The sequence below is a fragment of the Scardinius erythrophthalmus genome (genome assembly GCF_964197995.2).
Source record: "Scardinius erythrophthalmus genome assembly, chromosome: 12".
Taxonomy (NCBI): Eukaryota; Metazoa; Chordata; class Actinopteri; order Cypriniformes; family Leuciscidae; genus Scardinius; species Scardinius erythrophthalmus.
The window spans coordinates 6,279,563-6,423,741 of record NC_138232.1 but is presented as its reverse complement, the minus strand read 5'-3'; the positions used below and the strand labels follow the sequence as shown (position 1 = coordinate 6,423,741).

The following is a 144,179-nucleotide window of genomic DNA, read 5'->3' as shown; positions in this document are numbered from 1 at the left end:
ATTCATAAAGAAAACAACTAGTTTACTGCTTAATTTATTTTTAATGATTCTTAAAGGGTAAGTTCACCCAAAAAGTCAAATTATCCCATAATTTACTCGCTCTCAATCCATCCAAGGTGTATACGACTTTCTTCTTTCAGCCAAACACAATCAGAGTTATATTAAAAAAAATCCTGGCTTCACCCAGCTTTATAATGGGAGTGAATGGTACCTTAGATTTTGAAGCCCAAAAAAGCGCATCCATCCATCATAAAAGCAATCCGTACGACTCCAGGGGGTTAATAAAGGCCTTCTGAAGCAAAGCGATGCGTTTTTGTTCGAAAAATATCAATATTTATAACTTTAAATACTAATCACTGGCTTCCAGTAACAGCCGTACGCAAGTCGAGTTCCGGCAGAAGAGTGACCTCTGACTTGACGTATGGCGTATTGACGAACGCAAGCAAAACACCCGTCACGAATTAGAAGAATTTTTAAAGAGAAATGTGGGAGTTTGTTGCCGAGTCTAATTTGTTTGAACCGTGAGAGGCGTCTACTCTCATCTAAGCTTACGCTACTCTTACATACATCATGCGTCGAGTCAGAGGTCACTCTTACGCCGGAACTCGACTTGTGTACGGCCGTTACCCGAAGCCAGTGATTATAGTTTATAAAATAATAAAAATAGCTATTTTTCGTACAAAACTGCATCGTTTCACTTCAGAAGGCCTTTATCAACCCCCTGGAGCCGTATGGATTACTTTTATGATGGATGGATGCACTTTTTTGGGCTTCAAAATCTAAGGTACCATTCACTCCCATTATAAAGCTGGAAGAGCCAGGAAGAACTCCTTTGTGTTTGGCTGAAAGAAGAAAGTCATATAGGATGGAGTGAGTAAATTATGGGATCATTAAAATTTTGGGGGGAACTAACCCTTTAACACCTGATATGTTGTTTTTTACTGGTATGAATCAAATAGGTCCTTGCTAAATTGTTGCTCAGTGCTGCCATCAAGTGACGCGTCCATGCAACAGAACAACCACTGCTCAGACGACAAAGTATTCCTGTGCAAACCTTCAAAAACACTTTAAATTTGCCAGCTAGACCATGGACATAAATTAAAAACATACATGAATTTAACATAAAATTAAATATCTGGCAACAATGCTGTTTGGAATGCAACTTTTTTTGTTTGTTTTCCTCACCACAAGCTTATCTGTCAAGCATGTGGACAAAATGACAAAAATAAATCATGCCCGATTTAATGTTCTCTCCATACTCGGTCCTCTATCTCTCTGAAACCTTCAAGCATCCCTGTGTCATGGAAAGGCTTGTTTATGGTGATTTCTTATTTTAGAGTATGTGTGTTAGTTTGGTGCCTGCACAGACTCTCACATTTGCGAGCTGTTATTCTCGAGGCGTTAACATGGAAGCTTGCCGTCTGAGGTGTTGTGGCTTGCATTACACCTCTTAAAACTCACACTGAGACTCTGAAGTCCATTAACTCTTTCTTAAAAGGTGCTGATAACAATGTTTAATCCTTCTTCGAAAAAGTTAACTTCCTTCTTCTGTGTGTTTTTTTCTCAAGGAATCAACATGGAAGAATGTCCACAGGATTTCTAGTGTTTGGCGATGACGGATATTACTAGGCTAATAAGACAAAGTGTGAAACACACTTGTGACGTACTCCAAAACGAAGAAGGCAACAGGATTCAGAAGGTAAAGCGATTGCATTTTTTGCTGTCCAATATTATTGGGGTGTTAAGTGTTTTATTAACAAAGTTCAGGAGGAGATGAGAGGACAAAAAACAGCATGAGAGGAGGCCTTTATAGTCGACTTACATCTATCCTACGACAGTTTTTCAGCATCACTCCAACTCTTTCCTCTCGATTGTTCCTCTCCCACCCAGGGATATGGCCGGAGTAGGGCAGGCTACTCTGGGTTCTGGCCAAATTCTCACGGACAGCATGCCAAATATGCATGTTCATTACTCTGTCTGATTAAATGTAAGTGTGAACTTGTGAAAATGCAGTTGATTCTTAGTATAATTGTGTAATCCTAATTGTTCACATGCGGTTAAAAAAAGAAACAGCAGAATTTAATGCATCTATATCACTTAATGTACACTACTGTTCAAAAGTTTGGGGTCAGGTTTTTGAAAGTCTCTTTATTATTTATCAGAAATACAGTTTAACAACTGTAATATTGTTAAAGTATTGTCACAATTTAAAATGTAAAACTGTTTTTTAATATATTTTTAAATGTAGTTTATTCCTGTGATGTCAAAGCTGAATTTTCAGTATCATTACTCCAGTCTTCAGTGTCACATGATCCTTCAGAAATCATTCTAATATGCTGATTTGCTGCTCAAAAAAACATTTCTGATTATTAACAATGTTAAAAACTGCTTTTGTTGTTTGTTGAATAGAAAGATCAAAAGAACAGCATTTAGCCTATTTGTAATATGAATCTTTTATAAATGTCTTTATTGTCACTTTCGATCAATTTAATGCATCCTTACTGAGTAAAAGTATTAGTTTCTCTATGGTCACTGAACTAATACAGCACATGCCAACTGATATGATTTTTGTTCTGGAAGACAACAAATGGATTATTTGGCATGAGATTGTTTTGTGGTGAATGGAATGTACTATGTGTGGTATTGATTTGCAGATTGAATGCCCTTTTCCCTGCAGAGCAAAATAAATTAGGTTAATATAAAATTATGTTAATATACAGTCATTGAAATTAAAAATAAAACAAAGCCCCTCATATCAAAAGCCCCTCATATCTTCTTTATTCAAGCATAACATTCAAAGTACTTGTATGATATACACTACCATTCAAAAGTATGGGTTTAGTACGATTTTTTAAACAAATTAATACATTTATTCAGAAAGGATGCATTAAATTATTCAAAAGTGACAGTAAAGACATTTATAATATTTAAAAGATTTCTATTTTAAAAATATGCTGTTCTTTTCAATTGATCACAAATGCACAACTCTTTTCAACATTGATAGCGTATTAGAATGATTTCTGAAGGATCTTGTGACACTGAAAACTGGAGCAATGATGCTGAAAATTCAGCTTTGCCATCTCCAAAAATAAATGTTATTTTAATATTCATACAGAATTTTAAATGTAATAATATTTTACAATACTACTGTACTGTATTTTTGATAGAATAAATGCAGCCTTGGTGAGCATAAGAGACTTCTTTCAAAAAATCTTTTAAAAAATCTTACCAACCCCAAATTTTTTAATGGCAGTGTACTACATATAAGAAATAACAAATGACTTTTATTGCTCTGATGTAGTTACTGGATGTTGTGATGCACATAGTCATTTGTAGTTTAGGTTGAGCATGGCAGGTGCATTAAAATAACATTACTACAGTGATGGCTTCAATATCTTGCATTAAAGTAAATTAGTGTGGTAATAAGTTCATTTTGCTAGCAATTAAAAGTAAACACACTCCAGTGGAGAGTCGTGATGCATCAAACTCAGCCTGCAAGCGTGTGTGCTTGTGTATGCTTATACATAATTAACAAATTATACATAATTATTGCAAGTTATTGACAGCAAACATTATTATTTAAAGCTTTCATGAATCATGAGTCATGGCATAAATGCCTTTGTGAGGAATTGACATGATTAAGTGGAGGATCAAATGGCAGAAATGCTTGATCCATATCTGACCTGTTCCGGCACAAATTGCGCCCTTCGGGTGTATGATTTCAAGACATTTTTCCTGTTATAATATGAAAACAAATATAAATTGATACCCTTTTACAGATAATTACGAGTACACAAAAGTTTTTATTTACTTAACCCTGAAGGTTCTATTAAATAGAGCAGATTCTTTTCACTAATGCTTGTAATTCTGCCTTGATTCTTAAAGCTTATGGCGTTGTTGGGTTACTGGAGCAATTTGTCGCTGTATTCATTTTAGGTGCATGTGTTCGCGCTCACAATATGTAAATAATCTCCTCTAGTCATCTCGCATTTGCTCTTGAGTGATATAACTGTTCTATCATTGTCGCGTCTGCTTCAGTTCATTAATTAGCCAGAGACAGAGGTTGACTAAAAGAGAGAGTGAGAGAATCCTGACAGAGAGAGAGACATTAGAATACAGAGCTGTGCTCAAGTAGGCGGTATAATAAAAGTCTCTCAGCCTGAAAGATGTGTTTCCCTCTCACTTGAGCGTGTGAATAAACTGCCTCATTTCATCTGTCACATTCCAGCAGCGTTATACGTTTGTGTAATGCATTGCGTGTTGTTTCTGCAGGCTTCGGGGGAGATCCACGCAGTGCCTAGGACCAATGACCAATCGAAACGGAGGCCGTTAACCTTTCTGCTACCAAAACAGAAGTGAACTCACCTTCAGACTACACGGAAGATATATATAACACTCGCATATCTCTGCTGCCACTTTCCATTTACATCTGGCTGGATCACAGTGAGCCGCAACTCTCTAGAAGTGGCCTTTTTGGGGTAAATTCTGCAGGTTCCCATTTAATAAGGAGTAAGCAATATGAAGAGAACTGAACTGTTGAACTGTTGGACATGAGCTGATAATCTGAAACTACTGCCCTCTGCTATCTGGCAGATATTAATCAAGCTGTTTTATGGTGTCCATCATGTATTTACAGTTTAGCTGTTGTTGTGCCAGATGTGAGAACTGTGTGAAAACTAAATCTTTCTTGCTCTTTGACCATATAAATAGTCAGACTGATTTTTTTTTTTTTTGTCATATATTGCATAAATGATATGATGAATTCATCATGCTGAAGTACTTTCATATACAGTGCTTTAGAAAAGCCACGCTTAAAAATGTGTGAAGTTCACTGCATTAGATGACAAAATATCAAACCGTGCACACTTTATGCAAAACATTTAACAAAAAAATATGTTTAGTAGGTTTTAAATGATCAAATACTTGATGAATTGTTCAAAAAGACAAAGGGCCAGATTTACTAATAGCTCTTTTGGCGTTAAAAATTAAATTTGTAGGAGTTTACTTTTCCGGCGCAAAATTTATAGGAGGAGAGGATTTTTTGAATCATGCAAGGTGGTTTACTAAGGTTTGCGTGAGTCAATTTACTGTTTTTTGCAACATTTACCGCACACAAAAAAAAAGCATGCCTTATTCCAGACTCTTGTAGCGTTTATACGCCCGTATAAATATAATTAATTATTATTCAGAATAGATTATGAAAAATAATTAATAATTTAATTATTTTCAGAATTTACTGTAGCAGAATCAATAGTATGATCATTTTATCAGGTCATCCAATGAACAGAAAGCATAAACAATCATTAACTTTAGGAAATATAATATCTTACTGGCCAAGAAAGAATAATCCCCAGCTAACAATAAATTAAGAAATAATCAAGGGTAAAAGCATAGGTAACTTAGATCGAAGTTCAAGACAATAAATTCGTAAACACAAGTAATACTTATCTTTTCAAATACAAACAATACTTTATTGATTATATACTAACACTTAAAACTAATATCTAACACAAACACGCACACGCATACACACACATTCATACAAGTTGCTGAAAGAAAGAAAGAAAGAAAGAGTTTGGAAAGAATGAGTTTAAGAGTGAGATGATGAAATCTCAAGATGCTATGCACTTAGAAGACATAACCTGAACGAACCATCAAGCATTAATTCAACCCTTCTATCGTTTTAGGCAGGTTATTAAATTTATATCAATGCACCAGTTCAGTTTAAGAGTCTGGAGGTACTTGCGTCTTTGCTTTTGGGTTCCTTTTGGGAATTCCTTTGGTCAGCGTCAAAGGGGTTCGTTCGTTGGCTGTGGTCTCCCCGTGCCTGGATAGATGTCTGTGGCGTGGATGGCGGATGGTTGAAAAAGTCTTTGAAGTCGAAAGCGGTGCGTTATTGCAGCCGTGAATCGTGGACCGACACTTTGCAGCAAAACTTAACTTAAAACCGAGACTTTCAATCGGAAAAGAAGAATAACACAAAGAAAGAAAGAAAATGAGATACGGAAAGGAGCTAGATGACTGGAAATGAATCTAACCCATCTGATCTTAATTTGGGTTGGTCTGCTCCTCTGTTACATGGTTACTATAATAATCGTCTGCCATCTCCGTCTTTGTTCTGCCCCACCCTTCGAACTTCTAGAACGCTTAGAACTCTCAGAACTATGAACCCATTTTGAACGAACTACGAACTAACGCTCTGTGCTGGTTTTTAAAGGTTTATTAAAACAAAAAGAAGATTGTTCCTCCTAGAAAAGGGGAGTTCTGACTGCTGCTTTGTTTGCAAAGTCATATATCATGTCTTCCATGGGGGGTTCTCTCGTTTTAAGCGGAGACCAGATGCAACAGTTTAGACATGATTTTTAATTATCAGAATACAAAACATTTTACACAGATTTAATTCCAGCCATCTTGCTAGTTGTGTTCGTAAGATAGCATTGATATGAAACAGTACACACTTTCATTCACACACCTCATAGTTATAACGATTACATGAATTATATGGGATCAAGGCATATTAAACACACACAGGTGAAACAACACACGTAGAAACAACATAGAATTCTGTAATTGCATGATGTTTGATCATAAGTCCATTGAAAATTGTTCTTGAATGATTTTATGTATTGTTATAGGTAAAATCTCAGTTCTGTGGTTCGAAAAGATTTTACACCCTGAGGTCATTCAGAGGTCTTTAAGAAAGATGGGGTCTGTTGGTCGCAGGGGTCAGGTGACCTCTTGGTAGGGCCCTGAGCAGTACCATTTCTGAACAGATCTGTCTTGCAAAATTAACAAACGTTGACAACGTTCTTCCTTAAAGTTAACCAATAAAAGTATTTAGGTGGGGGTTTTCATTGGTTGGCGGAGACTGGCTGGAGCCTGATTTGAGTTTGGAATGTGGGACCTTGGTCTCTGTCTTTCTCTTAACCAGTCAGTGTTTTGGCAACAAAGCTAGCATTGACCAGTTATTTCGTTAGTGCTGGGGGGCTCTTTTAATTAGCCAGACTGGTGGCAAAGATTGATGATGATCATGAGACGTTCTGAACAAATCTTCCCCTTTGTTCGGCGGGAAGTGGAAAGTTTGAATTAATATTCTGGAAGAAGATTAGTTTGTGTTTGGTTCATCCTCATTGTCGTTACACTCTAATTTGCCCTGCTCTTGACAAAGTCTTAGATACTTTCTGGTAATCAAAGTTAGTGTATCACCATGGTCACCGTGGTTTTGCCAAGTAAGACATGTTCATATTTTGGTGATCCTGGAACAACATTTCTGTCCGAAAAATGTAGTCCTATCCCCTAACCCTACCCATAAGTTATCCCTAAAATCAGGGGGAAATGACAGGTGAATGACACTGATGTAGAAGCATCTAACCCTGGTTGTATATAAGCCTAAACTTGACATACAGTAAACTGTAAACTTGTCCCTTAAATATGATTGGTTGATAGGAATGTTGTACCAGGATCAACAAAGACTTTGATCCAGGAACATGTTGTACTTGGTGAAATCATGTTCACCTCATGTTCATAGCAGGCCTAAATGTGATGATCTACACCTGTGGTTACTCTGCTAGGACACCCGTGTGAACTTTAGGATAACTGATTTCATACATCCACTAAAAATTACCAAAGTAACAGATGATCAAAAATGGTTCAGAAAAGTGAAGATAATTCTGCATTTGAGTGCAGACGACTCTAGGTTTGTGTTTTATTATCTAATGCAATGACATTCAGTCTTTTTAAGTGTGATTTAAGTCTCCTAAAACACTCCTTTCTCTCTGGGAAATGAGACGCAGAAGAATGGAATCAGTTTCACACAGGCTCTGTCTCAAAGATGAAGTAGATGAAAACAAGTTATGTTTAAACTTTAAACATAAAATATTAATAATATATTTTTATTAATCACAAACCTGAAGTTATAATTATCCAGGTCCTGTAGGGCGTAGGTGTCGCAGTAAATAGTTACAACAAAGCTGAACTTTAAAAGTCACAAAATCCTCTTCCATTACAGACAGCAAACCAAACAATCTTTCCACATCCCTCTTAAACAATACTTGAACAACTGAGCTCAAAAAGAAGAATTAGACATGTGGAACCCTAAATACTTGTTTTCTCAAATACTAGAGTGCAATAGAGTAGTGTTTGGCCGCTGAAGAGTCACTGAGTTAGTCTGCTAGTTTCAGACCTACAGCGGTCCCATATGGTTGGGATTTGGCCAGAACAACCCACAGAGCCTCAGAGCTGCATGATCTCTCTAGATTTTACATGAAAGCACATATTTTTGTACACGACATTACAATTTCACATCACTTTATGCAGCATCATGTTGTAAATTAATTTGATGTCTTCAACTAAACTGAACTTCCTACATGTACTTGATAAGGTAAAAAAAAAAAAAAAACACCCTAGCAACCACATACCATAGCGAACACCTAGTAACACCCTATTGTGACCACCCAAAACGCCCTGGCAATCACATACCAAAGCAACACCCTAAAGGTCCTGATATACTTAAAGCAAAATCAAAAAAAAAACTGGTGTGATGTCATTTCAGGCCAAAAATCAAGCCAAAACTCCACCTTCTTAGACGTGGAAATCTTCTCCAGGTCATTTCTTTTGTTCAGTCCGTCGAGGTCGGATGTCTGCGAGTAAAAATACAAGGACACACTTGAGAGCTGCTTTATAGTAGAAAATGAAGCTGAAACTCTAACCGAAAGCGACACTGACACTTTTTTATGTTTGGTACTGTAAAGCTGCTGCTTTAAAGGGATAGTTCACCCAAAAATGAAAATTCTGTCATCATTTACTCTCCCTCAAGTTGTTCCAAACCTGTATGACTTTCTTTCTTCTGCTGAACACAAAAGAAGATATTTTGAAGAAAGTCGGTAACCAAACGAGTGATGGACCCCATTGACTTCCATAGTAGGAAAAAAAAAATACTATGGATGTCAATGGGGACCAGCAACTGTTTGATTACCAACCTTCTTTAAAATATTTTCATTTGTGTTTAGCAGAAGAAAGAAAATCCTACAGGTTTGGAACAACTTGAGGGAGAGTAAATGAAGACAGAATTTTCATTTTTGGGTGAACTATCCCTTTAAAGCAATCCACTGTGTTGCCACATAAATAAACATGGCATGACTTTAGTGGAGTTGCCGAATTGCAGAGCTCACGCAAACATCCATATGGCTATGATCAGATGCTGTCTTAACTACGTTTTTTCTCACCACTGTCATTTTTGTTGTGCGTTTATTTGGATATTGAGAGGAAACATATATTTATATATTCATCTTAATGCCGCTCTCAGCAGCTTCAGGATGTTCGCTAACTGTATAGAGCAACAGTGCCCGCCCCCTTTTTCAGAGCACAGTTTTTTTCCATTCATTTTTCCCATAGGGATTTTTAAAAAGGCTTTGGAAAGAGTTATAAGCCATGAACACAGCCAATCAGCTATAAGGTGCATAACAACATTATAAACTTTGATTTGAAGCAAAAAAAGTTTTAGAAAATCTGACAAAATGACAAAGGTGTGAGTACTTAGGTGACTGAGTACTTAATGGCTTTAGTGATGGAAAAACAATGGAGAAATATAAACCTTCTCATCTACAAATGTTGTATTTGTATATATAAAAACTATATATTTTGAGTTTATTGCAAAATATGCATATATACCAATATTTAAGTATTTTGAGAGCTTAGAGCAGGGGTGGGGAACGTTGATCCTGGAGGGCCATTGTCCTGCAGAGTTTAGCTCCAACCCTAATCAAACACCTAATCAAACACACCTGAAGCTAATCAATGTCTTCAGGATTACTGAAGTTGCAGGCAGCCAAATGTTTTATTCAGGGTTGGAGCTAAACTCTGCAGGACAATGGCCCTCCAGGATCAACGTTCCCCACCCCTGGCTTAGAGAGACTGACTCGATTACGTCATTCGCAGTGTTCATGGGAGTGGGCGGAGCTAAAGAGCTATTTTGGCGCATGTTGCTTTTTTCAACTCACTGATTGCTGTCATTTTCTGTACAGCATTATGGGTGGTGTAGTTTTTCACTAGGAGTTCTGTGTTAAATATAATTATTTTAAAAATAAGCTGAAATCATACGGGATGGCGGCTTCATACTATCAATTAATAACCTTGTAGCTCACTGCTCAGTTTTTAAAGGTTTAAAAGTTATCGTTCAAAATTAATTTCCCTATGGAGAAAATTAATGAAGTTTTATGGTGCTGCGCTTTATACCGCTGGTCACTTATTTCAAAATTATTTTTATTCTTCCGAAGAACGAAAAGTAACTTCACCGCACATTTATTGGGGCCTTAAACAACCACCTAGCAAAACCCAAATGACCACCCAAAACACCCTGCCAACACCTCAGTGTTAACACCTTAGCAAACACCTAGTAATACCCTAGTGACCACCCAGAAACTAGCAACCACTTAGCAAAAACTTAGCATTAGCAATACCCTATAGTAAAAATAGCTTTAGGGAAGCAGAAAGTATTTCTGTGCATCTAGTAAACCTTTTCTTAATGTACAGAAAGAGGTATCCTCTAACATTAAATGACATGAGGATCTTGATGAGTGTACAGAGGCCTCAGCCTGTGTATGTGTGATAATAAGATACTCATTCACTGCTGGAACGAAACAGCTGAGCCACGGCACATCTCACCGGGGTGGCCAGCTGATGCATGTTATGTGTGTGTTTGTTCACACAAGCATATGTGTCCTCCTAAAGCTCTCCTGCAAAGGCTGGGGTCTTCCCCCTCTCTCTCTGGCCCGCTCTGCCACGCACAATCCCAGAAGTGTGTCATTCTAGCTCAGCAGTAACTCCCTCTGACAGGCTATTAAACCAGTGGAGATTGGACTGTACGATAACCACTTTAAGTGTAAAAGTGCTTGGAGATGTTAAACCCCCTCAACTTTATAAAAAGGTTTTGTGCTTATCACATTTGGTCTAAAGAGCAATCTGATCTGTTATCTAATTTCTTGCCACTTTGTTATCTTTATGCTATGGTTCATAAGTAGCATAGTGGTTAATCTCCCTCCAATGTTAGTGAGTCCCTTCACATTTCACCACATTATTAAAGACATTTAACATTACAAATATTTCAAGGATCATTAAAGTATATCATGACAATTTTCCTTATTTGTAAAGGTGATTCACAAAAGATTCACACAATGATTTTATCATCATAAATTTAAGGCAGTGCAACAAATTATCTTTTTAATGAAACGCAGTTTAATGATGAATTTATTACATAAATTTGATTCTTTTTTTATTATTTATTTATTTTTCATTACAGTAATGAGAATTTGGGTGAAAAATGTGCCTAATCATAATGCAAAAATAATGTCATAATGCAACCACAAAAAAAAAAAACTTAATTTTCCTTATTGTCCTATTGATTTTTGGGTGAAATATGACCCGGTTTTAAATGATTCACTCTACTAATCTTGGTCTGGCGATTGGACTTTCAGTTGCAAGTTAATACAAACTTTAAGGGCATTTCCTTATAATGGCTCTACATCAAAAATAAAATACAAATTGTTAACATGGAATTGGTTTTTCCATGGTGTCACAGACAGTGGTATTTATGGCTGTGGGCTGAACAGGAAATGGAGTGTGAAATTAAAGGGAGACTCCAGGAGCACATTAGAGGTCTGCCCTTGAGGATACTGTACACTTGGAGAACAGAGCCAAGACTTTATAATCCATGAGGTCCGAAGTTAAAAGAAAAAAAAACTTAACTTGAAATAAAGGTTTGTGGTCCTATAATGTACCACAGGAACAGAAGGTTAATACTGACCAATACAATAACAGATAAAGGGGGAAATAGCTTATAAGATGAGAAAAGTGAAGGTCAGTTAAAGGAAGCTCTTCAAAATGGTTTAATAGGAAGCCTTTACTCACTCCTGTCTTTTAGAAGTGAACCGTTTTGTGCTCTGGTTCAGTTTTCTGGTTGGGCAGTCGCTTACTGGCCCAAGATAAAAGAACCCACCTCCAGGTCTCTGATGTCCGTAGATGCGGCTCGGGTCTACCCTTCAATTGTTTTATTATCTGGCAAGCAAAAATAAGGTAAAGTCAATCTGAATGCTTGGACAAGGTATTATTATTGGATGATTTGAGGTATTATTCACGTCCATAGCAACAAAAAAAAGATTACATGCCAATGCTTAACACTTAGATTTAGAAGTTTGTTCAAATCACTAACCATAAAAATGAGAAAACAGGGTAAATAATTGGTTATTAAATGGATAGTTCACCCAAAAATTTTAATTCTCTCATTAATTACTCACCCTCATGTCGTTCCAAACCCGTAAGACTTTCGTTCATCTTCAGAACACAAATGAAGATCTTTTTGATGAAATCTGAGAGCTTTCTGTCCCTCCATTGACAGCTACGCAACTACCACTGTGACGCTTCAAAAGTTCATTAAGAGATCGTAGAACTAATCCATATGAATTGAGCGGTTTAGTCCAAATCTTCTGAAGAGACTCGATCGCTTTATATGATGAAAAGATTGAATTTAGGCTTTTATTCACATATACTCACACATCATTTGTGGTAAACGGAAGCTCAAGCATGTTTGCTTGGCGTGCGAAAACCAATGAGGTTCATTCTCGTGTTACGCAGCACGTTTGAGCTTCAGCAAGAACCAATGAGGTTTGTTCTTGTGTGTCAAGCAGGTTCGGTTGAGCTTCTGTTCGCTGATCAATGTTTAAATGTGAATAAAAGTCTAAATTAAATCTGTTCATCATATAAAGCTATCGATTCTCTTCAGAAAATTTGGACTAAACCACTCAATTCATATGGATTAGTTCTACGATCTCTTAATGAACTTTTTAAGGCGTCACAGTGGTAGTTGCGTAGCTGTCAATGGAGGGACAGAAAGCTCTCAGATTTCATCAAAAAGATTTGATGAACAAAAGTCTTATGGGTTTGGAACAACATGCGGTGAGTAATAAATAACAGAATTTTCATTTCTGGGTGAACTATCCCTTTAAATACAATCATCTTCCTGCATGAGGATGTCCATTAAATACTGAGTCATGGCTCTGTCTTTCCGCTTCAGTTGTGGATCACTTAGAAAACCCTGCAAGCGTGATATCTCATCTGTGGCCCAAAGCCAGTGATTCCTGTGTGATGTCATCACAGCTCTCATCCCCTCCAATCTGTCTGTGGAGGGGCTCTAGGTGCCTGTCGCCATAGTAACAAGAGGACCACCATCCAATGATGGTAGAATGAGACTGTATCTGTATACATTGGCTTTCATAATCTAGTTTTATTCACAAAATTGTGTCTTGAAAATATGAATGTGATTTTAAGGTGACTGCACATAGTTTTATATTATCGTGTTTGTAATATGCATGGGATCAAGACAAATAACTATTAATTATGAAAGATTTGTTTCTTTTCTCCATTACACGCAGTTAAACAAGTTGTAATGTCATTGTCCGTATCTGTATGGGGGTGTGTCGCTGCAGGTTGGGATGGATCTGCTGCAGTGAGAAAGTGACCTTGAGCCGATTCTGGGTTTTGGATTCCTGCCACTATCTGCAACCTCCTGGCTCAAACTCAAGCAGTGCTGAAAAACAATGAAGAATCACTCAGACTCTTAAGATTTATGACATGATTCATTATAAAACTCAAGTTAAATTGAGTGCATGCTGAAATGTTTTTTTGTTTTGGCAACAAACACAAAGAAACCTGCTGTGTCACCCTAGTGACTTGAGTCTTTTGAATCAATTTACCAAAAGATTGTTCAGATTTGTGCACTGATTCAGTGACCATGTCTACAGATTAAAGACCTGTACGTTAGCAGGTAGTCTTTTTATTTGTTGTCTGAGTTTACATAATACGTGTCATTGAATTGATTCATTAAAAAAAACACTGTACAAATCCACTTAAAGTGATAGTTCACCAAAAAATGAAAATTCTGTCATCATTTACTCACCCTCAAGTTTAGTTCTTTTCTTCTGTTGAACACTAAGGAAGATATTTTGAAGAATATGGATAACCAAACAGTTGATGGACCCCATTGACTTCCATAGTATAGAAAAAAAAAAATACTATGGAAGTCAATGGGGTCCATCAACTGTTTGGTTACCAGTCTTCTTCAAAATATCTTCTTTTGTGTTCAGAAGAATACATAAACTCGTACAGGTTTTGAACGACTTGAGGGTGAGTAAATGATGACAGAATTTTCATTTTCAGGTGAACTATCCCTTTAAGCAGAGACTTAAGTAAAGTGTTTAAGCATCTTCCAAAAAATGTACAACAAAGCAGATTATTATTTTTTTTTTCTCAGTTGTGCATCTGACAAGCCACATGATTCAGTAGTTTGCTCAGATGATTGGCTACTATTACTGTTATCACATTCAAATCAGAGTACATTTGATTTTACATAATCTAATCTTTTAAAGATCCCCTGTGATGAAAATCAAGTTTTTAATGTTGTTTATATGTCTACGTGGTGTTTTTAATATGCTTTGAGACAAACTATGTGCAAATGCATAAGTCAACCCAATTGCAGAGTATTTTCTCCTTAAAACTGCAGTGAACCAAAGACAGTCTCAAAAACAGTTTGAAATTGTTGGTGTTTCTGACGTCACAAACTACCTTGTAACCAATCACGTCAACGAGTGAATCTCCGCTGGTGCGGAGGCGAGGCTAATTTGCATATTCATAGATCTGCATATACTAAATGAGGCAAGGGTATAGAGTTGCATTCAAGCTATTTTAAGGCATGAATAATTTAATTTAAATATGTCATTTTGGTGATCAAAGATGAGTTTTAAGGGATACAATTATTGACCACATGTGGACTTTAAGCAAATTAAACTGGATAGTATTTTCTTGTAAACATGCAGTATTTATTTACAACTTTTTCCAAAGTGTACCTTAAAATATTTGTTTAATTGCAAGTTGAAAAGCTTTTTTTGTTGTTGTTAGAAAGCCTTACTAGGGCCATATAACATCTGCACTGGCAAAATCTGTTTTTCTTTGCATCACTCCATTAAAGATAAAGTGAATATAAGATAAAGGGAAATTTGATAAACGCAGCAAATCTGTCTTCACACCTGGTCCTGTTCCTCAGCTCAAAGCACCACATGCAGACAGGATAGAGCAACTTTTTTTAATAGCCTTAAAAGCTTTTCCTTACCACCACTCTTAACTCAACTACTATAGCCTAGATTGACTGCATTGTCCCTTGTGACTGAACTTGTATATTTTTGTGACCGTGAAAGGGCTTCTAGATTGACCCAGGATCAATGGGGCTTCGCTCACGCTTGCGTCTCCTCTCTTTGGCCAGTCTTAAACACATCTCACCCAAGCACAGAATTACACAAACCTCTCAGTTTTAATTAAAACATGTGAGCTAATGCAAGGCGAAGTGTATGTACACTCCTTTATATTGGCTCTCTCATGAATAATGGCTCAGCCGTCAGAGAGATTTCCTGAACATGTGTGCATGATTGACATGCAGGCTCTGGCTATAAAACAAACAGCGATGAGCCTGTCACAAACCCCTCAGCACAATTTGTATGCAAAATCATCCCTCGAAAGCACAGAGAATTCAACCAATGCAGCAAAGGAAATTAAACTGAAATCAAATAACAAATCATTAATTTGCAATGCAATCTATAGGTTGATCATTTGTAAATCAAATGTGGAATGCAACAAATTTAAATTAATTAATCAAATTTCACAGTGAAGTGAAGTTTTGCTGCATGAGCTGTAACCACTCTAGGGAAGAAAAAGGTCCCTTACTGATTTACCACTGCAGCAAATGGCCAAATCTGTTCCTTTTGTTAGCGGTAAGACAATTTGTATGTATTGTTTTCTGTCAGTGGTTTCCATGCCTCAACCTTCATATCCGATCAGTGTAAAAATGCCTCTGCTTCATGGATAGACAGTAAGGTCAGAATAGCTGTTCGGAATACGATTTCTGAATTATGTAAGTATGCATATTGTGCATATAGCCTATTTACAACATTCATGGAATACACGGATACCTACAGTATCACATCTGTGCATAATTGCATATACTGTAAACAATTCCACAATTGGGCAGGTATAGTTTGAAGTATGCAGTAAACAGTACACTATTCCATTTAGTTATTTCACTGACATCAAAAAATGGTACATAAGGTAGGCTATATACACTATACAATTGGACGTCCTACTTATCTGATACACTGCATAGGCTACTATCTAGGGAAAAACACAAATGGAGACAAAGGTGTTAATTTTTTTTTAAACGCATCATATTTGGCCACTAGCAACTGTGAGGGACAATAACAAAACAACGAGCACGTACTGTCTTATAGAATATCAATATACATTTCACGTTATTTTTCCGTAAAAAAAAAAAATGAATAACATTTTGACAGTGCGGGTCGTGGAAACACCATGCGTGACGCGTCCCCTTTAAACTGCCCACTCTGCGGATAAAGTGAGGAGTGGTAGCGCGGACTGTAATCCAAGAGTCTTTTGGTATGCACAGCAACGATTGACTGCAGATTCCATTTAACGCTTTAACTAGCTGACTAATGGCTTGTTGCGTGAACATAATGACACAACTACTGAGACGTCGGCAAGCGAGGTAGACGGACAGGTAGGAAGAGATTCGAGATGTCTGTCGCTGCAGACTTCTTATGTTTAATGTTTTGCATCTGTTCCCATGTCAACATGACAACGTGATAGAATTTGCGTTTTTCCTGTATTACAATCATTTTTAAAAGTGGTCAGGTGCAGCTGGTTCATTTAGGGTCATTTTTCTAGTTACATCTCTAACCCTTGATTCAACCTAATGATTGATTTAGCCAAATGAAAAACCAAATTGGTTTGAATAAAACTATTAATATACAAATTAAGGATACCAGACAACACATTTTACAGTGATTGTGTCATCACTTGTCATTAAGAGATGATGCTACAATATTAATCATTTATTTTAGATTGGTTCATGGTTCAGTGATGTAAAAACACAATTCATACAGACAATTACTTAAACACCTCTTTTATGAACATTCAGTCTCTAAGTTAATGGTCATTTAGAGATTATTATGCAGTTTAAAGAAGAAAAAAACAATTTAAAAAACTGTCCAGAGGGGTTGGGGGGGGGGGTTGCTCAAGCCTGAAAATATTGTCATAATCTTTTATAATTATTTGTAATTTGGGGGAAAGCTGTAAAAGGGAAATGTGTTCTAATATTACTTGGAAAAACATTTGTCTCCCAAATCAAAATCAGTGGGGTCTAACCAACTTTGTCATGTGACAAAAATAAATAAATAACATTTTGTTCAGATCAAAAACTTCTTGACTATTCATATATATATACAGTATATATATATGGTTACACTTTATTGGTGACGTAGTTGCATTGTACTTACTCAAATAGTACTGATTAATATTAATTAACTACATTTATTACCTATGGTGTTAAGGTTATCTGTCTATCTATATTGGTACTGAAATAGGTTTGAAACCTTTTTTGTAAATCACGTATTGAAGAAAAAAAGTATTATCTCAGACATACTTTATCACTGACCCTCATAAGTTGCGCAATTATCAGTAGTTTCACAAAGAGCATTCCCATTAATGTAAAGTATTGCCTGCCTAATTAATGGATGTGATCACTGAAAGACCATTACTTACTTGCAGGACAAGCCTGACCTGTGCCTTCTGCAAATGTTTCACATTCACCTCTACTGTCGTTTGTTGCAACCTGTCTAGCAAAGACTGTGGTGACCTGCTTAATGCCTCCTTAATGTGGAATGAAGAGACCGCCCTTCCTTTGCATCATATGCTTTTTTCCTGTTCTTTCCTCCGTGTCCTTCTTAAACAACCTGCGGTGAGGAAGCTTTGGGGTAGATGAGGACACAACCGCATACTGTACCTCTCTGCCCCTCCTCCCTGCCTGCCCCGTTATGCACAATACGCCGGTGTGCCGAGAGCTACAGCGGACAGTAGCAGTCAGGATTTAAGGAATCAGATGAGTTTGTCGTTTTCATCGGTCACACAGGCGCCGGATTGCTATCCGCACTTCGAGAAGGCTGTCGTGACTTCTGGGAACCTGAGGAACCACAGGGGTGATTTAGAAGTTTATTCAAGCAGGTAAAATGTCTCAGTTCTGATTATGTACTCTGGACTCTTGAATATATGGAAGCTTTATTATTCTTTTATTTGCTATGTGTATGTCTGTTTCATTATCAGAGTAAAAAGAAAGAGGGACCACCAAGTCTTATTTAACCTAAAATGTATTTTCTTGCAGTTTAATATTTCATAGGCTGCTTCTGCTGAATATTTTAAAGCATGCTGGCACCGTTTGGGACAAGCAACATTCCAGCAAATATGTACGAACAGCATGGCATATGCGGTTCTTTGAATGTTCGGGTATTTGATGGAAAAGGAGGAGAAAGGGATGGGGGACACACGCTTGCACACGCTGTATGGATGCAGCATAGTTATGTAGGATGTGCATGTCTCATAGAGAAGGGCCTCTTTTATGTGACAGCACTGTGAGAGATGCAGTTTTATGTCAATGGATATTTGTCCATTGCCGAACACCAGACAGAACTGACACGGCTTGACGCAGAGTTTCATTATATTGTGGTTCTTTAAGAAGACCAAGGAACTGCTTCGCATGTGAATGTATAACTATGTAGAACATGCTGTTCTATATAAATTGTGCGCTATATTTTTAGATCTTCTTTTGCCTACGCTTTGCAATTTTTTATGGCATGTGTGGTATCTCTCATGATTACCATACTAGGGACATACTTGTAAAAAAAATGCAGAAGATTTACCCGTTTCAGTACAAGAAACGTCATCATAAACATTTTATCCCTTACTTCTCTTAGTTCTTTTTTCCTTTAGGCAAAGTCCAATGCAGTATATAGAGCAAAAAAAACGACTAAATATTAAATGGATAAAAACACTTATTTTAAAATTAAAATGATTTCGAATTGTAATGTTTCGCACCCTTTTTTTAAACACTGGCGCATGACACATTATCAGAAAGTGTATCACTTTACCTGCATTCACCCTTCTTTTGTTGCAGACAGCCTTTATACACTGTCATTTCAACTTAAACGACATTAAACTGACTTAAAAAATTAGTTGAATCTTGTATAACTTATTGCTTAACTTATTTTAATTAGTTAAAGCACTGTAAAAACATATATTGTATAACTTATTTATCCTATATTTTTTTACAGGGAAACAATATTAAAGATATCCGCATGTTGTCTTTGTTTTCTTTCAGTTGACCCATCCAGTAGCACGCTGTGGCCCTTAGTGCTCTACGGTGTCAAGCCCCCTTCTGTGTGGATTCCCACCCTGCATTTTCCCATCCTGTGGTGCCCTGCCTTGGTGAAAAGTGCAGGCCTCACCGTCCTGCATTATGACTGTGGCCACGGGCGACCCCTCAGATGAGGCGGCAGCACACCCTGGTCTTCCTCAGGACTATGACCCCGGAACGGAGCAGGACTGCTGTGAGCGAGTGGTCATCAACATCTCGGGTCTGCGTTTCGAGACGCAGCTCAAGACCCTTTTGCAATTCCCCGAAACATTACTGGGGGACCCCAAGAAGCGCATGAGGTACTTTGACCCTCTAAGAAATGAGTATTTTTTTGATAGAAACCGACCTAGCTTTGACGCCATCCTCTATTATTATCAATCGGGCGGAAGGTTGCGGAGACCCGCCAATGTCACTTTGGACGTGTTCTCGGAAGAGATCCGTTTTTATGAGCTCGGAGATGAAGCGATTGAGATATTCAGGGAGGACGAGGGTTTTATCAAGGAGGAGGAAAGGCCGTTGCCTGAAAATGAGTTTCAGAAGCAGGTCTGGTTGCTGTTTGAGTATCCAGAAAGTTCTGGGCCAGCCAGGATTATAGCGATCATATCAGTCATGGTCATCCTTATCTCCATTGTCAGCTTCTGCCTGGAAACCTTGCCCATCTTCCACAGCGATGAAGAGGAGACGCAGACAGTCCCCATTGCCGGTAGTAACTTCACAACCATTTACACATCCAACTACTTCACAGACCCTTTCTTCATTCTAGAGACGCTATGCATCATCTGGTTCTCCTTCGAGTTCTTGGTGCGCTTTTTTGCCTGCCCTAGTAAAGCCAGCTTCTTTGTGAACATAATGAACATGATTGATGTGGTGGCCATCATTCCTTACTTCATTACACTGGGAACGGAGCTGGCGGAGAAGGGAGCGGAAGAGGTGCCACAAGGGCAACAAGCCATGTCTCTTGCCATTCTGAGGGTTATAAGACTCGTACGAGTCTTCAGAATCTTCAAACTTTCCCGTCACTCAAAAGGACTTCAGATTCTTGGCCAAACACTCAAAGCCAGCATGAGAGAATTAGGTTTACTCATCTTCTTCCTCTTCATCGGAGTGATCCTCTTTTCTAGCGCTGTCTACTTCGCAGAAGCTGACGAACCCGAGTCGCAGTTCTACAGCATCCCGGATGCCTTCTGGTGGGCTGTGGTTACAATGACAACCGTTGGTTATGGAGATATGGTGCCCACAACCATTGGAGGAAAAATTGTAGGCTCTCTCTGTGCCATCGCTGGCGTCTTGACCATTGCCCTTCCAGTGCCCGTCATCGTCTCAAACTTCAACTACTTCTACCATCGAGAAACAGAAGGTGAAGAGCAAGCACAGTATCTCCAGGTTAGCAAAGTCGATTCCCAAGAAGAGCTGAAGGGAAGTCGAAGTGGATCCACCATCAGCAAGTCCGACTACATTGAGATCCAAGAAGGTGTCAACAACAGCAACGAGGACATTCAGGACGAGAACCTCAAGACAGCCAATTGCACTTTAGCCAATACAAATTATGTTAATATCAAAAAAATGCTGACAGATGTCTAGTCATTTGGGGAGCAGGTCCAACTTAATGTAAAATTTAAAAAGGACTAGTAAACAGTGTTCGAAGGAGGATTGTTGAGATTTGAGACATGAGATTTCTGATCTCCAATACCTCATTGAAACCGTACATCCAAATCCATCCATAATCCAAGTATTCATCAGTGTTCGCATGGAGTCATCTACATCATCCAACACCTTATCCGGAGCAGGAGCCAAGTATATGGAACTGTGGAACACAAATAAACAGCACATGAGTGTCATATTTCAGTCAACATCTTACTCTCAAAGCCAAGCTTCGCCAAAGAAACGTCATTTGTGTGCTTCATCTGCTGTTAAAAAGGTTTGCCGTCACACGCAGTTCACGTATATGATACAAAGAATACTCACAGAAGTTTCATCCACTCTGATGCTGCTTGTTAAGAACACCAATATTCACATAGAGTCAAGACGGTTGTCTATTATTTTAGCATTATTACAGTGATCAGCTGGGATGTCATTGAAGCGGCCTGCTTCTGTGTCGACAGTTGTGTGTGGATCCAAAATACATAATATGGACAACACTTGTATCTACTCCTTGATTATACTTCTGCAAAGCTTTTGAAGACAAGATGAATGTCTCTGCGTGTCATATTTTATGTTATTTTTAGTCTACAGTGTCTGTGTCCACTGTTGTTCAACGGCTTTTCTTTTCTCATCTCATATCACTTTTTAACCATTTTTATTTGCAGTTCTTCAGGATAAAGAGCATACAGAAAATGCTAAATGAAAAATAAGCAAAATAACACCCTAGTGCCACAAAAAAGAAAATGCTTGATCTATTGTGCGTAAGAGGATATTGTTCAGTGTATATATTCTGCGAGCTGCAGAGATAGTCCAAAATGTAGTTGATATTCAAATAACTTTGCCACTTAATGAGCCATATTGTAGTTCACACTTTAATGTCCCCAAGCACATTTGTAGCAATGATGTCAGATTATTTTTAATCACTGGTTTGTCTATCGTCTTGAAATAATTTTCAGGTGTGATTAAGAGTGTGTTAGATGTTTTGTCTTTTCTTTTACTGGCTTGGATCGAGAAAAAACACTGGTATTATAGTGTTGCATGGCCTCAATCCTCAATCCTAATGGCATGGATTTTCAGCTCAAGAGAAAGTGATATACAGAAACTTAGCTAGATATTGCGACAATATATATCTTGCTCTGTAAATAATACATATATACAGGATCATCTATTTTTATCCGTTTTATTGTGATCCAAAGGTGCTTTTTTCAGGTTTTGTTTTGCAAGTGAATCTATAAAAAGACACTCAGCATTGCATTTGGACAGACAGTGCAGCATTAGGGCATTGATTGCTGGGACATTGATTGTCTTAGTTTCAGGTGACCTTGAAATCTAGATATACAGGCTTACACAGGTCTCTTGTCTCTTGCATTAAAGACTGTTTTATCGCTAACAATGAATCAGCAGAGAGCTTTGGAAACTATGTAAGTCAATACTGTCTTCTTTTGATTGACCTTCTACAAAAGTTCTGGCTCCACTCACAGTTGCTGCATCCTCTCCTCAAACTTATATTATCAAGTATAGCCATTATCGAGGCAGTATAGCCACTATATTGTATCAAGTATAGCCATTATCTCGAGCATCTTATTGTTTTCATGCTTCTCTTTAGACACCAAATTTGACTTTTTATGGATGGATTGAAGATTTGGCTCTATTATTTGATGTGGCACATGACTGTGTGCACCCTTAGAAGGTTTCTCAACCACATCTATTTCAGTATCTCACCTGGGCTGCAGGTGCCTTTGTCTTCGTCTCTCTAATATATATTTTTTTTGCAAACTGTATGTGCTGATGCTGCTCATTTAGAAGCAGATACTGCATTCGCAGCTGCTGCTAATATGTTATGTAATGTTATCTTGTTTTAAGAGTATAGACATCACTGCAATGCACACAGTTGGGGTAGGTTTAACAAAGTGTATGAAACTCAATTTCACCATACGGTGCATAGTCAATGCCTAAGATATGTACTAAACTTGTTTGGATGCTTTAAAGCTGAAGTGTGTATTTTTTTATGTTCAAATAATTTATTTGATCTAAGCGGTAATTAATCCCTTCATGGACTGATTTCCCCAAAACAGTGTGGTGTTTTCAAATCTTTGCTCTGTTTAAGCAGCCCAACACCACAAAATTGACTCAACCAATGGTGTGATATTAGTGTGAAACTATCTGTCTGTCTGAGCAATGGCAGATTGGAAGGTCTGTTTTGAAAATATAATTTTGGTAATTCCATTAGGAGAGCAGAAATTACACACTTCAGCTTTAATGCAGGCAAACAGCAAGTTTTCTATGCATGACATTGGACAGTATGCTGTTGGTGAATCAGATGTATCATCCTAATACACATTGTCATTGTAACTTCATTTTTAATGTGTGGCAATAACATATATTGTGATTTTGGTGCTAGCTGGCTGTGTCTAATGTCAGGGCTATAACAGTACCTCTTTGAAGCCTTCTTTTTTCCACATCTGTGAAACACTGGAAAACCGCAGTCATTGCTTAGCTTGCAGGTGCACTAGCTTCTCGCATTACGTTTGCATTGTGTGTTGATTTCCTAAATGTCATTTGAAAGGCTAAATGACAGCATTGAATGTCACAAAAACATATTTGTAAGCATCTTATAATCAGTCCATGCATTGCCACGGTTTAGAAGGATGCACATCAACTTATGCAATCAATTTTTTTGTCTCCACAGTGTTTTCGTTTAAAAAAATGACAGGGGGAGAAAAAAAGCGATAGTTCACCCAAAAATGAAAATTAGCCCATGATTAACTCACCCTCAAGCCATCCTAGGTGTATATGACATTCTTCTTTCAGACGAATACAAGTGGAGTTATATAAAAAAATGTCCTGGCTCTTCCAAGCGTTATAATGGGAGTCAATTGGTATATTTTTTTGGAAGTCCATCAAAGCGCATCCATCCATGATAAAAGTGCTCAAAACGGCTCTGGCAGGTTAATAAAGGTCTTCTGAAGTGAAGCGATGTGTTCGTGTAAGAAAAATGTCCATATTAAAATGTTATCGAGTAAAATAACTAGCTTCCGGCAGATGGTTGTACGCAAGTCGACTTACGCCAAAAGCCGTTTCGAGCACTTTTATCATGGATGGATGCACTTTGATGGACTTCCAAAAAAATATACCCACTGACTCCCATTATAACGCTTGGAAGAGCCAGGACATTTTTTAATATAACTCTGATTGTATTCGTCTGAAAGAAGAATGTCATTTACACCTAGGATGGCTTCAGGGTGAGTAAATCATGGGCTAATTTTTATTTTTGGGTAAAGGCCAAATTCAATCAAAACTATATAACCAAAGAACCACCTTTCAATAAAGCTGTATTACTATTATTAATTATATTACATTTATCACACAGATTTACACTAATTTAACTGAATTTGGTTGAAATAAAATTAAATACTAATAACATCATTTTAAACTTTTAAGCAATGTTTAATGTTAAGTCAACATGAAACAATATTCACAACCCATTTTACTTTAGTAATGTGATGCATTTTCTGGTGAAACAGTATTTTCAATGGGGGGAAATGTAGGCTGGCACTTGATATGAAAAGATCCAAACCTGATTGTGAATTTGTCAAAACAATGCCTAAATACCTATTGGTTAATGTTATCCAATGTGTGTTGCAGAAAAGGAACATCATTTCAAAGGCCAATTTTTTTCTCTTTGTTTAATCATACACAATAAATCCAGGAACTTTATTACGAAAGTTACTATTTAGACTCCATGTTGACTTGAAGCATAAACTAAATAAATATAGTGAATAAACTAAATAAAGTGAGATTTTGATAGAGGTTTAAAATACAGTGAAGTTGCAAGAACATGTTGTACAATGCTTTGATTGCCTTTGGCCTTGAGTATATGAGTAGGCTGCTGTGATTGAGACAAGCCCTGCTTCTGTCCATCAAATGTTGTTGAGACTGCAAAGAAAGAAAGAAAGAAAGTCTCTCCTATTGCTTAGTTATGCAATACAGTGTTATATATGTGTGTGTGTGTGTGTGTGTGTGTGTGTGTGTGTGTGTGTGTGTGTGTGTGTGTGTGTGTGTGTGTGTGTGTGTGTGTGTGTGTGTGTGTGTGTGTGTGTGTGTGTGTGTGTGTGTGTGTGTGTGTGTGTGTCTGTAAAGCTGTTCAGACCCTATAGTCTGTGCTCAACAGCCAGACAGAGGGGGTCTAGACTTATACAAACACCTCAATTGGCAGAGAGCTGAATGTAGTCTATTTCAACCCATTCTGGCTGTAAAGGACAACCCCCAAAACACACTGAATGTTTTACATTCCTGTTAGTGTGATCCGGTCTATAATATTCACTATAACGCAACCATGACTTTTTAGGATGTAAAGCACTGAAAAACAAAATGTCTTCAGTGTTACTTGATGTAAAGATGCACTTTACAAGCACCACCAGTGGACAATCTATGGACGGAGACATGCATATAACCCTTCCAAATGATCAATACTGTCTTAAAGCAAATACAACAATGAAGATGATATATGAAACCCGAAAGCTGTGTTGCTTGTTCCTTTCAATGGATCTCCATGTTGTCGTGCATTGTCTAAATGTCATTGAGTTGCTCAGAGCTACTATTTTGCAGATAATTTTAGAAAAGGAAATAATGACAGTAGTGCACTTGTTTCAGAACACTAGGAGCTTTTTGATGTCGATATTATTAGCTCATCCAGAGGAAAAGGTTGGTAGCTTGAAACCATTCAGGGAAAGGTGCCTGGTGGCATCTTTGATTTCGTTCCGCTTTAAGTGCTCAGCGTATAGTCCTCTGCACTTTCCACAGTGATGAGGGTATGCTAAAAATAGCCATTTCTTTGGAAGCAAAAATCATGGGGAACTGTATGCGTGTCTAAGAGGACGATATAGACAAGGCTGGTGTATAAAGACTGTCAATGTATATTGGCATAAGCTCTAGAGAGTTGGGCACGGAAGGTGAGAAAGAGAGAATTTGTGTGTCTAAGTGACAATAGGAGGAGGACAGAATGTTCAAAGAAGACGAGAATAGATGACAGGGAGCGGGAGGTGCGGGATCAAATATGACACCTATGGTTAGGTTATGCGAAAGATTTTGTTCGCCAGCAAATCATTCCTAATTCGCCCTATTCATAGAATATTGATTATGTTTGTGTCGCTCTCATATCACAGTAGCTATACTGCATTCCAGAGTAAAGAACGATTCCTTTCTTTTTGGACTGAATATGTTTCAGTTTTATCATTTATATGAATGTGGACTGAAACCCCCGTCAAGAATCTATTTGCATAGGCTATAAAAAAGATATTCTAGCTCATTTTACTTAAGCATTGCTATAAGGCTACAAATACAGAATTTAAATTCTGGAAATCTCAATCCCTCTGTGTGCTGGTGCTTCCCGAGGTAATGTTTCATTGAAAATGAGAGCATAGATGCCCTCTAAAGGCAGTGCCCTGAAATATAATGAGGTAATGTTTCATTGAAGAGAGGAGAGAATAGATGCCCTCTAAAGGCAGTGCCATGAAATATAATGCACATATATTTTCACTGTCTAACAAGATCATATATTTGGTTGTACGGGTGAATCTCACAAATAAATGCCTGGGTCATATAGAAAATCTTAAGAACTTTTTTATTATTATTAATTTATTTACTTAATTTATTTAATTTTTATGACAAATTGTCATTACAATAATTAAAATCATCTGGTTCGGTCGTAATGTTTGTTTGTTTCTTTGTTTTTAATAAAATTTCATTTTAAATTAAATTAAATTTAGTACAACGAATATTACTATGATGTATACTTGAACGATTTATAAACAATTTAAATATTAATCTGCTGCTGTCCTTAATTGCTATGACAAAAAGTCACAATGCAAAAAAACATATAAATACAGTATATATAAATAATATATATAATAATATAATAAAATACAAAATAATGAATATAATAAACTTTGATTTATTTTCTTTTGATTTCGGGCGAAATTTGACCCGACCAATTCAGAATGCTTCAAAGCATTGCTTTGCAATTCTGAAACCACAAGCTACATCATACTGTATGATTATTATTATTATTATTATTATCTGCAAAACATATACTCTGACAGTTTCTACAATGTACTGTATAATTATGCCCTAACCTGGAAATAACATACTGGTATAGCTGATTGTAATCTTGTATAGAAAAAGAAAAACTGTTTTATTTTATAATGCAACACTTCACTAATGACAGTATTCAAATCTCCACAAATCTCCTTTCAGCTCCCAAGTGTTCAGTTGCCATATGGCCTGGACTCAGATCCAAGAACACGGGCTCCTGAGCCACACCCTCCACCCTGAGAGATGGAAAACTGGTGAACCAGAGGGAGGTCGAGTCATACTTCACTCACACTGCCCTAACCGGCTGTGTTTGTTTACCACAGATATGCCACATACTTTTGGATTTAGCTGCGTATGTCAGTTATTTTCTGTAAAAAAATGTTAAGAATAAATCCATGGGGGAAGTTATATTAACAAATACAAAAACAAATAAATGGGATTTCCCAGAGGCCGACTGAGTTGAAACTCCAACCTCTTATTCTAAATCTAAACTCATCAGTTTTTCTGTCATTCTGTAATCATAAACCTCCTCAGATTTATAACCTCCATCACAAATCTATATGACCGTGTCTCCTGCTGAGTCTAGTGATGTAAGCTGTATTGATGTTGGGTACAGCATGATTCTTGTAACCTACCAGAGATATGAGAAGTCTTAAAATATCCGCCATGAGTTAATATTTCATCACCAACTGCAAGCTCAGCATAGTCTCTCTCCAACAGGGAATCTTTCCTATGGAAAGCAACAGAAATGTCATAGATAATAATTCAATTTGGTTAAGGTAACATGAATTTAAATAATGCAAAAAAAAAAAAAGACTTATCAGACCCAAAGACTATAGATAGTTTAAGATCAAGGGTAAGAGGTTTAATTCTCTCTTGACTCCCTAATATTAAAGGGATTTATTTTTACTTAAATGCATAAATGAGGACATTTTTATGTTTTTTTGTTTCAAACGTGAATGTGATCTAAAAGCATCCAATAAAAGTGCATCAGTGACTTATTCTAAACACTTTTCCTTTAAGCAGATGATTTTTTGCTCTTGTCCACTAGGGGCAGTGTGCAACAACACAAGGGCTCCTTAGATCAAGTTTCAGCACCACACAGTATCTGTGCATGTCTACTACAGAGGGAACGTCACTAGAGAGAAAATTACAGAAATACTAAAGGACAAATTGAAATAACACTTTTGTTCTCACTAATTTTTAAACATGGAAAATGCTTTCATAAGTAAATAATTGTACACTAAATTCCTTACATAGTGGTGTAAGACGACTCCTGCAATGCCTCTCCTGGCCGCTAGGGAGCGCTGTCTGCTCCCTCCTGCAATGACTCTCCCAGCCACTAGGTTGCACCACCTGCTGTGAACTCGTTAGTTAAGACTGCTCATCAATCCTCTCCAGTCCCAGCAACCCAGTCCATATCTCAAGCGGCTCCTAGTCTCAGTCTCCACCAGCACCTCTCCTACTCGAGCCTAGACTTCTAGTCCCTGAGAGAAATCACTGGAACCCAGAGATGTGTCGATGATTTATTACACAGTGTGCTCTTGCTTTCCAATTGCAGCCTAACAGTTTCCCTACAGAGAGCAGCAGGTGGTGCCACCTAGTGGCTGGGAGAGTCATTGCAGGAGAGTGCAGACAGCGCTATCTAGCGGCCTGGAGTCATTGCAGTCTTACAGGGGATTGTTGTCCCAAGGGAAATATAAGGTTTTGAATCAAAGTCCAACTTCAAAAAAGCTCTAGCAATGGTTTTGTATTAGGTTTCAGAAAACAGTGATCAAAACTGTTATATTTTGGCCAATTTTGTGAATCCTATCCTACAAAATATGTTTTATTGTATAATTTTTGGGCAAACAAGTGTCAAACAGAAAATGAAAGTACTACATTCATCTTGGTGGCTAAAAGCATAATCAAATTAGCCAAAATATTTATTTATAAGTCTGCGGAATGTTTGGAACTTTGTGAATGACAGACAGTTCTGTGGACGGAGATTCTATTTGAGCCTGACCATGCTTGAAACAATAGCCAGAGGTTGTCTTTATACACTTCTGAGAGTATTAGATTACTTTTCTTAACAATCATCAAAAGAAGATGAGCGTGTTCTCCTGTTAATTACCCAGACGCATAACTCGAAAAGTTTGTACAACGAAGATTGTACATTCAAACCCCAGAAAGGTGATTTATAAGCTACCATCACTGTTCCCTTGATCAATGTGCTTAAAGAGATAGTTCCCCTAAAATTGAAAATTATCATCACTAACTCTCAAGTTGTTCCAAACCTGTATGTGTTTATAGTACCAAAGAAGATATTTTAAAGAATGTTGGTAATCAAACAGTTCCTTATGGGACCAGGGGGGGAAATACTATGGTAGTCATTGCCTTCTATCAACTGTTTGATCTTTAAAATATCTTCCTTTGTGTTCAACATAGAAGAAAGAAACTCATACAGGGTTGGAACAACATGAGGGTGAATAAATGATGACCATTTAAATTTTGGGGTGAACTATCCCCCTCAGGTTGCCCTCTAGTTATGAGATGTACAGCAAGTCTCTGCAAAACACAAAATAATGAAGCAATACAATAAATGCCCCCCAACATGCATTAGTTTCAATGTTAAAATTACCGCCTGACCCATTTTCATAACCAGGCCATAAACAAACTAGTATTTAAAGAATCAATGCGGGTAAAACTAAAGACCCAAGAGGTGTAAATGTTAAAACCCATTTGTTTATAGAAAGCATAATTTCGTTGTAAGTGAATTGGACTGCATAAAATCAATGGAGCCATTCCATTACTCTCAGACCTATTGATCGCATACAGCAGAAAAGCACAGCCTGGTCTGTGTTAAAAGCAGAGTCCCTTCGACTGTGAGAGTCTGTGAGAGTGTTGCTAAGGTGATAGACAGTCTGTTTTGGTATGGGCAGGTCTGTGAAATACTATAGACAAACTGTACACCTTAATAGCCTAAGTCTCATTTCACATGTAAGACTACACAGGCGAGAGACATTTAACTCTTGACACGCCAGAAAATAGGCAAATTACAGTGGCCGCAAAAAAGCATTTGGACACTGAAGCCACACTTAAAAATTTATGAATGTGAATAAATATCCAGCGTGGTGAATTTTATTTTAAAGAGATATAGCAGAAGCAAAAATTCCAAGTAAAACATTTCACAAATGATAGTTTTAAATGATAAAGATGTCTCTTATAAGGCTGCATTTATTTAATCAACTACAGTAAAAAGAAAAAAATATATAATTTGAAATATTATTTCAATTTAAAGAAGTTTTTGTATATATTTTAATGTATTTTAAAATGTAATTTAATCCAAGCAAAGCTGGATTTTCAGCATCACTACCCCAGTCTTCAGTGTCACATGATCCTTCAGAAATCATTCTAATATGCTGATTTAGAGCTCAAGAAAATTCATTATCATTATCAATGATGAAAATCATATATTTGTTGAAAAGTGATATTTTATTTTTAGAATTCTTTGATGAATAGAAAATTCTGTATTTACTTTTAAAATGAAAATCTTTGGTATTATAAATGTCTTTAAATGTCACTTTTGATCAGTGTAATGTTGAATGAACGTATTAATTTAAATAAAAAAAAAGTGTATACACTTTCTGGTTGTCCAGTTAGAAGGTCTACAATCACTTGGCATTGCATTACACTTAGTTTATATTACTATGCAATGCAATTCATACATTTGTCTGTGTGCAACTAACTTTTGTGGTCACTGTAAAAAAAAAAAAAAAGCAAATATTTGTAATCATTCTTTCTGCGCACAGCGTCTCCAAGGTCATGATGAGTACACAAGCATGAATGTTAGAAGTTTAGGGTCTAAAGGAATATCGCAATATATGCAAGTTAGTGTGAAACAGCTTGTTCTGGGAATTTTGCCCAAAAATATATCAACCCGTGCTTTCCAGCTATGAATAATCAGGAGGGGCACGGCTACCTTCAGGCACCATTATTTTCAGATGTAACTCAGTTTAAACCTTGATTCTCTAATACGCTGTTTTTGCATTCCAGATTGCTTCTGCTTATCCAACGCAAACAACACCGGTGTTGTGGGACTACTCTGCTGCTGTACAATAGGCTGGCCAGATGGCTCCACAGAGTGAGACTGATACAAGAGTAAAGGACTCTGGAGAGCTGGCGCGCACCTGTGAGAGCCGCTGCAGAACTAATTAAGAGGGTTGGCTGCGCTAACAGGCTGCTTCCAAAACTGGCAGGTACAGATAGATCGCTTCCAAAATAGGTGGGAACCTTAAGTGTATCTTTGTCTGTTTATTGAGAAATCTTTAGATGATGGAATGACGCTTAAGGAACAAGCGAGTGGTCTCTCAAAAAATTATAAATTCTCTACACTGCAGCCTCTATCTCTATTTATAGGGGCTTTTGCTGATTTATACCATCTGAGTGATGCTCTGGACTACATCCAGAACCCTTTATAGGCACGATCCCTCTGGGCGAGTGGATCATTTCTGGCCTCATCGGGAAGCTGCAGCTCAATCCTTTAATGGGTGTGATGCAGCAATGCAAATGAAGCAAATGTAGCCGGCTTCACTTAACTTAAGACAATTAAAAAAGAAAAAGGGTGTTTGCTCATCAGAACACTAAAACAAAACTGTTCAAAAATGATAAAAAGAAATATAACAGAATAATGTGGTGAAAAATTAAAGTTCCTATTAAAATAAACTGTATTACTTCTGCAGTAATATATTCAAAACATTTTCTGAATGTATAAATGTTGGTTGGTAACACTTTATTTTAAGGTGACGTAGTTACGCGTTACTACATGTACTTGCTATAGTAATAACAATACATTATGCAGAATTACAAACCCTAACCATAACTCTATAGTAATGTAGTTAAGATTACTGAGTACTTATTTGAGAAAGTACAATAACTTAAGTTAACATCACCTTAAAATAAGTGTAACCAGTTGAAGTACGTAATGTAAAACTTCCCACAGGAAGTGAAATTTTAGTTTTTTCTTTTCTGTGCAATCCTCTAAACCTATGAATATATATATATATATAAATTAGGGATGCACGATATATCGGCCACCATATCGGTCTCGGCAGATATCGGTTCATTTTTAATGCTATCGTTATCGGCCCGATAAGAAAATGTGTCTCATATATTAACGCCGATAAATAATAGATTAGTACCTTCAGCTGAGACGCTTCAGATGTGCACTGTTCAACATGATGGTTCTGAATTGCTTTAAATATGATTGGAATCACTTCAAAAAGGTAAAGTGAAACAAGTCTGTCATATCAGCTACGTAAAATTATAATGAGAACATTATAACTGTGTGTTTGGGACATGGCTTTTACAGGTGAGACTTCTGTTTTTGTAATCAGGATCTCAAAAATTATATAAAAGTTTTATTTAGATTTAGATTTAAATAAGATTTATTTAGATTTAGATTTATCGGCCGATATATCGGTTATCAGCTTTCAAATATAAAGATTTATAGGTATCGGCCAAAATGTTCATATCATTCAGCATCCCTAATATATATATAATAATAATAATATATATTCATAAAACACATTACTTAGATGAAATTTAATTAATAATAATATTAATAAACTAGCCAAAATAATTTACTTATCTCAAGACAGGAAAATACTAACCCTTGCAAAACATCAGTCCACCACCCTTTCCATTACGATTAAAAAAAATTCACCTATGACTGGAGGAGTTTTCCCTCTATACAGTTTTCGTCTGGCAAGATTGCAGTAGATTACATTCTTTCTCATTTTTATCTCTTTCTGTCTCCCGTTTCAAATTCATGACTGGGCGTTCATTCTGTTAATCTTGCGAACCCTCGCCTCCTGGCACCAGTTCTGCTTAAGTTGGCAAGGACGTCAAGAATGAATTACAGTCAGCCTTCTGGCGCACAGGAACCTTGGGATGTAGAATGAGGGATTTTGCTCTTATTTGGAATATGACACTGCACTAATTGCCCCTCACAGTCCTCTATATGCCATTATCATATGCATAGATAAGCTCAAATTGATTCTCAGTAGCTACTTTAGTTGACACAAAAACTGGCAACTATGTTTGTATCAGCTTAGATGAAATTTGACTTGTGACTGTTTTTGCCAGGTGGGGTTATTGTGCGTCAAACAAAAGTCACGTGCTGTTTGAAAGCATGTGCGGTTGAAAACGACAACAAGAGGTAGAAACCTCAGCTTTAAAATGAATGATGTACATAGTGAATGAGAACAAGACTACTGAATCAATTCAGGTGTTATGTAACAAAATGAGTGGAAGGCAGAAGGATCAGTTCTCTAGATTTGAGTACACATGTAGGCCTGGGTGGTCCATCAAATGCAGTGGGCAACACAGAGGAAATTTTCTTTTAAAATATTGATTATACTTTTGACAATTATTTTTTCCCAAAGTTTGAGGGATGTAGTTTCGAATAGCGAGACTTTTGACTATCAACATGGTAAATTGTGCAGCTTATTCTGGCGCAAAGACATCAAAATATAAAGGAATAGCCCATAGTTTTGACAAACGCAAAGTTTATAAGTGCAACAGAATGTTTTGTAAAAATTTAAAAATTGTAAACTACTCATGCCTTCATAAAAATACAAAACTTATGCCGCTAATTTTGAACAACTCAACCAACGTTCAATGCAGCATTTAAAAGATACATTGCGAGAAGAAGGAGAGACTGTTGCGGTATTAAATTACAAAGATCTAACTTAAAAAACAAAGCGGAAAAGTGCTTAAGGATCCCATTTATTTCAAGTGCCCCAAAGAAAACTCTTTTAAATATGCCACTTGCAATCAAAGTGCTTGCTGTATCAGCTAGAAATATAACAACAACCTATTGTTCATAATTTTTCACATGGCATCTCAAAACTCATGCACAAAACACGAGTTGAACGACTAACTGACCGTCACAGTAGTAGCCTGTTACATACCTTTGTAAGCATGACAAGAGAAAGTGGCCAAAAACCTGTGCAGCCAAACTCTGGGAAACTGCGAAACGCCATCCACTGTTGTGTTCAGCATGCATCAGGCGGCCCATGAACGATCCATGGTTGTGTCGTCCCTGAAACTAAAGCATGACATGAATGCATGTTGTTCAGAGTATGATGGGTTAGCACATATCCAATCAACTGATACAGTGAACACTTAAGCCACCAATGTTTCATGGCCCTCCGTCAATCAATAATTGGGTGACATTCAACTTCTCCTCACCTTTTTCACAGTGGATCATTCAGCACTTTTGCGACCTACTCAAAACCCTTACTCAGGCTCTGCTGAACATTTGTAGAGACATGCAGATTGTCTGGAACCAAATCGGTGTCCTGCAGCACTTAGATACATTGTTACCTTTTGTATGTCTCATTTGCAGTTGCCAGACATCAGCAAGAAGCTAAAAGAAGACTTGATGAATGGCCCCTTTTACTTCTGCCTCTGGACCCTACACAGAATTGCACTGGATCTCCTGTATAAGCAGTTTAAAGTTGGACTGCGTTGAGTGGCTGAGTCGCTGCCGAGCACTGCTGCAGATGTTTGTGTGTGAGAGCGTTCGCGCTTGTGTGTTTGACAGCGATACTGGGTGCCGAGTCAGGTCCCCTGAGCTGATGGGGGAGGACGGAGCTGTATGTGATGTGATTTGTGTGTGTTTCTATGCAAGTTAAAGTGTGTGCAAATGTGTGTGCTTATGTGTTTGACAGTGATGCCAATTCAGCCCCCCTGAGCTGATATGTTGGAAAGAGGCTGAAACATATGTGATGTGTGCATTATACAAACTTGTGTGTGTGTGTATGTGTGTGTGGTGGGGGTGGGGGGATGGGTGGTTCTGCACATTAAAAGGTGTGGCAATGTTCAGAATAGAATACTAGGATAGAATACTAGTTGTAGACAGACAGTCAATAAAAAACAAAAGCAAACAGCAGCCAACTTTTACAGTTCCTCCTGAACCAAAACACAGAGCTTGTGCAGCATTTACGCCATGATGTAACCGTAATTACGAGATGGCATCCCGTGACATTCTACCTAGAGATGTCCACGTCCTCAGACTCGGATTTATGCGTTTCTATGTCAACACTATCAATGGCAAAATGAATCTGCAGCAGTCAGGTGGCACAAGAACTCTGTACGTTGTTTCCGTTCATTATTATTGAAACGTATGTGCTTTGAGACATGAGGTAATTTAACGCTGTGTATCCTGACACTTTGCAGACTCTGTTGTGTTTTGGAGGAGGAGGGTCTATGTAGACGCTCTGAAGGGAGAGCGGGATCTTATGCTTTCAAAGCTAGCTCGCTATTACTAGCCTCTCTGGAATTCCCTACCCTACCTTTAATTCAGCAAGTGACGTCCAGCTATCATAATTTTTTAATTTGGGGTAAGACGTTTTTAAAGAAATAAATACTTTTATTTAGCAAGAATGCATAACATTGATCAAAAGTGATATAACATAATCTATAATGTTTAAAAAAATGCTTTAAATGTCTTTTAAATTCATACCTTTTTCTTATTACTTTCTATTCATCAAACAATGCAGAAAAATTGATCAGCGTATCAGGGTTCCCATAAAAATTTTGGCAATCAAATGAGTCAAGATAGCGAAATAAATGGATATTAACTTATGATTTTATATTCATCACACTCAAAGCTTGATGGGATAATCATACTTAATATTACCTGTCTCTACAAATATCATGTAATGCAAGAATTTGAACTTTTAACGTAATTAATTTTCTTTAAAGTCAATGTTTACCATTAACAGTTTCAGAGTTGTAATTTCAATGTTGAGTGCTGTTCCTTTCCACTTTTTTTAAGAATAAACTTGAAAATTTCAAATTTCCTAGTTGTCTTTCCAAGTATCCTATGCACAAAGGCATTTATGCATATGTACAGTACAATAACAGTATTAGTACTGTACTTTGCTGGTGTCTGTGTAACTGCGTACTATACGTCTATGTAACTTACGAGTGCGAGTGAGTAATTGTGAGTCTGCGAGTGCGTGTATGTGTGTGCGTGCTCTCGCGCCCTGGAGATGTTGCTCTGTTTGCTTACTCTGCAGCAGCACAAGACCCGCCGTCCTTTACTCAGCGCTGTTTGCCCCGCAGAGCTCTTGCCGGCTCCAGCACTGTGGGGTCCTCCTCTGACACCCCAACACTTCGGCACCCCGAGTACAGCAAACAGAATGCGAGAGAGACGCACACAGAAAGGAGAACCTGGTCTAAGGTTTAAAGCCAAGCCAGATGCGAAAGGTAAGGTGTGTGCGTGTGTGAGTGCGTGCGTCTCCCTGATGGCTACCGTGGGTCTCAAGTTACTCAGGAGGCATAAGATTACTGAAAGAGAGAGAGCTTAAACAGAACACAAGGGTGTGCAGAAATCTGGTTGCAATGCAGGCTGAGAAGAGGAGCAAGGCTAGAGAGGGACAGAGGCAAAAAGAGGAGCCCCACTCATCCTGGATCAGAGTGCGCACAGAGGGACCGTCCTACCCCAGAGGTTCTCCCTGGTGGGTATTTCCGTGTTTGTTTTTATAGATTGGCTTAAGCATGTGATTTATGTCCTTTGGATGCTGTTATAGAAAGGATAATGGACTTTCAATCAAATTTTGATCGAAAAGAATTCAACGGATGTGAGCAGAGCTGTTACAGAAGTTTAGAAAGATAAAATAAGATGCTGATCTTGTGTTCTCTCCGTCAAGCCACATTCATTTGTACAGTATGTGCTGTGATCGAGTTTTATGAATTGAGGAGTGAGATAATGATTAGAATTAGAAATACTTTGTGGTTTGGTTTGATGTTGGATTTGAGCAAGAAGATGAGGGAGGTTTGGAATGAGAATTTTATTAGGAAGTTTATGACTCAAATATTTATGTCAATTGAAATATCTGTATTAGTAAATCTTTGAATTATGTGGTTCATTATAACCACTATATACTCAACTTCAATTTAATCAAATACTTTAAAGGGATAATGTCCCTTTATCAGATAGATATTACCTGATCCATAGCCGTACAGGTCTAACTTATACATTTTCAACCTAACGGGAGAGTTCGTCCAAAAAAAAAACCCAATGATGTCATAATTTACTCATCCTCAAGTCTTTCCAAGCCGTATGACTTGCTTTCTTCTGTGGAACAGAAAATATGATATTTTGAGAAATGTAGGTTTTGTTTTTGTCCATACAATGGAAGGCAATGGTCACCAAAACATTCTTTAAAATGATTTCGGTGACACTTTACAATAAGGTTGACAATAAGGTTAACATTAGTTAACATGAACTAACAATGAACATTTTTACAGAATTGATTAATCTTTGTTAATATCAACATTTACTATTACATAATTCAAATCACAAGTTGTATTTGTTAACATTAGTTAATGCACTGTGAAGTATCATGAACAAACAATGAACAGCTGTATTTTTATAAGTAACAAAGATTAAAGTGTTGTGAAGTGTTACCATAAAGGAAGAAAATTCTACAGCTTGGAACGGCATGAGAGCGAGTAAACGACGACAGGTTAACTATCCTTTTAAGTTGAAAATGTATGTTAGAGCTTGTGTGCAGCTACAAATCAGGGAATATCTGTCCGACTTGAGAACTAAGACAGCTATAGCATATTGTCAAATTATATTTCTGTGACTCGAGCCAGGAGACTGATTTGTGATGATTCAGATATATGACGCCGTATTTTCACAGAATTATGTATAAAATCTAGCACATACAGTACAATACTTGTATAATGTGCCTGTACACATGCACATGGTAGTGACCAGCCCCAGGGGTGTTTAGAACAAAACAATGGGTTTGTACCTGTGATGCATGCGGGGAAACTTTCCCACACGTTGGTGATCAATCTTCTAGACACACACGAGCACACACACACATGCACAGTTGAAGGATATAGATGTCATCTCTGTCCGTGATGCATTTTCACATCTTCAGCATTTTCCCCAGACTAGGCACTGCAGGATAAGGACGGAAGCTTCTGTCAGTTGTAACCTTTGTCCAACCTGCTCTCGTTACACAACTGTACCGTTATATATGTGAATCTCTAAAAAGAACTGTAAACCCTGCAGTTGTGCTGATATCATAGAGTGTGTGTGTGTGTGTGTGTGTGTGTGTGTGTGTGTGTGTGTGTGTGTGTGTGTGTGTGTGTGTGTGTGTGTGTGTGTGTGTGTGTGTGTGTGTGTGTGTGTGTGTGTGTGTGTCTATATACATATATATATATAGACTTGACTGATATATATATATATATATATATTTGTGTGTGTGTGTATATATATATATATATATATATATATATATATATATATCAGTCAAGTCTCACTGAATTCCTTTTAGCCATTGAACAGGTATAATGAGATTAGTTTCCTTTCACAAGATCATTGCAGTTACAGTTGAATAATGTAGGAAATAAATAAATATAAAGTAGTACAATAAATAATAAATAAACAAAAGGTGCAGAGTGCATGGGATATGGTTAACAGTGACAGCGCAAAATATTACGATTGTGTAACATAAATCTGTCTGAGAAGAATCCTAAGAAAATAACAGTAGAAAACATTTAAGATGCCAAATGAGCAAAAAGCAAAGTGTCTAGAATAGAATGTGTGTAAAGTGATAGTTTAAAAATAGAAATTCTATGATCATTTAATCACCATCAAGTTGGTCCAAACTCTTTTTTATTTCTTCTATGGAACACAAAAGAATATATGGTAACACTTTACAATAAGGTTCGTAAGTTAACATTAGTTAACTACATTAGTTAACATGAACTAAGCATGAACAATACTTCTTCAGCATTTATTAATCTTAGTTAATATTAATTTCAACATTTAGTAATACATTATTAAAATAAAAGGATGTATTTGTATTTGTAACATTAGTTAACGCACTGTGAATTAACATGAACAAACAATGAACAGCTGTATTTTTATTAACTTACAACAAAGATTAATACTGTAACAAAAGATTAATACTGTAACAAATGTATTGCTCATTGTTAGTTCATGTTAGTTAATACATTAACTAATGTTAACTAATGAACCTTATTGTAAAGTGTTACCGAATATATTTAGAAAAATGTTGGGATTGTATGTAAACAATATTGAACCCCAATGACTTTCATTGTATAGACAAAAAATCTTCCTTTGTGTTCTGCATAAGGATGAAATGCATAAAGGTTTGGGGAAAAAATGAGAATGAGTAAATCATTTTTGGATGAACTATCCCTTTAAGGTAGATACAGATACTGTATAGATATTTGTCCACTATAGCTGAGAATATAACTATAACAATTTAAGCAGTGTGATGTCGTTATTCATCCTTGGGCACCGTTTGAAACTTTTCCTGCAAAACTAAACACCAGCACTACAGTTCCTATATAAACTAGAAGCATCTTGCCAATGCTCTAAAAAAATGTGGCCACATGAAACAGAATGCCCAAGTAACCCACCCATCCAACAATACTCCTCTGACAATGGAAAAGATAGGCCCTGCTGTATACTAATAGGGTCAATGGAATATAATGCGGAGCGAAGGTGAGAGGTGTGCGTTACCTTCCAGTGTAGCCACACAAGCTGTCATGGAGCCAGAAGCTTTTCTCTTTGGCGGCTGTGGGTTCTATGGTGTCAAGTGGTACTAGGGGTAGCTGTTTAAATCCTCTGTTCAGGTTATGGTTACCTGTCTCTATTAAACTCTCTGGAAAATAGAACGCTGTAGATAAGAGGCCTGAACTAGACCCTTGACCTGCAACCTTTGACCCTGGCAGGTGGCAGACCCTGAGAGGAAGAGCACTGGAATCCAAAAGAAGCTTTAGTCAGATTTGGAATGTTGAACATGTATATTAATGGAATGTTCTGTATTAAACTAAATAAAAATGCTGTCGATTACCACAGAAAATTATTTCAACACACTTATCAGAGTGTACATTAACAACAATAATAATTAGGCTCCTTAAACTAATTATAATGTAGGGCACTGGTGCATAGAAGATCACTCTTGGTGTTGTACTTAATTGGTATGAATAAAAACTTAAACACAGTAAGTGAACATAAATTCAAATATAACACGTTAATTATAAACAAGTTAACAACTCCAAAAAGCACCCATTTTTTGCCCAGATGCACCTAATTACACTGTAAAAAGTGAACAGTTGGATCAACTTAAAAAAATTACTTCAATTGGTAACACCTAAAGAAATTAAGTTTTCTCAACTTAAATTATCACATTTTCACGATAAAACGTGATAATTTAAGTTGAGAAAACTTAATTTCTGTAGGTGTTACCAATTTTTTTTGTTTTAATTTTTTTAAGTTGATCCAACTGTTCACTTTTTACAGTGTAGCTATTTTGGCCGTTTTTGGTAACTGATGGCACAGCAGCTATCAAAAACACTAACATGAATATTTATATTAAACATGAAACATTAAAGGGCTTGTTCACCCAAAACTGAAAATTCTGTCATCATTTACTCACCCTCATGTTGTTCCAAACCTGTAATACTTTCATTCATCTTCAAAACACAAATGAACATATTTTGGTAACACTTTAGAAAACTGTTCCTTCATTAATGAATAAATACACAGGAACAAATGAGTAACGCACTATTAACATTCTAGTAACTACTATTAACTATCAAGAAACTCTGATTAACAAATTAGTAACTTATAGCACTCAGTTGAATCACTATTTGAGTTCACTATTAGCTAATCAGTAACTACTATTTTTTTCATACCTCCCAGTGAACTACTATATACAGGTTCATAATTAACATGAATAATGCATCATTTATTTGGATCGGTATTCTAAAGTGAAAACATGACAACAGCCTAATATTGACTTATGTTATTGTAAGCTTTTGAGATTTTTGTAAGATTTTGAATATTAACTCCTTCCGATGTGTTTCAATGATCTTGTGACGCTTGATCTTGTGATCTCTGTGACGCTTAAAAAAGTTCATTAAGAGATCGTAAATCTAATCCATATGAATTGTGCGGTTTAGTCCAATTTTTCTGAAGAGACTCGATCACTTTATATGATGAACAGATTTAGGCTTTTATTCACATAAACATTTATTAACTCACACATCAGTTGTTAACGGAAGCTCAAGTATGTTCGCTTGACGTGCGAGAACCAGTGAGGTTCATTCTCGTGTTACGCAGCACGATAGAGCTTCAGCAAGAACTAATGAGGTTAATTCTCGTGTTACGCAGCACGTTTGAGCTTAAGAACCAATGAGGTTTGTTCTCGTGTTACGCAGCATGATTGAGCTTCAGCAAGAACCAATGAGGTTTGTTCTCGTGTTACGCAGCATGATTGAGCTTCAGCAAGAACCAATGAGGTTTGTTCTCGTGTTACGCAGCATGATTGAGCTTCAGCAAGAACCAATGAGGTTTGTTCTCACGCGTCAAGCAAGTATGACTGAGCTTCTGTTTATGTTCGCTGATCAATAAGTGGTAGTTGTGTGGACTGTCAATGGAGGGCCAGAAATCTCTCAGATGTAAGGATATGTGATGTTTGTAACCACAGATTTGTTTCTGCTTACAATTTCTAAATCTGACAAAGGTTATTTTTGTTGAGCTTTAATAATTCCATATGCAACACAGCAGTGTAACTACAGGTCTACTGCTGTTTTAAATGCCTGTACTATACAGAAGATGTGAATTAAAGTGTCTGTGTGTGTGTTGCCACAGGAGGCCATAAGGGAGAAATTACGAAAAAGTGCAGTTCTCAGCTCTAAAGCACACAAATATGGACAGTTTGGATGCATTATTTATGTTTGTTTAGGCACATTCAAGGAGTTTTCAGGGAGAGACTGAAATGTTATCTGGTATTGTATATCTTTACAGGATTAATTCATCCAAAAATGAAAATTCTATCAGCATTTTCTCACCCTAATGATATAGTACCACACTAGTATAACTTCAAAAGTGCCATAAAAGTATCACAATAGTTGTTCAATTAAGTCAATAAAATCATGACATGTGCTTTAACTTTTTTTTTTTTTCATTTAAAGATTTTGACTTAACAAGATGGTGAAAAAATTATTAATCTTAAAAATCTTAATTTTTGAGAATTAATCCTTTAACCTATAATGTGCATGCTTCATTTTGAATGGACTGCAGTTGTGTAAATCACGTTAGCTAAGATTTTATACTTTGCTTAAAATAATGGTGCGAAAAACTAAAATCTCTATTTGTTTCTTTTTCATTGTTTTGTTGTAGTTTATATTACTTCAGATTGCTTTTTTTTTCTTTGCCTGACTAAGGTGCAACCTTACCTTCCTTGCAATAACACAACTGATTTGTTCCCTTTGTCTTTATCTGCAGATCAGATGACAGTATCTTGGGATTCGGCTCTCTACTGCAGAATCAGCTTGAATCTTCCCTGATCTCTTCGCACTTTGAGGTGCACAGTGGGCTGGCTGGCCTGTGCTTTTGGCTGCTTGTCTGTCATCTCATCCTGGGTTAGGACCCTGAGTTCAGCCCCAGGGAGGGGAGGGAGGCCATGGAGGTTCCTCTGGTCAACTTTGAGAACCTGGACGACATCGGAATCAACCTGGGAGACCCAAGCGACTCAGGATATCCGACCTCACCCACCTCGGATGTCCCAGAACCAAACCAGGGGACCTGTGGCATAAATTCACCCACACACTCACCTCTGAGAGGAAGACGTCCAAGGCGCTCTCTAGCCTCTCCACCAACACTCAGCAAGAAAGGAACTTCAAGCTGCAACAGTCTGATTTCCAACTGGAAGGTTCTAATGAGCAGCGAGGGCAGTCCCAACGAGGCTCTCTTAGGAAAAGTAGCCAAGGATTGTTGCGAGGACTATTTTACAGAAAAGGAGAAACTCGAAGAGGGCGAACAAAAAGTTGTTATCAACGTCTCAGGGATGATGTACGAGACAACACTTAAAACTTTGAATCAGTTCCCAGATACCTTGTTGGGAGACCCCTTAAGAAGGATTGACTACTTTGACCCCATGAAGAACGAATACTTCTTTGATCGCAACCGCCCCAGCTTCGATGGAATCTTGTATTTCTATCAGTCCGGAGGTAAGATTCGGAGGCCAGCGAACGTGCCATTGGATGTGTTTGCGGATGAGATAGTGTTCTATCGACTGGGGCATGAGGTCATGGAACAGTTCAGGGAAGATGAAGGTTTCATCAAAGACCCCGAGCCTCAACTCCCAACCAGTGAGATTCACCGTCAGTTTTGGCTGCTCTTTGAGTACCCAGAGAGCTCCAGCGCTGCCAGGTCAGTAGCCTTAGTGTCTGTTTTTGTCATCACTATATCTATTTGTATCTTCTGCCTGGAGACGCTCCCGGAATTCCGTGATGAACGTGAATTTATACCTGCGTTCGTCAACTTAACCCGTGACGCCAACGGCACACTCCTGTCCCCTACTCCTCATCCTAGGGCCATGGCCTCTGTCTTTACTGATCCCTTCTTTGTGGTGGAGAGCATCTGTATCGTTTGGTTCTGTTTTGAGCTTGGAGTACGTTTTGTGGTGTGCCCCAGCAAAAGGGAATTTTTCAGTAATATCATGAACTTCATTGACATTGTGTCCATTTTGCCCTACTTCATTACCGTCATAACAGAACTGATGGCCACCCATGATGAAGAAGAATCTACAGCCGGCCAGAACATGTCTCTGGCCACACTACGTGTCATCCGATTAGTGCGCGTCTTCAGGATCTTCAAGCTGTCCCGCCATTCCAAGGGCCTGCAGATTCTAGGCCAAACCCTAAAGGCCAGCTTGAGGGAGCTGGGCTTGCTTATTTTCTTCCTCTTCATTGGCGTCATCCTCTTCTCTAGTGCCATTTACTTTGCTGAGGTTGACGAACCTGATACTCAGTTTGTGAGCATCCCGGAAGGATTCTGGTGGGCTGTAGTCACCATGACGACGGTCGGCTACGGTGACATGTGCCCTATCACACTGGGGGGGAAGATGGTTGGGATCCTCTGTGCCATTGCTGGTGTGCTGACCATTGCACTTCCCGTTCCCGTCATTGTCTCCAACTTCAACTACTTCTACCATCGTGGAACGGAGCAGGCGGACAAAATCGTGATTGACGCTGCTGCTGAGGCTGCTGCAAATCAGAAAACCAGCGCTGAGGAGAAGTATGAAAGCAATTACTCGCTGGACAAGAGCAATGGGAATTGGCAGACGGGAAAAAATGGCATTCCATAAGGATTGGTATATTTCACATGACTAGCAAAAATGACTGTACAACAATGCACTTAGAAACTCTCCGTTTTATGGTTAGACAACTGTTTATTTAAGATAAGCTCTACATATATACCTAATGCTATGCATATACCAACAGTACCTTTGCAGAATGTGCTGTTTCAATGGGAGAACTCGATGCTGTTTTAGCCAAAGGCTGCTAAAACACAGCTGGATGACTATAAAACCTCAGAAGCACTATCTACAAAAAGGAAGCAAAAAATATTGTAAGGAACATCCCTTTAAGGCTTTACAGTAATAAAAACTGAAATGCACTGAACTGGAAAAGGAACATGAATCACAGAAGACAAAAAAGTACTCGTCATCATTTGCGAGGCAAACGGCTGCATTTGACTGGGGTCAAAACAAGCATTTAATTAATCGCGATTAAGTGCCTGTGTTGCCGAGTCCCTCAAATTAAAGCCGAGGAATCATGAATCTGCACTCTGAGCATCCACCCAGCACCACCTTTTGCTGATGTTGTCGTTCCTTTGGAGTTTTGCACTGACATCACCTTTTGTCCCTGCTGCTTGTGAGAGAAAAGCGTATGCCAAACTGTTATCCATCTTTCAATGTCACCAAATGTCTCCTCTAACAGCCCTGGTAGTTGTCAAACATAATCAGGCCTGTTTTAAATTTAAATAAAGTATCTTACGCATGCAAGTATGTTATATTTGGATGACCCACCGTACTGTGGCAGCATCTGCTTGCTGCTCGTCCCACATTTCCTCTGGTGTTTCTATTTTTGTCAGCATACACATGGAACGAGACACTAGAACTCTATCTTTAGGGTGAGATGTTTTTTTTTAATTCTTTCTATGCTGGCTTAAAGTTTTTGTACACACCTTTGCTTGGTAATTTCAGACAATTTCACATATCTTGTCCCCTGTTTGACCGAATGTATATGACAACAGTGATGATAGCCAGTAGGATAAACAGCACTTATTTCTTTAACTAAAGGCTTCATTAGCCTACTATCAGCCTTACTTGTTATGCACATCGATATGTATGGCTGAAAAACGCACAAGAATTTAAGCATGAATTAATATGGGTTGGGTTAGCCACTCAAAACAATAAAAGAAGCTTTAATAGGTTGGCTCTGATGATGAAGACAACAAGTGTTATTTAAGAATGGATTTCCATGCATCACACTAATTTAAGCTGACTTGACAAGCCATTAAGGCAGAGAGCATGATCGCACACTGCATGTACTGTATAGTGAAACAAAACCAATGAACGATCAGCCACTATTGAAAGATGGAAAAGATTGCCGTGAATATATCATCCAGCCTAAAGACTTACTTGTAAATGTTTGCAACACCAGGACTTACACAACGTAACAGGTTTATCTAATGAACAGAACATGAAGAATCATTATTTTACAAGCATATTAGTAACATTCATAGCTATGTGAAAACACTTACACAAAGTTTTTGTCATGCAATCATGCAGATAAGCATATGTCTGTCTTTACCCATGATTGCAATAGATTTTCACTTATGAGATATTATTGTCTTTCATAAGAGTACAATTTCTGTCTTTGGAGTAAGAATAAGATCTGTTACGCTCATCACGACAACAGTTTTAATTTTTTTAGTGATTAAACTATGCCCATAGAAATCTGTGCTCCATAACTTGAAGTTTCTTTATTGCAGGAGAGAGAATATTTCCTGCTTTATTCACATAAAACATATTGCACATTTGCATGTTTTTGTAAAAAGAAAAGTTGAAAATAATAGAGAGGACAAATATTTGTTTCCAAAGCATATTTTGATTGTAGCATTTCAGCACTGACTAAAGCAAAGCAATACAGCACTTTTCAGGGAAGCTTGAAAATTAAACTTATGCCAGCAGTTAACATTGCATTTTTGAGACACTTAACGTATAATTGCAATATAGAACTTGAAATGCTTTTTATTATGCTGTTGTAGATTGTAAAAGATGCATGGAAACACTGAGATCTATGAATTTGATAAAATTATCATACTTTGACTAGAGGTAGAAATATGACATTTAAATCAACCCTCCATTGTGTCAATGGAAAAATCGTAAGTATATTCCCATAGGCATGCATTTTATGTCATATTATGGCAAAATATTAATAGCAATATTGAAAGTCATTGTTCAATAATTCCTGAGAGTTCTATTTTGATTTTATACAATATTCCCACTGACTAAGGTGATAATGCCAGTGTTATGTGATTATGGCATTTAGCATCTCGTGAATGTATGCTATGGCTGTATGATATATTTTGATTGTTTAAGCACTATATTTTATTCATGATATTCTGAGTGCCTTTTATTAAATATATATTAAATTTAATGGCTCCATCTTTGTGTGATTTAACAAGGACTCATTGTGTGATTCTCATTCTATGATTATGTGTCGCCCCAACACAAAATCAAATATGTTTATCACACAAAACTAAACAAAAAGTAACATTAAAGAGTGAAAAATCGGTGCCCTCATCTACACATACATACACCACTTAAGTAAAACAAAAATTATTAATAAAATCTGTATTACCGCCGGCACACTGAATAAAGTTTCTTATAAAAAGCTGACAACATTCTCCCGTTTTTTATTCATCATAGCTCTTTTTTTTTCACTTTTAAAGAACATAAAAAAAAAAAAAAATCTTATCTGTGTTTTTGAAGTATTATTCATAGACCACAAGATCAACTCCAAGCATTTGAGAGTTCATAAGGTTTTTATACAGTATTGGAGAGGTAAAAAATGTCATCCAGTTCACTCAGACAGAGTGACCATGATTTGTTGGCATGACCTGTGGAGTTTTTCGGGAACGGCGACCAAACAGTGCAAGATCCCACAATAAGAGCACATTAATCTTTAAGGGCATTTAGTTTGTGTATGTGTGCACCCATTAATGTTTCAAAGCTCACCGTCTATGTATACGTAAGGGGTATTTTCATTTATTTTGGCTGCTCTAAATTACCAACTTCAAATTTTGATTTAGTTTAATGTTCACTAGACCCATAGTTGCCCATCAAGCTACAGTATTTCCCCTAACAGGTATTTTTTTCTTATGATTTCTCTTGCGTATATGGACAAAGTATTTTCTTGTTTTATAAGAAAACAAAGTTGAAAGAATACAAAGCATTTTTGCATGCATGATCTTACATGATTATTGCCATGTAAACACCCTAAATGGCATTATCTTATTGCAGAAAAGTCATAATTTAAGCAAAACCCAAACGACACCCCTAGATTTTTTACCTGATCCCAATTTTGCTTTGCATGTAAATGCCTTATATTTATCCATTTATTCAGTTGAGCTGTGAATCAAAACACAGGTCAAAATATTGACACATTTATTGCAAAAAAAATGTTATATCTTAAAATATTTCAAAGCAACCTCTAAATGAGTATATATTCACTGTTTTAATTATTGAATCAGCTTTATTTTTTCTGTTTGCTTCATAGTGGTTATTTCAAGACATGATTGATTTCAGTAATTTGACAGGGAGTCATAAGAAGCACTCTTGTCTGGAGGTAAGAGTCCAGTTGAGACACTAAAATATTGAGCAGTGAGACAGCAAAGTAACCAAATACCAAACTATGTATATAGTATGTAAGAGAATGCTGGTAATGTTTTGTGGTTATGTAAGACGAATCCTAGGTATTATATAACCGTCATCTGAGCAGTGTCATTTCTGAAGTATGATATCGCAATATTTGTTTGTCATAAAAATTTTGTTCCCCCTGTGTTTTTAGAGATGAGCAAACAGATAGTCCCCAAACAAAGCAATTAAAACGTTTGTAAGTATCGTTTAATACTTGTTAAAGTTCACCCACAAATCAAAATACTGTCATTATTTATTCACACTCGTGTTGTTCTGAACCTGTATGAGTTTGTTTATTCTGTTGACCACAAAATAAGATATTTTGAAGAGTATTTTAACCACTAACAGACAGTTGACGGTAGCCATTGACTTCCATAATAGGAAAATAATACTATGGAAGTCAGTGGCTACCGTCAACTGTCTGGCTACCAACATTCATTAAACTATCTTCTTTTGTGTTTAACATACAGGTTCGAAACAACATGAAGGTGAGTAAATGATGACAGAATTTTCATTTTTGAGTGAACTATCCCTTTAATTTCAGCAAACAGTTTATGCAAATTGTCAAAATACAAAAACAAAATGAAATACTAAAGACATGCATACTCCTTGGCTTGCTCAGGGTTGTACGTTTTTGTTTTTTTCTTCTTTGGAATGATATGCATTGCCATTTATATAATTAAATAATCAATAACAACACTTAAGATATATGAAAATCTCCTCAGCAGTCACACCGGTCACACCACAGGCCAGACTAGGTGCATTAAACGATGTGTCCTTAATTTTATCTGCTTTTATCTCTAAAACCCGACACTAGACTGATAACCCCTGATAGGACCAATTAGGAGATTGAGGAAAGAAAAATCACACAAAGGCTGCAATCGCCTTAATACCCTGGAGATACCCTCAGTCTCATATATACTTAACTGGTCAGGTGCAAGGTAAGGTCAAGCAGTGTATTGAAAGAGATGTGGTTATAAACAATTAATGGCCGGCCATTTTGTTCTAGTCTTGCACGGTTAAGACCGTTCAGGTCTCTCTAGCTCTGTGGCTGGAACAAGTTACTATAGCAAATTAAGGCTGGGTAAGACTGATTACATCTACAACAGGCAGAAAGTGAAAGAAACTGACCCCTATAACCTGAGCATGGTTCAATTTGTAGTTTCACACAGTCCTGATTACTGCGGTAACTTTAGTATGCAGACCAGACGATATTTGTGGTTGTGCCCTGCAATGCCAAAAGTCATGGGTTTAATTCCCAGGGATAAGGATAATATGTCTATTTTGAACGCACTTTATAAAACTGCATTGCAAGTGCCTAAAATATAAAAGTCTGCAGTAACATTAACTTAATCTGAATCATGAATTTGGCATTTCTATCCAAATGCCAACTTAAATTCCTCTAAAGGAATACATTTTAATAATGCATTTCCTGAAAATCAACCCACAAGCTTGGCATTGCAAGCATCATGCTTCATTGTTTGAACTGCAAGAGTGCATGAAACGGAAGCTGTGATTGTCTTTTCTTCCCTATTGTGAAGTATATCTGAGTGAAATGGCTTTTTGAATGAGAAAATGTAGGGTAGGACTTGATCTCGTCCTTCAGGAATGGATTGTGTACAGGGTGTAAACCACTAATTCTTCTAAAGTAACACTATCCAACAATGACTAAGGGGGACAACAGTTTCAGCTCAATGGTAATATACATGCAAAACGACTAATTTGGATGAGAGGAGGCATTGCCTCCACATTACTATCGTCTGATCAGTGATCACCCAGTCATTTGCATAATGCCAGCCTTTCATGTTCAATGAGTAACCACAGTAAACAACTCACTCACTCAGATATCAATACTTTCACTTCTGATTCATAATCAAGCTCATAATCCAAATTACTCTACAAAAAGAATCATCATGAAACCATACGTTTACAGAAGATCATGATAGCCTATAGTATATAAACTAAAAAAGGTTACACAAAACGTTTGATATTATTGTTACTTTATTATATTATATTATATTATATTATATTATATTATATTATATTATATTATATTAGAAAAGAAAAGAAAAGAAAAGAAAAGAAAAGAAAAGAAAAGAAAAGAAAAGAAAAGAAAAGAAAAGAAAAGAAACACTAATATCAGTTCTTAGTGAGGGAAATAAATTAAAAGTCTTATTGAGCTATCCTTTCAGACTGCACACAAAAACACAACAGCAGTATGTGTTCAGAGTGTGTCCAATTCATGAACAAATGATGAACCAGGGCTGTGTTTTTCAAAAGCATCATGATCTAAAATTGTAGAGGCCATGAAAGAATTGATCAAAAAGAGCCATGGGCCGTGTCCGGAATCGCATACTCTCTTGAGTAGGTACTAATTTTGAAAAAGTAATTACTTAACAACCGCTAAAAACGTATGTTCTATATATAGTATGAATGTGCGTAGTATGTAATCATTCTGGACATACAACATTCGCTATGTTATCATTGTCATGTGACCTACCGGCGTTAGTTGCATTGCTTTACTGCAATTCACAAATTCTCTCCTGTGGCCTCATGGGATAGTAAAGTGTCCTTCCATTATGCACACTTCAGAAGGCCTGTCCAAATACTCACACTTGCGATCTTGGCCACTTGAGAGCGTGTGCACTGCACGCAACAGGAAGTAAATGCACAAGACTGTCCCGTGTCTTAAAAATGCCAAAGAGCTGTACCCTGACGCACACTAATCCCACACTAAGCGTATCCCATCATGCATTATATTCGGGAACTCATGTGCTTCCAAATCGCAAGATGTCGAGGAAAACATTCCACTGCAAGTTAAATTATATAGATATTACATATAATGTGGTAGTAAAACATAAAGTGTTGCACATGTTAATGATGCAAAGATGAGTAGGCTATATATTTTGTACAACATTTGCAATTGCTCTTTATCACTCAAGATCACTTTATCACATCTTTATTGCTCTTTTGTATTCATCAATTTTTTAATAGTGTCTATTGTTAGGGACTACTGAACAGACATTTAGAAGTTTATTTTAAAGTGCAAAGTATTGAAAATCAAAATAAAGTTCTGTAAACACTTGCACTTTTTGCAACACTATAATCAAATGTTCTACACACAATTACAGCCTTCATGCCCACTTGAACACTTGGGCCAAATACAGGAAATACCACATCATGTATAAGTCAAGTCAAGCGAATAGACCGCAAGTTTGGGTATTTGCAGGCCCAGAATCTCTGGGTAATTTTTGCCTACTTTTCGGAGTACAGTGAATTCGGACATACTTCTTATCACATACTGTTTTTTCCCTAGCCTACAGGGAAGTATGCTATTTTGGATTCACCCATGTAGGGGAGCGCGGGGCACAACCTAACGCGGGGCTAGTTGTAACACGCTTGTTTTAAATACTTCCGCACATGCTTGGATGACGAAACTTTGTGTATTTACTAGTTGCCATATCAACACTATATAGGAAAAAAAATTCTGCCAAAAAATTTTTTTTTTTGGAAGATATCCATTGACATTTATTAAACCATAGCAAAAGTAAATTTCTTATTTAAAATAATTTTTCATCTCTATTTTTTGTGTTCATTTAAAATAAGACAAATCTGATCTCCATAATCTCCAATATGTTATTTAACAGTTGAGATTGTTATTTAATGCTTCGCTAACTAGCAGAAGACACTAGCAGGGTTTAAATCCCAGTTGTGCAGGCGGGGGCATGTTGTAACACTGCGTTACAATGTGCCCCTATTAGAAATATGCTATTATATTCTATACTTTTATTAATTTATTGAGAAAACGTGAGAAAAAGGTGAATAAAGAATTACTAATTGTTTATTTGTTTTGAACTATGTTGTATAGCTGTGTTTTCATGTGTTCGTAGTCAAAACTCAAAAATGAGTTTATATTTAATTATTAAAAATTGGCATTATTTTATATGAAAAAGGTTTTTAATTGTATTTTATTTAGAAAATATTTTAGTTTTTTTTTTGTTTTTTTATTAGATCAGATAACATTTTAAGCTGTCATATGTTATGTTACAATGTACCCCACCTATGGGGCATGTTGTCACATTTCACTTCCATTCTTTCGAGGTATATCAAGAAAACAGTATATACTGTATTAATAAAACAAAAACACATAATTGTACTAGACATGTGGGAAATTAATGTGGGGAAAATACTCTGAATCATAAGTAGATTTACACAAACTGAGAAAGTCAAAAAGCGTTACTTTGTGCCCCGCTCTCCCCTACTCCGTTGTAGAGCCTACTCTGTTTGAATCAGTCTGGTAAATCCTTCACTGAATGAACTCACTGAGTCAGTTAAGAGTGGTTACTGAATCAACATTTGATTCATCATTATTCATCATTATTTACAGTGATGACAGTCTTAAAATTAGTGAGTTTTATGTACAAAGTTTCGTAAAATCATTTTTTAAAACACTCAATACGTATTTTCTGACATAATGACATACAGTTTACATCATCAACACTGTTTATTTGTTCAGTCAAAAACTCAGGTGGGATAGAATGTTTAGTGTAGGCCTACTTGATGAAATGTGATGTCCAACAGAGTATAAAATGTCTCTTAAATGCGTGACTATCAGAACAAATTCTGCAAAAACTAACTTACCTCTTGCACCATTGAGTGTAAAAGTCTTGCTCGCGTAGGCTATAGGCTACATCATGTGCTCATGCGCAACGCTTACACACTTGCCTACTTGAGAACTACCGCAAAGTAGCCTAAATAAAGTTGAGCCACACCCATTCTACTTTTATTAGCCTCCAAAATGATACATTTACAATAACTCATACACACTGACAATTATCAAAAATATAATGAATAATAAAAAAAAACATTGTAAAAATAATTATTAGGCTACATTTCACAAGGCTTTAAACCACTAGATGGCACAAAAATCATCTCAGCACTTTTTTTAAAGTCGCCATGAACCGATATTGAATGCAATAATACGAATTGTAAAATTTGATTTCATGGCGACTTTAACAACCGCTTTTCATGAAGCACGTGGAAATTTGGATGGCTTCTCCTTGATTCTGCGCTAATTTGATCTGAAATGTAATATTTTTTTTGTTTGTTTTTAGTTTTTTTTTTGAATGTTGTAGATTTATGAAGCAAATGAGAATCGATCAAATTATTATTTATATTTTGAGACAAGGGTATTGTTAATATTTTACAGTTTTGTTCAAGGTAATTAAAGCGACAGTTTAATTCAATAACGGAAGAGTATGTAAAAGTCTGGTAGTATTTGGGGTGAAAGGCACAAAAATTAACATGATAATAAACAGCTGGCTGACTTTTCCTTTTGTTGACATGAGATTCAGATGGGAAATATCATATATCAAACTGGGTGTCGACCTTAGAGATAATCACCATATTTATAATGAAACCATCATATTAAAAAATATAATATTAATCCTAATAAAATATAGGCTATTTATTTGATACAACTGTAAATCATTATTAAATTATAATGGGATCACGCTCAATGCTTTCAGAATCTTTACTTTTTAAAAATAATTGTATTTCTTTATTTTTAAAATGAACATATTTTAATGACAAAATAACAAAAATGTATTGTTTTATTTATCAAAATGAACCGAAAATAGTACAAACTTTGCTAAAGAGATTGTTTTGAGCAAGCATTAACTTAGACATTATTAAAAACATATTATTTTATTTACACACATACATACACTCATTTTAATAAAAAATTGTATTAACATTTCATGTTTGTCATGTGTTACAGTGTAATAAGAAAGAAGTTAATTTTCTCAGACAATACGGGTATCAAGCAGTTATGATCTGTAATGTTGTAAAAAACAATTAGCATTACTACCATGAATATCTGTTCACATGCTGAACGTGCTGATTCTCCCTCCCTCTCATCTCAATTGAGCTGTAAAATCAACTAATGAATGTTACTCATCCCATGAGGGATTTCCCCTGTTGCTTCACGTCTGTTGCTCTGACTCAATTACCCAGCTTTGTTACACCCAGTTCATTCATTATTTACGTGATGTTTTGGTCTCACTCAATAATTCAAAATAGTCACATGATGGTCTAATAACTGGAGTAAAGTTCAGAGTAAAATAAATATATTTTTTTAATATATTATGACTCATGGGTAGTTAAACTACATAAAAGAAATGGGAATCAGTCACAACATCTAAAATACATTTTCCCTTATACATTCATAACAATTACCCACATAATTTGCAAGCTACCCACATACGCAAAGACCGCCAACAAATATGTTGAATACAGTGATTTGTAATGTTTGCATCATTAAAGGGATAATTCACTTTTAAAATGAAAATTCTGTCATCCTTTACTCACCCTCAAGTTGTTTCAAACCTGTATGAATTTCTTTCTTCTGCTGAACACAAAGGAAGATATTTTGAAGAATGTCAGTAACCAAACAGTTAACTGGAACCATTGACTTCCATAGTAGGAAAAAAAAAAATACTATGGAAGTCAATGGTTCGAGTTAACTGTTTGGTTACTGACATTCTTCAAAATATCTTCCTTTGTGTTCAGCAGAAGAAAGAAATCCATACAGGTTTGAAACAACTTGAGGGTGAGTAAAGGATGACAGAATTTTCATTTTAAAGTGAACTATCCCTTTAAGGCGTATCAAAGAAACAGATTCACTTCATTCAGTGGCACTTTAGTTATAATAACCAAGCCTAAATAAATACTGAAAAACATTAGAAAGCATATGTATTTTTAGAAGCCATATTATGCAGCAAACATTAATCTTCTGTCTGAGAACATATGTGTGTTTGCACAGTGCACTGCTGCCAGCTATGCATTGTTAAAAAAGAAGGGAATACTTTTTCTTTTGCATGTCCCTACAAGTCCTTGCCTGGACACTGGAACCTCCAAATCATACATTTACTCAGTTTAAAATAATGAGAATAGATGTGTGTCTCCGTTTGCAGTCACACTCACTTGAATGCCAAATTGACAACAAAGGTCATGTTCAGCCCATGGCGTCAAAATCATATGAACACATACTTCCTTAAAGTTGTCTGCATGCTGCATTTCCCACAAACCACATCATTTGACAGACAGGTATGGCTTGCTGATTACTGTGTCGCTCGCAAATTACTCTAATAAAACTGAATTATGTGTATGAGTAAGCGTCATTTCCCAGACTGATAGGCTTTGCATGTGCGTGCAATAATGCAAAAGGTATTGAGTGAAAACAAGGTGGCAAGTCAAATGCCTTCCAGGAAACTGTCATGATTTCAGTAAATCAGCCACGGTCTGCCCACGCATCCTTCAAGACGACCTCTAGTGGCCATCGTATTGAACTGTTCAGTAGAAGTCGACCACAAAGAAAATACACAAGAGATGCCTTCAGTTAATTCATCTTACACATAGGAAATAGATGTATGTGATATGCAGAATTATATAAATCAAGACAGAATGGAACTGTATCTTTACAGGATATGGCATATGTAAGCCATACAGGAAGTAGTGTATATAATGTGAAGTGCATCTGTCACTGTAATGTACACCTACAATATTGGTACTGTATACAAAGTAAAAGAAATCACCTGGGAACACTTATATTCTTGTTATCATCACTAACTCAATATAGACATATGTTTTGAAAGTAAGGACATAAATGTAATATGCAATTATCTATGTATTTTCCAATTCAGTAAACTGCTATGAATACAATATGAACAATTAGTACCTGACTATATAGCCTAAATGTAGTTCTATTACTACATCTGTTTTAAGGATAAATTGTGAAAGTATGAAAAAGATCTTATGTCCTTTTTTGGCGAAAAGAAACCTGTAAACAAGCAGAAGACAAACTGGTTTGACTGAATTTTCCCTCTCTTTCATTTTTATGCAACAACATGTGACATAATGTATTAAGTTCAGTCAAATGAATGGTCAAATTAGCAAAGTCTTTTCCAAGTGAAGACCAAATTGTTTCTGGTGAATATATATCTTGTTTTAATCTCCATAGCTAATGGATGACTCTTAACTTTAAATTTTTGTCTGGTAACATAAGTGCATTATTTGATATGTATTACTTTTCATAAAATCATAAATGAGATTCCCTGAAAAAAATTCTTTATATTGCAACTCCTGAATTTTCTCATACCCACTTGTAATTTCTTGGTTTCATTTTTATCATGCGCCAGAGTCAGATTTTCCATGTCTTATCTTAGGTTTCTATATTTACACTTACATTAAATCATTTAGCAGACACTTTTATCCGAAGCGACTCTACATACTAGGCTATGATTCAGGAATTTATTTACCTCATAAACAGTTTAGCTAGGCTACATGCCATCTAACAAAACTTACAGTAAATGGCCTACTGACTACAGAATGATGCAATCTTTTTTTGTAGGCGTAAATCCATGTAAGGCAAATTTGAGGGGAAATGAATAGCCTAGTTGTTTATTCGCTATTATTGCACAACTATCCTCTTCAAATCCACTATAGATTAGGTTTCATTTAAAAAAAATCTGGTGGCATTTCCCTGATGTGCGTCGTGTTAAAAAAAATAGACTGCGCCGTCGAAACTGTAAACATCACATGACGTGCTAGCCTACCTGAGTGATGTCACCCCGTAGAAGCGCCTGCTGATTGGTGGATCTTTAAAAAAAAAAAAAGGGCGTCTTTGAACGTTGCCTAGATGTCGAAGGTATCTTAAAGAAGACACAAACAGTCTGTCTCGCCACAGGAGATAGGACGAACATCATAGAGTGTGAGAAATTGTAAGTCAAATAATAAATGGTTTATTCGAACATTTCAATGTAACGTTATGCCAGTAATGTTCGCATGGTAATATCGTAATTTATTGTGTTTTTGTTGGTAGCTGAATATACGCGTGCCGTTACGCTATTTAAACGTAGCCTATTTTTAATAGCGACAGTTCTTAAACGGGCAGTTCACTCAAAAATGTACATTTTGTATTCATTTACTCATCCGTATGTTGAGAAAATCATGTAAACCCTTACAATTGCAAGCTGCAATTCCGAGATCTGAGGAACGCTGAAAGGGGATAAAAAAAAAAAAGTGAATGTGACTGAGGTGTTGTTAGGCCTATAGCATAATATGCAGCGATTAATCGGACGATATTTGGCCAATTATTAGTATTGGATGATTAACTTGTCACTGTATAATGCACTTTTTATGTTTTAAGTTATTTTCTTTTTGTTAATTTTGATTAAATATTTAATAAAAAATAAATGTTAATTTGCATTCTTGTTTTTTACAGTATGACAGCATGGCATCCATTTCAGCTGATTCCCATCACACCCCTCAGCTGCTGTCAGTTGGAGAAAAGGATAAGAAACGGTTGCTAGAGGTGTATGTTAAGCGAAGTCTCAGCCTTAACGATGGATCTCAGTGTACTCCGAGACAGGAGGACAGAGCACGCAAATGGGTCGCCATCACAGAGAAGAAGACAAGAGATTACAAACATACATCTCTTAACTTGACTTCACAAGCCTCCATCTCAGATGAGAACATTAGATATGAGTCTGTCCTTGAACCACAACTGGACAAAAAGGAGATGTCTTATGAGAAGAAATCCAAAAAGTGGAAAGTTAAAGGCAGTCTGCGTCGCAACGATGGATCTAATGGGTCTCAGAAGTCCAATGGCAAACCCAAGAAGTGGTTTAAAAATTTGGATAAGGGCAAGGAAGAAGGAGGGCAAAGCAATGATGCTCCCCCCCAAACAAGCACAGTTACTGTTGGAGAAATTCATTCAAAGACGCCAAAGTCTTCCACAGTGGAAAGGAAGGACAAAGAAGGCAAGAAGACAAAGAAACCCACTGTATGGAAGACTTTCTTGAGCTGGTTTTCCAAAGGAAACGTTGAAAAGGAACAAGATCATCAGAGAACTGAAGAACAGCTCCCAATTTCCCAACCCTCAACACCACAAATGTTTTGTTTGCCTTTAGCTGATGGCAAATCAAATGGTGACATCAACCTGCGGCGCTCGAAATCTTTGAAAAAGAAACCGTTTCACAGGAGATCGTCAAAATGGAGGCGAAGTGGAGATATGTCCACTGCAAAATGTATGTATCTCAGATTTTCTCAATGTATGTTCAGCTGTATTATGTATGTTCTTTGCATTAGTTTGAAGTTTACATATATATATGGGAAGAAAATTCTAAATACGTTTTTTTTTCACAGCTGTTAAGATGGTGGAACCCACTACCTCGTACTATGAGAAAATGTCAGAAGAACTGGAGAAAATTGTGCATGAAGTGAAAGACAATCCAGCTGATGACAATGCCACTTTTCAGCCAACAGACCAGAGTGGTGTAAAGGGTGAGTGTTATTATAATAGACTCTATTTGAATGATGCAAATGAGATGGGTTAAATATTAGGTAGAAAGGACACCACAAACCATTATAGGTTTCAGCTGGTTGTGTCACAGTTTCCCAATTACTCAAGACAACTGAAGAAGGATGAGATTGAACGGATAGTTCACCATCATGTTGTTTCAAAACACTTTCTCTCTTTTGTGGAACACAAATGAAGATATTTTGAGAAATGTCTCCATTGTAACACTATTTGGTTACCAACATTCCTCAAAATGGTTATTTTGCGTTCCACCAAAGTAAGAAAATCATACAGGTTTGGACAACTGAATTGAACAGAATTTAAATTTGTGGCTAAAAATGGCAAGTTATCACTTAAGCAATTTGAAAGTGTTTCATTAATCATTTAAAGAATTATTTGCTTATTCTTGTGTTGTTCCAAAATCATGTGCTGTTATTTTTTTAGTGGAATGTTAAAAGAATTTTACATTTTCAACAATTCATAGTGACTATGAAGGACAAAAACTCTATAAAGTGCCATAAAAGGAGTCCATGACTTATGAAGTAATACTAATGATAATTTAATTAAGAACTTAAGAGCTCTGCATTATCAAATCTTATTCTCCATTCTGCAAATTCTCACACAAAGGCTCCGGAAGTCTTTTAACTACTTCTATGGTGTTTTTGTCCTTTGGACTTTGACAGATGTCGCCACCGTTAATGTATGGAAAAGTTGGGTGAAAATTGTTTTTAAAAATCATCTTTTGTGTTCAGCGAAAAAGAAACCCAGTATACAGGTTTTGAAAGACACATGAAGAGTGAATAATGAGTGAATAGGCATTAGTCACAGGTTGTTGTTTTTTCTTGATGTTCAAAGTGCACAGTATCTTTTATAAAATGTCTTACATTTTCTACCATATTTCTGCAACTATAGTCTCACAAGAAGAGGTTGTCAGGAGAATCACAGAACTGATAAAACATCAAGGAGACATAATAGATAACAGGGTAAGTGTATCGCATTCCTTCTGAAATCACTAAACATTACTGAGACATTTTGTTTTAGTTTTGCAGATGTTTATTTCAGTTTCAAACATATATCAAATGTTAACCTGTTCCATGTAATGTGGTATTTAAAGGTGGTTCACCCATTTCCTTTTTCCCACTAACGTTTTCTCATCTCCTGTCCCTCCAGCTGAAAGAGAACGTCACCGTGAGCACTTATCTGGACGGGATCACCTATAGATCCTTCCAGCAAATGGCTGATCAATATGTTCAGTCAGAAGTTCCAAATAAGAAAACCTGCCCGTCCGTCGCGGCACCAGAGCTGGTGAAGTTCGCCTTCACTCTGGACTTCACAGCCCAAGTTGCTAATCTACATCGCCAGGCCACAGGCCACATCATGGGCTTTGGGAACCAGTATCTCCAAGATCGCTTCACTCACATGAGCGAGAGCCATCCGCATCTCCCTGACATTAAAGCAGAGGATCGGAACACGCAGAACTCTGAGCCAGAATTCATAAGCTTGTAGAAGCTTATGGTATTAAGATGCGATTTGGTCGATCGGATCACAAGTGGACGACGCTACAGGTGTAAACTGGGTCTAAAACGCTTTGAGCTTGTCCACTTTCGTCCATTCAACCAGATTGCTTTCATTCGGACTGTAGACTATAAAAAAAGAAAAGCTACAAAAGACCGCCATTATGGTAAACGCACTAGCCAGGCGGGATTTTGGTTCAGACACAAATTTGGTTTGAAGACGTAAACGTAAAAGAAAAACGTACCAAACACAATGCTCTCTCACCATTCCTGATTTCTAACACTCACCGCGTTTGGCATTGTCTGGCAGAAACTGAAGTTTGTCTCCAGGCGCATTCATATATAAATTGCATGAGCTTATTTCATCCATTAGATCAAAAGATCTGAAAAAGCCCATACATTTTACCCGCCCATAGACCCTCCCCTTTAAGAAATCAGGACAGAAATGGTTGAAAGTGGACAAAAGAGATGAATTTAAACACCAGGTCTAAACGGGAATGTGTCTCCATCGTCTACTTGAGATCCAATCGACCAAAATGCATCTCAATACCTGGTGTAAACAGGGCCTAGTTGTCAGAGTTTTACTGGATACACCTTTGAACTGTAGCAACACAAAAAAGGATGAAGGATTTTAAAATAGGCATTTTGTTTTTTTGCACAATAACCCAAATAGTGTGCTAACACACCAGAAATAACTGGTTTGTTTACACCACATTATTAAATGAATGTGAAATTTAGGAGGAGATACTATGTGAATATTTCTAAAGAAACCAAAATCACCAGCCTTTGAGATGAGCAGTTCACTCACATGAACATGCTAAACTTGGCGCTTGCAACGCCAAGGTCATGGGTTCGATTCCCAGGGAAAGCAAGAACTGATAATAATGTGAATGTGTACCTTGAAATTCAATGTAAGTCGCTAGAAGCGTCTGCCAAAATGCATAAATATAAATGCATAAATGTAATTGTATATTATACCTCAATTTATTTGTAAACTATACTCACTAAGCATGTATATATTTTAAATATGTTGTAAATGTGTATGCGGGCATATGCAGAAGTTTTACACTATAAAGATAAGATTAAATATATTGAATAAATATGTTTTGTAAAGTGTTGTTCATGGTTTAATTTATTTTCTAATAAAACCAAATTTAAATTATTCAAGATAAAAAACAGTTAATGAGATAGTAAATTTAGTTAATGAATGACAAAAAAGTATATGTCAGTAATATGATTACAGCCAACTTCTGACAGCTATAGTTTTATTCTGATGTGCGCAATCTAATTTTTATTTTCATTTGATCCATCCTTAATTTGTGTATTTTTTTTATTTTTATTATAAATGCAATAAGCAGTTTCAATAAATCAGGCTGTCCAAATCCAACTTGATAATGCATTTATTAGATTTGAACAATCTTGCATACATAAAACAGAATATGACTTTGGCACATTTAATACATGTTTACTTTATTCTACTAAACTGAAATAATCATTTAGTAATATTATGTACTTTTGCCATTTGTATTAGTCTTTGTTTGGTTTTTTTAAAGAAAAATCCTATATAGTTTTAGTATTAATTTTAGTAATTATTTTAGTTCAATTTTGTTTAAGTTTTTTTAAGTTTAAGTTTTTCACCTAATATTTATATTATATTTTATTTTAGTTTTATATAAATTCCCGGAAACAATATTTAATAGTTCTAGCTCTAGTTAACAATAACAACATGGATATGCATATCTTTCCATATTCAGTGTATCAACCAAATATTCTACATGTGCACTAAAAAAAAAAAAAGTAAGTGTTTGTGCTGCCTTAAAATTTTAAGTTTAGACAACTTGAAATGTGAAGTTGTACTAAGTTGGATATTTGAGTTGACTAAACTTAAAATTTTAAGGCAGCATGAACACTGTTTTAAGTTGAAACAACAAACACGTAGTCAGTATCGTTGTTTTTAATCAGCCATTAGAGAGATTTTTGAGAGACCTTTGTCTGCAATAAAAAACGCACTGTCCTTCAGTCTTCCTCTTGCACATCCATGTAGGAGATACAAGGAGAAGAGAGATTTACTTCTGCGTTCCTGTGCTTGTCCAAGTCTAGTAATAAGCTTCTGTCATAATCTAGCGTGTCCTTCTGAAGCTGTGGTATTTCAGAATGGCTGTCCATTTCTAACTCCAAGTTGAGCTGCAAGAGGAAAGTTGAAGATAGTGGCTTTGCATCTGTATTGATGTTATCTGTCTTTCTGCAGAAATCGCCGGATCTAGCGAGCTGGAAACAGAGGAAGGATTGTTGTCTAAACCACAGAGGCTGGGTCTGGCTCCTGCGCTCCGGATGCTTCTTCCAGGTTGAAGTAGGAAGACGGCATGACAGAAAACGCAAATTAATAGAAAGTAAAGGAAAAGAGGAACAGGGAAGGAAAGTCAAAGAAAGAGGGGGAAGACAGACCCCAGGGTGCAAGAAATAGAGCAGGCGTGGGGACCAAAGGTGGAATTTGCAAAAGCAGGAATCTGGAAAAATTCATGAAATAATGTCACATTATGGAAGAAAAATGTGTAATTTCATGTTGATTACAAGTTCAATCATGTATGAAAGCGTTGCTAGTTTTACCTGTTCGGCAACAGTCTTCTCAAGTGTGTAAGGGGGAACCGCAGGTGTTTGATCACTTCCTGTTTGAATTCCCTGACTGCATTCAGAGCCTGGTGGGGAAGTTTCTTCGCCCTGCGCAAAAATCTATTCACACACCACATACAAAACAACACAAGGAATGTTATTCTACTGATAAGATCCTCAAACAGGAATCTGAGCTACTGATTTAGACTAGAGATCTTACCTATAGATGAACGAGATGACTGCTGTAGTGGGCAGAGTGTACGGCAGTAAGGCGTAGGATATGAGACGACACGGCAAGATGTTGTTGTGAAAAGGTCCAGATGCCAAACTTTTCTGCTAGGTTACAAAGCAAAGCTGAAGAGAGAGATTTCATTTTAGCATGTGCATATTTACATGTATAGTACAGTATTCATTAGACTGGATATAGTGCATAGTTGCCTCAAAAAGGTTGTGGACACTTAAGTCACTTTAAGTTCTGGCACTAAACAATATCAAACCAAGTGGAATCAGCAAACAAATGCTTCTAGAGCTTTTCTCAGAAATAACTTTTCAGCTGGCACATGAAGACGTGTAGTTCATGACATTAACTATGACTGTCTTTTTAGTCATCATTTTTGTCATCATCATCAAACTTCTACTTGTGGTATGTTTTGCTTGTAGAAGGTTCTTTCAAATTCTGCCATATTTGAATATATTTTAAAATACAGTTTATTACTGTGAGGCAAAGCTGAATTTTCAGCATCATTACTCCAGTCTTCAATGTCACATGATCCTTCAGAAATCATTCTAATATACTGATTTTCTGCTTCAGAAACATTGTATCAATGTAGAAAACAGTTGTGCTACTTAATTTTGTGAAAACCATCAAGATTCTTTGATGAAAATAAAGTTCAAAAGAACAGCATTTATTTGAAATATCAGCCTAAATACAATTTGAATAAAATTAATAAAAAATTTAAAAAAACTTTTGAATGGTTGTGTAATGATACTGTATTCATGCATTTTAAACATGAATTAAGTGTTTAAATAGCCTACTTTTGGGGGTGTATGTCACCATCTAAAAGGGAACGTTCTCAGAATGTTCTGGCAAGGTTCTCTCAAAGTTATGACATTCTTCCAGTAACATTTGTAATAGAATGTTCAAAGTTGTTCCAAGATTTCATCTGGTTTTTAATAATGTTCTCAAAACGTTACTACAAAATATTTTATGTATACATTATTCAAAGTTTTTTCTGAAATGTTTTATTTGGACGTTCGTCTACCATTTTGAAATGTTACTAATTGTTTCATAATGTACAGACAACATTCAAAAGTAACATTCACATAATGTTTGCAAAATGGAACATTTGCATTTAAGAAACGTTTGGAGAAAACGTTTTTATAATTGAATGGCAACGTTAGCATAATGTTCTTAGAGTATGTTTTTTTTAGTTAGGTAGTGTTTGTCATCTATTTCACTAAAGCCGGGAATACACTTAACGACCGTAAGGTCGATTATGAATGTAATTTGATACTAACGACTGATCCACGGTGAGTCAGAGATAGTTGCGTTCAGTCTGTGTTTAAAATCTGCTCCAGTCGTTGGAAACAGTCTGTGAGTGTGTTCAGTCTTAGAATGTTTCAGCTAGTCCTTAAGTGTGTCCCTGACAACTTGTACCACAAAAGCATGTGCCTGACATTTGCCTCTCGTTCTGTAGAGCAGGTGGGATGGGGTGTAATGAGGGAAAGAGTGATGGAGGGCTGCCCACTTTCCTTCATAAAGCTTTGCTCTTCAGCTGCACAGCTAATGTTTTCCCAACTCCAGAATCACCAGTGACAGCTGAGAGTGTCAGTAATAAAGTTGGAAGTGCATTGAATCTGGAACTATCATGTGTATTCGGCTCCTCACCTCTTTGTATCCATGCTGGTAGGCTGATATATATAGTAACTGCTCCAGTGAGTTCAGGTTGGGTAGATCTTCAAGACCATGATGGAACTCCTCCGGTAACTCAGTATCTGTTTTTATCTCTTCAGAATGCTCCCCTTTGCCCCACCTTTGCTCCTCTTCCTCATTTATGTCATTTTCTCTGACTTCTTTTGTTCTCTTCATGTTCACATCCTCCTCACATACAGATTTCCTTGGTTTATGTCATTGTTGCTAATGGATTGCAAGCATGTCGTCCTTTAAAAGATTTGGAAAAACAAATTCTAATATTTAAAACCTAATGTAAAACATGTAGGCCTGGTGTCACAGACAGGGCTTAGATTAAGCCAGGATTAGGCCTTAGTTCAATTAGGAAATGTAAGTATCTTTTATAAACGTGCCTTAGAAAAAAACATTACGGATGTGCATCTTGAGACGAAACAGTGGCACTGACATATTTTAAGATACACCAGTGCAAGTTGCTTTCAGTCAAAAGTTTCCCCCGAAACCCCGATAATTACAAATTTCATGTGTTTTATAAAGAATAAATGCTTTTTAAATGGTACAGATTTCCCATATAACCCACCAGTTAATCTCAGTTCACCTCTAATCGTACATGTGTAAAATTAGGCTACTTACATGATAGATCATCTTTAAAGTCCTGGAGTGGAGAGGCTTCTTCATTATACTGTAACCCTGATTTATATATATAATATACTGATTTATTTTGAGCAGTGAATTAAACTCTTATTTTAGAGAGAGAGAGGCAGTGGCCAGTCAGCATGACAGGGTTTTGCCAATTTATGTTATTCTGCCACCTGGTCCTATTTTTATACACCAGAGACAAGTGATTGATGGCTGCAATACTGCAATTGACATCTGACCAACACACGCTCGGAGCCTTTTGCCAGACACTTGTTATTTTAGAAGTCACCTTCCTCCAAAGGGTGATTTTTAGTGTTAATACATTTGACCTCATCTCAGTTTAATGTGCAGAGTCAACTGTAAATGATCATGTTAGTTTTGAGTGCTCTGACATGCCAACTAAATTAGTTTGGAGCCAAAGTAGCCTGTTTGTTGAACAATGGGAGATGGAGAAGGAGCAGTAGGAATGTTTAGGAAACAATGATTATTTTTCAATATTACATTATTAATAAAGACTAATTCCTAGGTTTTGGTATTTATAACTTGAAACGAACCTTCATTTGTCATGATCAAGGATTTATATCTAACAAATGTGACTATTATTTTCAACTTTAGCAGTGATCCTTTACAATAAGGTCATTAGTTAACATGACCTAACAATGAAAAATACTTCTACGCATTTATTAATTCATGTCAGTTAATTTCAGCATTTACTAGAAGACCATTATTAAAATCAAAAGTCATGTCTGTTATTATTTAATGGACCTAACATTAACAATGAACACTTGTATTTTTCATTAACTAACATTAACCAAGATTAATAAATACTGTGTATTGCTCACACAAAAGGTAAGTCTTCAACTTAGACAACAAAAATGGTTCACCATTTTGCAGACAAATAATCATAAAGCATCTTTAAACACAAATGTTTTCCTTTTTTTATTGTATTTTTACAGGTACAAAAGAAAGATTAATCAAAGAGGCCAAAGCCCATGTCTTCATCAGACTCCTCAGATTCTTCCTTCTTCTCTTCCTTTTTCTCTTCCGCTGAAAAGCAAACATGCAAATGTCAAATCACACATATCTCACAAACTTTCCAGGTTATTTCTGACTTCAAACACTAAGTATTTTATCACTGGAGCAAATCAGTCGACTTCAGCAATTTAGTAAAAGGGAATGAGGAAGAAATGCTATAATCATATCCGTAACAACACAATGCCTAGCAGGTGACGTTCAAACTGCAAACGGAAAACACCAGCACAAGGGTTAGAAAATTGTGCAAGAGAATATTTTGCTAAAATTTTAAACGTAATGCATCTGGAAAACTGTAAACAATGACGGTGAATAAAACTATCCTGAGCAGTTTTATTCAAGAGAGCCTATAACATTAAAATTATCTTCACTATTCAAAAAACTAACTGGACTGAAATAAATTGTTGTGTCTGGTGTCAGTATTACTGAGATAGAAGTTATTAATATTTTGCATTAGTTTTTTTTTAGTTTTTTTTTTACATTTTCTGCTTTCATTTTAATTTGACCTATTTTTTGTTATAGGTAATTTATTAGGGCTGTCAAAAGATTAATCGCGATTAATCGCATCCAAAATAAAAGTTTGTGTTTACATAATATATGTGTGTGTACTCTGTATAATTATTTTGTATATATAAATACACACACATGCATGTATATATTTAAGAAATATTTGCATAAATATACTGTATATATTTATATATAATTTATATTTATAGGGCTGGGCGATAAAACGATAACGATAATTATCGCGATATAATTTTTCTCGATAAAACGATATCAAAAGGTCGATAAATGTTCGATAATGTTTATGCGCCAAAAGCGGAACGAAACTCATTTGAACCGCGCGCCACACGGACCATTTATCCGCTCGGCTCAAAGTCCAAACGGCAGCGCGAGCGCGAGCTCACTAAAGTTAGAGCAGATGCGTTTACTCTGATCGCTCTCGGTCACGAAATCCAGTGAGAAGCGCTTGAATTCAGCGAAGAACACAAATGTCTCAGTGATTTAAACCAGCTTAAAGGCAGATGAAACAGCGCTGACAAACAGGAGAAACACTGTGTGCAACAATACAGTCAGAAGGCTTTTCCGTCTACAAATTCCCATCATTTACCACGGATTTACTGTTAGCCTAGTAATATTAACTGCACCATGAAATGTAGGATATACATATTGAATTGTATTATATTATTAATGTAGACAATGTATTAAAGGACTAATGGAATATAATTACAGTATTTAATAATGTATTTAGGCTACTGTTTTTCATACAAATACCATAGAAACCATAAAGTTACATTTTGCCATGATAGTGAGGTGCTCCAGGTTATGCCTGGTTTCATCTGTGGTTGTCATGATCTAAATGCATGATACTGGATGACCAATGGTTAAGTTTAATAAAACTCAAACAGTCAGATTATTACATTTTACCCCCCAAAAAATTAGCACATGCAGAAACTAAGAAATTGTCCAATAAATATATTTATTTTGTTAAGGAAAAATGACAAATGTTTGAATGTTCTACCTCAGATTTGTGAAATGTTCACCAGTTTGGCAAGTGTTTGTCCTGATATGTTCTGACAATAAAGAGTAGTTTAAAACCACAATTAACGCTCTGGTTTCTACAACTTTCACTTAGGAGCAAAAATCTGCCTTTAAACTTTAAAGAAATAAAGATTTGACTTTTATCGTGATAATTATCGATATCGACTGATATAAAAAAAATTATCGTGATATTTTTTTTGGCCATATCGCCCAGCCCTAATTATATATAAATATAATTTTTTTATATATAAATTACACATTTTTCTTAAATATATACAAGCATGTTTGTGTATTTATATATACAAATTTAATTATACACAGTACACACACATATATTATTTAAACACAAATTTTTATTTTGGATGCGATTAATCGCGATTAATCTTTTGACAGCCCTAGTATATATATATATATATATTAGTTTCAGTTTTTATTATAATTTAAACTATATGAAAATTGTTTATTTCAAGTAAGTACCTAAAGTTTTTCTGTGTTTTTTGTTTTAGTTAACTATAATAACCCTATTGGCAGGTTTATTAAAGTACCCACCTGCAGGTGCTTCCCCAGCAGGAGCGGCTCCAGCGCCACCAGCGGCGGCAGCAGAAACCGCCACTGCACCACCCGCTGGAACGGAGGCTAACTTAGAGAGGCCTGTGGAAACAAAAGTGAAACGACAAAAAAGTGAGTGTTATGAGGAACTCAAATGCTCACATGATTTTAATCTTGTGTAGGTCAAACAGTAAAAGCAATGCAGCCTTACCGGCATTCATGACTTCATTGATGTCTTTGCCATTCAGTTCACTGATGACCTGTTGAGTAACAGCAAAAAAACAGAAGGATTGACTCATTGGGGGATTAAGTTGCTGTCCATGAGCATCCGTGTTATTGAGTAAGAACAAGGAAAGTGCACCAGAGTTCAATGTGCAACAATACAGAACTGTATGGAAATCCTTTTAATTTTTTTACTAATAATAATAATAGAATATACCAAAGAGATTTATTTATGGCAAGGAGTGGAGAATAAAAAAATAATGCTATGATGAATGTTAAGATATTTAATTATAAAACACTTCAATTGTATTAGGATGATAATTCTAATATATCCGATTTAAAAACAAGTTTATTAGATCCAGGATCTACCTTGTTAAGACGCTCATCATCGGCCTCGATTCCGACACTCCCCAGGATGTTCTTGATGTCTTTGGAGGATGGGTTGGTGTTGCCACCCAGTACAGCCAACAGGTAAGCGGCCACGTAACGCATTCTAGAAGAGAGGTTACACTTATTAATAACTGATTAATGGATTTGAGTATATGTATCCTCTATTCATGTGATTTTAAGAAGCATTTGATCAAATATATGGATTAACAAAAAATAAATTGCATCACCATGAAATCAAAATTCACAATTCTTCTTTTTTTTTATAGAATAATATTATTTTATTATTTATTATAAATGATGCATGGTTTATAAGCATCTTTGATTCATATGATCTTAAGAAGATTTGACCAAACATGAAAATATTGACTAAAAAAACAACTATATTAAATACAGCTCCTAATATATAGGCAAAAATCTGAATATCTAAATATTTCTTATATACTTAACTGATAAATTATGTAATTAATTACTATAAGTAATAAATTTCAAAATATATCAGTTAAGTATATAAGAAATATAGTATAATACGGTTAAGTATATAGTATATATAGTATAATGTAATGCATAGATTGAAAGTCTGTTTACTCTGCCTTGCTAAGCAGCTGACTAGGTTTATCAAGCGTGTTATACATGCTTTGTTTAGGGTTAATGACATATTTATATTTTAAAACATAATTCAAATAACCAGAACATTTTTCAACCCTTCACGTCTTATTTGTGTTATTAACTATAATTACATTCTGCCATATTTCAATTCTACTCCGACTAGAGCGCAAGGAAACAAAATGGAGTATGCCTATATAACTTGATAAGCACGTGCTTGCCGAGTGGAAATACAGTTGAATTTTAATCATGAATACTAGGTTAAAAAACTGTACCTAAACACACTTTAACACTTTCATCATATAAGTGAAATGTCAATGAAAACATACTTTAAGTCTGCGAAAGACACGAAACGTCGGTCACGCTGCAATTTCCGGAAAAGAGAGGACGAGTGGAGGAAAATAGCTGAAGAATGAAGCAGTATGCGATGATCTGATTGGCTGCACGATGTATCCTGTCAAAATGGGAGACGATGATTGGATACTATTTTTTCCTCGTTCATGGCGCTAGCAGGGAGCCCGTCTACGGAGAGCCTTCCCACTCCCTATTAAGTCCTATTAGACATTCTCTGGTGCTAACAATGATTCTATCAAGTCTTTTAAGGGTAATATTTGCTAATGTTTGGCAGTTTTACCCTACCTCTGTGAGGAGTTTTCCATTAATAGTTTACACGAATAGTCTGGAACTTGTTTATTCTACAAATAAAATTAAATATGAATTGTCGTGATAGTTGTGCTTTTTTTATTTGTTTTTCGAATCAAAATCCCCTCCAGTTTAGCTAACAACAGCTACACATTCAACATCAACAACACCTCATGGTAAATACAGAGTAAATAGCTATTGTATGAACAGCTAAATCGTCTAAATCTAAAAAAGTTTCAATATGTATCTAAAAAAGTTGTAGAACTTGGGCTTGTATCCTTTTGATGGCATTTAAACCCGTCATGTCATCATTTACTCACCTTAAAGTTGCTCAAAACCTGTATGAATTTCTTTCTTCTGCTGAACACAAAAGAAGAAATTTTGATGAATGTCATAGAACATACCCAGCAAACATGCTCCTTTGGGGCCTGAATGGGGCCATTGCGGGCTGCCCACTGTGAGCCCAGATACCGCCCAAGGCCCAGACAGCCAAAAGACTAAACTATAGTTTGAAAAATAATATATTATGGTCAATGAGGTCCATCAACTGTTTGGTTTCCGACATTCTTCAAAATGTCTTCTTATGTGTTCAGCAGAAGAAAGAAATTCAAACAGGTTTGGAACAACTTGAGGGTGATTAAATAATTTTTTGGGTGAACTATCCCTTTAAGTTCTGACCTTTATACAAAGCTTTCTAACATTTCCTTAATTGCATCAGCTCTTCTCTATCTTTTATTAGTAGAGGCCAGGATAAAAGTATGTAGACACAATATATCGTAGCCAAAATATAGAATAGCACGTATTTAAAGTAAAACAAACAGCTCCAAATAACCACATTAAAACAAAACAAAATTGAACAAAATCGAATAGACAGAAGCTTTTTATTGACAGGAACAAAAACCTCACAATGGCAAACACATCAATCACAAACCATTTACATTTTAAAACAAGTTTCACAGCTGTACTGGTAATTAACACAAGCTTTACTGAAAGATACTGATTCAGTTCCAATTCGATCTTGATGTATAAAGCAGTGGAACTCTGATCAGGGAAAATGAATGAATTTCAGGAATGTCTACAGTTCTATAAGCTCTTCATCCTTCTCTTGTGTAAAGAGATATGACACAGTTTCCAGGATAAACTCCAAGATTTTTCTCCAGCTGGTCACATACCAGATCTTATACAGGAAATCTCCACAGTGTACGATTAGGAAGAGTACAAGAAAAATGAGAAAGATCCGATCAGCGTGGTGGAGCACCTTCTCTTTGAATGTGCGTTGTTCCCATGGCACTGCGGCCCGAGCCTCACTATATTTGCCAAAATGGTTAAGGGCTTCCTCGTCACTGTTGATCTCCTGTGTCTCCATCTCCTGCTCCTCCATAGCTCCGTCACTTTCTGCCATCGTGTTCAATGCTCTCCAAAATTCAGGCCTTTGAAAATGGCTTTTTTAATGAAAAGTTCAACTTGTGGAGGCAGGCTTCTTCTCAGCACGTGCTCGCCCTGAGCACAGTCAAAGAATCGAGCCTGAAGTTATTGAATTGGCAGCAGCTTAATTAGCTTTCAGTCTTTCTTTAAAACCTGAAGTTTGAGAAAATACAAAGGATGAACCAATGAACTGAATGAAACTAACTAGCTGTAGCCATTTAATTTTGTTGGTTAATTTCCACAGTCCTCATCAAGGCTGCTGTGCGTGTCTGGCTGAATATCGCAGGCTGATTATGAACTCGCACCTCACTAAGGAGATCACTGAGACTTAGTGACACTCAGCACTTTTCAAAATCCTAACAGATGGCAAGTGGAATAGATGCTAACAAAAGGACATCTAACATTATTTCTTTTAAGAACATTTATGTAGAAAGAAATAGAGTAAACTGAGTCAAATTCTGTCATTCAAACACCATGTGATTTATTGCACATTACTTTTCTATACCCATTTTAACTGTATTTAGGGACACATTACAGAAACTGGAATCTCATGACTTTCTTCTTTCTGCCTAAGAGTGGCATAACAGTTTGGATGCAACTATGCATACTTACAAGTACACATTATAATTATACAAATAATATAACTATTATAATGTAAAGATGGGTGTATTATTAGTAATATGCAAAAAAAGCCAATCTTCAAGTCGGTCTTCAGATCGAGACATGCTGCCTGACTGCGCCAACAAAGTTTGAACAGCACCCCAAAATCCTCAACTTTGTACATCTGCGTTTATAAGGCGCATAAGCATAGTTTAAAGTCAAAGCCTATCTGTCCAGTACTTGTATTAACATGATTCAAACTAGCAACAATCTAGAAAGACATATGAACAGTAAAGATCATAATATTTTATTGAATTATCTTTAATCATCAATAGATTTTTTTAGTTTTAATATTTCATTTTTAAATTTTATTTAAATTGAAGGATTTATTTTTTAATAACTATAATGTAGGTATCACTATATACGTTTGCTTTTATTATTCAGCTGTAATAATTAGGATCACAAAGGAAATGTAAGAATTAAAACATTGACATTATTCTTTTGAGGTTGTACCACTGACTACGAATATTAATTAAATCAATATGACCAGTTTTTCTTAGACAAAAAGAATTTTGACCCTTAACATTGACATACATTTAAAACTATTTATGCTAGCAGTCTACGAGCTAGTGGTTGATGTTCAAAAATCAGGTAACTAGCAATATCAAAACGCTCAGATTCTTTTAATGTAAAATAATATTGGGGATATGTTAACCATAATCCAAACAAACTATGCAGCAACAATCAAATCAAAGAAACCCGAGGACCGGTCTCAGATATTTTTTATTTTTCTGCAAAACATTGCACAGAATGTGACAGTTGATTTGCTTCACATGGGCTTCGGAGGAGCTCTGGGAGGAGCACCCTGCAGGACAAAAGGACAAAAGAACATGCTGAGATCCACATAAAAGTAACAATAATACAAGCATTGTAACTTTACTAACATACTGCAGCTGTTGCTTTAACTTAAAGGTAAGGGTAGGCAATTTGGGTGCAAAAAAATCTAAATATTGAGAAAATCACTTTTAAAGTTGTCCATTTCTGTTCGCGATTTTGCTGCATCCACTCATTAAAATATTTTTTATATATATATTTAAGGTAGGAAATTTACAAAATATCTTCATGGATCATGATCTTTACTTAATATCCTAATGATTTTTTGCATAAAAGAAAAATTGATAATTTTGACCCACACAATGTTTTGTTGGTTATTGCCACAAATACACCCGTGCGAGTTGTGACAGTTTTTGTGGTCCAGGGTCACATATTAAAAGATATTCATATGTTTTCTCACAAAGAAACAGCAGGCACCTTACATACGTTAGTTCACCTTACTTTACAGTTCCTCTTGAACCAAAACAACAAGCTTAAGCTGCGTTCATGCCATGTCGTAATGAGGTAATTTAACGCCTGCTCTCATCTCGTGACACTTTGCAGATTCTGTTGTGTGTTCATGTGTTTTGAAGGAGGTGTGGCTTTGGAGATGCTCTGAAGGAAGGGTGGAGTCTCATGTTCTCAAAGCTAGCTTGCTATTGCTAGCCTCTCTGGAATTGCCTACCCTACCTTTAAAATAGTAATTAAGATTAGTCAGCAACAGAATTTCAAGACACTTACGCCAGGCCTGAAGCGGGGAGGTGGTGTTCGGTCCTTGCGGGCCTCCCGGGATCTGTTTCTCACCACCTTGCTGTGGATGGCACAGCTAACACAGTAATGCAGCTTCACGTAGAGCTTGGGCAATACATATGCTACAAAAGGAAGAGCGGAAAACAGAAAACCAATATTTTAATCTGGAAAGGCCTACTAATGAGATTTGGTCAATGTTTTGGTTGTTAAAGCTGTCACTTACAGTCAAACACACTAGCTTCTGAGATGTCCCTCACAGCAGCAGCCTCCACAATGTTCCTGATGACAAACTTCTTGATGGCCTTGTCCTTGGGAACACAGCGGGCACAGTTGGTGCAGCGGATGGGCTGGACATGGCCACGGCCCTTCTTCGCACGTCCGTTGTTCCTTCTCTTCTTAGTCTAGCATTTGAAAATGGAAATAATTGATCATTAAAATAGTATAGAACATAATTCAATTAAACATCCTACATTTTCTGACCAATGAATAACCATGTATTTTAGGCTCAAGCAATTTAACATTTATTTTATAAAAATTCTACTTTGCCCCCTCTATCTCTCTACACACACACACGCATATAAATATATATATATATATATATATATATACACACAAACACAAGTAGGGTTGGGACTTGAAAATTAGTTCCGGGATCTGATACTTGTTATACAATTTTGATACTGCTTATCAATTCCTGTGCGCGCATTTTAATGGGCTTTAAATAAATCAAGTGAAAGATGATGCGAAATTCGGCACTCGTACACCGTTTTCTGTGCTGGGCACATTCAGAGCGCGTACACAGAAGCCGCCTCTCATATAGTGCACAAATACTGAATTGAATACTCTTTCGTGTCTTCTTCTGCTTTAATACACACACAATTGTGTCAAAGTATCCTCGCAAACACAGCCAGAAGTAAATGTCAACAGACGAAAAAAGAAAACACATTCAGTCTTAAAGTGACAGCAGCCTAATAAACCTGCTGCTGTCTGTGTTAACATTACTCAAAGAACAAAGAAAAATCACTCAGTGATCTTGACTGAATAATTTTTGTAACTTGAATAAGGATTAACCTATATTTTATTTATAAAAAGAAAACTATGCAGTGTTATTTTATATTTGATTTCAATTTCATAACTTTGTTCTTTGCTATTGCTTGTTTGTTATTCTATTACTGGCCGTGTACTTGTCTTTAATAAGACATTTTGAAATTTAGTCTAGTTTATTAGTTGTTCTTTGGGTTTCTGTTTTGTTCATGGTCTTCAGTTGCAAAAGAATGTTTTGCAAAAACACAGAATAAACATGTTTTGACTTATTTTTTAATACCAAAATGGAATTGAAACTGTGAATCGATCAGAATCGTAATCGATAAGCGGAATCTCTAAAATTAAAACGATACCCAACTCTAAATTTGAGATCTGTATGTGGTTCTGATAGAATTGGAAATCTTTTAAATATCAGGAAATGTCCAATTTCAAATTTCCAAAAAAATTATTCTCAGGATTTCCATTACAACAGTACCCACAAACAGACCTAAAGAAATTGTTTAATATTTTACTTTTAAACTCAAATTTTGTAGATGTGAAAATAGCGATTTCCTGATGGTTTTCCATTATGGCATATGATCTGTATATTTCCAAAGAACAGTGGAGATCTTTATGCAACAACCAAAATGAATTATTGTAAAAAAAATTACTAAATTATCCAAGTGTCAATCTACTCTTTATTTTATGTTAGCCAAGAAAGCCTGTCCTGAATTCATCAGTAGATACTGCATCAATCTTCAGTTTACACCAAGTACTGACAGGATGCAGCGTCTTGCTATATACGAAACGTATCGACAATAACACAATTAGAATCGATACATCGAAGTCTTAATGGCAATAATGCCGTTTAAATTAAATGCCAGTATTTTGCTTTATATACATATATACACAAAATACCCGGCCTGTCCATGCCGCGTGCTACTGAAGAGGAAGGCACATGCCAGAAACATCATCAGAAACCTCTTACTTAAACCGTCTAATAATCCCGATATAGTGGCCAGTATTTAATAAAATCAGATACGTTACTAACTATACTCAGTGATCACGTAGCTTTCTTGACTATATAAAGAAGATTTCATATACTTAAACATATTCGCGGATCAATCGCGAACACTAAAGTCTCACCATCTTGAACGGGAGGCAGGAAAGAGGACCGGAAAAGGTTAACCGGAAGTAAAACATTTCTCTGCTACACAACAAAAGTCTTCTGAACGAAAATACTGCTTTGGTGTGATGCAAGGCTAGAAATATAAACGTTTAATTGAGGCATACAATTTAAATATATACTTAAAATTAAAATATTATATTTTATATTAAAGATCATATTTTATTCATGTTATGCAATGTCCACTGTAGTGGACACCAGGAGTTGCTTAAAAATAAAATGGCAAGAAATTACATGGATAGGCAAAAACAATGAGATTTGTTTTATTCACCAATCAGTTTTTAAGTTTTAGGATTTTTCAAACCAAACTTTGTGTAATGATGATTCTCTACTATGTTATGAAAGTATTCTTTACTATGTTGTTACTATGTTATTCTCTATTATGTTATGATATACCATTTTACTTGGCCATAAATGCTATTCCCATTCAATACAATGTATCTATACACTTTATGTAATTTGCATATTAATGTGTTCTAGGGGCAACATGTAATTAAAAATATAATAAAAAAAGTGTAATAATGCGAGTAATAATTTTTCAACATTTTCATAAATCATCTAATATTTCATTTGGAATATTGATGTATAATTTATTTCCCCATTCACTTCTTGTGTCTCCCAAAATACCCGATAAACATGATTTAAGTACTGGTGTCCACTACAGTGCCCTGTTTTGTAACAGAAAGTCATATATTGATTAGTAGGCCTAACCCCATATCACTTTCCTGAGATGTTGATTCATGATAAACTATTTGAAAACGAGTCTGATTTAAATGATAATTACAAAAATGTATCATCTTTCCATAAGAGTGCTAAATTTGACCACTAAATTAATATCAGCCAATTTAAAGACCAAGGAAAAGCTGTTGTCATGGTGAAACCTCCAGACATCTGGTATCTGAATGTGCACTTTACAGGACATCCACACTTAAAACTGAGACATGTATGCTGTCAGAAAAATTGACCAAAATATAATGTCTTCTACAGTGGACAAAAGTCTATTCCTGGGTCCCAGAAGGATAAACGAGACTGACTAATTAGCCTTAACTATGTGTACACAATATAAAAATACTATTATAATATAATCATACTAATCTGTGTATTACGCAAAAGTCCAGCAGGGGTAGAGTTATGTTATGATTTTTTTGCTCTATTAAATGTATAAAACAATATTAAATGTAATTTAATTATAAGACTTTTGTAATTGCATTGTTGACTTGTGCACGCAGGCTCCTTATTGTGAAAAGTGCTTACGAATCAATCGACTTGGAGAGTTTTAACTGAAACGTCTTCAAAATAAAGGGCACAACTGAGAAATTATTTCAAATTTATATTATTTTAATTAACCAATACTAAAAATAACAATACATAAACTGTTTTTAAAAGAGATGCACAGAAAAATTACAAATGTTGTAACCTGAAAGGTTAGGATATAAAATCTTTGAACATGATACATTGAGAAGTATACAATGGGGGGGGAGATCAAATCAAATATTGTATATTAATATTGTAACAATATGAGAAAACTAGTGGATCAGTACATATGCAGTATGCAGACATATGAAGTGGTTTCGTTGACATATCAGTGATGTCAGTGCCTCAGTAAATCAAACAGGAGAATTTATTGGGGAAAATATAACAATCTAACAAAATAGAAATCTATTAACATGGTGCATATGAAAAAAAGAAACAAACAAACAAAGAGGACACACAGATGCATGCACACAAACACACAAGGGAACACAAGGAAAACAACTTCGCCCATTATACAATTCCAAACCAAGTATCGCCACAGAAAAAAAAAAAAAAGAAAGACTGGCCTTGAATCCTGTAGATATCGTCAATAAAATCATATCAATTTAATCACAGGCTGTATTTCTGAACTAGACTAAACCTTTTTTTTTTTTTTTTTTTTTTACAATTCCATATACACAGTCCATAAACATATTCCATATACACATCTGTGAGAATAAATGCACTGGATCCGAGCACCACTTGTTTGGTCAAGAAAGTTGCCTTATTAAAAAAATCAGAACCACTGATACGTCATGATTCATCCAGTCCAGCAGATTTATTATTATTTATATATTAAAAAAGGGCCTGCAATTTACTTTCCATTGAACCCTTAAAGATTAGTAAAGTGCTCTTGGCAAAGTTTGCCCTTACGTGCTGATATGGGTCCGGTCCCCCAATTTAAATACATAAACCATTAAAACGATAGCGATAACCGATCAGCAGCCAGAAGCAAGTACGCCCATGCCAAGAGCAGCACAACCATGAAACGGATGGTCCGTCATATCAACTTCAAGCACGTAGTTTACTTTGACGCAAATTTGGGAATTGTCAGAGGAATTGTGGAGTGCTTTGATTAACTCGTGCAAATGCGACTAAACAGTGTGCTTGCTTCATTGTTTTCCACAGACAACCAAGCAGCGCCCTCTGCAGGTCAGCTCATAATTAACCAATAACGATCACTGACGTCTTACTATAATTCTAAAGACTGGGCATGTCTAACAATTTTGCTTGTACAGTGTCTAAATGTCATCTAGTGGCTGTAAAGGTTGCTTGGAAAGCATTGGTTTACTCCTGACACCCCTCTAAAATACTGGCCCCTTTCATTTATAAAACGGCGAGGTATAAAACCGCTCTTCACCAATCAGGGAAGACAAATAGGTTACATACAACTGGATCTCACTCAAAACACACAGAAAAACGTGTACATTAAAATATCAGTACTGAAAGACAAAAGCAAATTCTTGTGAGCTACAAAAGGGTCGAGCAAAAAGAGGGAGGTTTTCGTCTCCCGAGCTGCAATAACTCGAGACGACGCTTGTTTGCTGTTTCTAATCGCTGTTTCCCACAATGATGCAGGTGCATTCTGAGGGTCAGGTAAACAGGTGGTTGGTAAATGCAGCACAGTTTCACTTAGCCTCAGCTCGATACCATTTTGCGGCATTGCAGCTTTAAAAACATCTGAATATCAGGTCTCCCTGAGTTAGTAGCACTTCACTGTCAGTCTGCTTATGTCTTCTTAGTCCTTTTTGTATTAAGAAATCCACAAGAAAAGGAAATGGAGAAAAAAAAAAAAGAAGTCTTACAAATGTACAGTTAGCTTTGGAGGGGCAGCTGGTAGCATCTGAACGGTTTTGAGAGGAAACGACACGGTCCGCCTTTAAGATGCGTCTTGTGTCTCCAAATACTTTCTGCTGCCACAAAGGTGCAAAAGAAATCTTGCACCATTCAGAGAGGTGAGATGGTTGTTCGGTGTTTGAAGGTGTGTGTGTGTGTGTGTGTGTGTGTGTGTGTGCTGGAGGAAGGGGCTTAAAGTGAGGTTGTGTAAGTGAGAGATTGCGTGGGCCTCGTATGAAAAGTTTTGCATTCATTTTTAATTGCTTGTCAAGGCAATCTCCCAATTTAACCATCTAAATGGCAAAAACCACTGTGGAAAATATTTTTGCACGGCTGTATTAGTTGTATTACCATAAATATGCATATTTTAAGTATCCAATTTAGCTACACATAAGTTGATTTATGTATAAATGAGGCCCATTTTGTGTATAAATCAGAAAATGCGTAATATATGCATATACTGTCATATGTGGAGCATTTTAGGAGGGGATAAGGATACACTGTGTGTGTGTGTGAAGGTCTTGGTCAGTAGTTCCTATTTGTAAACACTTGTCTGCAAATCCGTTTAGTGTTGTTCCTGCTGGTGCTTGTTCACATGTGCGGATTGAGCTAAAGGTGCTAAATGAGCGCTGCCGTGTCCATGACGTTCCTGTTGGTATCCAGTGTGGCAAAGAACCGCACGTCCCTGTCCTTGTCCATCCTCAGTTCGGACAGAGCCTCTTCCAGCTCATCCGAATAAGCGCTGCCTGGGTCCTTGAAGTATGCTGAGATCAGAGCACACACATAGATGGTGATCAGAACTGATGCCTAAACTGTAGCCGGGTTTCCATTACAGATTTGCGCAATTTTGTGTAGGAGACGTAGGCATGTTATTCAAGCTTTAATGGCAATGAAAGCCCCTTATACTTGGGAGCGGCCACATATGAGGCATTTCTCCCTCCTATCTGCTTCGAGGTCATGATAAATTATGGCATTTCTTTGTGGTTTAGAACCTAGTATTCCCATAATTCTTTTGTCTTTTATGAGTTTAATAAAGAACTCTGTTTCGTCTTCTGTCCAAACATAGCGCACCATCGAAACTGACGTGTTTCCATTGGCCATATTTTCAATTCGCAATTTGATGGGTAATGGAAACGCAGCTTGTAACACTTACACTAAACAGTTACTTAGCAAAATATTTTATCTTTTGTGCTAATAATAGGTCACTTTTATTTAGGTCACAGTTTATTAGTTAAATGGTCATTAGCCTATAAGGTTCAAATAAATTAAAAATATAAAACAAAATAAAAACAAAACCAAATAAAATAAAATACAGTGAAATAAAATAAAATAAAGTCAATGGATTTTACATCAATGCCTGGAAAAAGTACACTTGACATCTTGTACTTTGGACATTATCATTCTAGAAAGCATTTCATTGGACAAAAATAAGTAGTATACACTTCATACAGGATATTACTCGTTAATATTTTTGTTCTATTTTCCAGGCAGACAAAAGAGAGTAACTTTGAATTTAATTGTAACCCTTGGAGGGCCTAATAAAGGAGACATAAGTCTATTTAAACATCCTGTGATGCACGCATCTTCTAACTTGTCTGTAAATTGTGTGTGTTTGTGTCTTACGTTTTTCTAACACGCTCTGCCGTAATGCCTTGGCCACCAGCACGCGTACATTGGGCACAGGATCTGATGAGAGGCTGAGCAGACTGGGAAGAAGGTGCTGTGCAAACTGGTCCATGGGCATGCAGTCCTCCTCCACTATTGCCTGAATGGAAACAAAGGAAATGTCTCAATCGCTCTCCCACATTGTTAGAGGATTTTTCCTGATGCATATTATATATCTAAAAAAGGGAGCAGGTTTTATATAAATAAATAAATAAATGAATAAATAAATAAAAATGTCATTAGCTTCGTTCTGATTGGTTGACTAACACTTAATTGCACACTAGTCTATTATTGTGGTATCTTGATTTCAAATGAATTCATCCCACAATGTCATGAAATAACTTATTCTATGCAAAATATTTACTGAAAGTTGAAATTAACAGCAGCAATAATATCATATGACAATCAAAAGAAGTTAAGAAATATTGCAGGACCACCTGATTTTATATAAAGATGGTGGGACTGTAAATCCTTTGGGTAATTCTGCATGAAACTACAATTTGATGTCAAATTTACCTGGCAAATGAATGCAAATGCCTGACGTCCGACCCATTTGGGACAGTGGCAGAATCTCATAATGAGCTCATTAATGTAATTCAGACCCAGGTCATGAGCTTCACAGGAATACAACTTCTGCAGGATCACCACCACCTAAACACATTCACAAGACAAATCTTAAAAAAAATACTAGAATAGGTTTTCATGCTTGAAATGTAAAACAACAACAACAAAAAACATTATTTTTTACATATTTGAGATTGTTGCAGCACCTCTCTTCCCAGTCTGTCAGTAATGCTCTGTTTAGTTCCAGTTTCTATGAAGCCCCTCCTTCTGAAAAGCACTGTGCTCTAATTGGTCGCTGGACCAGTGGGTTGTGATTGGTCAACCACTTCGCACTTGTTTCGGAAATGTCACTGCCTTTACCATAACAGCAAGTTTATACTACTATCGCAACTCAACCAGGCCTGCGCGTGCCTTGGGTGGGAATTATTTAAATGAGGGATATTGTGATGTGTACATTCCCAGAAGGAAACTCAAGACCTAGGGGTGGGAATCTCTAGGCACCTCACGATTCGATTCGATTACGATTCAGAGGGTAACGATTATCGATTATTTTTTACTTGCGTGGTACTTTTAAAGCAAAGTATTTATGATGACACATAACGAACTTACTTCCATCTTCCTATATTAACTTTATTAATAAAACAAATGGAAGTGATTTGAACATTGCAAAGAACCAACAGGAAAATAAATGTGTGCCTGTACTAGCAGCATACTTGTAGTAAATTAATATAAACTTCAGCATATTCTGAATCTCTAGCATTTAATAATAGACTTAACCAACATCCTCTTATTTCCAATGAGCAATATAATCCTTCAGACAAAAAAACATTTTGCTGTAGCAAAATCGCAAACAGTTTTTGTTCAGAAATATAGAATTATTTACCAGCAGCTCTCATATAATGCTTGTGGACTTACGCATATTCTGCATAATTAATAACATACAAAGCCTCTCTTATTCACAACTAAATAATAGAGTTATGACTTGAAATGTTTACTGTATACCACAATCAAAAACAGCTTATACAAAAAAAAGTGAATGAACATCTGCAGAGAGCACAGTCAAAATGAAACTTTTTGTGACTGGCATTGCACATATTGCAGGGCAGTACAATGTACGTATAACAGATCGGTTTACAGTATATTGATGTGAAAACTAAATAGGCTGCTGAAAGCAGCTCTCATACAAAAAATACTAAATAGGTAACAATGAAATTGCCAATTTTCCATACGCTAGCTTTTAACGAAGAGGGTGCCGTTCGAATTTGGCGCTCAGCCATCATGCGTCTGTTAAGTGCGCGAGTCTGTTATGTTCCGCCTTTTGCGTTCCGTCAATATTACGTTATTAGAAAAAAAATAATAATAATTTAGAGAATCGATTTTTTGACATTTGTGAATCGATTCAGAATCGTCCACGTCCGCATCGCGATGCATCTAAGAATCGATTTTTTTCTCCCACCCCTATCAAGACCACAATCGAGGCGTTTCAGGGAGTTCAGAAACAGTGATATAGAGAATACTGTAACTTCCTTTGGAGTGACTTTGTGCTTTGTAACTTTGCAGACCTTTTTCATGCTGAAACAGCAACATTACACACTAAAGAAAGTTGAAAATGAAAAAAGCATAATAGGTCCTCTTTAAAACATTTTAAGCACTAAGTACATGTACAGATGACCTGAGACTACCAGGTCTAAAAAGCCTATAAGCTGAGGTTTAAAACAGTCCAGTGGAGTTGCTAAAAGCAGAACACAAATTCAAACAATACAGCTAGTGTAAGGCATTGCAATGCTGCACTATTTTTGGAAACAAGCTGAAAGAAACGTGACTCACCAGTTTATAGGAGATCCACCGCACTTCAGACACTTTGTCAGAACAAAGGTTAAGTGCAATTTGTCTGAGGTAGTCATAGATGTCGTTGTGACTGTACAACTCAATGATCAGGATAAGCTGCCTAAATACAGACAGACAAATGCCACAAGAGTGAGATCACAATTGAGAGCTTCAAAAAAGCCTTTGTGTAACAAAGTAGTACGTACTCAGCTAGCTCATAGCGGAATCTCCAATTTCGGCTGTTGTCCGTCACCATGAACTCCTGCAGCTGATACAGATACTCCCGGCGCTTCTCGGCATGAAGAAGCTGCAAAAGAGAAAACAGAGCGATCTGTTGATGCCAGTGTTGTAAGGGGCATTGACTAAAACAAAAACTATTGAATGTTGCTGAAATATAAAGCTGAAATAAAATTAAATATAAATATTGGATGACAAAATGTAAACATAAACAAAGATGAAAAATATTGCCTTGGCAAATAACTAAAATAAAAGTAAAATGAAATAAAAATGAATTAAATCCATATTGAAATAGAAATAGAAATAAAAGCCAATTGAAAATATTACTAAAAACTAACTAAACAATACTAAAATAACTCAACTAAACAAACTCTAACAAAACTTATAACTTAAAACAAATAGAGCTAAAAAAATGGGGGAAGGAAGTTCTCTCAATTTATAATCCTCAAACAAGCATTTTTTTCAGTTTGGACAATCCAAAGCTCTTTGCATAAACCACATTTTCTCAGTTAATGAAATTTCATATTCTCACCTTCAAGAAATCATACAGATGTTTGAGGACTCCTATCCGCACCTCATCAAGATCTTTGAGGAAGCCATTAAATATGGGCACCAGGTCAGCCGCGGTCAGCTGATCCCCCAGAATCACTGCCAACTCGTGGATAGAGAACGCAAGTGTCCGTCGCACCTTCCACTGCAACACATACAAAGTTAATTCATTTGACAGATGCAAAACCGAAACTACTGCGTATATACCTCATACATTACATATTTACAAAACAAAGACAATTATATTCCATCAGAGTATGGTACAGTGAAAATATTGTTTAATTAATATTAAGTAAATATATAGTATATAATATAACATATATATTATTTAGGTTAAGCAACAGTACTATACTAGCATTTAACAATTTGACAGTTTTGTTAAACCTTGATTTTCCAACAAAACCCATGACGAGTAATGCATATAAAGAGGAAGTTTTACCTGTACGTCTGTAGCGAGGGTCTCGTACGTGTCTTTGAGGCAGTGCCAGTTCTGTCTGCCCAGCGTTAGGGCGACACCTGGCAAGCTGAACGCACAGTGTTTGGCGATCTCAGTGTCTACGGTCTGAGCTCGAGCGGGGTCTGTCATGGACAGATACTGATCCAGCAACTGCTGTGGAATTACATTCTGTGACGACAGAAACAATGAGAGTTAGGTCAGTCAGATTGTTATTGTTTATTTACAAAAAGAGTTTCTTTGTACATTCGATGTGCTTTTCATCAATGATTGCAATTTGTACAACTAGCTGAAAATTAAGGCCAATGTAAAGCCATGAGATTTTTATATGGTAAAACATGCAAGTGTTTCCATCAGAGTATGGTACAGTGAAAATATTGCTTAATTAATAATAAGTAAATATATAGTGCATTACCTGGACTTTAGACTTCTCCTCTTCGCATGTTTTAACTTGTGAGTTGGTGTCTTTTTCTTCCTCCACATTTTCTATTAGGTCTGATTCCTTTATGCAAGCACACACACAAATGCATGTATAATGAACTCTCTACTGTAGTCCTTCTAATGACATTTGCATAAACAGATTTACATAAAACTGCAGAAGGGGATTTACCATGCCATGCCAAACAGTGGAAGCAGCATCAAAACCATTTAAAACAACATTATTGTCCTTTAATAATTGTTATGACCTCATATTAATTGATAGATTTGGAATATTGGTATTTTCCTGCCAAAATGTAGATTCATCATTTGAAGGCTTTACTCAGGAAATATTTATATACAATTAATTGAATTAAAATGTATCTATGGACAGTTCTAACAATATTAATAATAATAATTTTTATTCTTCTTATTATGAAATAAAAATTATAATTGTAACTTTTTAAAAATCCATTAAATTTTTAAAGTATGTCAAAATAATTGATTTATTATTAATAATATGACTGTCTGAAGATTAAATATTGGGTAACTTTATTTTAAAGTGTCCTTGTTAATTGTTACATATAGTTACTATAGTAATAACTATAAATTATGCATAATTACATGCAACTAACTCTAAACAAAGCCCTAATCATAGCCGTAAAGTAAATGTAGTTAATAATATTAAGTATAATTTCACTGAAAAAAGAACACGTTACAATAAAGTGTAACATGAATAAAGAAATTACAATAACAAATCTTGTTATTATTATTACAAAATATATAAATTATTATGCCTACATTTTAAAAAATGTAAAGTATTATAACATTAATTGAATGTAATAACACTTTAAATGTAAAAATGTAATAGATCACTTTTTAAGATGTTATAATTGTTAAATGGCTAAAATTTATTTTCTTTTCTTTGACATTTATGAACTATGAAGTTGTCCTCTCACCTCACTGCTATGTTCAGAGTCATCTACCAGCACAGGCGAAGTGGAGGGAGAGTCTGAGATCTGCGTGTCTGTCAGTGAGAGTTCACTCATGGCACTGAGCTCATCAGACGTCGGGGAGCCTGTGGAACCATTACTCTCTGACACAGACTCATCAGCGTCTTCTGTTTGACTCTCTAATTGAGCAGCTTTCAGCGCAGCGGACAACACCTTCACTTGAGCTGCGAGTGGAAAGCAAACGGGGGAATGAATAACTACAATTCCCTACTCGGGAAAAGAGCAAAAGAACATGAGCTCTTTTCACAATCACCTTGAACATCAGGATCATCTAGGTGGGGCTGAAGACAGTCCAACACTTTCTGGATCTGGGAGCTGGTGGCTGGGCCTTGTGTATCTAAACTTGGCAAGTTTTCTTTCCCCCCTCTCATGGTCTCTTCTTTTTCTTTCACCACATCTCTTTTCTCTCCTTGTAGTAGCCGCAGGTCTTGGGTAATGTCAGGTAGTGGGGGTCTCCAGAAGTTGAATGAGTTGAACATTGTGCAGTCGTCCATCTTCTGGTGGGACGAAGGGGTTGAGCTTTCAGGCTGGTTCTGGCTGGTGCTATAAGAGTGGCCTTCTGGAGGACGTGATGGTGGAACCGCTGTGTCTGAGGTGGATTGTAGCTGGTCTGAACGGGGCTGAATGAGACTGTCTGAACAACCATCAATGGAGGCATTACGGATGTTACTCGAATTGCTGGTGGTCACTTCCTGTCTGTGGCTACAAAGACAAGAGGGGTTTATTTAGAATTGTGTTTTGTAAACACATTTCAATATAAAAAAAGTGACTAAGATCTCTACACTACTGTTTAAAAGTTTGAGGTCGGTAAGATGCTTTTTTTTTTTTTTTTTTTTGTCTTTTGTCTTATGCTCATCTAGGCTGCATTTATATGATGAAAAATACAGTAAACTGTAATATTGTGAAATATTATTAAAATTTAAAACAATTTATTTTAAAATGTAATTTATTCCTGTGATGCAAAGCTGAATTTGTCACATGATCCTTCAGAAATGATTCTAATATGCTGATTTGCTGCTGAAGAACCATTTCTGATTTTTACCAATATTTAAACTATCGTGCTGCTTAGTATTTTTGTGGAAACCATGACTGATGATTGGATTTTTTATTTTGTTTGTAACAATGTAAATCTTTACTGTCACTTTTAATTAATTTAATGCAACCTTGCTAAATAAAAGTATAAATTTTTCTTCAAAAATACATCGCACTGACCTTTACCTTTTGAACATTATGTAACTATTTAAAGAAGTAACTAGGAAACAGTCAAATAGGGGTCAGGTTAGGGGTGGGCGATATGGCAAAAATATAATATCACGATTTTTTTCAGGAAAATCACGATTAACGATTTTATCACGATTCTTTTTATGTTGGTTGTACTATTTTGTGATTGAGCATTACAGCCAATCTAATGTCCATATTCTAAAAAAATGCCTTAGGTAACAAAATAAAAAAAAATAAAAAAAATGGTGGACAGGGGCAAAGATAAAAATATTTGTCATTATTTTCTTTATTAAATATTAAGATTAAAGATACACATTACACATAAACAACTTAATATAAAAATTAAATAGGCTAACAGTGCTTTATGTTTTCAGCTACAGTAGGTGTATTTAACAGTAGCATTGCAGAAAGTAAATGAACAAATATGAAAATAAAACAGAACAGACTTCACTATATAAATTATACATTGATACTAAAGCTACTATTAAAGTTATCAGTCAAGAGCAGTGAGTGATTTTCTCTTTGCATTTTGTTGTTTTATTAACATTAAAGTGATAGTTCTCCTAAAAATTCAAATTATCATAATTTACTCTCTCAAGTTGTTTTAAACTCGAATAAGTTTCTTTCTTCTGTTGAAAATAAAAGTTATTTTTGAAGAATGTGGGTAACCAAACAGTTGATGTACCCCAGTGACTTCCATAGTATATTTTTCTCCTATGGAAGTCAATGGGGACCAGCTACTGTTTGGATAGCCACATTCTTCAAAATATGAATATTAGAAAAATATTAGAATATATTAGAAGGAAATTAATACAGGTTTGGAACAACATTAGAGTGCGTAAATGATGAGATATTTTTGGGTGAACTATCCCTTTAAAGACAAGCGGCAGCGTGTCTGTTTACTATTACTACTGTCTCTTTAAGAGTTGCGCGCGACGCGTTTAATATACACGCATTTGACAAGCAGATTTTCTCTCAGTTTTCTCAAGTTTACTTTCAGTTTAGACATAACCGACTTTGTTTATGTAAACCTTTGTGTGTATTTAACAGTATAAGCACAATAAGTGTCGAAAGATAACTTAACTAGTCCAGTATCCAGGCGCTGGTAGACAGGCGTTGTGCATGTGTGTGAGCTTCACATGTAGGCTACGCGCTGAGAAATGCATGCGTTAGAACAGCGCATCAGCACGCTAATTAAATGTTTAACCGACAAGGCATTAAAGCACATGCAAATTATGAACTTTTGTGAACTCCAGTGTCCCGTTCCGCTGTGTTAACATTTTATGTGAATATACGTCGCGTTGTTCAGTATGTTGGGACAGAGGCGCCAGAACAGATAGGCTAATGCACGATTCTACGATATTTCTTCAAAAGCAGATCGTGGAGACATTTTAATCGTCCACGATCAAAAATCGTCATATCGCACACCCCTAGGTCAGGTGAACCAAAAACAAGCCTAATTATACAGACCTTCCAGCAAAGTGGATTGATAATCAACTACAACAACTAGTTAATAACAAACCTATGTAGTTTTCCTACAAACACAACCATAGTGAAGAAAACATGTGCGCTTACCTCTCTGAGGAGATCTTCGGTATCTCGCAGAGGGTTCCATCCTCACAGAAGTGCAATCCTGTGATAGAAGGGTTGGCAAACGTGGAGATGAAACGACCTAGAGACTGGAACGCAGCCTGGCGTACCTGAAAAGGAAAAAAAAAAGAGAGAAGTTCCCTTCCCTTTAAAAACAGATCCATCCATTCTCCATACCTCTTTGTCCAGATCTAATTTCTAAAATGTAATAAAGATCATCTAACATGAGTGGAAAACAGAAAGTCAGAAATCTCACAGGTCCAAAGTCCTACTCCGCATAGCTGCATACTAAACTTCAAATAACCATGTTCACTTTCAGAGAGGACAGAAATTACAGCATGTTAGAACACAGTGTTAGTGTGTGTGTATCTTTGCTCTTACCCAGCGTGACTGATCACTAATGAGGTTGATGAACAAGGGGGACAATTTAGTACGTCGCACTTCTGGAGAAGTGCAATTTGAAACAACCATGAAGCACTCGGCACAGGCTTTCCGAATACCCCACAGACTGTCCGAGCACAGGTCGAAAAACTTCGGCATCTAAAGTCAGAACAAAGAGATAGTGCTGGTTAACACATTTGTCGTGTTAGGCTTTATAAGATTAAGGATATTTTTGGGGTCTAGCACTCAGATATAATTAACATATTCATTTTGGCCCTCTGTGACTGTCATAAATACAAGCACAAAAGGAAAGCTGCAGAGGTCTCACCAGTAGTTTCTCTGTGGCTTCCTGGCCAACAATAGAACAGAACTCGCCGAAGTTTGCTGCACAGACCTGATGGTGAGAAAGAAAAAAAAATACAGGATTTAGACATTTGCAATGAGGTCAAATTCAGTCTTCTGTTATGTTGTAAGCAGAAGCCTGCTGCAACTCAAGCAGCATTGCTTTCTGCCAACCCAGCATGAGTTTCAAAAGTAGATTAACATTTTTCACAACCTTTTCTACACAATATAGGCCTAAGTTTCATAACTGCAGTTATTTGAAAGACAGAAGTCAAAAACACATTCAACATTAAGATGCATTGTTTTAATCAGCTTGTCCAGAGTACAACTTTATTGTGTCAAGGCTCTGTTCATAGAAGCCATTTCTATCCATTGTGTTCTCAGGATTGTTACTTATTTGTCTCATGATACTGATATAATCATGCATGGACTTGGAATTTCCACACTTTTGTAAAAGAGAAATATACTGAAATACACTGCCTTTCAAAAGACTGGGTCAGTAAGACTTCCTTTTTTTTTTTTTTAAGAAATTAACACTTTCGTTCAGCAATGATGCATTAAATTGATAATAAAAATTATTTTTAAAAAGTGTAAAAAAGTCAAAGTGAAAGTAAAAGTAAAAAGTGTTTATTGAGCACCAAATCAGCATATTAGAATGATTTCTGAAGGATCATGTGACACTGAAGACTGGAGTAATGATGCTGAAAACTCAGCTTTTAATTTTAAAATATATTAAAATAGAAAACATAACAATATTTCACAAATTTACTGTACTTTAGATCAAATATATGCAGCCTCAGCGAGCAGAAGAGACTTCTTTCAAGAAAAAAAAATTAAAAACCCTACTGACCACAAACTTTTCAATGATAGTGTATTTTAGGAACAAATTATAAAAAAGTGGCATCTCCAAAAAAATGCTGCAAAAGCGTGATTTTTTTTAACTAAATTTTTAGATACATTTTTGCATTTACTTTTGATCCCAAGGTGATTACTCATATGTGTGACATAAGAAGTTCACAGACACACACACCAACTATAAACCTGTTCCACTAACATTTAACAAATCACAGAATGACAAATACTTACATAGACTTCATTTTGAACTGCATATCTATTGTTTATATTTTGTTCAATTCAACTAAATTATTGCAAAGACAGCTCAAACAGTTCTTCAAAGAATTAAGGAACATTTTGAGAGTATTACCTTGCGGACTTGAAATAGTCTGACGTCACAGCAGAGTTCACAAAAGCGCAGCAATAAAAGGTGTTCCACCGTGTCTTTAGTCAACATGGTTACCAACTTGCACATAATCTGCAACAAAACATTATCCACCATTAAGATCAAAACATGAAAGTTCATCCCAACCCCATAAAACAATTAGCACAGTAACAGTATCATGCAGACAGTATACAGATAGGCATTCCATCACAGATGGAATGAAGTTACGACAGGAAATATTATCTCTTCAGTCCTATAAAAGCTCATGGTTTACATATTTTTATGATGAGTATTATCTGCTGCCAGTAATCAGTGTTGCATTTTCTTTAACACAAAGGACTCACCGCTACAGCCTCGATCTTATAATCGTCGTCACTACTGGGTTCAGTGAGCTCGAGAAGCACAGGGCAGACTTTTCCCTCCATATCTGCCTTACTCATCAGACCCTGTTCAAGTAGCACCAGCAAAGCGGCCTGGCTCGTCTTTCGCACCTAAGGGAAAAGCACAGACAAAACCGACTCAATGGGTTGTCTGAATGACTAATTGATTAGTTAATGTTAAGGAAACCCTGAATAATAAGGCTTTAGGCTTTTTTCCAATACTAATCAGATGCATTCCTTAAAGATATACCGCCAAACACCACCCTTTAATATGAAAATAACAAATATTTAACAAATAAATACTTCACACAATTATCAAAGTCTTCATTAAAAAAAGGGAACCCTACAAATTAAGCATAATACTGGGAACATTGCTTACTAGTCAGTTGTTGTCAGACTAGTCGACCACCTTGACCCACTCCTACTCAAAAGCCATGATGTTTGTAAACCTTACTTCTATTTAGAAGAACAACAACTCAAAGAACAGCCAGTTTTTCGAGTGGAACTTACCTGGTTATTAGGGTCTGTGAGATACCGGACCACAATGGGAACAAGGTACCGTGAGAAGGCTTCTGGGAAATTGGGCCGATTTTCATGGAGGAACATGGCGATGTTTGGCACCTGCTCCATCAATTCTGCTCGCACTGTCGGTTCTGTAACATCACAATATATTTATGATATTACGTACACATTACCAATTACCACACTAGACAAGTCAAATACAGGTAAAATCCATACAAACCTCCATCCTCAGACATCCTGGCAACCGTTTCCATGACGCTGATAAAGTCATTTTCATTATCACTGAACTCCCGGAGCACATCAAGCAATCCACGAGCCACAATTTGCCTGAAAATAAACATCATGCTATCAAGTACACCATAATAGGCCACATGACATGAGCCTTCACAATTTATAAGCACAAAACTATTTAGAAAAAAATGACAGCTCAATTTTTAATCCTAGAATAATATTTATAGCATTTCCAAGTCTAAGCCAAGTTCTTTTACAATGACATGACTTACAAGTATTTCGGGCCCAACGTCATGTCAGGTTCGCTTTAAGCACTTAAAGGGATAGTCCACCCAAAAATATAAATTCTGTCACACATTTTTTTTGCTATTTTCAATTCAAATCATTTATTTGTATAGCGATTTTCACAATACATATTTTTTCAAAGCAGCTTTACAGAAAATGCATGTCTATGTTGCAATTTAGAGTGATCTGTTATCAGAGGTGACTGTGTCAAAGTAATGCCTTTCAGAAATGTACATTTACAAATCACACAGTTAGCTAATTATGTATCAATTTAAGGCAGAAACAATGAGCTCATTAAAGTAATGAACACATGTTTGTAAACAAATGATTAGGATATATAGAAATTTTTATTGTGTATTGAAAATGTTATTTTTCACCATTGCACCAAAGTTGTATTTTTGGTATTAAATCTCACTTAAATTCAAGTGAAAGGTACAAGAGGGACATTTTATACTACTCCTAAATAAACATTCAATATGGCATGACAAGAACCCCCCCCCAAAAAACTGAAATCTATCTCACATATCATGCCTCATAGTTGAAGACATCTCACCTGTTGAAGACGTTTTCACTGAAAGCATATTTCTCCAGCCGACCCAGAGGGGTGAGATTATCCTGGCCTGAATCCAGGAATGCTGTTATCCGAATCCCATCACACTCTGAACCATAGTCATCGAATCCAACTGCAAGACAAGATTCATACAGACAGTTAACGACCAAGTATAATTTAACGTCCATTTTGTTGGTACAGCCTCATGGTGGCATCAAATGTGAGATCTTTTACATTCAAACCAGGAATCCCTTTAAAATATAGAGAGAAATTCAGAGTGACAGCAGATCTAATTAAAAAGGGGAATTTGTTTAATGAGAAATTATTTATTTTACAGCAATAACAGTTAGGGATTTCATTACATGCAGTCTGTTTCTGCCAGCAAAGATCACACAGACTACTAGTATATTTGGTTAATTAAGATTTTTTTGTTTTGCTGTTGACATTTTCATGACAATTAAGCTATTTTTTTAATTAAAATCTGAAGGTTTTATTTGTTTAATTCCTATTACTCTTACTGTGCACTAAATTTTCTGTTCAAATCAGAATTAAGAAAGTACATACATTTTTTATATTTCAGTGCTGTCAAATCGATTAATCGCAATTAATTGCATCTAATATAAAAGTTTGTGTTTATATAATCTAATATATATATATATATATGTGTGTGTGTGTGTTTACATTATACATACACACACACACATATACATATATATATATATATATATATATATATATATATATATATGAAGAGGCTTGGAGGTTTTTGCATCTGAACTCTTCCTATATCACACATATACACACATATACATACACATATATATATATATATATATATATATATATATATATATATACACATACACACACGCAGAGACATGTACACAGACATATATAATGTATAAATATAATAATATATACACAAACATATATTATATAAGAAAATATTGTTAGATGCGATTAATTGATTTGACAGCACTAATATATATGCCGTTATAATACGATTTTGAGGGGGAAATGTGCTTAATTTTAATTGAAAATAACATCATAACTGCAAAATTGTAATGATTCTAAAATGGACTTGATTAAGGGGGAAACAAACTCTTATTTTGGTTGTGGGGTGACACATGACCTAGGCATGTTCTTGAGAGGTTTTCTAAGATTCACCCAGCCACACTGATAGAGAGATGCTGATCTGTAAAGTTGCGGACGAGTTCTGTATACTCACAGTCATCCAAATCATCATGACCGTCTTCAAAATATAAAGACAGACCTGTGGAAACACAAACAACAATATGTTTAAAGACTGACAAGTGTACAGTAGATAAACTGACAGTTTCTAGCCATGCTACTGTTACACATGAAGTCGGGCTGTGCCTCACAACCTAGTCAGCCATCTAACTAGACTCGCATTTTGGGGCTTTTCAGTCCAGAAACGCACCCATAATACCCCCAAAAAGCTGTTTAGGTAGACAGCTCACTAGGTTTTGACACACAGCCTAGGCATTTATCGTAGTGTTAGCTTATCTCACTAAAATATCAACTCAGGTGACTACAACAAAATACCCGTTTACCAGGAGACTATGTCTGTCAAACACTTTTTATACTGTAGTCTGCAATAAAATACAAACATGTCTTATGTTATGACACATTATTAATGCATTTCGAAAGGTGACCAGCTAACAAAACGTGTTATCCGGGAAACGACCCCGGTCAGGTTGGCTAACAAACTGACAGTCAAGCTCCTGTCAACTCAGCTATGTTATCTTCACACTTATTTACTTAAAAGTACAGTATATTTTCCATCATCATGTATTTAATACAACATATATTGTCTTGTTGGCCAAAAGTTCTTAATCACAGTACTTTTATAATATCCCAGTATGTCCTGCTAGCTCCACAACTCGCAACTAGTGTTAATCCACTTAAAATTTCACCAGGCTCATGGCCTTTGTTCTAAAATACACTAGAAATGTTCAAAAGGCATTACGAGTCATTACAGTCAACAGTGATAACAGGGCCGATTCTCTTTAAACCGCCCCATAAAGCTTTAAATAAATGTACTAAAGCACGTTACCTGCCATCTTGATTTACAGCGGGGCTGTCACTCCACTTCCTCAAAAGATTTCCTGCTCTTATTTCAATCCCGGCATTTATATGAAGATCAAATACTTAAAAAACAGGGATAAACTCATCGAAACAAAACTCTTTTACGCGCGAAAATATCGTAAATATTTGTATCGCTCAACCGAACGCTCGATGAGAAAAAAAATAAGACAATGTCGATCACGTGACTAGTCTAGCGACGTCCGATTCGTCAATGAACTGTTCAGATGAGTCGGATCTTTTGATTGAATCCGTTGTACCGGTTCACAAAACCGGACTGGTTCGTTTATAAACCTTGAATCAGGATTACAACATCATTTTCAACAAAATTATTCTCAATGGCAATTCTCGTTTGGCACCCAGTTTTTTATTCAAATGATCATGAAAGCAGTACAAGCATTACTATGACGTATATAATTAATTTAAATGTATATTTACATTTTATTTAATATTACATATGTTATTAAGATTCACCCAGCCACATTGATGGAGGTATTAATCTGTACATTTGCTGAAGTGTTAACGCACAGTCATCCAAATAATCATGAACTTGGGTAGCCTACATGAAATAATGCTAAATTAAAACTGATATTAAAACACAATAGAACATGTAAAAGCAGCCATATATACCTTTATATGGCCAATAGGGCTTTATTTAAGCGTTTTTTTTTTATTATTTAAGCGTGTAATATATGTTTTTCCACGCTATGACGTAATTACGTTGCAAAAACAGTTTTTGAACGGTTCATTGAAACGAACTGTTCGAAAGAACCGATTCGCGGGAATGACTTCTCATAACTAGACTCGTCAACCGGAGTTCAAGATGGCGATCAGCGAGCAGCTATTATCGCAACTAATCGATCATTAATATACCATTTCAGTCCTCATATTATAAGAAGCTTTACGCGTTATGTCAGTATTCCACGTCGCCTTCTTATACCATCATAAAGCAGTGGATATCCGACACTAGTGTATAGATAGAGACTGTGTGTGTTTTTTTCTTACGTCAAAAAGAAATAGTTGCTGATCAGGTTTATGAAACTATTTGGAATGATTGGGAAGTTTTCATTAGTTTGGAGGTCATCATGTCGCTAAGAGAGTTGAAAGTATGCCTTCTTGGGGTAAGATTTATATTCACTTTTTACGACTCGACGTTGCTATTATGGATTGCAGTTTTGGTGCAATATTTTATGTTGTTATTTCTCTTTTGATGATCGATCATAACTGTGTTATTGTATGCTATAACTTGTAATAAAGTGTGTCAGTGGTTTTACCTGTTGTGCAAGCTTTGGGGATTTCTTAAGCATTACAGTAACATTTGTGGACGATGACGTATTTAACCACCCATTCATAAGTGGATGATAAATGTCTAGAGAGTTTTTAAAAAATTGTTCAGTAGATACATATAAGGTGTATTTACTGCTCACGGATTTCATTTGACAATGTTTGTACTATTACCTATATTTACACATATATTGACAATAAATGTGTCCTTTTAGTCATGTGATTTGTAAACGGGTAGTTAACATGACATGCCAAGCAGAATCTGGCAGTGTGACATTCTACACTTCATATAAAAGTAAAAAAATAAATAATTCTAATTATATTGATTGTTTTATTATATTATAACCATGTAATATTATCAGAACATCTGACAAAAAACAAATATATACACTTTTAATTGTATTTTTTAGTATGGAAAACTGCATCAAAAGTGAATTATGTGTTTAATAATATATATGTGATTTTTATCTTGTGTCCTAGGATACAGGAGTTGGAAAGTCGAGTATCGTGTGGAGGTTTGTGGAGGATAGTTTTGATCCCAACATTAATCCCACAATTGGGTAAGCTTACTGCAAAACATGCTTACTGGGAGGTCAAGCTGACTGATGCACTGTAAAATAAGAAAAAACCTGCACGTTTTGAAGGATTTCCACATAGCAAACGCAGCAAGCCGTGACATGCACTGAAATGGAAGATGTTTCAGGCAAAACAAATTGATACTTAGTGTGTTGAAATGTCCTCTGGATTAGAGTCAGAAAGCACTGTATAAAAAAAAACTTGATGGATTATTTGCTTTAACAATGTTACGATAATAATTCAATCTCTTAAATAAGATAACAAGATCTGCTGACCAGCATCTGGGACTTCCCTGGTGGTGCTGAGAAGTCTGAATTTAATACAGATTCTCTTTCCTTCAAGTGATTTAATATTCAGCATTGATTGTGTAATGCAAGTGGCATCACAGTGTGTTAAAGATTTAACATGTGACCTCTTTTAATTCAGTTACGTAAGTCTAAATTCAATTGACACACATTTCAGGGCTCAACAATAAAGATTTTTCTGCTGTCCCAGTCAGGCCAGTCATTTCTGGGCTAGTCAGTTCCCTGCTAGCCCACAAACAATGGTAATATTGCTAAAAGGGAAATCATGCTTTTCTCAAGTTCCTTTAACTTTAGTTTTCTAATTTCAATAATAGCTGGGAATTATGCTGCTATAATTCAACTACTGTGAATCCAAAACACAGTTTTAATAGATAAAAAATAGGGCTGGGTTAAAAATACTGATTTCTCGATTTTAATGCATTATCATTTTGAAGAACCGATTTTTCAGTCTATGTTGTTTTCAAATGATGAATTCTGTGAATGATGAATGAGTTTTGTAGTGCGCTTTCCATCCAATAAATTATAAAAAGCTTTGTGCTTTGTTACTTCTGATAGGAAACAAAGTCTCAGCTTTCTAATTCTGTCAAATTTATTATAAAAATTTAAACAATAAATACCGTTTTGGCGCTCTTTAATGTGGCATGACAGATTGCTAGCACCTTCAGTTTAAGCGAAGCCATTCAGTGTCCAAAAACTCATTATGGCAAGCTAGAAAAATAAGCATTTTGTTAAATATGCACCATATTGCATATTCATTGTACTTTTAACTTAACTTGTTCTTCGATATTTAATGTATGTTATAATGTAATGTTTAATGAATGTCATGTTTTTATGACAGCCACCATTTAAATGTTTATATATTTTTAAAAACATCATTAGAAATGTATTATAATGTTGTTATTATTATAAAAGCTTCTTTAGGCTGTGTGTAATTTCAATGTATGTGTAATTTAGCCTTCAAATCATTTTATTTCAGCCTTTAATAAAGTGATACACCAACTAGGGTTCCCTGTATAGTCTACTGCATTAGTTGAGAGATATTTTATTCTTGAGGAAGTTTGTACCTGTACCTGAATTTGTACCTGATACGTACAATATTAAATTTCAAGCTTGTGAATCAATAGAATCAAATCGTGAAATTTGTGTCAATTCCCAGCACTAAAAAATATGGTTGGCATATTGTTATTTTAACCAATTCTAATTGATGTTTCAGTGCATAACAGAAAACCTGATTTTTTAAGTTGACAGGGGCATAACAACACATATAAAGAACATAAAACAATTTGTGTGTATCTGCACCTGGCTCTTGTAAACTTTCTAAAGATGTCTATAAGTTGGTCCACATGACACACATTGTCTTATATTGTAATAAAATATATTAAACAAAGCTTAGAGTCTTATTGGCAGCTAAATGCATTGTAAAATTTGCCAAAAATATTTAATACATGAGATCTGCAGATGTCTCAGATTCCATGCAGACCTATTTGTATAGTGTGTGCTTAAAATTATTATTGATCATGTGCATTTTATTTTCAGGGCATCATTTATGACAAAGACTGTGCAGTACCAAAATGAGCTTCACAAATTCCTGATATGGGACACAGCAGGACAAGAAAGGGTAAACACAGCAACAATCACTACACACACACACACACTTGGGTGACAAACAAGCTGTTTCACTTTTTGTTTTTGCAGTGCCTTTATAGTTCAGGCAGAGGGCAGTATTGCATGCATTCTCTCACTATTATGCAGGCATGCATTTGAGCGAGAGACAGTTTAATGTCATTTGAAAGGGGCTGGTTTTCTTCAGATAGCTAGATACGCTCTTCTCCCCCAAAACGTTCTACGTTAGGAGAGACAGCTGAAGAGTACGGATGACATCTCATATTTTGAGATGTTTATAACCGCTCACAATTTAACGGCAGTCTTGAGGCTGTTTGGAATATGATCTCCTCTCATGTTTGTCTGTGATGTTATGTGAAGCTAAATGTAGAATGCCAAGCGGCCCACACAAGCTGTTAGAAAAAATAGTTTCATACCATAGGCCAGATTTACTAGCAGCTTGCGCAAGTGCAAGTCCTCTTTTGCTGTTAAAAAACTACTGTCAGGATTTACTAAAGACACGCGGTGAAAAAATTGTGCTGAGAAGGCGTATACAGGGTTATTTTTTGCATATTATGCATTTGTTCGAGTTCCCTTTCTGATGCAACATTTATGGGAGAAGAGTTTTTAAATGAATCATGCAAGGTTATTTACTGAGGTTTGCGCTATATATTCTGCACTACTTTCTTGGTTAAATGTAACAAATGTGTGGGGTTTGTCACATTCAGTTCTTTGTTCAAAATATAGACAAGGCCACATATTTCCGATCTTGTTTTGCTGGTATTATAATTTATAACAAAAAAATAAATCTGTCTTAGATATTTGGCTCCCATTGCATATGGGAAAGTCTGACTTATCGAGCCTCTTTACCCTCATCTGGACCTGTTTAGCGCTTTGATGTATTCCCACCGGTAAAGATGGTGCAAGTTCATCATCGTGGCCTATGAGTGGTTAAAGAGGTCAAGTTTTCTTTGCTTTTCTTTGTTCGGGATACTCCAGAGCCTGATGGGATGAAATGTTAGGCCTTGTCAGAGATAAGAGTTTGAGAAAAACAACTGAAGCCAGAATCTGTCTCTCTTCCTTCCTCCCTCTTATTGGAAGGGCTCTTTCTTCTTTCTTTTCTAACTTCAAGCTCTATTGTGATTTTTGTGAAGAGAAGACAGTTCTATCCACAGTTTCCTTACTCCTCCGGGAGCTGTGATCGGGCTTTTCACTGGCTGTCAAGCTCTTGATTAGATAATTATCCGGCACATTGCTTTTTAGAACAGCATTGTAGAAACATGGCTTGTTTTGTACTTGTTTTGATTTAGTGGCTTTGGAGGTGCATTAAATTGATCAAAGGTTATCGTAAAGACTTTTACATTATTGCAAAAAATGTATTTCAAATAAATAATTATAAAAAATGTTCCTTGAGCACCAAATCAGGATATTAGAATGATTTCTGAAGGATCATGAGACAATGTAGAAAATTCAGCTTTGCCATCACAGGAATAAATGACATTTTAAAACACATTAAAAGTACTGTATTTTTGATCAAATAAATGCAGCCTTGGTAAGCATAAAAAACTTAAAGAATCTTATCGACCCCAAACTTTGAACAGTTGAATTTAAAATGGGCGAAAAGAAATGCCATATTATAGCTTGTAAAGTGATTTCACAAGGTCTTTAAAATTGAATAGTTGACTTAACGGCAAGATACATTTGAAGAGGTAGTGAGTGAGTGACTGGAGGAAGTTGGATGAGAGAAAATGCAGGAGGAGAGTTGGAGAGGGACCACACAGTCTGGAATCCTGGGATATGTCTAAGGAGACATCCTGCAATTTTAGTCAAAAGCTAAACTGAAGCGTTTCCTCTTCCTTGTGCAGCAAACTCAGCCAAAAACAGCTATAAATGTGAGAAACTGTGTCAGTCAAACTTGATTTACTAATTTTTATTGGCAAAAAAAGATGGTTTAAGCATTGCTCTGACCTGTTGTCTTAACTAAAATCCAATTTGTATTCAGCATTTTTATAAATTAAATGATAAACTTTGTATAAATTAATTTGTAGAGTATAGTTATAAATAACTGATCTCACTTAGTACTGATTCACTGATCAGCAAAACCAGTTGAGCACCTCAAGCTTTAGGGTCCAAGTGGTTTTTGGGTCCTCTGTATATTATTTACAATTTATGTACAATTATGCATTTTGCTGTATTTACTTTTATTGATGGTAAACTGTTAACAGCTCATGCTGTTAATGAGCACAAACATGTTTGCAGCTCATAACCTTTAACCAAAACTGTAAATTTGCCTAAAAAATACTTTAATTTCTAAACTGTGTATTTGATTTTAAGATTATTTCATAAGCTAGCTCACGCCTAAACTTTAGAAAGTATGTTAAAAAAACAAACCTGTCAGGGTTTCTCATCATGTCTTTTCTCTCTAGCCTCTCTCTTAATCATTCATTTTATAATCCACTTTTCCCCTCTTTTAGGTCTTTTTTTCAGTGGAATGGCTTACTGGATCCAGCTTGTTTTTATTAATCAGGCTTTTTTGTCTATTTTTGACAACTGGGGTCAAACAAACCAACTATGCTATTTTATAATGATTAAACGCTAACAACTTCTGACACGTTGCGCTCATCTTTCCCCTGATGGCTCCCACATGTGTTGATATGCCTTTCCTTGCAGTTCCTCTACTCAAGCTCCCTTGGCTTGTCCGTCTGAAACACAATTCTCCTTTAGGTTTTAACGGTGGCTCACTTCTAGGGTTTTTCACCATGGGTTTCCCTAACCGCTGTCTGTTTGTTCTGTTTGAAAGGAACAAGTTGGAATAACATGCGTTTTTTGTGTGTGTGTGTTTGAGCAATCCTTTTAATTCAGCATGAAACTCGAAGGAGACCTCCGCCAAAGCGTACAAATTCTTTTAAAGCTCTGAAAATAAGCATATGCAGGTTGAGATTGGCCGCTCGGCCCCTAAGAAGGGATGTTGGGTTGTTATCAGTGATGACTAAGTCTTGCTTTTTTTCCCTTTTTTTAAAGTTTCGGCCATTATTTTTCTCTAACATCTGCATGTTATCTGTTTCGCTCTTAGTTTCGTGCCCTGGCTCCCATGTACTACAGGGGCTCTGCTGCAGCTATCATTGTGTATGACATCACTAAAGAGGTAATGAAACATTTCTTCATTATTACTACACAAATCTCTCTGCTGGTAAAGCTATTAAAGGCATAGTTCACCCAAAAATGAAAGTTCTGTCATCATCTACTCAAATTCATGTCACTCGAACTACGTAAGATCTTTTTTTTCCATGGAACATTAAAGGAGTTATGGGCTGAGGTAAGACTTTCAGTGAGTAGCGGGTTAAATGTCAGTCTGTTCCTCACACAAAGCTATCGTATGGCTTTAGAAGACTTAGTGCACAAGTCATATAGACTACTTTTATTGTGTGTGTTTTTTTTGTGCTTCCATTCATGTTCAATGAATGGAAGACAGTCTGCTAGGTGACTCTTTTTGTTTTCAACTGAATAAATGTGACCACACAGGTTTCGAGCAACATGAGGGGCAGTAGATGACATAAAAGTTTGCTTGTCATTGCTTGTCTTGAAGATCTCTTCATCTCTCACTTAGGAATCATTCCAGACGTTGAAGAACTGGGTGAAGGAGCTTCGCCAGCACGGACCACCCAACATAGTGGTGGCTATCGCTGGCAACAAATGCGATCTATCTGATGCCAGGTGAATTCCAGCATCCTTGCCACAAAAGACTTCACATCCTGTCATCTCTATTCAACTTGAAGGGATGCACCCGCAATGGCTGTCAACTCAATTTGACGTCGGGAAAAGACCCACATATTTGCTGTCAACTTGTCTCGACTCATTGAAAACAAGATCGCACACGTACCGTTACCATAAGCATAACTTGTGATGAAAAAGAAATCCACTCTTCAGCGGTCTGTAATTTATCTTTCCACTTTAAATTGCTTCACTCTTCCCACAGGTCCAATGATATGTCTTGGTTCACCATTGCTTTCTTTGGCAGTGTTAGTCAGCTGTCATTGTGGTTGTATTTTACTTCTCGAAACCATAAAGACCGAGACATTGAATCTGAGGAATAGCGTTCGCAGCGCAAGCCATTCAGGCAATAAATATCAGGGAAAATTCTTGCAATTGTTCCGTCTGGCACATAAAGCTTAGATATTTCTTTTTCTAGCACAACCGGTGCTGTTCTCGGTGATCCACAGCCGTTATTGTTTCTTTACATATTTTTTGCTTCAAGTTTAAGAGGTTTGCTCCAAAAACTTGCTTTCAAACACTGTCATCATGGAAATGTACTTACTGATAACATTACCCCTACTTGTAGATCTTAATAGTATTTCAAATTATATTAATTAAAAGCATAAACTAAAAGCATTACTTTTACTCCTACTTGGGGTTAGATATTTTATTGGATGTGCGATTTTTCAGTTGGTGGAGAAAGCGGGCAAAAATCCCATAGTCTTTCACTTTCACCACATATATTTATAGGGCTAGTATGCAACCACCCACAACCAACAAAAATCTAGTTGATCGAAATGCTTAAAGAAAACATCACTGCCTTGGCGGTTAATCTAAGAGATCAAAGCGTCAATGGAAAACTGATCCATTGTCAGTGTGACTGGCCTGATATGTAGCACGGGTGCAATCTGATCAGCACCTGTGATCAGGTGACAGGTGCTCAGAGAACTAGCACACAAAAGTTTACCTCCAACATGCTGCCTTGTGCTAGTTATACACCACCATCACTCAAAAATAAATACATGAGCTTAACAAGGTTCATCCCACTCAGATAATCTCTCACTCAACCACGGTATCTGTTTAAATCCTTCTAGTCTCAATATCAATAATAATAGTAATAACATGCTACACATTTTGAGAGTTTGAAAATATCAGAATTCTTCATTTATGAAACTGATTACCTATTAGTGTGGTATTACTGCTATTGCTACTGCTCTTTATTACTCACATGTGTTACTCCACTCTCTTATTTCACCCATTTTCTGTTGCTTTGTCCTTTTGTTTTCCAGAGAGGTTTCAGAGAAAGATGCCAAGGACTATGCTGACTCCATTCATGCCATATTTGTTGAAACCAGTGCCAAAAATGCAATTAACATCAATGAAGTCTTCATTCAAATAAGTGAGTATAATATTAACTAGTCATTATCAGTGCATTGTGTCATTAATAAGGCCAATTTATCAAACAATCTAGAAGCACTCATTCAGAGCCCTGTGATTTTAAATGTTATCATCTTCTCTAGATTGAGCTTGATCACAGGCAGCTTTGGTTTTGATGAATGCTGTTTATTGCAACACCATTTATTATTAAAACGATAATGAATGCATGATCTATAATTGATCCTGATGGTGGTGAGAATAGTGCTTCTGTGGATACTTGTTCTCGCCACTTGGACCCAGGGCAGTGGATGGGTTACAGTGGATACAGATCTTTTACCATGGATCTTGGCAGTTGCCCCGTCAAGGAACAGGCGTGACACCATGCTTGTGACTTTTGTAGAGGCACTGAAATGGCAAATCATTTTTGCTTTTTTTTTTCTCATGCATATTTTTATTGTCAATTGCTGCGTTTACATGGACCCTAATAACCCTTGACTAGTAGCACAGTCAGAATAAAAAAGTCACATGTAACCACATCAGAATAAATTGGCCAATTCGATTAAAATTTCATTCAGATTGTATGTGGTGGTTTAAACATTTTGTGATCCGATTGAGATGACATGTAAACACTGAATCGGAATGAAACCTGAAACTGGAAAGTACTGCGCATGGTCAATGACGTAGAAATGGCGTAATGACGTATGATGCACGGAATGAGCTGTTGTTATTGTTGAATAAAGTGTCATAATAGTGACTGTCATTCTAAAATTCTCCTTCCACTCATCGTCTTTGAAGTGGAGCAGGACAACGTCCCACCAGTCCTTGTTTCAAACTCTCATCCACAGGCGCCTTGTTTTGGGCGGGGAAAAGGGTGTTTTTACTGCTTAATAAGCAGCACGGCACAACGGTTCATGTGCTCGCGTCTCCTAATTAGGACCCGAAGTAGATAAATACTAGTCTCCCAGTTTAGAAAGTCTCCTCTTTAAAACAAAGAAAATATGCAATATAGAAGAATTTTTAGTATGCCCAAACAGCGGGAAACTATATTTGTGCAGTGTGAGCATGTCAAAAAATAAATTCCGATTTAAAGCTTGTGACGTATTAACGCGCACATTAAAGGGGAACTTGGCACCTCTAGCCATTTCTTCACTGATTTTCCCTTTTGTTGTCGCGTGTTTTCTCAACGAGCTCCCCCTACAGCTGTGGGCCGTGTATTTCACAACACTGTAGTAAAAAAATCGCACTTGCGGCACCCTCCTCCCCCTTTCTGCTCATGTGCATTTGTTATTATGGGAGCCGGCCAACTTTATCGTGTGGAGCTCTGTCTACCGAGGTGGGTAATACATCACACACAGTATCATATGGCGTGTGTATTTATGTTGAATTGCCGTAAAGCAGTTTGTGTTTCTCACTCGTTCTCGCTTCTCACGAGACTTCCTATTTCCAACTTACCGGGACGTTAGTCCCCATGTTGCAAGGTTGGTTTTCCGCCGGGGAACGCTGGGGAAACGCTGGGGAGAAAGTCACCATTCTCACCAGAACATGTTATTTAACCATCCAAATGATTTCTAAACGGATTTATTAAGTTGAAATAGTTGCCAAATTCCCCTTTAACAAAATCACTTTATTTAGCGTTCATGTAAACACTAAGATCGGATTTATCAATCAGAATTGAAACAAAAGGTGTCCATGTAAACGTAGCTAATGTCATTATGCTCCTTTTAATTTCTTTATAGGTCAAAGGATCCCAGTTATAGATGCAGATGGGTCTGCAGTCAAGGGCTTCAAACTTCGTCGTCAACCATCAGAGTCGACCAGGGAACGTACTTGCTGCTGACGCAGTCGTAAACAGTTTGGCCAGATCCTCTCCAGCCTCAGTTTCTTTCTATTAGTAAACAAGGAGAATAGCAAATGAAGAATGTGATATTACAGGGGAAGTTATGGAACTTCCTTTTGGAGCCAAATAAGAAGTTCTGTTAATAATGGAATGAGATTAATTGTCTGAATCCCGATGCAATGGTCACTTCTTTGAAAAAAGACGCTCTTCAGCCCCCGTTCAAATGTCCTTGGGGATCCATTTCTGTTCTAGATTACTGGCCAAAATCAGACAGCAAAGAAACAGATCAACAGATCAGATACTGTCCTGTCTTGCTCTCGCTCTCTCTCTCTCTCTCTCTCTCTCTCTCTCTCTCTCTCTCTCTCTCTCTCTCTCTCTCTCTCTCTCTCTCTCTCTCTCTCTCTCTCTCTCTCTCTCTCTCTCTCTCTCTCTCTCTCTCTCTCTCTCTCTCTCTCTCTCTCTCTCTCTCTCTCTCTCTCTCTCTCTCTCTCATTCATTCTTGCAAAAACCTCTGCCAAACTCTATGAAGTTTTCAAGTAAAGCTATTGTCTGTCCGTCTGTACATTTGAAGAGTTTCAGCACTCCAAATGCAAGCAACACAGCTTTCTTGTCTCACTATTTTTGCACATCTTTGATATATATGATAAAAAAAATATATATATATATATATATATATATATATATATATATATATATATATATATATATATATATATAAATGGGCGAATCTCATGAAACCTGTCATAAACATATCCAGGTCACATTTCACTCAAAAAATTATATTTTGCAAATCAATTTAAAGTCTGTTGTTAGGACTATTTTTTAATGCTCCTAAAAATAGACCTCATTATATTTTTCTTGTGATTTTGGGGGTAAAATGTGACATGAGATTTACTCAAACCCATATGTAATATTTACTATTATAGAAATATCAGTGTTGTATTCCTGTTGCATAGGATATAAAGCTGTATGCGCTTCTGTCTTTCCTATATTTCGAATTGGAAAAAATCTAATTGAATTCAGTGGTAGTACTAAAAATACAGATAAAGATAACTCTGGGATTTTATGGTTCAATGATAATAAGCATTAACAAGAGATTTCTGAGCCTTGGCCATTTTGAGATGAGTTAATGAAGTTATATTTGAAGTTATATATGAAGAATGTGCCAAATCTTTGCAATTTTGTAATCCTGTAAATGTTTTTGTGACATAGTAGCGATCCTGTAGTAGCAGATTGGTCAGTGATGTTGATGCATGAGTTCAACACAACCATCTGCATATTTTATCCATTTGCAAGTCGAGATAACAATAGTAACACGTTTTTTGCTCCAATTTGCCACATCATCTGTTGCCAGATCTCTAGCTTCAGATCCAGTCTGTTCTTGGACTAATAAGCAGTTGGAATAGACTTTTATGTTTTACAGTGTCTGACCATTGTTACTGCTTGCAGTGCATAATCAGGGCATTAGTGAAGTTCAACCCTCACGCTTTGAGAGAAAGTTGGCCAGTCTTCTAGAATGCCAACAAGAATAGCAATTTCAAAGTGTTAGATGTGATAACTATTCCATCTGTTCGCATGTTTTCCATATCAGAACTTTAACGTTAGTGGGAAGGAGCCAAATGCAGGAATTTTGTATACGGTGCACTTTAGGCTTTTGTCCAGGACTTTGTGAAGTGTGCAGTATGTCCAAATAGTTTCTGAAATTGCATTTTAACCATTTGTGTTAGTTGGCAGTTGGTCTCCTCAGCTCCCTTGCTGTTCTTTTTCATTACTTTTTTTTTTTTTTTTTACTGGATTGAGTGATTTTGAGAGGTCTTGCCAAATGCCCTAATTGTCTCGTAAAAATTTTTCATCTTTCTCATTCTTTCACTGAATAACTTTTGGCCTGCTCATCCAACATGCTTTTACCATCTGGACAGGGATAAAAAAAGGAGCGTATCTGGAAACTAGTCTTGTTTCAGAAAGAGCAAGACGTCTAATCTCTTCATCTTAAAAAAAAAAAAAAAAACAAGCAAAGGGAAGTAATTATACCACATATTCTTCTTTGAAGTGACCCCAAATTAAATAACTCTTCTTTGCTGTCACTCAATTTTTCAGCCTAAATATTTTCTCAAGAGATCCGGCGTCAGTTTCATTGAAGAAACAAAAAGTCTTATTTTTTGACAATCTGAGAAACTTACCTTTAAAAGATTTGGATTAATGAACACTATTCATTCAAGAGCTTTATAACACAATGTGGTTGAGTGGCTCTTTTTCTACACATGTAGAATTTAAGTTTATTCAGCCAAAATTTAAGATTATCTGTTACAATTTTGCATTTGTGAATATAGAATAAATATGTTATGATTTATCAACTGAATACCCACAATGACAAAGTTTTATGTACTTAAAATGTGATTCATCTAAATGTACACTTCAGTATAACACGTGACACCATCTGTTGTTTTTAGAAGTTAGTATGTGGCTTTTGATGGTACTTTTAAAAAAAATTCATGGATATTATTTACATGTGCTTTTGACATTATTGGCATATTGGGGTCATAGAATGTGTTTAGTGGATCAGAATGGATATTATGGGCAATCTTGAGTTTCAGTTCCCGTCCTTTATCCTGTGATTCTATATGCAGTGCTGCCAACGCGCTATGATGTTTTCAGGAATTCACAAGTGCAATAATAATACTTTTCCCCTCCAAAATATGTGCTGTCAGTAATAATAGCAGAGAGATTTATAGACTTATTACAGTAATTGTAGTTAATCCATGAATTTTAGCACAACAATATTTTCCTTTAGAAGACTGCTTGTTAAATTAAAAAAGGGCATATTTGGAACAATACTTGGGTGGAAAAAATGCACTTTTTCAAAATTCCTGTGCGTCTTTCGTCCTAGTTGAAACAACTTGAAAAATGACAGTCCTAAGCATTCACTATTGATGTTTACACAGAGGAAATCATTCAAATTTATTCTTTTATTTTCTTTCTCTCATGTCAAACTAATTGAAGAAGGAAACAGCTCAACTAATGTCACATTATAAAACTCACTGAAGGGCCTTTACAATGTATGGAAATGCATTGCTCGCTCTAAATGTTGTAGAGCAGCTGTTTGTTTGTCTTGTACAAAGCCTGTGATCCACAGTGAGACCAAATGTCTAATTTAGTCCTCTTGAAGTTCTTGAATTCCTGGCCAATTGGAAAGGACTTTCTGAATTGCTTGTCCTCTTGCTGGGGAGCACAGGCTTTGCATTAATGCCTTTGAATGGAACTACATGCTTGAGTCGGTCGGACAGGATAATATGCCGTCTGGTGTGGTTTGCAGTGGTGTTTAGGTGGAAGAACCGAGCCAACAGTCTTGGGCTGGCCCTAAGAAAGTTGTGAAATTCTCGTTATGTACTTTACGTCCTTGTATATACCACACATTGGATGAATTCTGTAAATTAATTGATATAGGCAATGTTACTTTACCACTTACCATTGTAATTCAGTATTTAGAAAAGTAATTTAACCTAATCATTAATTGTTTTTGCCATTTAGCTTGTCTCTTTTATTGTTTTGTCATGCAAAGAAGGCTTGAAAATAACATTTATTTGTTCATTTGTGAATGTGCAAAAGGGAAATGTTTAGCTCTTTATTAGTAATAAAATTATACAAAATCCATTTTGATTTTTATGCTTAATCAACGTGCACATTGGGTTTGTTTGGTCTGTAGCTGATTCAGACCGGAGACAAGTTACTCCTAATTCTTAGTTAGGAATGAGTTCAGAGGGATTGAGAATCTGTTCGCAGCAGTGCTAGTATCTCCTGCACCGGCCCGTGGGCTATATATATACATATGACACTTGTGGTATGTGTCTCCTTTGGCAGGGGGTCCCTGCTGATCTTTTAATTGTGTTGAGGAAAGTAAAACAGTCCTCCAAGAGCTTGTATTCAACTGCCAAACTGAGCATAAATTAACTCAACCACATGCAAGTACAACAATTCTAGAATCTTGGCTGAGGATAAAGTAATTCATGTTCATTCTTAGATATTCAGTTGGATTACTATACTGCTTTTGAAGAACAGATTTAAAAAAAAAAAAAAAAAAAAAATTTCATACAATCCTTGCACCATTTAAAAAAAATCATTCTCAAATCTACACAGCCCAAATACTCTTCTTACAGAAATATATATATAAAAATTTGGTAGTTCACGAAAAACATGAACAATTTTAGTTACCTTTTTAATTGTTTTGCAGTGCCATTTATTATTTTTGTGTACAAATATCCCATGCCTCTTAAATAAGAGTCATTAAAAATAATTATACAAAATATATGTTATATTAGGATATATATTAAATAATAAACAGTCTAAGTATTAAACAGTTTTTAAAATAATATAATAATTAAATATTTTTAATTATAATAAGTATTTATATTCTTGCAGTGCCATTTTTTAGGTAGCCTACAAACATTCCATGTCTCTTAAACATAAGGCTCATTGAATATAAAATAATTATACAAAAATGTATGAAATTCTAATATATATATATATGAAGAGTTCAGATGCAAAAGCCTCTAAGTGCCATCTGAAATTTTCTTCTAGAATGATCATTTTTATAAAGCTTGTATATTTAAGTTAAGTAATTTCATTTAAATGACAATTAATAGGTAATTTGTATTGCAATTTAAGTGAAATTACTGAAATTAAATACACGAGCTTGATAAAAATAATCATTCTAGAAGAAAAATGCAGATGGCACTTAGAGGTTTTTGCATCTGAACTCTTCATAGATAGATAGATATTAAAAACAGTTTTTAATTATATATATATATATATAGGCCTAATATATTATAACAATAAAAAACTTTTTTAATTATAAAAATGCTAGCATTTTCTTCAGTGGTCATTGCATGTTAATATAACAAATGCACATACTGTTCATATAACACTGCAAAAGTTACCGTAACATTTTCATAAGATGGTTCATGATAGATGACCCATAAAGACAGCCCACCCCCTCCCTCATTCTACTACACCCTTCTCCTCACACAATCACATCAGTCGCCACTACTGAGTACTGCAGGGGCAGTGACGTCACGGCCAGCCTCTCTCTCTCTCTCTCTCTCTCACCCACACACAGTCCCTTCCTGCTGCATCACAACAGTCGCTAGTGGATCGGGTAACTGAGCTATTTCCACTGCCTTGTGGAGTTTTTATTTCAAATAAATGTAACAGAAGTCCTCATCGACTAACAGCCTCAACCGTCAAGCCCGTCACCGTCAGTCCGAGCGGACGTCAGCGCAGCCAGTCTGAACGCGTTTCAAGCGCAGTGGGAGATGGCCAGGCCAGAGCAGGTCCTGCTTCTAGAACCGCAGCACGAACTGAGGTTCCGAGGTGAGTGAGAGACTGACACAGCCGTGGACGAGCGCCTATAACGCCCAACACGAAGAGGGAGGGTCATTTTTTAGGGGGTTAAGGGCTGAAAGAGGCGGTGAGATGGCGTTTCTGACAGGCCTCAATCCTAGTAGTAATAATGATAATATGGCGCAGCGCCTTGATGATAAATCGCTCCAAACTAATTAGAATGACATCAAACGCCTTTCACAAGGAGTAGATTAAGTGCTGACTAGGTTTGCCAGAAGACTGACTAGCACGTTAGCTCGAGCTAGCCTGTTTAGGCCTTAAAATACAGGCTCTACTGGTGGGCTGGTTAATTCGGTTAGTATGAAGCAGTTCAGTGTTGCCATGTTCGCTTATTATTAGCGACGTTGCGTTTTTTCTTTGCTTCAAAAAATGGGCTGTTGATTTTATTATAGTCTTATTTACAGCAGCGTATATTTGCTTGTTAATGTTTCGCCTACTTGCATACAAAGTGTGTATGTCGTTATATTTCTCTGATTGAATGACCGCTGTGAGTGAGCTGTCAAGGCGAGCGCTCATTTCTCCTCGTGTTCAGATGATCTGAAGGAGAAATGGTGCCTTTCGTTAGCATGAAGAACTGGGCCGCTTATTTAGACTTTTTTCGATATGGCAAGTCGATTATTTTTGGCTTATTTTTTCAGAGAAGTCGCAAATTTTCCAGCGAAATCTGGCAACACTGACAACAACCTACCTTGATGCTGCTTCCAGTCAGGAAGTCAATGGCACCATTGAAAAGACACCTGTACTATTACTCCACCTGACATGGATATATTGTGGATAATAATTATGTCGTACACAAACTTATTTAGGTATTTTTGTGTTAACAAGTTGCCATGTTGTAGACTTTTAAGGTTTGGGGCTTTTAGTCTAATGTAAGTTCATAAATTTGATGTTTACAGAATTTCAGGGTTCATCTCATGGACTGGGAACACTAATTAATGTGGACAGGAGACCAATGCTATATTGTTGTATGTTTACATAAGCATATTATTTATTAAAGTTCGCAAGAAATCAGCCAATAAGAATGCTGTGGAGGCACTGACACCTCCCATGTGACCATCCTTAGTCAACAGGCCCCCAATCTTGTTTTGTTCCTAAAATCTTCTTTTGTGTTCCATACAAGAGTACAAGTCATACAGGTTTGGATTGGAATGGTGTAAGGGTGAGTGAATGATGACAGGATTATCACTGGTGGACTACTACCCCTTTAAGGAGCTCAGTGAAAGTGCATTGAGCTCAACTTTAACATTTACATTTATGCATTTGGCTGACACTTTAATCCAAAGCAGCTGGTATTTGAATCAAGTTATACATATTAGTTCATGCATTTGCTGGGAATGGGCAAAAGAGCGTTTGCCTCCCTCTGAATATTTCAAAATAATATCACACCGACTGATTTCCTAAAAGATTCTCTAATGTTAAAGTTTTGGCAAATCAACTTGCAATATCAGTGAAACAGCATTCCTTCTTTAGTCACCCTACCTTGGGCATATTTACATTTTTTGTAAACTGTCAGGACACACCTTGTGAATTGTCTGAAGTTACCCAGGGACATTTTGTAAACCTATTTAATGTTGTTTTTGCTTGTGATGTCATGTCTTTAGTTCATTGTTTAGTAAGTGCTTTAAAGGTGACATGTTATGCCCCTTTTCACAAGAGGTATTATAAGTCTGGTGTCCCCAGAATGTGTCTGTGAAATGTCAGCTAAAAAAAAACCCTAGATAATTTATTGTAGCTTCAAAGTTGCCCCTTTTTGGGTGTGACCAAAATCACACTGTTTTTGTGTATGTCCCTTTAAATGCAAATGATCTGTTCAGAAGAGGGCCGATCCTTTACACAAGCTTCAGATACTCAAAGAATTTCAGTCAAATCTCAGAAATAACCCGTAGCGGAGTGCAGCCTTACAGAGAGACTCAGGAAGAGATTGTAACTTTTAGTGGATACATGTATGTAGTTGTTGTGGAGTTACATTGATCAATCTCATCAACTTGCATGTACTGTCATGTTTAACTTTTACACAAGTTGACAGTTCCTTGAGGTCTTTATAAGACAGCTGTGACATCTTTTGGTCCAATAGTGTTCAGTGCTCGTCTGTCCAGCACCGACTGAACAGTTTGCATGCTTTGCTCGAACGTTTGCCATTGCGTTAGAACTGGTTACACTGTTGTCGCTTGAGAAAACCAAACGGTGGCACCGTGGGTGGAAACGTGCAGATTAAGGGGTGGAAATATTATAATAATATCCCCTTCCTACTTCAGAAGGGGAGCGAAATCTGATCGGCTTAATTTTAGACATGCTTGCAGAGAAAGGCTTACCGAAACAAAGTTACTGGGTTGTCACTTTTCACGTTTTCAGGGTTGGTAGATGCACAGGAGACCCTATTATAGCACTTAAACACGGAAAATTTGTCCCCTTTAAAAATGAGGGTGGTTCTCCTACTGCTTGTTCACACCAGGAGCCTGTGAGGTGATGTTATGCCAGGTTCAGACAACACAATATTTTTGTCTGTTATGATAGTCTCTGTGTCAGAGTATAAGATTTTGACTCTTTGCGTCATAGACCATAAACACATCAGACTACAGTGTTTCCTCTAGGATTTTTTTCCAGCTGTGGTGGCAGGCCCATATCCCCAGGGGGAGGGGGCGTCGCCAATGAGTAATATTCCCACGGGCCACGCCCCCTTGCCCCAGGTGTTTAAACCTCCCCTAAGTATTATAATATGAAAGGCTCCAATTTAGAGCGGCAAAGCGAGCATGTGCAATCGCATCCCGTGCGCAGAACGATGCACTTGAAGCATCGCGAAGTCACAGCGTGCAGCGCTTCGCATTGAAAAGTTTTGTGTAATATATCTATGCAACAATTTATTGAGCCTTTTCTTTTAAAGGGGTCATATAATGTTATTTTTGTACAAGCTAATATGATTCTTTAGGGTCTAAATTAAAAGTTTGTAATATACTTTAATTAAAAATTCTCTTTAGTATTGTAAGAAAACACTAATTTTACCTGGTCAAAAACAGCTCTGTTTTCAGCACGCCGTTTAAGTGCATGTGTCTTTAAATGATAATGAGCTTTGCTCACCCCGCCCCTCTGTTCTGTGCGTACACCGTTTGTAACACACTAACACAATAACCATAACGCGTTGTTCATTATAAACGTGGGATTATGAATTATATTGAGAATGTTATACATAGAAAACATGCCGTAATGCACCCTGAGTGTAAACAGCCGCATTCATCGTGAAGCGTGCAAGCGTTTTGCAAAGATTAATATAAAGGTCAATAAAACGTTACACTCACTTCAGTTCTTCTGGAGGTGCAGCAGGAACACGAATAGTTGGTACTGATCCTTTTTTCAGGAGCAGCTTCTTAGCAAATAACCAGCTTTTTACTGACCCTCGTTTGTAAAGCAGTCTGGTGAAATGATTTGCGCAAACATGAAAGCATTGACGTTGATCGTGGGGAATATTCCCTTCAAAACAAACTTAGCCACTGCGTCTTCAGCTGTACGGATTTAGGAACATCCAAATGACTGCTGTGTTCGTTATTACACCCAAGAACAGAACACCACAATCGCTTAGATGCCATTCTGCTCATAGGCACTGCCAACACACATTTCAGTACAATCAACTTGTAAAAGTGCATGTACCATTATATGACCCCTTTAATAGTTTTAAATTACAGTTACAGTGCACATGAAGAACTCTCTACTCCAGTGCTGTAATCTAACAGACACCCGGGAGAAAGGAATATGATTTAGAGAGCGCAATAAATTCCAGCGAGATAAAGTCATTTTATGTAAACCATAGACCTTTATCTACAAATAAAGAATAATAATGGGAACATTGATCTTGGAGAGAGTATCATCGTGTTACTGTCGTAACCGAACGCGACGCACTGTTTGAATGCTGAATGGAGAATGACTGAGGAGAGATGAGTTTCCGTTAACTTTAACTTAACGACTATAATATATATTTTTACCTCATATTATGCTATCGAATGACTTTAGAAGTCTTGGAATATAGTGCATGAAAACTTTATGGTGCTTTACAGTGGGGCTTTAATGCCTTTAATGGGGCTTAACAATAACACAATAGTATGCACAATATCGGACCTCACTGAGAAGCTGTAGGCATGGCGGGATGATTTTTGGTGTGGCAGAATGAATGTAGCGGAAACACTGGACTACACGTTGCTTGCTGTCTTCAGTGATGTGCGTAATGTCGTCAAAAAGGCTGAACTAGCAACTGGAAATAAGAGCGTTGTAGGAAACTCAGAAGCGAAGACCAGGAGACTTGGTTGTATCTTCAGCTGGATTCTTTATGGAGAACACGAGCTGTCGGTTGCTGCAGTCATCAAGTCTGACTAAGGGAACTTTACATGGTATCTTATAGGCATTCAGTGGGCAGTCCTTAAAGGTGCTGACAGTCCTTAAAAGTGTTGACCTTACACACAGCCTTAGAGATTACCACTAAATCGAATCATCTAAAGACAATAGAGGCAATTACCCCCTACTGAAGATAATGGTACCCCCCCAAATTGTATAAACATCACATGGTCACACAAGAACTAAGACTATGTAATCATTCACACATAGTTTGACTGACAAAACCCCTTCAATGGAAACTATATTGAATCTAATATGTAAATTGATGCCATCATGTTCACCTTGAATGCCCAATACAGTGTAGTTCACCTTAGTTTTTCATGTGATGTTATAGGGGTGTAACGGTACGCAAAAATCACGGTTCGGTACGTACCTCGGTTTTAAAGTCACGGTTCGGTTCATTTTCGGTACAGTAAGGGAAAGAAATGCAAACATTAAACTGCAGGTTGTTTATTACTATAAACTTTTTTTTAACTATTTGTTTACACTTTTTTAAACACTTTTTAATAAAATATATATAAAATAAAAAAAGAATAAGAAATAAAACACTGCAGCAAAGTTCTTCACTAAATAAAATACTCTCAGTCTCAAACCAATATCACATAATAAAATATAATGAAAACTAACTATGATTACAGTGCAGCTTTACCAGTCCCAGCTTGTAGGCCTGCTCATATTTAAAAATATATATATAACTTTTCCAAAGTGTAAAAGGTGGCTCTTCAAGCTCCGGCTTGTCCATACTGTCTATGGGCTTGTCTGCATTGGTGATGACGCTAGCTAGCGAGAGGCTGGGCTAAAGCGTGCCGTGTATGTTGTTGTACAGCGTGCGGTGTGTGATTTATTTATTTATTTATTTAATTAATTTTTTTCGCCCTGCTGTCGATTTCATTGGTTTAGGTTACAGTGACGACGGGTAGGTTTAGAGATCAGTGTTGGTGTAGGGCAATCTGTACAGTGATTGACATATTGACATGACCAATGAAAACTTTAGAATTAGCTGCAGGGCGGGATTTGCGCTGAACACTTAATGTGTTCGTGTGGAAACACGAAAATGTACCTATGTTCCGCACACAAAGTATTGCATTCGGTCATTCGGTGCACACGTGCACCGTACCGAAAGCCCTGTACTGAAACGGTCCGGTACGAATACACGTACCGTTACACCCCTATGATGTTATGTAAGGATGTAGGGATCAGCAGATCTTAAACATATTCTTAAATTTGTAATCCTACAGCGTAAACAAACAACGTGAAGCGCCATGTTAGCTTTAAGCCTGATTTATACTTTCGCCTGGCTCCGCTGACTGCATGCACACTTCTTCAAACGGACAAGCCGTTCATACTTAATGCGCTCGCCGTTGTACTATTCTTTGAAACGACGGGGCAACTCGGAGTCAGGAATCAGTAGTGAGAAGTAAGGTACACATGTGACCAGTTTGTTTTAGTACACTTCACCAAAACCACACTACAAATGAATCATGTAAAATCCAGTTAACCTTGAGATTATTGCTTGTGACATTAGAACAAAATATATGGATATGAGAACATGTCTAAAACTAAATTAAACAATGATCTCTTAAATATGTTGAAATTTTACTAAACATTTTCAAAGAAAAATTGATTAAACATGGACCTTTATTTTCATTAAAAGAGCTTATTTCTGCTATAGTAGGCTCATTTTGTAAATGTAAGCAATTAACCTAGACACACGCAAACTGGGACGTACCTGCTCGGCCAGATTCGCCTCCAAATCGTGCATCTTCAGAAGTAAAGCCGCGCTGAAAGTCACAAAAAAATGGCGTGCACACCGCCACACAAAATGGGGTCACACGCACTTCCGTCAACGGCACAATGACGTCATTTTTGCCACGTGCACTTAAAGGTGGTATCAGCGATTTCAGGCCCAAACATAAATGATCACATTCATCTAATATTTCGCTAGCTGCACGCCCCATAAGCATGCTGTCAAAAAATGCGTCTCTCTAGGTAGCGTCTCTCTAGTGTTCCAACCAATCATCGACAGGGGCGGGTGTTGTGAGGTTTTCGCGTGCAGCCGTCATAGGCAGCCGTGCACGAGCGCAAAACCTCACAACACCCGCCCCTGTCGATGATTGGTTGGAACACTATTTATTTTGGTTTTGAGTGATGTTGATACCAGAGACGCGGTTTTTTGTCAGCATGCTTATGGGGCGTGCAGCTAGCGAAATATTAGATGAATGTGATCATTTATGTTTGGACCTGAAATCGCTGATACCACCTTTAAGCCTTAATGCTAATTCCAGTTCACCGGGTTGCTGAAGTGCCTCCACTATCATTCGCCAACATTTATCGTATCGTCGTGGTAGTCCTTCGTCGAAACATCAGGCAGGAGTATTGTTACCATAGCTCCACGAACCTTCTCTCCATTGCATAATTCCACCTAGCAGCACCAATGACATTGTCTCTCTTTTGTTTCGCCATGATTGAAAGCTGTGTATGGAAGAGCTTCTGTGCTCCTATTGGTCAGTGTCACAGATGTGACGTAACCCGTTGTGGAGCACCGTAAAATATTAAACATGCTAGTTCTGTTGGGACGTCGAAGCGTTGCAGATGTGGCGACGGTTGTCGTCCACTGACACGCTGACACTATACGAGATAAAACGATGAATTCTTGCGTTCTGATGCCCATTGTCATTTATAAATCAGCACGACACCCTACGTCTAATGGATTGGGCTGATATTGTGTAGTCTGAACCCTGTGTTAGACATGCTCTTAGTTGTAGGAGTTAAATATCAGTGCCAGTCTAATGTTGAATGCCATTTGGTTTCCCCAACATATTTAGTATGTTGTCAATATACTTTTCTTTAAACTCTTTAATCTAATGGTTCCTTTTGTTTGTTTCATGTTAACCTGCAGTTTTGTGTTTTTTATTTTATTTATGAATAGACTCTGAAATGAACTGCTCACTCACAAAGTGCCTGACACATTGTGTTTTACAACAAGCCATATCTGATCTTTGCTTATCAACAGCCAAACCTTTGATAAGCATTGCTATTCAAAGCTAATGAGTGTGTAACCATTGCACCGTTTTATTGCTTAGTTTTCCTTTGGTGATCTTGCTTGTTGAGCAATACTGTTCTTGTGCACAATTCTTCTGAAATTATTTTTTTCAACTGATATCACCTAGGCCATGAAGGCTATTGGTTAATGCTAATGTCTTCAAAAGTGTGTGTGCTGCTGTTTAAAGGGTTGCTTAGTAATCGTGTAAATGCTCATTTGTTGACATTAAATCAAGTCTATGCTGGGAATAAGGTCATTCTCTTCCAGGTTTCATTTTGGTTGTTAATCAATCACTAAAATTGAGGAAGATTAGCCTCAGTTGGTTCCACTGTGGAACGGTGTCAGTTCTAAAATGCTTCTCCAAAATTGTCCTGATTCAAAGGGTAGTGTATAATTACAGTAAAATTGTTGCCTGATGTGATTGTCCAAACGTTTTTGTTTCCGACAGGCTTTTAGGTCTACTATATATTAATTTTTAGTTTGAGTTCTTTTCAGACAATGAAGAATGTCAAATTCCTCCCTCACATGTCAGACCTATTATTAATCGTATATTGAATAAGTGGCAAGAGGAGTGGAACACATGTAAGAATAATAAGCTATATGAAAATCATCCGGGAATTCAAACAGACTTTTAATCACTCTTAAAACTAGATATGATCAAGTGGTATTCACCAGATGTCATATAGGTCATACAAGTTTGACTTGTGCCTTTTTGCTTAAAGGTGAAGACCCAACTCTATGCATGTTTTGTAAGATTCCCCTCTCTGTTGTTTATTGGACTGTCCTGGGTTTAATTAGAATGCTCTTTTATGAAGTTATTTCACTTAAAGACTTATTTAGTGACTTACTTAAGGACAATTTATTACTAAATTGTGTAATATGACTTGTGTTTGTTTGCTTGGTTTTATTGTATTTTTATGATATTTGTATTTTTGTAATTTAATTTTTGCAATGAAAATAGCGTTAGATGCTGACATGGCATTAAATTAAACAATCTATCTATCAGACAATTAATATACTACTCTAGAATAATCAAAAATATACAAAAGCCTTATGGGCTGCGTTGCAGAAATCATTTTCTTACTCAGTATTTTTTGGCTTGATTTTCAGTATCCTTAAAAGAAGATAAAATTACCTAATAAAGCAAAATGACATAAGATATGAAATCTTCAATGCCAGTGAACTAAATTTAGTGAGGTTTATGCACAAAACAAGGGGAAAAAATTTAATTGGGTTTCGAAACATTTTCAATAGAGAGCAAGCTTATTCATTAAAGTATTTTTTTTTCTTTCCTTTTTCCCCCCTTTCTAAATAAGCTTGAAATGTAACCTCACTTAATTTTGTTTGATTTCTCTGGGGGGTGGGGAAACACTTAATATATAATCTTCACATAAATATAAACGTCACAAGTTGAAAAATGTGCAGTTTTTATAAATGCATATTTATATTCTGTTGTTAGTATCATGCATTTTATGGATCATGATTTAATGTATATATTTTGCCATAATTTAAACAAATTCTGTAAGTACTGCACAATTGAGGACAGTTTGACGGATTTGTTTTTCAAGAGTTAATTTAGCCGACATTACATTATGATGCTGACATTATATCAAAGCTAAAGAGATCTCAAATCCACTGCAGAGTTGGTAGGTGTAGTCCAAAGCTCAGTTGCAGGCTTATGTTTTATAAATGAGGTACAATGCGTTTGTTTCTCAGCACTGGACAAGGCTTCCCCCCAGAGAAGGCTGCCTGCATGGGTCATACACCATAAAGAAGCCAAAATCATCTTAAAGTTACACCACGCCTCCTGCCTCAGACTCCACCCCCCTACAATACACTTCATTGATAGTTAGTGATGCTCTCAAGTAGCAGGTGACTTTAGGTAACAATAACCCGACCGTCCAGGCATGCCACTTTATATTTAAAGCGTCTGAAGCTGAGACTCGTCTGTAGAGTTCAGGAAGTACCTCCAGCCAGTAATTATATGTCATTTTAGGAAGTATAAAGGGCAGTTTGAGATTTTGAGGTGGTCCAGGTGTAGTAGTAATGGGGCAAAGCTGTTAAAATATGGTGACGTCTGTTTGATTTAGCAGGGCTGCACCTTTTTGGCCTGTTCCATCCGTTTAGAATCACTAATACCTTGAACTATGTGGTGAAATTATATAAGTGCTCATTGATTCAGACCTTGGATAACTGAATTATTGTATTGTTCATGAAACGGTCCTGTAATAAATATGTTTTAGGGCTATAAAGCAGGGTGTAAATGAGAGGCAGATGTTGAAATGCAGAGTTGGAAAGACGAGTCACATCTGCACACGTGCGGATGCCAAGTATCTCTCCATGTAGATGAACGCTGCATCACTGCAGACAGATGTGTTGGGTATTTCTGAGCTATACGAAAGGCACGCATAATCGCTCGAGGCCTTTTCCGCCGTTGTACCTTGTTTGGCAGGAAAACCTCTTCTACATTAAATGATGTGTACAGTGAGTTTTTTAAGGTGCTCAGGGGACATATTTTTGTCTGCAGAATATCCTAGAACTTTCCTGAAGCTCAGTCTGACTCTAGAGGTCAAACTGAGGATCTTTTATGAAAAATATGTATGCATTAAAGTGAGACTACATCACTATATGGTAACTATAAAAGTGCAGCATTACTACAATTCTAAGCTTTAGGTGCAAGTGTTTTTTTTTTTTTTATTGTTTTTCAGCCTATTTTTTAATCTGATCTTAAAAATGTCAGCTTAATTCAAAAGCCGTTATTTGTGTAGTGACGTTTGCGAATAAAACTATAATTTTACTGTAAGTCATACTTGTTATTTTTTAGGGATGTCCCGATCCGATCCACGGCATCGGTATCGTGCCGATACTGGCCCAAAACGCTAGATCGGATATCGGAGGGGAGAAAAAAAATTATCCGATACCTATGATCCGATACCAATTAGGGGTGGAACGGTACGTATTCGTACTGAACGTACGTTCGGTGCATGGATTTACACAGAGAATACACGGTATAAAAATAAATAAATCTCGCGTGCACATTAATTAATGTAATACGAAACTAACGTTACTGTTAGATACGCGCATATGCGGGTTCTTTAGGGACACCTAATCTGTAGCCCGCCTTAGCTCTGAACGCGCGTCTATATCGCTTCAAACGCTCACTTTATCATTATACGCGCGCGGCGCGTCCTATTCGCTTTGGACGCGCGAATGGATTCAAACTGTTCAAGCATCGAACTAGACGCGATAGACGCAAATTTGACGCTCTATTCGCGTTTTGGTGTGAACGCAGCAAAATGAACAGGCTGCGATGTCAAGATTGCAATGCTGGTGTGTGTGTGTGTGTGTCAGAGAGAGAGGCACGGGCGCGATCGAACAGTGGAAACAAAAAAACATACTCCGTCATTTTCATACAGGACATCATTAAAACTGGAAAAAGTGTTTAGCCTACTTATATTTGTGTAAAACCCAACATTGTGCTTTTGTCAAACTGTAAACTCTTGTCATACTGTAACTGTCACCCAACCAAAATCTCACACACACACACACACACACACACACACGCACACGCTGTTTAAAAGCAAAAATGATCTCATCTTTTTGGACATTCATCATTGCATTGGTTTTCATTTCTTGTCCTAAAACAGAGCACTAATCTGTTTATTTTTAAGTTACACATTCTACATTGAATAAAAAAGAAAATCATGTTTTTAAAAGTAGAATTATTTTATACAGAAATAAATTATTTATAATTCAGATGAGAATAAAGTTAAAGTTAATTAAAATTTAAAGGAAACAAATATATTGATCTGAAATATAGCAAATTAATTTTAAATTCATTCAGGTTACCAAACATATCTCAAGGTCTTTTGAATAAAGGCTGGCAGTCTTTCATTATCAACTGTTGTTGTGGACTATATACTGGAGAAGTATTTGTTCTCCATTTGAGTGAGATGTTTTTAAGTGGCTAATTGAGGAAAGTGCTTCCATTATATTTTATTATTAGTAGTATTAGTTCAAGAATAAAATAAAAATATCGGATTGATATCGGTATCGGCAAATAGCCAAAGCTGCGGCATCGGTATCGGTATCGGAAGTGAAAAAGTGGTATCGGGACATCCCTATTATTTTTCATTTATATTATAATTTTAGATTAATTGATAACCCTTTTTTTATGAGTACTTAATTACAAAATTACCCCAAATGCCCAGCCCTACCATAAAATGGCTGTTTTTTCATAAATAGTTTTTTGTTCTTCTTAGGCTCTTGGTATTGATCGGTGATGTCATTTACCTAATAAAATGAATACAGAGAATGATGCCTTTCTGCATGACTCATGCTTTGCAATTACTTATGCACTAATTCTATGAGGGTCTCCGGATAGGTCTGTATGAATGGAAAAGACATGGAGCTTTTGGCCAGAATGGTCCATTGTTAGGCCTTGTGTAATGTTCGTCTCTCTTTTAAGGTTTTAAAGGCCCAAGGCGCTTAGTTCATCTGCGTCTTTTCCTCTGTAACACACAACATAAAGCCTCAAACAACATAAGGCTCACCATGGGTTTCAAGTGTCTCAGCCTCTCAATAATTTAACTGGTTTAATAGAATTAACCCAGATGAGGTGTTGCATACTTGATGTGTGGTGCTGCCATATTACAAAGGGTGAAGGATGTTTGAGACAGAACTAACATGTATGGTTGTCAACGTGAAATCAAAATTGGCCCGATTTACTTTCTCAACACACATTTATGGTTATATTGTGCACAATTTCATTGTTTATCTCTGTAATCAATCATCAAAATGTAATAACTTGCTCTGCCTGATGGATAAAAGTCCCGTTTTATTTGTTTTTGCACATGGAACTGGCACATTATGGAAATAAAAAATGTGTTGCAAATTATTCTGTTTTATGTTGACTATGATAGAAAAGAGTTATCCTTGGATTTATAGTGTTTATACAAACATATTTATAGTACTACTAAATTTAGGCCTTTTTGTTTTTCTACATTTTTATTTCTTGTTACAGAGAAAAACTCCCAGTTACTCCATATCAACGATTCAACCTTGTTTCCAGGTGAAATATTCGAAAAGGTGTTGGAAATGATTTGATTTCATCAGGAATTGGTTGGAAATAAATGTCATTAAAATGCAAACCTATTGAGAATGAGAGACTTGTTTCAAAAACACAACCACCAACCCCAAGATTTTGAAAAGCATGTATAAATCTTCTCTATCACCATATAGTTCTACCATACAAGTGGTGACTTGTATGTAGTTCATATACAAGAACATATAGTTCACCATACAAGTCTCTGTTCATCACCTCAGACATTTAAATGAATTGATTCTGTGATATTGACTGATTAGTGTCACCCTTTGGCAGGACAAATTCTCTTTGTTCCTTTTTCCTGAAAATCTCCCTTATTCTTTGCCGCAGTGTAAAACGAGTGCCAGGGTTGAGAACAATACTGTGGTCTTTTGGCCTTTGGTGTGCCGCTAATTTTGTAATGTGCCACTAATGTGATTTGTCTCGAATCATTATGTCTTGGTGGGGTGAAATCGGTTACAAGGTTGTAAATCGATGCGGTCACTTAGAGCAGTCTGGCTGCAGATATAGTTTGAGATGTTTTTGCAGCAAGCCATCACCCAGCACACACTAGCAACTGCATGGCAATGCGCTAACAACCACAGAGCAACACCTGAGTTTTGAATGTAACAATTGAATGTCCTGTCTTTCTCCCCTCAGGTCCATTTACAGATGTGGTGACCACCACCCTAAAGCTCGCTAATCCCACAGACAGAAATGTGTGCTTTAAAGTAAAGACGACTGCACCGCGCCGGTACTGCGTGCGGCCAAACAGTGGAGTGATTGATGCCGGAACCTCCATCAACGTCTCTGGTAAATACACCTCATTTTTCTTAAAATTAGCATTTTGATACCATCGATGACTCTTGATTTAAACTGTCAAAGCTTCCAAATGACGACAAGAATGTTGTTGCCTTCATAGATCTTCTTCTTGTTGTTGTTATTATTATAATTATTAGGGGTGTAACGATAAACTGGATTCGAAAAAACGATTCGATACGTATCACGATACTGGGTTCACGATACGATACGCATCACAATATTTTGAACAAAATAAAACATTTATTTCCAAAACATTAACAATTTTCAATAACTTTGTTGTACATACAACTTAATAAAGAATTAACAAAATTTAATTGAACGTTCTGAATGTAAACTACCAATTGACTAGGTGTGTCTGAACAATAAAACTGAATTTTAATTGGGATAGCTGAAACCTAAGAGAGAACAGGTAAAGCAATAAAACAGTTGTGACACCAGAATAAAAATATTCATGATTCTGAACCTGAAAATACAGAATTATAATGTAAGCCCTTTTTTACTGGTAAAATCAGACATTTGGCATTATCAGGAGGACCCACAATTATTACCCCATTGCATTATTATATTAGTAGTTAATGTAGTACTGTTACTGAAACTCTGTAAACTAATTTTTTTTCTAACGCAGTACACTTTCAATGCAGGCATTTGTTGAATATCTTACACAGATAAGATGATCTTTTAAGTTTTAGGGGAATTGACTTTAAATGTAGGGACCGAAATCTCTCAATGTTTGGAAGATGAACGAAATTCTTTCAGGTTTGAAGCAACATGAGGGTGAGTACCTGATGTCAGAATTTGCATTTTTGGGTAATTTATACTTTATAAATACAGTAAGAGTCTTGGATTCTTGGACGGAATAAATAAATAGAGAAACAGAATAGAACTAGTAATGCTTATGAAGGAAAAGGTCCGTGAGAGTGATTTTATGCCTCTTTGGGATGGCACTACCAAGCGCCGTTCACTTTAAGTATAGTGGTGCAGAGCCAGTGGTTGTTCTGTAGGCAAACACAGCCTTGAATTTGATGCAAGTGGCTATTGGCAGCCAGTGCAAACTGGTGAAGAGAGGTGTGTGCGCTCTCTTCCACTCTTGCTCTGGTGTTCTGGATCAGTTGAAGAGGTTTGACAGTGCATGCTGGAAGGCCTGACAAGAGAGCATTACAATAGTCCAATTTTGGATAGAACAAGAGCTTCGACAAGGAGTTGTATAGCATGCTCCGTTAGGAAGGATCTAATCTTCCTAATGTGCAGGACCGGGCCGTTGTAGCAAAATGGTCTGTGAAGCTTAACTGATCAACAATCACAACTCCAAGATTCCTGGCTTTACTGGAAGGAGTAATGGTTGATGAACCAAATAAATGGAGAGGTTGTGATGAATTGAATTGAATTTAATAAGATATTAAAGTGCTGATATTAAATAAGAATAAATATTAATTTACACGTATATAAAAGTGTTTTTGTTATTACTTACTATTCTTATTTTTACTATTTATTCGTATTTTTTTAATATACGTTTGTATTTATTTATTCTTCTTTTCTTATTTATATTAATATTATTTATTGTTGTGCTTGCGTCATAATTAATAATAATAGTTATTTAAAATTAATATTCATTTGTAATGTATTATTTATATCTGCCTGATTTATATTAATAGTATTTATTGTTTTGCTTGCTTTGTTATAAACTCAATAGAAATGCTCTCCATTTACAGGAACACATGCACAAAATGCATAAATAAAAAAAATTTATAACCATGTTGCAGATACAGAGCCTTATAATGTTTAATTACATTAAATACAGTGCTATGAGTCATCTGCTCCAAGTCTTTATATTGTGGAGGAACCACTTTGACGATGATGATGTCAATATTGTGTATCATATGACAGATATTTGTAATGAAAACGCCATTAGCGGTCTTTCAAAGAACCAAGTGCTTAAAATTGCCGTTGCTATCAAATGATCATTAACTCTGTCAGGTAATTGATCAGTATGAGCAGTTGATTATTTAGGTCAATTTTGAAAGGGATTGTTTAATTGTGAGTCATTTCTGATCTTTTCTGTCGATGTGTCACAGGAAATCTGTTTGTGTGAGCTTGACAGCTTGACTTGTATCCGTAGGCAGTTCTGTCTGTGCGGATCCAGATTCCCGTCCCTGTTATAAGTGTTAGCCCTTTCTGCAGGCACATTTTTTTTTCTGTACACGTCCTGGTTTCTGTATGTGTGAATTTACAGAGAAACAACTCATCAGAAACACAGACCTTTTGTTGTTTTTGAACGGGAGGTGAGAATGGAAGCGAAAAATGGCACACAAAAAATCACCCCAAAAAAAATTGGTTCACTAAAAATATTACAAATATTTTTTAGTAATAAAAAAAAAAGATGAAATAAATATAAATATTATATAAAAATCTTAAACAAAAAAAATGAAATGCTGCCTTGGCAACTAACTGAAATAAAGCTTAACTAAAATGGCTATAACTGAAATAAAAATAAATAAGCCTATATATAAATACAATTAAAATGAAACTATAAAGGTAAATAAATAATGCTAAAATGTTTGTTTTGAAGGCACTTTTGCAGACAGTGATTAGTGATAAAACGACCAGAAGCTATGATGTGAAATGAGCAAGAGTGATGTGGCCGTGTCCATCAGTGCGGCTAACATGAGAATATGTAACTTTATGCAAATGAGCTAATGAAGTCTCTGGAGTACACTTGACCCGTCTCCTGTGAGATACTGTGGTTGGCAAAATGAAGGAGACATTTATGTTACAGCACCTTTATATCCATTACCCATAACCTTTACATAACCAACAGCAGTGTTGGTCTCTGAGACCTTTGAGAGTTTTCCTAATAACTCGACTCATTTGAAATCTTGGAATCTCACGGACATTCTTAAATTGCTCTCATTATTCTGTGTTGATTCCGATGTTTTGGGATTTTTCTCCATGGTGAGATGCCTGGTCCCTGTCAATATGTACAATATCTCTGACTGTATTTGAATTAATGACAAGCTAGTTTTTTTAGTATTCCCTCGTGTGTTTATCAGAGGGGATGCACAATAGATTTTGGTTAATGGGCTTTTGACTTTTATCCAGTCCTATGAGACGAGCCTCACGTCTCCATCCGTTCTCAAACATCACTGTCTGTCTGGCTTGTGAAGTTTTTTGTTGACAGTTCAAAAGCAACAACTTCCAGCTCTGAATCCCTCATGAATCTGTTATGATTGAAGTAACTTTAGCTTTGTCAAGTTCTTTATACAGTGTATGTCCACTTCCACATTGTCCGAAGACTACACACTTAGTTAACACTCACACTCACATCAATTTCACCATTATGTAATGCTTCTATGCCTTTATTTGATCAGCAACAACATTTCTTTGGCTGCACTAAGTGAAGTAACTCCAATTTAAAGATATATTGGTGGTTCCTGATAATAGTGATTGTGACACACTGCGAGTTAACAGAAAATAGGTTGACTTGTTTTGTTTTATTATTTTTTTTCTTAAACATCTTCTTTAAGTCTTCATTTTTTTTATAATTCCATCAATCCAAACATTATGAAGAGATCAGTAATTGGGATTTTTGACATGATATTTCTTTAACTGCAAGGTGAAGACACCAGTAAACTTCATGCTGAATATGGTTTATTATGGTTAATCACTTGGTGTTTATAATCCTGTCATTATAATATCAAATTACTTGTTGATTATACTTATTAATACCCTGTCATGACTCAGAACCTTTGCTTTGGAACTTAGAAAGTTAAGTATGCCTCTCTAAACCATTAGTGTTGTCTGGATTTCCTCACATTTTCTCCCTCTCTCCATTTAGACTTCATAGTTTTTGCCGAGGGGATTCCGAGGTCATGTTTCATAATTAATGGAGTTGCTCTGCTTTTTATCTCCAGGGATCCAGTTAATTAGGCAGAGGAACGATTGTCTGCAGTCAGGTGTTTTGTTTGAATGCACATGGCTCAGGGCGACAGTTTTCTGCAGTTGTCCCGCCCCCAGACAGGCCACAGCCTTGAAGATGACCACTCAAGTTGTGACCACACAAGCTCTGTGTGATTAGAAATAGTTCTCTTAAGAATACAAGAAAGAACAGTATGTGCAGACAGCTCATAAAATTTGTGTAAAAGACTGAGATTGTGCCAAATATGGTTGCTTTCAAAACAAAAAAGGAGATCCAGAAAGACCTTTCTGTACATGAACAATCCTCGTCTTTCTACATTGCACATTCGAGATATCTGATCAAAAGTATGCATACCTGAGAGCGTAAATTAGTTAATATTTTGTAATATTATCAGGTCAATCACATTAAATGGCTAAATATAATCAAATTTATTTTCACTATTCTGTTTCTTGTAAATTTCCAACCGTCTTCAGGCTAACGTTTTCCATGTTCTGCAAATTTAAGCATCACATAAAGATGTTCTTTGTTAAAGAAATCATGCTCTTGTGCTTTAATAATGATTAAATCACTGCCTTGCTCTTGTTGGATTGTGTCAGTAGTGATCTGCCAGAGAATGAACTGTCAATCACAGTCAGCATGGAGCCGTCCATTTTATTGTTCAAGACAATAACACCTAATACTTATTAGGGCTTTGACTCCGAACTTCGTTATTCGAATATAATTTGAATATTTAAAAAAAAAAAAAAAAGATATTCGAACGAATATTAGGCAGCCTTTAATATTCAAACCTGTTATGGGCATTATTTTTTGTAAATGTGTTTGCTTGTAAACGTTGTTTTCAATTCAGATTTCGAGGCTTTTTCACGCCTGGTGAAGTTGTGAATCGTGAGCTCATTAGCCTGGCTATTATTGGTCATCTGGGCTCCTGTCGGTGATGTTAGCGTCCTGTTTAGCGCCTATTTTGCATACCAAAACAATGGCCGCTTCAACGGCTACAACAACCACGGCTGACGAGGAGTTTGAAATCTACACTCATGACAATTTGAAAAGCAAAGTGTGTGGTGTATCGCTACTTTGGGTTCCCAAAGAAACAGGGAAAAATCATGAGTAAGGACAAAGTGATGTGTAAAATATGTAGGACCAAACTCACATACCACACGTCGACAACCACATGAGAGCAACACTCTCAACACTACATCCCGGCAAGCTGGAAGAGGAGGAGGGGGAGGGTGAGGGGGCGAGGCAGGCCAGAATCTACTCCATGCTATCTCCGTCAAAATGTTATTAATAAATATTCAAATATATTCAAATATTAATATTAATAAACAAATGAACTTCGAATATGATTTTTGGGCAAAAGGCAAAGCCCTAATACTATAAAGTCTCTGGCTTTGTTTAGCAAAAAAAAAAAGAATTCAACTCACATCTGTTTATTTGATTGCAGTTTGAACATCGAAAAAATCTCAGGAAATCTATTTTTAAATTCACATTCACACAACACTGTTTACCACAAATTTTTTTGCATTTTGGCCGTTCATTTACACAACAAGACATCGCCAACTACCGGCCTGGCAGCATAATACAGCGTTTTTATTCATTTTCTTAGATCCATGTGAACGAGGATCGTTTGGCAGTGTTGTCGTCTGTATGCTAACATTTTCAAAAAAGCAAAGTAAAAACTTTTTCGTTTTCGGTACATTGTTGTCGTGTAAACGCACCCTCAGTCTAAAAATTAGTTGTTGTTTTTCATTTGTGATGCAATGTGTATATAACGTCATACACCATGGGCGGTAGCGTCTATTGCTGTTTTCATTACTGTGACAATTGATATTCACTACTATTAAACATTTTTAAGTCTCTTATGCTCACCAAGGCTGCATTTATTTGATCAAAAATACAGTTTTTATTATTTTATTATTGTGAAATATTATGGTAAAATTTTTCATTTACGTTTCTTTTGGTGACATTAGTTAACTACATTAGTTAACATGAACTAACAATGAACAATACTTCTACAGCATTCATTAATCTAAGTTAATGTTAATCTCAACATTTACTAATCAAAAGTTGTATCTGTTAACATGAGTTAATGCACTGTGATCTAACATAAACAAAGGTTAATAAATGGCATAAAAATATATTGCTCGTCGTTAGGTAATGCATTAATTAATGTTAATAAATGAGACATTATTCTAAAGTGTTATTAAAATTTTAAATAAATGATTTCTATTGTAATATATTTTAAAATGTCATTTATTCCTGTGATGGCAAAGCTGAATGGTGTGAACTTGAACTGATACTTTGACTTTCTCCACATCTTGCGTCAAGGATAGCAACAGCTATGGGTGAGAAATCTGAATATTTGCACAGTGCACATTCTTTTAGTAATATTACTAATGTGAACTGTACAAATAAAGTCATGTCAAGACTCATTTAATCCCTCTTCCTCTGTTGATATGTTTAAAAATACCCCCTTGATGCTGCTAGTGAAATACCGGTCTAGTGCAGTCGGAAAGATTGGGACTGACAAAACAGGACATTCCCAATCTGTCTCAGCCGTCTGTTTTCAGTTTGCAATATCGACGGCGCTTGATTGCCATAATGGCACTCAAAACCAAAGTGAGGTTTTTTAACTCGCGGGGGAGTTGGCGTGCATCTTCTGTGAGCTCGGCAGTAGTAGCCACATCTAAGAGGGCCTTTGAAATTAAGAGATCATTTGTTTTTAATGAAACTTAGCAGCAGTTTTCCTAAATCATGCACACATTCACTCCAGTGTAAAAAAAAGACCCTTTTGAATCCGAATGGTGTCTTTTAAAAAGGGTGATGGGGGTGAAATCGGCTTTCAATACTGATTTCAACCGTGCCAGAGCCCTCGCACGCCAGGCATAAGAAAGTGATCATTGTAAATCATGGTAACAGCTCTAAATTAGCTTTTGCTCACTGGAATGACATCAAATAACATGGCCTTCTTTGGATGGTGCTGATGGGGTTGTAGACGTGAACTTCCTCACACTAACACCTGGTTTGAGTTAAAGGCTGAATGTGTTATTATTAACGTGAAAAACACTGTTTAGGAGCTGTAAGAAAAATTGCCCTTCTGGGGTCACTGAAGTTTTATCAGCATCGTTTGTAGTGGGATTATATGAAATGAATAGCTAAGTCTTTTTGTTTTTCTGAGTAATGTCATTTTGTGAAACATGGGTGTTTTACACCCAAATATTTTATCACATTTGGGGCCAGATTTACTAAACAGGGCAGATTAGCGTAAGAGCACAATTCCAAAAAAAACTCTGCTGGGAGTGGAAAGTTCTGCACGTGATCTACTGAAGACTTGCAAAATAAAGAACACAGACGCAGCCGGATCATTTCCATAGTGACCAACGAAAATTAGGCGGTAAACAATACCGCAATAAAACCGTAAACTGACTAGCGCAAACCTTAGAAAATCACCTTGCATGATTCATTTAGATACTTTCCTCCCATAAATTTGGCATTTGAAAAGAAAATTCCTACAAATGCATATGCAATAAGGTCAGCCACAAAAATGACTGTCCATGCCTTTTCACCACTATTTTTTCCACTGCGTGTCTTTAGAAAATCCTGACAGTAGTTTTTTTAATGCCAAAAGAGGGTTTGCGCTGGCACAAGCTGTTAGTAAATCTGGCCCTTGGACTGTTGAGAATCCTATCTGCTGTAAATTTTAATATTGTATAGTTTTTTATTCCTTTAAGGGTAAGTTCGGTATTTTACACTTAAAGCCCTGTTTACAGATCGTTTCTGATGAAATACAATGGTTAAGATTAAAATTTGGACACATGCTGCTGTCCCGAGAATTTTAGGTTTCTTTCGCTTTCCCCAAAACCTCTAGAATGGGTGTATAGGTGCACTCGAACATATCCTTCCTAAAACACATTAAACTTTCGTTTACAAAGACGTGAAACTCACCGAGTGGTCAGGGGTGTTCACTGATATGCTCACACAAAAATCGCTGCAAAAGATGCTTTCCAACAGGTGTTTTACCATTCGTTGTAAAACTGTGGATCTATTTTTCCAAACGTCTCACACCCGTAGATTCTTCCGTTGAGAGCTTGAATAATAGACACTCCAGCCCAGTTGGTGGCGATAATGCACCTTTGCCAATTGCAAGCAAACCGCTGGCATTTCATTGAATACACAGAAGAAGAAGCGGCGGAGTAATACCGTACCTCACACAGCTCACCCAATACAAGTCAATGGAGTTGGACAAAAACTATGATAAAACCTGTTGGAAAGCATCTTTTGCAGCGATTTATGTGTGAGCATATCAGTGAACACCCCTGAGCACTCGGTGAGTTTCACGTCTTTGTAAACGAAAGTTTAATGCGTTTTATGAAGTATTGTTCCAGTGCACCTATAAACCCATTCTAGAGGTTTTGGGGAAAGCGAAAGAAACCTAAAACTCTCGGGACAGCAGCATGTGTCAAAATTTTAATCTTAACCGTTCTATTTCATCAGAAACGATCTGTAAACAGGGCTTTAAGTGTAAAATACCGAACTTGTCCTTTAAAAATCATAAAATGATGTTGGAGCCACTAGCACTTGGGGCTCAAGTAGGCATCTCAGTTTCAAATCTGGCTCAGATTGTCTGTCGTCTTATGACTATCCTGCGAACTAAAATGAGGAAAACGCTAAAGATATTGTTTAATGTGTACTGTATTTATGTTCTTGTGTTTGTCTTACAGTGATGCTGCAACCGTTCGATTATGATCCGAATGAGAAAAGCAAACACAAGTTCATGGTACAGTCTCTGCTGGCCCCACCTGACATGACCGACACTGAGGGAGTGGTGAGTACTGATCCATGCCACCTGCTTTCTGAAGGTTTATACTCCCTTGTTCAGGTCCGTTTTTTCTTGGGTGCATTTTCTCCTTTTTTTAGTAACGCTATCTATGAAGTCTATATATATATATTATAAAACCATTCTTGATGTCTTATATGTGGGGTCCAAAATGTACTTTTATAACTGCTAATTGCAGGTGAATTTATGTTTTTACCAGCCTTGAACAGTGTTATTTGTTTGGCTTTATTTATATAGTAGCATAGTATTTATCAATATTTTTTTGAATTAGCTTTTATGTTTTAATTTTTTGGTTTAAAGCTGCAGTCCGTGTCTTTTTTGGGTTAAAAATGATCCAAAATACATTTTTGAGCAAGTACATAATCACCCAGTGTTCAAAACTGTCTGCTTGCCTGAGCTCGATTCAAAACGGTAAGCTTTTTATAATGTTTTTAATTCCAGTGGTACTGGTGGATTTCCGCGGAAAATTCGAGCATGTCTCTGCGTCATTACGTCACGTCTGTAAACATAAAGGAGTCTCGACTAGTAGGCTATGAGTGTGAGGATGGTGGAGGTGGAGAATTATAGCCTTTTCTCACAGCACTTGATATTATTAAACTTATCAATTTGATGGCGGATCCAGAAAGGTTCAAACGACAATCACCAGTGACAACTGGAGACTCACCCGTTGTAAAACGCGAAACACTTCGGACTTCGGAGTTGCTACAGAAAAAAAGAGACTGCAACCGGGTCATGCGAAAACAAGGATAATATCGGAAGGGCATTAAATGTAGTCACGCAATGCTGATGTTGTTAACATTAACAATTTGAGAACAAAGTATATTTTGCACGGTGTGACGTGATATGATAAGCGATCGTTAGATTTAATCAGCGCGATTTACAACAATGCTTTTTTCCCCTTAGTTGGTCAGAACAAAAGTGGATGTTACTTGTTCAGATGACATTTTCCGGTGAATATTCTTATGTTTGTCATACTTCCCAAAAGTGGAATCTGTGATTCCGAATGCCAGTATCCACACCGGCGCGGCGACTGACAGCCGCACATTCTCCTCAAAACATTGGATTCATCTGCGCTGTGCCGTGCCGAGGCACAACCCACGTTAAGTTGCTAATTCTGCGAATAACTGCAAGTGTAGATTTCAAACAGAGATGGCGACAAAGAGGAAAAACTACGGACTGCGGCTTTAAATAATTGTATGTGCTTTTGTCTTGGGTTTTTTTTATTAGTTTTTGTTTTTAAGTATTTCTTCTAAGCCTTAATTTATTTTCATTTCAGTTTTGATAATGAGAACTTAAACTTATTTTATTTCAGTTAGTTAGCATTTCTTGTTGTTTTTTTTCATCTGATAATTATATTTTATTTTATTTCAGCTTTATTTCAATTTAAAAAAAAAATACTTTTAGTTAACAACAACACAAGTCTTTTGCATTATTTTTGAAGTTTTTCAATATACAGACTTCATCAAAAATGTGCTACAATGCCATTAAGCAATAATATTGTGATAACCTCTGGCATAGATCAACAATATATGATACAAATCGGTGTGAGTTTGCTGTTCAAGTAATATAACTGGGGTTGTCACATAACTCCAGTGTTCGACAGGTTCCAAGAGCAAGATCCAAATCTCTTGGTTGTTCATGACTCTCTCTGAGCTTTCTGAAATAGATCATACTGAACATTTGTGTGCATGAGCAGATGTAATGGTAAATAGGTTATGAAAATGACAGGAAGGAGAAGCGGAAAGAAAATGTAGAGCAGAGATCTGGCTACTTATTCACTGTCCTGAACTATTTCCACGATTGCTTGTTGATGGCTCCAAAGCTTGACTCCAAAACCGAGGGAGCTGCCTCACTGTCTGCTGTCTACATAGCCGGATACCTTTTTAAGATCCGAGACCTCGCAGATGACTGCTTTGAAACTCTCTTCATGGGCAACTTATTAATGCATAACGTCCACAATTGGCTCAGGTGGCATGTGGCTAGGCTAATGGATCAATGCTGTTACAAGCATGAGAAATACAAAGCGCACAAATATTTTAGTCAATTGTGCCTTTTTAATTGTTCAGAGATTTTCTAGCAATAGCCTACTTTTTATCATCTACATTTCTCTGGGGAAATCTTCCATGGTGGAAATCTTCCTATGATGCCTAAAAATGTTGCGTATGTAAGCAGGTCGCTAGGGTTTGTAAACAGCTCATGAGGTGTTTATTTGGTGTATAATCAAATGTAGGTTCTTGTTTACACATGTTGTTGTTCTCTCCTGCAGTGGAAGGACGCCAAGCCAGAGGATCTGATGGACTCCAAGCTGAGATGTGTCTTTGATATGCCCGCTGAAAATGAGAAAACAGTGAGTGCATGGGTTTTCATGTTTTTCCTCATGTTAGCTCTGAGCTGTAGGCAGTGTGTGAAATGACAGAAGGCATAACTACATTCATGTTACCCTCTCCTAAAATTATTTAGCAAAACAGATTCTTGGCTCTTTTATGGATGCATTTGCTTATGATTGTGTCTATGTGTGTGTGTGTGAACCTGATTTTGGCCACAGCATGAAATGGAAAGCAATAAGATATCCGCCAGTCTCTCAAAGTCGGAATCATCCACATTGTCTATGAAGTCCATGGCCTCCAGTCTGGATGATGGAGAGGTCAAGAAGATCATGGAGGAATGTAAAAGACTGCAGACGGAGGTGCAGCGGCTACGAGAGGAGAACAAACAGATCAGGGTGAGTGTTTGCTATTTGCATTCTCATAAATATCATTGTCAGCAATAGTCATGAATATTTTAAAACATTAGATACTTTTTTGCTATTTTCTTTCAAAATCAGAATTCAAATATACAAAATGATGCATTAAAAATACATTATATACAATACAGTTCAGAATTTTGGGCTCGGAATGATTTTTGAAAGAAGTCTCTTATGCTCAGCAAGGCTGCATTTATTTTATCAAAAAAACAATGAAAACATATATTATAACAATTTAAATTGTTTTCTATTTCAATATTTTTAAATATATAATTTTATTCCTGTCATGACCAAGCTGAATTTTCAGCATCATTTCTCCAGTCTTCAGGGTCACATGATCCTTTAGAAATCATTCTTATATTTAAACATTCACCTAACATTCATCGACCTTTAAAACATGTAAGTAGTAGCGTAATGTTAGCCAGTTTACATGCCCACTCGCTCTACCGCTAACTTAGATAAATGTGCGCTATTATTAGGCACATATCCAAGTGTTTGTTCTGAGTGTGGAAGTTAAATTAGTACCGCGCTTCTCAAAAGTCGCATCCACTATCCTCTTTGCAGCCGACTCCGAATTCACTAATCTATGAATAAATTAAGATGTTCAGATTTAGATTTTTTAATTTATTTTTTATACATTCATAACTTTTGTCGGTGCGCTGCAACAAGCTTTGCGTACGTTTGAGCGCTTAATTCATATTTTAAATGATTATTATGGTTTATTATTTCTCTGCAATGTAGAACAATGTTATAATATTTCTCAGCCCTGAATCTGAAACCATTTTCCGATGGCACTCCCTAACCCCCACGTAGGGCCTATATATTTAAAGGTGCCATAGGCAATTCGCTGCAGAAACATTTTTTGTTATGCTGGTTGATAGCCTCCTCGTATCCTGACAGCAATCGCTCTGTTAAGCGGTCTAAATGTATTTTTATAAATACATGTCGTCTGTGGAAGGCGTAGGACCATAACATTTTCGTTCAATCGTTGTGTTTGGTCCGAACGGTCCTATAGCATGTGTTCCCTGTCAGTCAATGTGTGTTTGCATACCACTGCGCAGGTTGTTCACGCAGACATAAGTCATCAGTGCGTTTACATGCGCTGTGCAGACAGAGCGAGAATGGCTGGCAAGCAGCAACAACCTGAACCGACGACAAGTGGCACTGGCAAAGGATCTACGATCTATATATCTTCTTTGGAGCCAAGCAGACTCTCATTGTGGAAACCCTGTCATGCAAGCAATATTATTACACTGACAAGTTTTGCTTGCTAAACAAACCGAAAACTTGCTGAAGTATAACAACATAATACTGTAAATGAGAGGAAATAGAAATTATATTCTACAAATATTTTTGGTAAATTCTTGTTAGGTCACTTCATTTGATTTAGAGGCAATGAAAAAGATGCTCAAATTACCAATAGACTGAAACAAAATAGAAAGGTTGAAATAGTGTTGCTTTCGTCAACGAAAATTATGACGAAATATTGTCGTCAACGAACCGTTATCACCTGACGAAAACGAGACGAGACTAGACGTAAATGCATGGTCATGTGACGATGACTAAAATACATGTATAATGCAATATCGTTGACGAATAAAAACGAGACTAAATGTGGTTTAAAAAAATAAAAACTATGCTAAAATGTCTCTTCATTTTCGTTGACCAAAACGAGACGAGACGAAATGTTAACGTCACGACGAATGAGAGATTTGTGCGTGAACCCATAGCTTTGTCGGCTTTAAATTCTGGATTGCGATCTGGTCACCCGATTATCAGCGAATTTAACAATATATTACTCCATTAGTTATTCTATTAAAATGTCTCATTGATGTATTTGACACATTCATAATCATTACTTTTGCCGGTTCTTTGTGACAGCTGCATGTCTCTGGTTACATGAACACGTCACCGCATCAGCGCCAGAACATGGAGATTTTATTTTAGAGAATAATCGCAAAACCTATTCGATAGCCTATAATTAAATAAACTAATCGAATATCCAAAAATCGTGACTCATCCCTGCATGGAATCTCTTGTTTCTTTTCCCAAATCTTCACTCACGTCACGTCTCACCCATTTTCTAAAGGTATTATAACGTTTCTTGGTTCGCTTTTAATTAGGCCTATTATATTCGTATTCTTTACTGTGGTAACGTAGAAAAACGCTGTAGGACAGATGGCCTACATTTGTACTTGCATGTCAAATTCTTTTTAACACAGTTTGTGCTTGTTATATAGACATAGGGCGCGTCAAGTTTAGTTGTAAAGCGCGCTTCACACGCGCGGGTGATTTTTAGTTTCACTTTCTCTGGCAGCGCAATCTCAAACATAGCCTAAATATTTCGGCCTTGTGGAGGATAAAATTCGCCCTTCAAACCAATTTACATCAAGTAGAAAAAACAAAGATATCATAAAGAGATCGATAGAGATCGATATCTTCGTGTTTTCCTGCGTCCCACATCCCTCTCAAAGCGCAGAGTGTATATCACGCGTCTTTGTGTGGAAATATAAAACGAGTTTTTTTTTAAATAACCCCCCCAACCACCGCCGGTAGTTGGTCCATTACCGCGGTGGTAAAAAAAAAAACCTGCCACCGTCACAGCCCTAAATATAGGCCTAGGCCTACTAAATAGCCTATAATAAGATAGCCTTGTTTGAAATTCTATATTGACTGGGTTAAATAGAATCACATTACTAAAAAGAGACTAAAATACAATTTTCATTTGACTAAAACTAGACTAAAATGTCATCAGTTTTCGTCGACTAAAACTAGACTAAAATGTCATCAGTTTTCGTTGACTAAAACTAGACTAAAATGTCATCAGTTTTCGTCGACTAAAACTAGACTAGACTAAAAAGAGTATGAATGTGACTAAAACTAATAAAAACTAAAATGACAGCCTGACACAAAGACTAGACTAAAACTAAAATTAAAACAGGCTGCCAAAAACAACACTAGGTTGAAAGTGGAATCTAAGGGTGCACTTACTCTAAATTCTGTCTTAAATTTAATTAAATTTTATTACTTTAACCTGTTAAGCTGCAACCCCACTTTTGAAAAATCCCCAGAAATGACATACCCAAACTGAAACAGATACAGTTCATGAACCCTTTGTACTAAAAGCACAAGTATGATCTCATTTGAAAGCTGACACCTGGCAGTTTATTGTAAATGTAGAATTAATTATTGTCATAATGAAAAAAATTGTTATAAATAGCTTCAAAGTTTTGTAAAGTTATTAGAAATTTATTTTTATAAAACATCTTCATGAAAATAAAATTGAAGTTGGCACTGTAGCAATCTAGAAATGCACTACAGCTAAAGCCACATGTCTGACCATATTATATTTAAAATATGAAGATGATAAGTCTAAAACTCTGTATTTAGTTAAATGTTTTTCAAGATAGAAGCACCTAGAGCTAGCTAGCATGTTAGCTTAGCACACCATCAATACATGACAATTTATGAGATTAAAACCATGTTTGTGCTCGAAACGTACTTTATAACGCAAATAAAATGTTTTCAATAATCTTCTGTGATCTAATTTGGCATCAGATAAAAAAATCAGACAGAAAATATACTATTTGATAGTATTCTGCACAATGATTAGTCTATATAGATTAGCATTACATTATAAATATAATCTATTATTATGGAAATACCTGGCATGGCTTGAAAAACACAGGTAACTCAAATATCATTGCAATCATGTTTATTATCTTCAAAACATCTTAATCTGCATGTAACAGCGCGATCTCTTGTTAGCTTTGTGTGTATCAGTGACGTCCTGGAATGTCACATGATTATGGCTCTTCTTCATGTTCCATATATGGACTATTATTGTGCATAATAGCGCCCTCAGGCTATTAGTATGAATTGAAAACACAGTATATAGAGTACAAAGCCCTCATAAGGATTATATCGACGCATTTAGTTATAAATTCAATAAATATTATTCCTGTCAATAGAATCTGATGTAAACCTATGAGAATCTATCAATATTTCTCCAAATCTGCACATTTTTGAGCTAAAGCCCTGAGGGACGTTGTTTTGTGTATCACTGTCATGACGACAGCACGGGAGTTTTTTATGAATGAAAGCGGCTGACGCGCATAATTCATATTAAAGGTATCGACTCATTTTTTCATTTCATAACTCCTGACACAAATTAAGAAATAACAGTCGCTATAAGTTTCTCAGAATACAATAGTGGTCAAATACTGAAACTTGAGTCTTATATCTTTTTAATGATGTATAGTTTGTCAAGGTATAACATTAAATCTGATAGTAACTTTGAACTATTTATAAAAAAAAACGCTTCAGTGCGCCCACGCACTGGCAACGGTTAACAGGTTAAAGAATTTATATCATTCATTTATATAAATTTCTCCCCACTGATGTCCACTTAAAATGTTGTTTTTTTTTTGTGTGTGTGTGTGTGTGTGCCTATTTGACCTATTTGAGTTTTTCATAATTAAATTATTTCAGAATAAAAATGTTCAGTGTTCGTCTGCTGTACCTTTAAGAAACACTTAAAATGAGCAACGTTACGTTTATATCCATCACCCTGCTCTCTATAGATATGTCTTTGAGCCATACTGATTGACCACCGCATTACTTATGCTCTCTTCCACCATATTGTTCAAATTTGTAACGGCCACAGGATGTTGAGCATATCGAGAGTCGGAACTGAAGATAACCTGCTCTTACTCATCAGCTGCAGCTGGGGACCATTACTGCTGCTTGTTTAATGAGACGCGTGCAGGGCCAAAAGCACTTTTCATAACTCTCAAGATTATTTCTGTCATCTAACTGTCTTTATCTTTATCTCTCTCTTCCACTTCCCCAGCAGGAAGATGATGGTCTGCGGATGAGGAAGAGCACAGTAATGTCCGCTCCGCACTCCTCTTCAGCGATGAGAGTGAAGGAGGAGGGGCTGAGCACCAGGGTGATCGCTCTAATTGTGCTGTTTTTTGTTGTGGGTGTCATCGTCGGCAAGTTGGCCTTGTAAAATCCAAGAGGAGAGGGTTACAAGCATGCATTGCGGATGAAACAAAAACAAAACAGACAAGTAACCAATGCAGAATTCGTTTAATCCGAATGCCATATCATTGGGGTAGTTTTGGATTAGCGAGGTGTGTAAAATTAATAAAGAGATCAAGATATTTCATCATGTCATGTGCAAAGAAATAAATTCAGACAAAAAAAAAATTAATAATAGTAATCTGACACAGCTCTTGCCTCAAAATTGTGAAATCATTCTGGCCCCTCTTCCTTAATTATTTCTGATGCAAGTTCAAATATATCATAGATTTTAACCACTAAAATGTTGTAGGGATTTTCTAACACCAGATGTGCGACTGAGTTGTGCTAGAGTGAATGTTGTTTATCACTTTTTTTTTTTTTTTTAATGGGTCAGAAGCAAATTGATTCTGTATACAAATGCTAAACATCTTTGAAAAGTGTCACGTGTGCATTTAATTTGTGCATACCCAAACATCGTGCATTAAAGCAGTAGTTCACTGAAGTTTAGCCTGTATATTTTCAATCACTCTCCAGGTAAATGATAAAAACAAGCCTTCTAGTATCTTCCCCAGTCACACTGTTGTTGAAATAGCGTGTTTTATATCTTCCATCCACTTCCGTTCAGTCCAGCAGATATGTTTGAGTACCAACAAGTACTATGATTCAACATATATTTCCTCGACAAATCAGATAACATGCAGTTTTGCAAGAATATATGATGTCGTCACTAATTACCCGCATTTTTTTTGTTAAAAGACCATCACCGTTTCATGCCAATTTAATGTTCACTTGCAAACACGGTTTAGGTGATTAGACATCTTAAGTCAACATTGAAGAAATGGACTGTTAGTGACTGATATTTCAAACTGCTGTTACTGGGGAAGTGTTGGGGAAACCCTTTGGCCGTTCACCTATTCGTTTGCTCCAAAAACCATTTGAAACAATATTTCTCTGTATGTCGGTGAGGCGCAGAGCTGATGTCTCTGAAACCAACACTTCCGATGATGCTTTGCACAAACCGATTTCCCTGTCAGGAACAGAATAGGTTTTTCACATTTCTTTATTATTGTTTTCTTTTGGTAAGGGATATATGCTTGAATGCATGGCTCTGTTTAGAGCAAAAAAATACTTTATATTTTATTAAGCTGCTCCATAGGTGAAATATCCTTTTCAGGCCCTTTTAGCACACCTCAGTTTCCATTTCGCTGCCTGTCGACCTAAGTTAATTTATTGATCAAGTCATTATTATATACAATAATAGTGCAGCTGCTAAGCGTAATATCTGATGCACCATGTACATGCAACTGGTTGAAGGTCTCTCTCCCTATGAACTTTCTATCTGAAGATGCCATGAGGAGTTTTCACCATCAGGTCCATTAACACTGACCCCCCTCTCACTTTACCCTGTCAAAAAAAAAGTAGTTAAAGGAATAGTAATCATTTTATAATCATTTACTTATCTTCACGTTGTTCCAACCCCAAATTTTTTGCTTCTGTGAAATATGTTAGGAAGAGCTGCTCTTTTTCATACATGATTTACAGTATGTCGCTGTGAAAAAGGACAAAAATAGTCATGAAACTATCATAAAACTAGTCCAAAGATCTTTAACACTATTCAGAACCCATATGAATAGATTTGTGTTGGAGAGTTTGGTATACAATTTGATATGTTTGAGATTTTGCATAAGGTTATGAGTGACAAACGGTTTAGCCGGTTGGCCCCTTTTGCACACAAAGCTATTGCATGGCTTTAGAACATGGTACACAAATTGTACGGTGTTTTTCTTTTCATTTTTGTCCTTTTTGGATCATTTCAGGATCAATCCCCATCCACGTTTATGGGAAAGAGCAGCTCGGACAATCTGCATAGCATCTAATTTTGGGTTTCGTCGAAGAAAGTAATTAATATGAGGTCGTAACAACATGATGAGGGAGTAAACCGAGATGAAATGTTTATTCTTGAGGGCAACTATTCTTTTAAAAACTGACACATGTGAGTATTGTAACCTGTATTTTAGCCATGCCAAGCCTACACCTCATTTCCAGATAAATGCATGGCTTCGATATGCCTTGTCGGTGGTCTGAAATGTACACAACACTGGTTTATCTCGCAGCATAAGGCTTTAAAAAACACTCCTGACATTTCTGCACTGTTTTCCTGAGCCCTCTGTTTCTTTGCTGTCCTCTGATGTTAATTTAGTCGTTTGTTTGGATTTAAGTTATGAATAAAGCTTTTATTGCACAGAACTGTTTATATTAAAAATGCACTACATATAAAGAATGTCATCTTCCCATGCACAACGGTCTGGTCTTTGTGAAATAACCGAAATGACACCCGAAGAGAGACTCTTCCTACAGGGGACCATTTTGTGACCTGATGTGTATTTGTGTCATAGTTGGGTGTTGTGGGGGCGTTTTTTTTCTTTAATGTTTCTCTTCTACCCCCCTCCTTGAGAAGCTTTAGTTTCAGTTAATCATCTTATTGCTAAATATTGGATTTCTAAGAACAGAGGAGCTTACGATATTGAAAAACGGCAAAACTTTGCTTTGTGAGTATCTTAAGGAGACATTCAGGGTATAGGGATTTTTGGACTGCGGTTTATGTATAGTTCACCAAGGAGTATGATTGCCATGGAGAGGGAGGGATTTGGGGGCCTATCAGCCAATCAGCTGGCTCATAATTAAAGGAAAACCTTATTATAGTGCCCCAAACCTTCACATACGATGTAAACATGAAGGTGACCGTTTTGTATGTATATAAATAAATAAATAATGAGTCTAAGATGAAAATTAAGGTTGATATTCCTAGTCAAGTAGTCTATAATGGTATATAAAGAAACCCCAACTTTGTTGGACTATGTAGCATCTTAATAAATTAAATCAATAAAGCCCCAGACCAAAACTTTGTGTTGTTTGTTCTTTTGTCCAGTTTCCATTGTCTGTTTTATGCATTTTCAAAGTATTGTGTGCTTGATATAAATTTGAATGCTTATTAATCTTTTGATAGTTGACAACAAAATGATGGATATTTTGCATGTCATTGGACTCCCTGATGAAATTTTGGGGTCTACATTTTTTTTTAAGAGTTTTAATTTTCACTATCTCAAAACATTATGGTTGAGGTGAAAAACTAGTAAACCTCTATTATAGACCTGTGACATCATTAAACTCCATCATTGGCTCTACCGCAGTGCTTTTAATGTTAACTTTAAAAAGTTATTTTACCCACAAATAGATCTACACCATGTTCAAGTTACAGAAAATGACAGGACATCTGCACAAATGTATACATAACTTGTAAAAATAATGTATTAAAAAAAAGTTAGGAAGTCTAAGCTCGTTTGGATTTTAGACATTTGGCCTTGCAGGAATGTGGACCTTGATTTGGTCTTAGCTATTAAACTATTATGCTATGCCCCTTTTTTATATATAAATTTGGGAGGTAAAATTCAGAGCAGATGTTGGTCTGCAATCATAAACAATTAGAGACATAAACATAATTGCATTACATGCATAACTAGCTTTTTTTTACTTAACTTAAGTGTTAAGTTAAAGTATACGTTCTTTTTTTTTTGTCAATTTGTTGCAAGTAAACTACATTTTGCTATACATTAGATGCTGCTGTTTTCAGTTTGCAAAGTTTACTTTTTTTTAAAGGAGTTTTAAACTAAATGGTGATTGAGTTGTTTAGCCAAAACATGTTGAAATTGCTATATATATATATATTTATTTATTTTATTTTTTGCTTTAAAGGGGACAAATTATGCCCCTCTTTACAAAATGCAATATAAGTCT

The 144,179-nt window shown here is 36.4% G+C and overlaps 8 protein-coding genes and 1 long non-coding RNA gene across 10 annotated transcripts; 5 read left to right on the top strand and 4 right to left on the bottom strand.

Moving 5' to 3' along the window:
- Positions 1–19,402: 19,402 nt before the first annotated feature.
- On the top strand, positions 19,403–20,881 carry LOC308699167 (potassium voltage-gated channel subfamily A member 2; the record flags this gene model as incomplete). The annotated part of the gene is made up of 1 exon (XM_081379777.1): positions 19,403–20,881. One exon carries the CDS (start codon positions 19,403–19,405, stop codon positions 20,879–20,881), a length of 1,479 nt encoding a protein of 492 aa, XP_081235903.1.
- Positions 20,882–42,546: 21,665 nt separating this feature from the next.
- Positions 42,547–44,232, top strand: LOC308699166 (potassium voltage-gated channel subfamily A member 10; the record flags this gene model as incomplete). The annotated part of the gene is made up of 1 exon (XM_081379776.1): positions 42,547–44,232. The coding sequence occupies one exon, from the start codon at positions 42,547–42,549 to the stop codon at positions 44,230–44,232; it is 1,686 nt and encodes a 561-aa protein (XP_081235902.1).
- Positions 44,233–56,542: 12,310 nt separating this feature from the next.
- On the top strand, positions 56,543–60,188 carry LOC308699547 (uncharacterized protein). Its single transcript, XM_081380415.1, has 5 exons — positions 56,543–56,633; positions 57,137–57,941; positions 58,060–58,197; positions 59,126–59,196; positions 59,384–60,188. The coding sequence occupies exons 2-5, from the start codon at positions 57,146–57,148 to the stop codon at positions 59,717–59,719; spliced, it is 1,341 nt and encodes a 446-aa protein (XP_081236541.1). The 5' UTR covers positions 56,543–56,633; positions 57,137–57,145; the 3' UTR covers positions 59,720–60,188.
- A 2,146-nt stretch (positions 60,189–62,334) lies between these two features.
- LOC308700110 lies at positions 62,335–65,020 on the bottom strand. Its single transcript, XR_014031270.1, has 4 exons — positions 64,880–65,020; positions 64,226–64,498; positions 62,558–62,691; positions 62,335–62,457 (listed from the first exon to the last, which is right to left on the bottom strand). It is a non-coding gene; the product is annotated as an uncharacterized lncRNA (long non-coding RNA).
- Positions 65,021–65,799: 779 nt separating this feature from the next.
- On the bottom strand, positions 65,800–69,687 carry rplp2 (ribosomal protein, large P2). The gene is made up of 5 exons (XM_081380203.1): positions 69,553–69,687; positions 68,600–68,723; positions 68,220–68,268; positions 68,009–68,110; positions 65,800–65,932 (listed from the first exon to the last, which is right to left on the bottom strand). Exons 2-5 carry the CDS (start codon positions 68,720–68,722, stop codon positions 65,856–65,858), a joined length of 351 nt encoding a protein of 116 aa, XP_081236329.1. The 5' UTR covers position 68,723; positions 69,553–69,687; the 3' UTR covers positions 65,800–65,855.
- Positions 69,688–72,655: 2,968 nt separating this feature from the next.
- Positions 72,656–75,759, bottom strand: rps26l (ribosomal protein S26, like). Its single transcript, XM_081380328.1, has 4 exons — positions 75,683–75,759; positions 73,737–73,914; positions 73,505–73,635; positions 72,656–72,755 (listed from the first exon to the last, which is right to left on the bottom strand). Exons 1-4 carry the CDS (start codon positions 75,737–75,739, stop codon positions 72,720–72,722), a joined length of 402 nt encoding a protein of 133 aa, XP_081236454.1. The 5' UTR covers positions 75,740–75,759; the 3' UTR covers positions 72,656–72,719.
- A 1,286-nt stretch (positions 75,760–77,045) lies between these two features.
- Positions 77,046–94,665, bottom strand: ppp4r1l (protein phosphatase 4, regulatory subunit 1-like). Its single transcript, XM_081380327.1, has 20 exons — positions 94,376–94,665; positions 93,527–93,571; positions 92,302–92,431; positions 91,453–91,559; positions 91,221–91,363; positions 90,675–90,821; positions 90,316–90,423; positions 89,098–89,163; positions 88,770–88,928; positions 88,374–88,498; positions 85,831–86,279; positions 85,524–85,741; positions 84,563–84,649; positions 84,133–84,318; positions 83,677–83,838; positions 83,114–83,214; positions 82,908–83,028; positions 81,033–81,167; positions 80,475–80,616; positions 77,046–79,615 (listed from the first exon to the last, which is right to left on the bottom strand). Exons 1-20 carry the CDS (start codon positions 94,380–94,382, stop codon positions 79,470–79,472), a joined length of 2,784 nt encoding a protein of 927 aa, XP_081236453.1. The 5' UTR covers positions 94,383–94,665; the 3' UTR covers positions 77,046–79,469.
- A 501-nt stretch (positions 94,666–95,166) lies between these two features.
- Positions 95,167–105,783, top strand: rab22a (RAB22A, member RAS oncogene family). The gene is made up of 7 exons (XM_081379824.1): positions 95,167–95,525; positions 96,169–96,248; positions 98,106–98,187; positions 101,245–101,316; positions 101,779–101,885; positions 103,214–103,323; positions 105,038–105,783. Exons 1-7 carry the CDS (start codon positions 95,490–95,492, stop codon positions 105,136–105,138), a joined length of 588 nt encoding a protein of 195 aa, XP_081235950.1. The 5' UTR covers positions 95,167–95,489; the 3' UTR covers positions 105,139–105,783.
- Positions 105,784–110,026: 4,243 nt separating this feature from the next.
- vapb (VAMP (vesicle-associated membrane protein)-associated protein B and C) lies at positions 110,027–143,282 on the top strand. 2 transcript variants are annotated; one of them, XM_081379817.1, is made up of 6 exons: positions 110,027–110,505; positions 123,702–123,854; positions 132,498–132,601; positions 134,880–134,960; positions 135,159–135,335; positions 140,209–143,282. In XM_081379817.1, the coding sequence occupies exons 1-6, from the start codon at positions 110,448–110,450 to the stop codon at positions 140,368–140,370; spliced, it is 735 nt and encodes a 244-aa protein (XP_081235943.1). In that variant the 5' UTR covers positions 110,027–110,447; the 3' UTR covers positions 140,371–143,282. The 2 variants fall into 2 exon arrangements, with proteins under 2 accessions (XP_081235943.1, XP_081235944.1); XM_081379818.1 differs by having other exon boundaries at positions 110,246–110,505; positions 140,212–143,276.
- Positions 143,283–144,179: the final 897 nt, after the last annotated feature.

Bases quoted from the DNA above. Each gene is read 5' to 3' on its own strand.
- rplp2 (XM_081380203.1), bottom strand. From the start codon at position 68,722: ATGCGTTACGTGGCCGCTTACCTGTTGGCTGTACTGGGTGGCAACACC. The intron at 68,269-68,599 runs GTAGATCCTGGA...GTTACTCAACAG, and splicing joins ATGATGAGCGTCTTAACAAG to GTCATCAGTGAACTGAATGG. The intron at 68,111-68,219 runs GTAAGGCTGCAT...TTGTTTCCACAG, and splicing joins CAATGAAGTCATGAATGCCG to GCCTCTCTAAGTTAGCCTCC.
- rps26l (XM_081380328.1), bottom strand. From the start codon at position 75,739: ATGTTTTACTTCCGGTTAACCTTTTCCGGTCCTCTTTCCTGCCTCCCG. The intron at 73,915-75,682 runs GTGAGACTTTAG...TTCAAATGCTAG, and splicing joins CCTGCCTCCCGTTCAAGATG to ACTAAGAAGAGAAGGAACAA. The intron at 72,756-73,504 runs GTAAGTGTCTTG...TTTGTCCTGCAG, and splicing joins CTCCCCGCTTCAGGCCTGGC to GGTGCTCCTCCCAGAGCTCC.
- rab22a (XM_081379824.1), top strand. From the start codon at position 95,490: ATGTCGCTAAGAGAGTTGAAAGTATGCCTTCTTGGG. The intron at 98,188-101,244 runs GTAAACACAGCA...TTTCGCTCTTAG, and splicing joins ACACAGCAGGACAAGAAAGG to TTTCGTGCCCTGGCTCCCAT. The intron at 101,886-103,213 runs GTGAATTCCAGC...TTTGTTTTCCAG, and splicing joins TGCGATCTATCTGATGCCAG to AGAGGTTTCAGAGAAAGATG.
- LOC308699547 (XM_081380415.1), top strand. From the start codon at position 57,146: ATGGCATCCATTTCAGCTGATTCCCATCACACCCCTCAGCTGCTGTCA. The intron at 58,198-59,125 runs GTGAGTGTTATT...CTGCAACTATAG, and splicing joins AGACCAGAGTGGTGTAAAGG to TCTCACAAGAAGAGGTTGTC. The intron at 59,197-59,383 runs GTAAGTGTATCG...CTGTCCCTCCAG, and splicing joins GAGACATAATAGATAACAGG to CTGAAAGAGAACGTCACCGT.
- vapb (XM_081379817.1), top strand. From the start codon at position 110,448: ATGGCCAGGCCAGAGCAGGTCCTGCTTCTAGAACCGCAGCACGAACTG. The intron at 110,506-123,701 runs GTGAGTGAGAGA...TTCTCCCCTCAG, and splicing joins GCACGAACTGAGGTTCCGAG to GTCCATTTACAGATGTGGTG. The intron at 132,602-134,879 runs GTGAGTACTGAT...TCTCTCCTGCAG, and splicing joins TGACCGACACTGAGGGAGTG to TGGAAGGACGCCAAGCCAGA.
- ppp4r1l (XM_081380327.1), bottom strand. The intron at 91,560-92,301 runs GTGAGATGTCTT...GTTTATTTTCAG, and splicing joins AGTGAAAACGTCTTCAACAG to GCAAATTGTGGCTCGTGGAT. The intron at 84,319-84,562 runs GTAATGCACTAT...CTGTCGTCACAG, and splicing joins AGGAGAAGTCTAAAGTCCAG to AATGTAATTCCACAGCAGTT.